The 144,179-nt window shown below is 39.0% G+C and overlaps 2 long non-coding RNA genes across 2 annotated transcripts; both read left to right on the forward strand.

Annotated features, from left to right (window-relative positions):
• Positions 1-10,073: 10,073 nt before the first annotated feature.
• LOC131378647 (uncharacterized) lies at positions 10,074-90,064 on the forward strand. The gene is made up of 4 exons (XR_009208305.1): positions 10,074-10,206; positions 87,700-87,810; positions 88,393-88,466; positions 89,517-90,064. It is a non-coding gene; the product is annotated as an uncharacterized LOC131378647 (long non-coding RNA).
• A 5,751-nt stretch (positions 90,065-95,815) lies between these two features.
• Positions 95,816-104,021, forward strand: LOC120758898 (uncharacterized). The gene is made up of 3 exons (XR_005703059.1): positions 95,816-95,912; positions 96,650-96,719; positions 103,709-104,021. It is a non-coding gene; the product is annotated as an uncharacterized LOC120758898 (long non-coding RNA).
• The last annotated feature ends 40,158 nt before the right edge of the window (positions 104,022-144,179 follow it).

Raw genomic sequence — 144,179 nt, forward strand, 5'->3', positions numbered from 1 at the left:
CTGCAGGAAAACCAAAGGACTCGGGTGCAGTAAACCACTCAGCACATCCACCCAACGCTCTGTGGCGCCAGGATGATATTTTAAAAGGGTGCAATTATGTTTTCTGTAAGACAAAGATGGTCCTCTGGAAAACACCAAGCACGGCTTTTGTGTGACGTGATTGTCACAACACAAAGGCAACAGTGAGTACCTCTCCCCTCTGCCTGTAGACACTTTATTTATGCAAGGAGAAAGTAGGAGCAACGTTAGGATATTTATGTTTAACATCAAAGAAAATTCAGGTTCAGGCCAACACACAGGAAAAAATTGGTGAAAATCTATTTGTCATGGAGAGGTTATCTCTGCAGTGTTGCTCAAAGCAGGAAAACATCTTGTTACCTGTGAGGTGATTGCATCAGAGTGAAGGGATGGAGGTACCTGGGCCATGCCACTATTTCTGCAAAAACACTTCATGCACTTATGGTGGTTTTGATTCTCTCTTCTTCTGGCTTCTTCACCACTTTTCTTTGCAGATCATGCTGGGAAATGCCTTCAGTGTACCCACTGTCTTCCCAAAAGTGGCACTGGAGTTCCACTAGATGCATTTTGTTCCACCAGGATGAACTGATACCTGTGGACTAAAAATTGAGAAACTGTGTGTAAACTTGAGATAAAAATGCCGTTTTGTTTCTTCCTGATTTGGGACAAAAATGTAGATTTTCAAATCTCTTAAAAAAATTATTGCCTTGCAAATATTTACCTTGAAGGCATCAACATTACTATCTTACAAAAAACAATGAAACAAAACTTTCTGTATTGAAAGTATCATCTGAATATTTTGTGGTTTAGAAAAGAATGTCCTTTTAATAGAATGTATTTGAAAATTCCTGGTTGAATATGTAACATTTTTCTTTCTTAATTATTGAAAATTTTCATGCAGATATATTTATATGGCATCATCTCATTAAAGTGCTACAGGAAAAAAAATCTCTGCATGTGGCATCATATGCCAGAGGATATGTAATTTAAAACCAAAATATTAACATTTAATCAGAACAGTGAAGTCAAAGTGAAACAGGAAAATCTGACAGATGATACATAAATAAGAATAAAATGAAGTATGATTGCATTTTATAACCAGTCATGAGCACTGTAGATAGAGCTGGTAAAACTTACAAGCTGGTTCAGCTGAAATGAAATGACATTCCTTGCATAATTTTTTTCTGAAATTGTGCAGGAAGTTATATGAATTTAATTTCATATGAAAATGAAATTCCCCTGAGTCCAGAATCCTGCTGAAGCACATACTCATCTCTTGTCACGAAACATGAAGACATGAAAGACCATCAGACTAGTTTCAACAGCTGGAATTTTTTCCTGATGGCTAGACTCTGACCACAAAGAAAGGTATCAATGCACATTTCTAATGGAAGAACCATTCTTTAATAAACATGTGGGTTTTTTTTTTTTGCGCTTCTCTAACTACCTGTAATTTTCCAAATGTGTGAAATGAGAACAACTTCCATTCCTTGCGATTTGAGAGGAGTAGCCACGTCTTAATTTTGTAGGGAGAATGGCTTGAGCAGTCTGCTAGTAGTTTCACAACCCACTTTAGATCAGCCACATCAAGGGAAACTTAAGCTCAAATTATTTTTCATATTTGAAGAGACAAGGTTTATGATGCCCCTTGTTCACAGGTGGTCAGTTCAAGGACTCATTAAAAGTTATACAAGTTTCCTATTGATAAATATGTGGGAATTATATTCAAACTGTCTTAAGAAGTCACAGCCATTAAAGAACATGTGCAGCATTAAGGGAAATAACAAATTATTATTTAATGAGATGACTAGTCTTGCTATTGTTGCTTTATTTTCAAGCAACACTGAAATGGGCTCCCTGGTGTTTGTAGTTTCTGGCTATCTTTTTTTTCCTCCTCATTATTAATTCCTTTTTCTCCATGCTAATCAGCCAAAGCACTGTGTGTTTGGAAGACTGATTTTTATACTCCATTCCCTTTGGATTTAAGGGTTACTTGTCAGCCTAGCCAAAAACTTCAGCAGTAGGTAAAGCCAAGGGCGCTCCTTGTGACCACCGCGACACCGCTCACGCGCAGAGTTTATGCGGCTGCCACACCTCCGGGTCAGAGCTCACTGAGGATTTCCATAAATCCAATGGGTAATGTGCCAAATAAGATTAGAGAAGACTTCACATTATTGTACAATCCAATGAAAATATCTGCTAAGCTCCTTCTGGTGGAGACGGGGAGGAGGCGGCTAATATTAGCAGGTGTTTGTCTCAGAGGCAAAGAGGAGGCAGGAACACCTGCCCATGCCCATGCACAAGGTGGGAGCAGCCATCGTGACTCCACCTGTGGCAAAGTCTTCAGTAAAAAATGCAATTTTTAGGAGCTGAAATTCTGATCACTGTGTTGTGTCAAATTGTTTTCTCTACCTTTTATTACATTATATTTAATCTCACCCTGTTTAGTATTCCCAAACGTAGCTTTATTCAAAATTCTTTTAAATTTTATCTAGCTGTACTTTCATATGCTACTGAATCCCTGACACTGTATTTTCACATGCAGAGTTGTATTAATAAATGGAGCAGGTGGATTTTTACATCTGATCTGCGCCTGTTTTATCTATACACTTATTTTTCTTTCAAACCTTGACCTGCAAGAAAGCAAGAAGGCAGAGTCATCTGGCACTTAGGCAATAATCATTCAATATGTTTGTATTTAAGAATAAAGGAAAATGATTTTTTTGTTGTTGTTCCACGAGGCAATAGCAGAGGGAGCCTTAAAGAGGCAAGTGCATTTGCATTCTGTATTTGTCTTCTTCATAAATGTGGTTAACTAATTGCGTCTCCTTTCATCAGTTATCAATCCTTTGTTCCTGAACACAAGCAGAATCAGATTCTGATGCCATCTCTGAACTTGATGAGCTCCTGACTCCATTAGTTATCCTCTTGAACTCAATGATACAGATTCTCAAATGGTGTAAATCAGCATAGCCCATCCCATAATCACAAAAGCTGACCTAAGGAGATAATCTAGGGAATAAACTCTTACATGATGGGAGTAACAAAATCGGAATCATAATGTTTTAAAATTTTATGAAAAATCCTTATCTATAAAACCTCGGGAAAGTAAAGTGGGAATAAATACTTTTGGAACAATTAGTTGTGTTATTCTTAGTTAATGTGGTTGATGGAACATGATCTGCAGTTCTGCTCAGGCGTAAAATGAATATATAACATATATGATATGCTGACACTTATGCATTTAACCTGTTTAAAGATTGTCCATTTTCTTCTATACAGCCGTTATTCATAATTGTTGGGTACTTGTGAATAATCCAAAATGTTACTCAGGATCTGTAAATTGTGAATGTTCCATACTGGGACCTCTGGAGCTGAGATATATGGTAGATGTAAATAAATGATGCTGTTACAGCAGCCTCTCTAGATGGACGTTATCTTTATAAACTGTATAAAAATGGGTTTTGCTTCACTGCAGCACAACCTGACTTCAGGCTGCCCACTGTCTGGTAGCTTGTAACTGTACCAGGAGGACAGCTGTAGTAATGTTCACAAAAAGTTGAATGGAGCAGGCTGAGTACAAGATCCTGTCTAGAAGTGACCAAAATGTTGGAGTCACAATAAAGGAACAGTGCCCAAGTCTTAATCCTCTGATGTTGACATGGAGGAATGATGAATTTCCACAGTTGGTGTGCAAAAGTGATGTCCTCAACCACGGCCTTGGCAATCGCTCAGACCTCAGAGTAAATTAATGCAGTTTACAGCTGTCCTAAATTTTGCCAAATCAAAAAACATGAAAGAAAAAAAAAAAAAAGCATGTATCCCATTTCTGGCAGGATTCTCATTTGCTTGTTCTCCTCCTGGCTCACGGCCATTTGCCTTGCAGAGACTCTTACAACAAGGAGGCATGGAAAACATCTCTCATCTCCACTTCTCCAAGACCTTTAATAGCACAGTGGCTGGGGGACACACACAGAAAGGGAGAGATTGGATTTTAGTCTCTGCAGGCTCAGGAAGACACAGACTTCAGATCCCCCTTTGGAAGCCTCCAGAATATGGCTGCTGTCCTCAGGGCCACGGTCTGTGCTCTCCAGCTCAGATGAAGGGTATGGAGCTGCTCAGCCAGCACAGAGACACCGTGGCACTCACTTGAGTAGCAGTCACGTGTCCCTGCATTTGGGAATCTGTCCCTTCATGTTTATAACCTACAGACCATATACTACACATTTCAACTTTGTTGACTACTCTACAAACACAGTTAATCCAGCGCTAAGTGTTTGTAAAAGACCAACCCGGCACATGGTGAGGAAACGTTACAAAAATAGAGTTCTGCTCTTTGCAGCTACTTCCAAAAGTGCCATCCTATCAGTGAAAGTGGGAAAGGTCTGCCAAGGTAACACATCCCACACCGGGCAAAGATGGAGGTTCATGAGACACAGGATGAACTTTATAAAACACTTTTAATCTTTGGCCTTTAAGCGGCATAGCCAACAACAGGTTCACATCAGGGTAGTGGCATTAGCCAAGACAAGTTTACAAATCCCTCAGTGCACTTCCCTCATCCTGAGCTTGAGATATCTGTCAGTCCATAGCAGATGCTGCTGTTGCTGTGCATGTGTCATGTTACTGAAACCCCTAGATAATGATTACGACCGATTATACAAGATGCCATGTTCCTTAATCATATCACTTACATTTCTGCTGAACGGCAGTGACAAGGTTTTGAAAGGAGAAGATCACAGCTGTCCAATTAAAAAAAAAAAAAAAAAAAAAAAAAAAATCAGATAAACTACTCTGTGTTTGCAGACAGAAGATTATGCTAACCTGAAAAGTAGCTTTAGTGCTGTTGATATTTGCTCTCTCTCTAACTGAGCTGAGCCCCCATTCAGCCTGTTTGGCATCACATCTGAAATGGAGGCGATTGATGCACGAGCAAGTATATTTGATTTTTTTTTTAATGTGTGTTATTTACAATTTTCTGTTCTTCTAGTGAGCATTTGAGGGGTTATTTATTTATTTTTTTTCCTACATTTTTCCCTCACCAAGATTGCAGGTCTCAGAGAACCAGGCACTGAATACCAGTCCTGAAGCAGACAGCTGGAGTGAGAAAATCCCCTCCTTGCCCTAGAGGTAACCCCAGCTCTAAGCTGAAGACATTCCCCTCCTTCATATGCTGGCTCATTTTGGAGCCTTGCTCGTGCAGAGGCTGCCAACTGTCCTGAATTAAATGCAGTGCATTTTGATATGAGTAAGTGTCGACTAATGACTGAGCAAAACCAGTGTATTCATTTAAGCAAAGAGTTCAAGCAGGGTTCCAGGAATGAGGAGCCGTGTGCCCTGCTAACAAAGCTATCTAGTTCAGTGCACAATCTGAACTATGCAAAAGAAAGAACCTTCTGCATTTAAGCAGTTTTAATGCAGTTTCACAGCACTTAGAGTTTTCAGTGGAAAAGTCAGATGTAATTACTGTTTGACACAAAGGGATTTTTTTTTTTTCCTAGCTCTGCCGACGTTCTATTTTAAATAATTAAAAGTATAATTTAAAACTTAAATTGATCATTTCAATAGACCTGATCCTGTCCTCAGAGGGAGTCTCTTGTGTCATAGTTAAACTGTTGATCAGCCCAGTGTCACTGCTTCTTCTTCATCAGAACATGTACCATCAGATCTATAATTCTTTTTTGCTTATGATGGCAAAGCTCCAACATGGGTGTAGTTTGACCCAGGTTAAGCAGATTTAGCTAAATGCATAAATTGTTCACATTCTGTCATGTGAAAGACATAGGCCTTGAGCCAATGTTGGGAATAGATAGCTCACGAAATGAAGAAAGTAATGTATTTGCAAATTTTCACACGTCTGGACATTATTCTTTTTGACTCCTAATTGGCCAAAGCAGCTATAAGATCTAAAACAATGTCTTTGATTTTTATAAGAGCTTAGATGACTGTGTGTTCTGACATTAACATTCCTAGGAAGCAAATATCAAGGCTGTACAACTCTCTGGAAGTGGCCTTTCCAACTGCTTTTGGATCTCCTGGCCCATTTCCACCAATAAAATCACATGAAGATTAACCCATAAGTCAACTAGTAAGTCAAAAGATTTTCATGGTATAAATCACAGACCTAACAGGATGTCAATGCTCTGCAGAACAGGTCCATTCCTCTGAATTTCTTGCACCACAATGTGGAATCTGTGTGTTTTCAGTGCATTCTTTCTGTGCTACCAGAAATCTCCTCCAACACCTGTACTATATTTTCACATTAATTTTCATGAGTCTAAATGGGAATGATGTTTATTCACATGGCACAACTTCCAGAAAACAATACTGATTCCTGAAAACATAATTTATTCGTGCCTTAAACTACAATTTTAGACTATTAAATGATATAGTTTGATGTGTTTCATCCTCCAGGATTTTCTTCCGTAGAGTTTACTAAGGAAACTTCTTCACCAAATGTCCAAGTCATAATGTCAACATCTATCAAAAACCTGTGTTTAACTGAGCTAATGGTTGAACTTGGTGATCTTAGAGATCTTTTCTAACCCAAAGAATTCTATGAGTCTATAAACATTAAAGCATTCCCTCACAAAAACAACGTACCACATGATGAAGATCTGCTCTTTTCCCCTCATCTCTGGATACTGGACTTCACTAAAAATCAGGAATATGTATCTAAATTAAGATATATAGCCCTATAATCGTTGTTAAGGAGGTGAGTTACACCCTCCTAAATAAGGGAAGCTGCTTGCCTATGGTTTTCCTAAACCCCCTAAGATGACATCTACAGCCCATATGTGACCACATGTGGTATAAATAAAATAGAAGTTTAAAAGAGAAAAGAGATAAACATATAATTAAAACCAGCATAGCAAACACTTGTGCTCATTCATTTTAATGACTGCATGCTCCAGTTTACAGAGCAGTTGCAGACCCAGGCCGTAATAGCTGGGTTGACCACATGCCATAAAATACATCAGTGTAGGCTGGGTCCAAATTATCCAATACTTGTAATAAATCCATCCCATTAACTGGACAAATATGCACAAGCAACAGCTCTGGAGATAGTGCTGGGAAGTGGCCTCTTGCTATTTAGCAGCAATGCCAGCTCGCAGAACCTGATAAATATCTATGCTATCGCCTTTTATTACAAAACAAAAAACCAAAAAAGATTAGTTCAGCTTCTAAGATCTCATAACTATGTCTCTCCTTCCGTTACCTGTAACTTGAACTGGAAAAAGAGATTGTGGCCTTGAAAGCCTCAGTTCTGATTACTTTTTTGTAAGCCTAATAAAAGGCATCAGTCATACCATGTATTTGTGAAAATGAAATCTTCATATATTGAAGGTCAATTTTAGTTGAACTAATATAATCAGTAAAAGTCAAGGTTCCTTTACCATTAAAATTGTCCATGCTCTGAGTCTTTTGACATTCTATGCTTAAACTTGAATCACGGTGTGTGTGTTGCATGCAGGGAGGATGGTGAATTCAGGTTACAGCGTGATGACTGAGTCATCCTGGCCTTGATTTTCAGCTGGGCAAAGCAGATATCCAACAAACACAAGACTTCTTTAAAATTATTTGAATTTAATACACCCTTGAAGCACTTCCTCTCACCTCAGAATAAGCAGCAGGTCGCCCAAAGTCTACAAAGAGCTTTCCGCTACAGTTTTATGAAATATTTAATATCACTCCTGAATATATTTCTGGAAGTTGAAAGATGGTTGCATGTAACTAGAGCAAGTATTGATATTGAGAAATGCTTTGAGGTTTGCACAGAAGAAATCACACAATAATCCTGACAGGAAGGCGCAGCCAGGTGGGGGTTGGTCTCATCTCCCAAGAACTGACAGGACAAGAGGAAATGGTCTGAACTTGCACCAGGGGAGGTTTAGGTTGGATATTAGGAAAAATTTCTTCCCTGAAAGGGTTGTTAAACACTGGAACAGGCTGCCCAGGGAAGTGGTGGGACCACCATCCCTGGAAGCATTTGATTGGTTCTAAAACTTTTCCCTCTCTCTATCTCTTTCCTTTTCAGTACTACCATAAAACAGGAATCTGATGATTTGCACTGAGGAATGAAAAGGCAAACCAGTGTGATACTGCCAACCCCAGATCAGGGCAGGGTCAGGCTGGGTAGAGGCTGTGTGTGAAGGACATTGACCTGAGAGCACCGGCAGGGCAGAGATGGTCACAAGCATGAGTGCCACCTCCGATTTTTCAAACAGAGGTCTAATTAAAGAACACATTCGAATCTGTTGGCTCAGAGACGTGTTAAAAGCATCCCACACAAAAGTGCCCAAAGTAAGAAGCAGGGGAGGTTTTCAGCAGTGCCATGCTGCCCACTCCAGTGGAATGAGTTCTGATTTTGATCTGTGCAAATGGGATTAGACCAAGGCCTGAGTCTTATCTCTCTGGAACTGGATCTATAGAGAAGATATAAAAATATCTATTTTGGGTTTTGAAAGCAGTCCTGCATCAAGAGGGAGTTTGAGGGATTTATGTGCTGAAAGACCTTGAGAAAAGATGTACAATGGGAAGTGAAAACTAAGTATATGGATGTACAGGATGAAGTCGTCACTCTGTTATGGCAGAAATAATTTTTAACCTGTGTATTCCTTAATTTTGTTTTTTCTTTCTCAGAAGTCAATCCTGTTTCTTCTGAGTAAATGATTAACTAGAAGCAAAGGATGTGTTGATTTTAGTATTGATTATCCAGTTCTAAATTTTAACATTCTTTTCAATGCGTCAAGTTTAATGGCAGGTCAGAAGAATACTTAATTACAAACCTCAAGCCAGCCGAGACAAGTTTCTGATGCAGGACTAAGAGCTAATCAGAAAACTACCCTTTGAAAACCTGTTTCAAACTGGCTTGAACTTACAATTTTTTTTTTTTTTTTCCTTTCCCCAGGATATCTGCACTGAAGAAGAGGCAGTGTCAGCAGTCTATAAATAGCTCAGGACAGTATAAACTTTTGAACTGTGAAATCTGGGGGATGTAATCTTCCTGCTAAACAGAGGCTTACAGCAGATATTTAATGCTTTGATAGGAGCATCACTAGTGTTTGAGCTGTGAGAGGAAGGGAAATTCTGAATTATTGTTAGCACTGTGTACTGGTGTGGTAGTTCATGTTGGCTTGGAAACCCTTGTCCCAGCTGAATAAGCTTGTTTTTCTGTGTGCAAATTTGTGCATAAACATACTGCAGCCAAACAACAGCATTAGCCATCTAAAAAAGAGCCTTTGGATCTAGAACAATTAATTTAGCAAACATTTAGATACTATAACATACTCCTTTAGCAATGGATTTGCTTGAAGAAACAGCCTGTATTGCTGCTTTCATCACTTTTTGTGGAACAGTGCTGATTTTCGTCAGGTGAGAGTTTGCCCAATGGGAAGTACCACTGGTAAAAGCTCGCAGCAATTTCTCTGGTCCTGTTGAGTTCCTGCCTGTCACACCTGGAGCAGATGCAGGACAGTGCCACCTTTCACACAAGAAGTAGCTGAAAATCAACATCACTTCCCAATATGACTATCATGCTATTAATTAACTTTCCTGTCATGGCTAATGCCACAGAGCAGTTGTGTTGCATGGAGAAGCTGCTTTTCAGTCATGTGGGGGCAGAGCCTGGGCACTTTGTGGTAAGGGGAAATGAAGACCCCACACTGGGGTTCAGGTGTTCATAACATGAAAAGGCATGCGTAATGCTTTTTTTTGTTTGTTTGTTTGTTTTTCCTGGTAGCACCTGTGTGCTTTTGGAGAGCTCTTGAAGCAACCACCAAGGGCACGAACTGGACTATAAACACATAGACCTCTTGACTCCAGGAGCTGGGAGGGTCCTCATCAAGATGCTGCAGTGTGGTGGACACCTCTCCCTGAGTGGGCCCAGCACCAATTGGGAACATCCCATTCCTGCCCCCACAGCTGCCATGTGGGTGGGAGTTTTTATTTCTGACCCCACCCTGGCCTGGATAAAAGAGGTGGAATGAGCTCTAGGAGGGTTTGGCTGCTGGAGGCGGGGTTGTGGTGCTCCCTCGTCAGGGTGGCCATCTGTGGGGTGGCAGAGGAGCTTCTTGGGGCTGAGCTGCTCGCTTCTTTTGGATGCCTTCAAAACGAGGAGCTATGACCAGTTTGGAGCAGACCTTCCTGCAAGGCTGGCTTCCCTCCATGCAGAAATGTGTCAAACTTGTGAGTAACCCAGAGTCTGGAAAGACTTTTTGTACCTCTTGGTTGTGTGATGGGCTGAATGTGCCCGGTTTTTTGCTGGTCTGGGGGCTCTGGGGAGGGCAGGCTGGGGGTGCTGAAAGCTCTCCCAAAGCCAGCAGCAGCTCTGGGTGCTCCTAGCCTTGAGACACTAATTTTTGGTTGTGCAAAGTGCTTTAGTGAGGGGTTGTGGGGGGTTAAAGCTGGCACCCAGCTGTTGGAGATGGGGTTCGTGGTGGGGGTGAGACAACAACCCCTTTGTTTTCTTGCTGAACATTTATTTGTCATCTTGCACAACTGTTTAGTTGGTGTTTTCTGTTTGGCCTGGTGTTGTGGCCGTGGTGTTGTCTGTGGTGGCCCTGTGGCACTGAGCTGTGTGGTTCTCACCCTGCCAGGGAGTTTGTCTGCCACCCACACACCTTGTGGGCTATTGTGTTCATAAGTGCCTCAGAACAAGCTTTTTGGGAGGAAGATGATCAAGTTTGCCTTTGTAAACTGAAGCTTTGTGATGAAGGGCAGAATGAGTAAGGACCTCCTCTCATTAGTAGGCCAAGCAGGAACTTCTGTCTGGTACAATGGTGTCCTTTGGGTGCTGGGTTTCCTTGGTGGGCTACAAGTAGAAAACAAAGCAGATGTGACACGATCATGCCTAAACTTCAGCTTTGGAAATCGGTAATGGCTCTGCAGACCTCTGAAATGTGGCCCTAAAAAGTGGACGCTGCTCTCCCCAGTGAATTTGCCCTGCAAATTGCTAGAGATGGAGTTTCACTTACTTTACTTCTGTAGCTGTATTGATTTTTTTTGCCATCTTTCTTTTTAAACCTGAAGGAAAAATTCAAATAAAACCTAATGATGTCTCTCTATTTCTGAACAGTTTTGGAAATTGCAGAGCAATCAATATTAAGTACACTTTACACCAATTTAGAGCCCTATTCTGTTCAGACATGTGCTTTATAGAGCTCTGATTTTTGAGTAATTTAGGCTGAAAAGTAGGGTAATGTGGATTTTCTAATTAGCTTGTGTTAAGTCAGTGTTCTTCCACCTGAATATTTTTAATAGCTTGGTTTTTAAAAGCATGTGTGTATATATCCAAAGCAGGTGAATAAAAAGGAAGATAATCTTTTCAGGAGGATGAAAGACAAGTGGATTAATGCGGAGTTTGAGATTTTGTGAGAAATTCAGGCACGCAGGTTGGTGTTGCAAGGAGAGCTTCTACTCGTGAAACTGTCACTTGTTAATTAAGTTAATGTCTACGGTGCTCTGAAAATGTAAAGCAGTATGTAAGTGCTAAGCATTATTATTACTGATGCCAATTTTGACAGGTTTACTGGAACAGGCTTTGCAGTACAATATAAGCTAATGTTCCAATGCTTTACTCATTTACAATGAAACTGTTAAATATAAGAAAGTGGGAATAGAAGGCCAGCAAAGGCCAGCAGAATAGATGGAGCCCCTCATTTGGTGTTCTCCCCAAGTGCTGCCTGGGACTGAGGTCAAAGATAACATGGAGCTGTCTTTCCATCTTGTAAAATTCCTGGGGGAAAAACTTAGGTGTGTGATGATGGGCTGTACCAGATTATGGTGGCCTCCAGTTGTCCTTTTAGGATATGTGTTGGCCCTTGGAAGCTGTAACACAAAGCGTTGTATCCACGTGGCCGCTGTGTCCTGCCTGTCACCTAAAAATGAGTTCCTGTCACAGGCTGCAAAAGGGGAATGGAGGAAGGTGTCAGCCCTGTGCTCCTTAAGAATGCTTGCTCCTCTAAGGGAAATCCCCACTGGCCAATTAATTGGGTTTGTGGCCCCTGCCTGCCTTGCCCCAAGCTGCAGAAGGAACAGTTCTGGTGTTGGCTGTATTGGTATTAGTGCCTGAATAGGTGCAGAGAGCTTGTCAGGGATACATATATAAAAGCACATATTAAAAGAAGTGACTAAATTACCTTTCACATTTCATGGAGCTGTAGTAGTTTGCATGTCATTTGGATATGGAAGCACAGCTGCATGCATGTATCTGACCCAGTAAATGGAATAGTTCCCTCAGTGTCTTTGCCACATATCCTTTCATGCTTTTTTTCTCTCAGCAAAGCTATCAAATCTGCCCTGTAAAAGGGACAGCCTAATCTTCAGATGTCTTTCTTAGATGCTCTTTAATTTATTTTTTTTCATTACCAGGCTCAATTCTCTCCTGTCTTTAATAGCTTCTAAGTGAAGAAAACATTTAAGTTGTATAGGAGTCATATACTAATGTATCCAGGTCATACAGAAGTTGGAAATCTGGTGTTTTCCTGCAGGTATGTCTTTCTGTGTTTTCAACCTTACAGTGGTTTCCCTGCAAGTGAAGTCCAGTGGATGTCCTGTTGGCATGGTCAGGGTGGTCTGTTTGGCATAATTGCTGCAGGAGAGATCAATGGATTCTCTTGCAGTTGGGCTGAGTTCTGCTAATGTGTCAAGAGTGCATGTGCACACACACCTACACTCAACAGTTCCAGCCATATGAGACCAGCACTCCAGTGCCTAATTAAATTCATTTACTGGCTGGCAGACACTCCACCTTTCAGTGCCATGTGGATGCTGGTTGTGCTGGAAGAACTTCAGGGCCAGTTGTTTTGTTGTGTGTTAGAGACTGAGTTGTTGTGTCCTCATTTAATATGAACTTTGGTGTTGTGCTGCATTAGTCAAACAGTGCAGGCAGTGTTGGAAGAGGGATGATGTGGTTACTTTGGAGGTTTGAGAAATTATTTCTTCAAGAGGTAGCAGCGGCAAGATGGACTTGAATAAAACTATTTTCTTGCTTCTTGCCATGTCGTCAGTTACTTTAGTGTTGGACTTGACCAAAGGCTGCTGGAAACCAGCCAGGACTCTGTCCTCATGCATCCAGAAAAGTGAGAAGTCATATTTTTTTCTTTTTAATATTGGTCACTGATGAAGTGTTATGAGAATATTGTACTCTTCACAAAATGAATCAGTAATCTGAGTAGGAATGGCTGTCTAGAATCGGTGCTTTGATCTGTCACAGTATCTAGAAAACAGCAGTCCTCCTCTGCAGGCAAGTGACAAGGAATGCCTTAGGTAGGAAGGTCTATCAGTTCGCCCCATTTTTTTGTCCCATCAGCCACCAGTCAGGTGTTAATCACTGGGTAAAGTAGTCCTGAAATCTTCTGAAGGCAGCTTTGAACTGCTGCTGCTCGGGCCACAAAGAGGGGTTTCTGCCTCGGCCTCCTTGGACCTGGCTCAACTCTTGATACCCAGGTGTCCCATGAGCCAGCTGGTTTCCTAATCACAGAATTGTAGTGCTGGGGCTTGCAAACTAAGTAGTTTCCCACTATCCAGACTCTGTAGCCTATTCCCCACGCAGAAAAGAAAGCAAAGCAACACAACAGAAATAAAAGAACAGACTCCAGCAGTTTCTGGTGTTTTAATACAGAAGGAGAAGTTTAAAAATCTAGGGTCGATGACTGGCTGTTGATCCTGGCACTATATTAAATATCAGTTGTATTGAGCTCTGAGTCTTTTGAGACACAACCTTAAAATTATAACCTTAAAAATATAACAAGGGCAAGCTTCTTGCCCTTTTCTAAAGTGCAGTAATACTCAGTAATTCTAAAGCAGGTATATGGGCATCTGCTTTGGATGCTCTAGTTACAGAACACGGTGCGGGTAGTACATCAACCCTGTCATCAAAGCACAATAGTCAGAATAGAGTCCTTAAGGCATCACTGTCTATTATAAATCAGTTAGAATAATTCATGCTATAGATTTCCCAATGCTGCAAAGCCTCTTATTCAGCAGAGTATAAGCATATATCACATCTTATAGATTTTTTTTTCCCTCCCTTCTTGGCATGAAACAGACTTAAAAGAATTCTGCAAGGGAACAATGCACTGTACAGACAATTTCATAAAAACTTTTGTAAATAGGAGGTGTAATGAAAATATATTATTTATCTCCGGGATCATTTTAACAGCTCCAGTCACACCTTCGTTATTAAGTTTGGAGCATGTTGTGTAGGAGCCAACAGTAAGCCTGTGTGTGGAGCATAGAGGGGCTGTGTCTGCAATCAGGCTGAAAATGCAAATAGGACTTTCTTCTCTGGTTTGGTTTCTCAACACAAGTTAGAGCAGCTTGCACCAACTGGTAAAGGCTGCAAAGGGCCATTTTGCCAGCTGGGAGGTGCAAGGGTGTAATAATGCTGCTGGCTCCTTGCCTGTGCCAGCCACAGGGAGGAGAGTGGCAGAGAAGCCAATGTATGTCTCAGTGCCACAAACCAGGCTTAAAGACAGCTTGTACCACTTGGGAGTGGGGCATCATGGATCTGAAGTGTCCAAAGGCCTGCCATGAAATATTTATGCTGCAACTTCCCATATTCTTCATATCACTTACAAATCCCTAACATTTCCAGAAACCCCCATTAAACTGAACCGATTTAAGTCATGAAGCACTGGCCGATGCACAGTTCTCTAGGTTCTGACAAATGGCCTCGGGAGTGAAGGAGTTAACTGACCATCGTCAATTACAGCATCAGAGGGGGTGATTAGGACTGAAATTGCAGGGAGGTTTTTAATTTAGCAGAGTAGAGGAGACTCCCCCAGCTTAGCCAGGCTCATCAGATCATGCACGTCTTCCTGCTTTATCCGCTTACCACGCGCTGCCACTCAGGGCTATTGTGCATGGAGAGGGCACCGAGCAGACTCCAGCATATTATATTATTCCCTTGTCCAGAAATCCACCTGAGGCTCACTGACACTCTGCTTGCCACACAAGTGCCTAGCGTGCAAAATTCTCAAAGACCCCAACTCAGGAATCAACCAGCGAGTTATGTGAAGGAAAAAAAATGGCAAAGTTTAAAGCTTGATATGACCTAATTTGTCTGTTTTTTAATTTTTTTTTTTATTATTTTTGTGAAGTAGGTTGGACTGCTTCTAGCAGTAAAGATGCGTTTAGGCTTATGTGTTAGGATCAAGGACGAATCAGTATGTTGCCTGGCTCTGTGTGTATTCAACACTAAATAAAGTGTATGGAGTGCAATGTATAGACTGCTTTAACTTCTCTGCTCTGTTTTCCTGGTAAAATTGGTTACCCGTTACTCTTTGGTCATTCCCTTGGGGAAAGCAGCAGGCTTCAGGCATGAAGAGTCACAGCAGGGAAGGGAATGGGCCTGTAGCCCTGATGTGAAATTTTTTGGAATTTCAGTCACAGGCTGCTGGTGGGATGAGCCTCCTCTGCCTGCAGGGACCTTGGTCCCCCTGGGGCTGCTCTGTTCCTGGGACTGGGGGTCCTGGCTCCACCTGGGACTGGCTTGGCACATGCTGCTTTTCAGGGCAGTGAAATGCTGGTGAAAAATGTCCCTGACATGTACCCAACCCCATGTTTTTCATCTACTCTTTATATTTCTGGTTTCTGCTGCTGTTACCATTTTCCTTTAGTATTTTACCTCTGGATTTTTGAAAATGGTGCGGTTTGTGGAAGAAACTGCAAGTAGACGCTGTTTATAGAGGCAGACTTCATGTACCTCATGTGGACAGGAGAAAAGGGGAAAGGAGGACAGCAGCAATCCAGCCAGAAGCCAGAAAATGTTCAGGATGGGCCTGACTCAAAATTCAAAGGCAGTTGGGCTTTGGAGATGTAAAGATACATTTTTAGCTGCTTTTGCATTCTGAAGTCTTGACACAAAGGCGCTCTTCTAGTGGAAACTTGAGAATAACCAGAATTGAGATCAGGGAGGTGCTGGTGCAGCATTAGCATTGTGGAAGCAGTGGGAAGCAGCAGCCCCATGTGCTCCTTCCCTTGGGTTTTGTTGCTTGTAATGTTGCAGAGCCCCTGCCACTGAGGCTGCAGTTCTCTATATGATCATGTAATTAAAGATTGACTCATAGTGTGCAGGCATATGGAGGCTAAAACAGTTGCCCGTGAAGCGCTCGGCAGCATTTTGTGTGGTGTTTGACAAACCATTTTTATTTTGATTTTTGTTAATATGGCACTTTGTGCAATCACGGAGACACTTAGCATAGAACATCAGTCACCTGTGTAATCCTAATGAACTCATGTAAATGGAAATAAGGGGCTTCTGAAGACTATTAACAATGAGGTGCCATGATGCTGGAGGAGACTTGGCAGCCCTCTCAGCCCACCCCTGATTTTGAAATGTGAGAGCATAGCTTTTCCCAGCGCTGAGGACGAATAATCAGACCTAGTCCTTGAAATGGTCTGTAGTGAAGCAATGGATATTTTAACTCCAGGGTTATCATCCTTCCTCAAGCAAATTCCCACTGATTTCAGAGGAGTTATGCCTGAACACAGAGAAGTGCAGGGCTTGAGTAAGCCTTGGTGTGATCTGCTTCTGTTGTGTTTCTTCTCCAGCCAGCAGTGGTTGTGAATTGTTGTGTTATTAATGCAATAATTTAGATATATTGATCACTGTCAGTTCCCCTTGTGTGGTAAAATCCACATTATTCACATATGGCAACAGGAAAGGAGAAATCTACCTCCCAAACCTGAGAGCAGCCAATGGGGTCACAGTTGCTTTGCTTTGGGTGTGCTCTGAGCAGTGTCTCTGTATCTTTGTTTCCCTTTGCAAAGGTGGAAAGGAGATCCTTGCTTAGGCAGGTAGAATTTAGGGCTATTCAATCCTTGATGCCCTGGTCTGAGTGATACATTAGATGTGGGAAATTTTATAGCTAGAGGATCTAGAAGTGTTTTCTCTGTTAGAAGTGCAGCCTGAATTTTCTGGGAATTGCTATCAAACAAGCTTAATGTCAAAAAAAGGTCTGAAAGTTGTTAAAGGGCCTGGAGTGGAAATTAAAGGTGTGCAGTGTGTTCTGGAGTTGGTCTGTCCCTTCTTTCCTCTGGCATGCAGTTACATTTTGTAAGAAAACATGACTGCTTTGTTCCACTGTGCCATAGGACACTTCGTGGGTCCTCTGCGTTTCCTAATGCTCACAGGAGATTTTGCAGAGCCCCCAACACAGAAGCCACAACATTTCTGGGACTCACCAAGGAGCCTCAGTGAGCAAGTGTTTGACAGGTCCATGCCCAAAGTTGCTGCTGGCTGTTTTTCAGCTGTCTGCTTTTATTGTAGTCTGCCTTGCTGCCCTGAGAGCTTCTGCATGTCACAGCCCTGGTGTGATGCGTGCACCAGCTGCTTGTCCAGACCTGTCACATTTTGTGGGGCTCTTTTTTTGGGCAGCAACTATTTCTGTGCTGCTGTTGAGTAGGAGGGAGTTGCACCCTGGGCTAAAGCCAGCAGGGACCTCTCTGTGCAGGCTGATGCTGTGTATTAGGGGAAAGCTCCCTGGGCACCAATATTTCTGCAGAGACAAGAGGGAAAGAAGGCACAGTGTGCCCAAAATTACTCAAAAGGGTGTTTCTGTAAGGGCAGCCCCCCAGAGATTGCTCCCTACAGAGCCTTAATGTACAATGAAAAGTAGGACTCTAACCCTGGGAACAGGCACATCTTCTCACGCTGTTTAATGTCAGCGATGCTCAGGCAGTGGTAGCAATTATTATTATTATTAATCCTAAAATAGGTTATAAAAGAAAAAAAAAAATGAAGCTGCTGTCTGAAAATTCAAGTAATTGTGGTCGAAAGTCAAGCTGCAATAGTTCTTCAGTTTGAGAGTAGCACAAATCAAGGGAAAGAAATTCTGTGAGCCTGCTGTGGGTCCTGGTCTGAGCCCTGCTGAATTCAGGGCACAGTTAGAAAGATTTTGGTCAGATTGCAGGACAAGGACCTAATGAATATTTTTGTTTTGTTGGAAAGGGTTTTTGCATTTCAGTTTGCCAAACTGATTAATACTTGCACTTTCTAGTACCGGCATATTAAACACCCTATACATTTTTCATCTTTTCTAATTTATCTTATTAAAAAAAATGGGCAAATAACAAATATGTAAATATATAATATATACTTTAATATAAGCTGTATGCTGCCTTCAATAATGAATGTTGTTGACTACAGTAATTAAGCATGATTCCAGCTCCAGTTATTTACTTGTCAATATTAGTGAATTGGGTTCATCTAAAACTGCAGGCAGTTTTCTGTTTCCCATATAAACAGTAATTGTCTTTTTAAGTATTTGCTAAAATATTGTTTAAGTATAAAATCAGGATTGCAAGTGGATTTCAATAACCTAGTTAATTTACTTTAATTTTGGAATTCCGTCTCTGCATGGGAAGAGAAATATGAAAAGTAATTTCATCTCTGTACAGCTGATTTAATTGTATGTACTTTTGATGGATTAAGTTTCCAGTTAATTGTGGAAAATGCAACAACAATATTATAAAAAGAGGTTTAAAATAAGAGTTGCTTTCTGCTTTGCATGCTATTTTAAAAAAATGTTTAACATTATTAATTTTACAATGGTAATTTATAAATATTAGTTACATCTTCCCACTTAAATCCCCCCCAAATAGATGATTTTAATAATACTTATTGATATTATCTACATAATTATTTTTCATTATGCAAATATGTCTCAGTTGCTGTGTAATAATGTGATGGAAACAGTTTTCAGTGCTTTAAAACACTTGCTTAACTGAATGCAGGAGACAACGGAAAATGGGTGTGAGAACCCCAAAAAAATTGGGCAGAGATTTTTTTAAATAGCAACTGTAGTATTATATCTTTAATATTTTATATTTTGAAATGATCTGAAAATTCAATAAACTCTGTAAAAGTGAATGAGATGTAATGACAGTTTAAGCTTTTAAAATAAGGATCTTTAGTCACGCTACTTTCTATCCTCAGTTAAAAATGACACTAGGTTTAAATCTTTCTGATTTCTAGTAGGTGACAGGCTTTGTTACCTTGTATATTTGCAAAAAAATGTAAATAACCAGCTTCTAATTCACGTACATTTCTTAAAACATCAAGGGTGTCTTTTCCCAGGGAGAAGCGATATCCAGAAGATTCTGAAAAGTTTATTTGGAAGTATAATGGGCAGAGCATATTAAAAAAAATGACATTCAAAAATAGAAAGGTTTCATTTTAAGGAATCTTCTGCTTGGAATTTAATGATTGTCAGGAGAAATATAATTAAAGTGGTTGCTCAGGATAAAATTACAGCATTAGCATTAGATCTATGTTTTCTGGCTTTTCAGTGTAACTGTATGGTTGCGAGCTTAAATAATGTAGGCAATGCTTTCTTTTGTCAGAATAAATTATTATAATTTCTAGCACTTGGTAACTTGCAATTTGTTCTTGGTGGGGTTTTTTTGTGTGGAGAGTTAAATAAGCAAATAAGACAGCTTTGGTTTTGGTGTTTTTTGGGGAGGGGGAGGGTGGGGGTTTTTTTTGTTTTGTTTTTTTTCCAAGGAGTTTTAGTTTTAAAAAAAGGTAAATGGTTATTACTTTTGGTGAAATAAAGCCAGAATTGTCTGAAATAATTTATTGGATAAATGTTCTCAGTGCATTTTTCTTATAAAATGTTGCTTTAGTGCTTTAGTGTTTTGTTAAAGAAATGTATACATTTATGTAAAACTCTCCACATAAAAGTGTTGCTTCAGCCTTTATTGGAGCACCACTGCAGCTACAATTTCAGCCCAAAGCTTAACTTTTTTTTTTGCAAAGTATGTGGTTTTCATTAAACCTGTAATTAGTATAATTAATAATTATTCCCTAATTGAAACGCAGGTTAACAAACTTCCATATGTAAAAAGTAAAGAGGGGAAAAATGTCATTCATTCACACTGGGCTTTATAAGCCTATAAAACTCTTCAAAGGACTTCAAGATATCAAGCAATCTTTTATTCAGCTAAACCTACCCCCCACCTTCCCTCTTACACACACTTAAATACGCAGTATGCTCACAGCTTGGAAAAAAGCAAGAAAAGCCTTAATGGATCACTGATTTTAACCAAAGAGGTAGGTATGTATTCCATATAAATGGTTTCCAAACCATTTTGGTGTTAGTATTAATAATTTTCATCAAATGCAAACAAGCGTCTGGGCGCTATAGAAAGCGGAGCTTTCAGCTGTGCACTTATTAACACAGCTTTTATTTCAAGCTCCAAACATCTAAAACAATTACACTGGAGCAACTGTGGGATTTGCTCCTTTCTTTGCTACGCAGGTAAAGCCTTTTAGACGGAGGCTAATAAAGATTTAGGGGTAAAGTGGTGAGCTGAGGTCCAAATTTTGTTTGTCTTTCCGCCCGTGAGTAATTAAACTCAAAATGAATAGACTGAGACAAATAACATCAGGAGAGGTACTCACGTGTGCTTGGGTTGCAGTGCCCAGTTCGAGTTAGATACTTTATAGCTGATGTAATAAATCAAAGAACAGAATAATTATTTCCCAATTTACCGTGACACAGATATCTTGTCATCACCCTGGTTATATGTACCTTTAAGAAGTGGTGAATGCTAAAATTCTATTTAGCCACATCAGTAAAACAGAGTTAACACAGCAGGAAATATTCCTTTGTCTATATATATTTTTTCTCTTTAAAATCACTTGTCAAGATATTTGCTCGTATTAGAAACCAAATATTTTCCATGTGGAACTGAGGATCGGAATTTTGTACCTAGGACATGACTATTTGCTTTTAAGTGGTTTCTTATTTAAATAATATAAAATATTTTGCTGTTGGGGATATTTTATGTTCCTAGAAAAAACGCTAGAAAAGTCCTATATTTAGTTATGTGCTTTGTGCGCTTTGCATTTATCTGAAACGTTTATTTGCAGTTTAAAAATAGATTATCTTAAAATTTGCACAAAATATTTGTTATTTAGATTGGTTAAGTCTGAAGCTCAGGTATAGACACCCTCAATTTGTGCTTTTTGTGCAGGCATTTGGATCTGATGGAGTTATTTGTTCAGAAATATTTCTTCAGTAATTTTTCCCTGCATTTAAAAACACAGCACTGAGCTAAAATTTAACATTATGGTAAACTAAACACAAAAACATTCCTTTAATATCAAACTTTAATTTTAAAGTAGTAACAAGTCATGGAGAAATTGCTGCTGTGAGGTCCAGTGGCGGGCACTGAAATATTATAAGCTCTGCTTTCATAATGCTGCCTTTCAAAATCAGTTATCTGTAGTTATCTTAAAATTTGAGTGCTTTCCAGAACACCAGATTTAAAGTTTCTCAGGAGAATATACTGTTTCAATCAGATAGTTTTATAGAGTGCACGTTAACAAAAATCCTTACAATTCCCTGTTATCTTTGTCCTTTTCTAAATGGGAGAGAGAATGCAGAGGATAATGACTTATGCATGAATGCAGTTCAATGTATTTGTATTTTATTGATAGAAATATGCATCTACAGATACAAAACCAGGCAGAGGTATGTGTTTATTTGTTATTAAGTTTAAAAAAGCTCTTACAGCTCCTGCACAAAGATTTAGCAAGTTTCTCAAGTTTGTCCAACTTGCACATTACTGATAAATATCTAATTCAGCTCAAATAATAATCAAATTCTCAGGGTGACTGAAACAGCATCTTTTCCTGACTTAATCTGTCTAAACAGGTATGGATGTATTAAAGAAAAAGCAAACCACAAACCTAAAAGCCTCACTTTTCCTTCAGCTTCCCTGCTGATGCCTGTCAACTTTTAAAAACAATTTTTAAGCTGGGGTTGGGAAGGCATGGAGAGAGTAAAAGCTCTTTTCAATTACAGATGATCAGTGAGAACTGTGACATGATGGTCAAGCTTCTCTTAACTCTTAAGGATGTCCTTCATAGTTCACAAATATGTTCAAACACTCAAATATGTTTGAAATGTTCACTGGTGGTAGGGGGGAGTCATATCTCTGCTGGTATTGAAGTTTTTCAGAGTTGTTAACAGGTGATACCTATTTCTATAGCTGAATCCACACGCTGCATTACAAACTGGGGACCAAAATGTAGATTTATTGCATCTACAGGATCCTACTGCAGTGTCCTCATAGATGGCAACAGTTTCTATTTTTATTTCTTGATCTCACTGCAAGAGTGTGTAGTATGTGCTTGTTATGAACTGCAAACTTGTTTCACAGAATGGCAAATATCTAATGGCTAGAAAATTGGTAGTATGGTCTAGTCATGTCACTTAGAGATGTGTGTTCTCTAAAAATCAATACAATAAACTTGCTTGTTCATTATCGGAGTAGTAAAGTGTTCTGTCTCAATAGGATTTCATTTACACTGGGTAGGTCACCCAGGAGAGTAACAGACCTTGTAGTTAACTACTACATTTTGCTTTGATTCTTAATTTGTGAGTAATTACAAAATATGCTTAACTATTAGTTTTCTCATATGAAAATTGCACAGATGCATTTGAATGGATCTCTTGCATAGATTTTTTTTTTTTTTTTCTTACCTGAACTGTAAGGATGTTGTTTTAAATTTAAGGGTATAATTTTAATCTATTATTTATAACTTGTAGATGGAAATATTCAAACAGTGACAAAATATCTGAATATCCAGAATGAGGCATTTTTTTCTCCTTCTGGTTAATTTTCCCCAATTTCTTTATGAAGTTATTTGAACAGACTAGGTCAGTCTGACAAAAGTATTGTGCAAAGTAAATTAACTACATTTTTGTGGCAGTACAGAGATCTCATAAAGGGCTGAATCTTCCAGCATTTTTCCTTGTAAGGAAAGTAAGGTCATATATGTGTGAATTTGCTCTTGTGCCAGAGTTGGAATGCGTAGGTAGGATACATATGCACATATTTCAAGTACTGGAAAATAAATCAATGTAAAATAGCAATTATTTAAGGTAGGGCATAGTCTTGGCATATATCTAGGCAGCATTTAGCATCTGTGGGCATTATCATAGCAAAAAAGTAATGTTGGAAATCAGCTTGGATTAGTTTCACTTGCAAAGCTGATTTTTTGAGTGTAAAATACAAGGTTTGAGCCCTAAACTTGTATTTTCCAGTATGCACTGCCAAATCTTCACCTTGTGCACACAAAACGTTTCTGCTTTAGTTGGCAAAACACTTATTTCTACAAGAGGAAGATGCAGCCTACATCAAAAACATTCTGATTGCTCGACAGCTTTCAGCACTTAACACATCTCTAAGCATGTACTGGAAAACTACTTGGGAGGAGATGTATGTACATGCATCTTACCCCAAAACACTCTAGAAACTGATTAATCTGTTTTGTTAATCAAAGATTTCATCTTCACATTATAGCACAGCCAGATTTGCAAAGATGTGATGGTGGGACATGGGATAATTTGCTAAGTAAAGTCAAAATTAATGACAAATAAAATCAGTTTCCCTTTGTGGTTATTTCCAGCCAGCTGCATCTAAATATAAAAGAACTATCAAAGGGAGTAAAATAATCAACCCATTAATTATTAACTCAGAACAACTTCAGAAAGCACTTCTTAAACCTCCATTGACATCATCCTGACAGGCTCCTAATCTCGGAAAGTTGTTGGTAAGAGTTGCATTAGGCTCAGCATGCCACCAATTCTGACTGGAACAACTGCAACTCGAGATGTGCTGCAGCAGAGATAGGAACACATGGGACAAGCTGCAGTCTCTTAAGACATCTGTGAGTAACATTTACAGCACAACATGCTGTATAATTCCCCACGTAGCTCTACCTCTGCTGTCAGCGTAATAGAGTTGTCAACAGCCTAATTGCAAGATGCAATATGTAGGGGGGTCATCCAAAAAAAAAAGAAATCTCAGTGGAAAGTAACACAAATCAGCTGTCATTATTATAAAGCTGGACCAACCTTTGGCTAAACCATTTAAACCTCCAGATTAATCCCTAGATTTATCTTTATAGATTGGATCAAACTCAAAGTTTGACTGCAGATGAAAGAGGAACTTCAAAACGAAGGCTCTCATTTATGCCCATTAGACAATGCATTCGGCTAATGATCTACAACACACATTAGCCTGGAAACAGTGCTTTTAAGGCTTAACTGTTGCATCTTTTTTTCTTTTCATGTTATACTTCAACCTTCACTTCCAGCTTTTATTTCTTAAAACATTTTTGTCAGAAGGTGAAAATATTTTTTTAACTGAAGATTTTTTTAGTTTCTGCCTTTGCCTTTCTGCCAACTTACATGATTAAATATCTAGTCTAGAAGTTAACTTGGAAAGGGCTTGCTTGATTATGTGGCATCAGTAGATCCCTTTATTGCAAAATGTATATGCTAAATCAATCAGTTACATTAATTGGAACATTTTTTTTAGAATTTTATGTCACTGATATAAAATACAAGTAGCAAAACACCCCCAAAGATTCAAACCAACCAGTGTTGAAAAATACCGTAATTCAGTGAATTGGGTTGTTTTTTATAGTGGTCATCTGAAGCTGTTAAATTTATTCCTATATATATGAAAAACCTGACATCATGAGGCTATTCTAACTCCACTGTTTCTTTTTTGTTTTAAAAAAAGCCAAGCAAACTCAGTCAAAGCTATCCACCCCTGTCCTCCCCCCTGCTGAACAGCACAGGCTAGTAGTTTTTATTCTTAAAAAAAAAACCAAACAAAAAAAACCAAAAAAAACCCACAAAAAACTAGCCATTCTTTCATCTTATGGGGAGACATTTAAATTTAGAGTAATTACAAGACAACAATAAGCAGCACTGAGCATGAATGACAAAATGCAGCTCAACTTGATGTTTTAATGCAGTTTTCCCCTCTCATCAGGGATATTAACCCTTCTGACTACTTCACTTAAGTTTCTTACCCTTATTTCCCAGACCATAATGTGAAAGCCAGTTTATCAGAATATTAACAGTTTATAAACATGGATGAATGAACAATGAGTTCAAGTATATATTATTCATATACTACCTCAAATTTCAAGACTCTGTATTTCATGCTGTTTATGATATAGGCCTTGCAAGGAGCTAGGCAAGAGATCTGTTAGAATTGTTCCTGGCTGGATGTAAAGAGAAAAGCAAGTTTACTGCCTTATCTCAATCAAAATAATTAGTTTCAAGAAAACTAGAATCAATATATTTTCCTCTTTTAAAAAATTCTCTCCTACCTTTGCTGGCCTGTTTCATCTGTTTCATTAAAGGTGCAACTTTTATTGATGCTTCTGCTCATCCTATGTTTTCATCAGTGTGAAACCTAAAATGCTCTTTGCCTAAAGTGTAGGTTAATATAATAGCTACTTGAAGCAGGAAACCTCTGCTATGTGTCTATAGTTGTCTTTATTTGGGCCTGTGCAGCATTTTGTTTGTCCTCTAGCCTTTTACGGCAGCTGGACCCTGACCTTCAAGTTCTTAAAAAGAGGGGGGGGAAAGTATTCTTTTCAGATTCCAAGTTCCTCCCTTTTTACCCTCCCACTGACACCGTCCCATTCAATACTAGAGATAACTTTATTCATCTATACATCATTGTATCAAATTCAATAGGCAAACTGCTTCAACATGCTTCAGAGCTGGACAGGGCAGTAATGTCTTCATTTTTTCTTAATGCAATGAGTTTCTTATCGCAGTCCTTTCAAGCACAAAACAAACACTGTAACAAAAAATGATCTCCAAGTTTTTCCCACCCTGCTATTTCACCATGGGCTCATTTCTTTGTTCCATCTTTTAGTGGACAGCTACAGATACAAAGATGTAAAATTGATTACATGCATACTTACCTAACAGGAGTTAAAAAGGGAATTGGGGGGGGCGGGGGAGGGAGGAGGCAGAAATATTTTATAATTAAATACTGTATTGAGAAGATTTACTTTGGGTTCACACCAAGAGCGTGGAAGTAATTTGTTCTTGAATCAGCTCTCACCCTTTAAACAGGATACCAAAATTAAGTGGCATCTAGAAAAGCCAGTGGGAATGCCATGTCAACTGCAAATCTGGCTGATCACTATCTGAAAAGATGGACCTTTTTCCCAACTCTAGTCAGTATGGATTTATACACCTAATGTTACAAGCTCTTAGTCTGTCATTAACTGCCAAGCTTGACTTCAAACCAATGACAGCAGCTCCATGGATGTTAGGAGAGCTCCAGCAGCAAGAAATCCAGCTTTTCCTTGTTGTTCTGAGTCCTGCCCACCTGCAGATGAATTTTAAGAGAGGGAATTGAATCCTTGTCCCACAAGGTCGTGTTGTAGTGTGGTTTATGCTTGTTGGTTGAGCTAAAAAAAATAAATGCTATGAACATACTGACAATAGGGATAGATCAGTATTTTAATGAATCACCTCAAAAGTTTTGTAGTGCTTTTTTATTGTAGCATGGAACAGGTAATATTAGGATACCCAAGTCAAGCTCATGTCTCATTGACATCTTTGTCTTTTAAATGGAAAGTAGGGCTGGAGGGGAAAAAGTTGGTTAAAATACAGAACTTCTGAAGTGTTTAAACCAGCTAACGGTACTAGATCTCATTTTAGATTCCAGGGATGAAAAAGAAAGAAATAAGAAAATCAGACTTACATCCCTGACTGGGTGTTTTCCACTATAGGCTCTACATGTTTATGTAGAGGGTATTGCGAACGTTTGGAGGGATTTGGGAGTTTCAAAAGGAAGAAGTTTATACATTAGTGCTGCAAGTTGCAAAACACTGTTGATATTCAAATGTTTATTGTGTAAAATCTGGGATAAGCTTCAGCATGAGAGCTCCTTTAAGTGCCTACAACTATTGCTAATTCCCCTCAGCATTGAGGCTTGCACAAAGGCCTTAATCCAATTCCACTTTTTTTTTTTTTTTTCAGAAAGCCTATGCTATTTTCTCTCACATAAACTAACAACACTATCCCATCACACTGCAGAATGGGTCAAAGAAAAAGGGCTCTGTGTTTATACTTCACCAACACTTTGTGTTTCTTGGCCAAGTATGGCACGAAACTTTAAGTGGGTCCCCCAGGCCCCACGCCATCTTTAGAAAGAAAAATAAGCCTTCAGAGATTGAAAACACACTTTTTAAGGCACTAAACAACCTATGAAATGTCAGCTATTCTTTCAGTCACTATCCCTGAAAAGAAATTGATCACCCCAGCCTCATTCTTCCAACTCTGATTTAAATTATGAAACACAGGGGTTGCTTTGATATGGTATTCTACCAAGTGTATAAAATCCTTGGAGATATTTTAAGAGTGTTCTCAGATAATATTTGTGAGTACACATTTTACTCTATTACAACACTGGTGCCTACTCATCAAAGTGGCTTTAAGCAATAAGTTCCATCAGGGAAAAGAAATGTTATAATGTCTCTGTGTTTACTTTTATGAAGTGTGAAAGAAACTGTCTTGCTTTATAAAGCATATTTGTAAACGTCATCAAGAATCTTTTCTGTACAGGAGATCCCAATCCAGCTCCAAGTGGTCAGGTATTCCCTGTATATAAACCTTCACTTATTTCTGACAATGCCAGCAGTGTTGTCAAGGTTCAAACAACAACAAAGCCTGGGCTGCTTTGAGGATTGACCTTTCACTGGCAGGAGGGGAGAGGCTGGTCTGGCTCCCATCTGATCATCAAAAATTCTTCTATAACTATTGAGTGTGCTAAAATGCCAGAGCATAAGCCAGCCTTTAAAATGGAGAGGAAAAAAAAAAAAAGTTTGGTTTCAAGCAAGAATTAAAATTTATTTTATAATCAGGGCTGCATTGTTTATAGCATGAGAACCCAGGTATAGCACTAGTTGTGCTAATTTGGATAGCATCTATTCAGTCTCCAGAGTAAGCTCATAGTTATTGTACCAGAAGGAATTCAGCCTGTAAGGGGAATCACTTACTGAAGGTTTTGACAAGGTGGACGTAATTCTCCTGTCACACAGGCTTTGCTCTTGAACATGTGTCTTAGTGGCCAAGTGAAATCTTCCTGTGGTATTTGGTTTGGGCATTTTGGTCTGTTTTATTTTTTGTTTGTTTATTTGGGTTTTTTGTTGTTGTTGTTGTTGTTTTTGTTTTTGCTGTCGTTTCTGATTATATTTATACAGCAACTACAGCTACTGCTGTAAGCACAAATGTTTTTGAATCCCTTTCCGTGAATTATATTAAATACACCTCCTAGTGTTCCTGTGGGTTTTGCTTCCCTGAAGAGTTTTAGTTTGTCCTGGGGACCTGTTCTTCCCCCACCTCTCAGAGGGTTTGTCCCCACAGGGACACTGAGGAGGGGAGGGAAGGACCTGCTGCCCCCCTGGCCTTGCAGTGCCTCCTGCAGCCACGGGAGCCCGGAGCTGTGCCCAGCTCCCATTTCCCCCAGGACTGGGCAGCGGGACATTCCCATACCTGTGGGGAGCAGAGGCTGTAAAATCTGTGTAGTCCATGTCATGCACGGCAGTGAGGCTGAAGCAGAGCATTCTCCAGCACATGCACAAGTTGCTCATGAATTTACCTGAACTGTTTCATCAGAATGTGATAAGGCGCTGGAGAGTAATGGTGGCTGCTTTGAGGCACTGTTTCTTATCAAATACTGAAAGAGCTCGTTTTCAGTAGTAGTTTATTTCCTTCAGCACCTTTTCTGAAGTAGTTCATGTGTTTCCATGGGCTCTTCTCTCCTGAGAGGCTTTTAGCCTTTTGGATCACGTCATACCTGTTAGCTCAGATGGATTAGCGGAGTGCTGAAATCACACTTTGATGGTTTGGCTTCTTTCTGAATGGCTTGCAAAGCTATAGCTATAAGAGGGTTTTGTGTGTTGGGGTTAAAATCATCCTGCATATACATAGCTAACACAAAGTTCAATTATCGCCTGGATTGTGTTTGAGCCTTGTGGCAGGGCACAGCCATGGGTCTTTTCCACTGAAACTTGCCCCTAAACCACACCTTTCTGGAACATACTCTTTTTCTTTTGTTTCATCCTTTGTGAAGAAATATACTCGTGCAGAAAAAACCCACAAACTCTAATGTGCTCCCCTGTAGGACATGCATTTAACACCCTTACATATTTCAGAATAGGCACCAAAATAATTCTTGAAATTTTCATTTTGCTATACTGCAGAAGTTGTGTTAAAATTAACACATGCATTTTATATTCACAATCACATGAAGAAAAGTTCATTTTGCCCCAGGAAATAGAAAATCTGGGATTTTTTTTTTTTTTAGGATCATCAAATGACTAAATCTTTCTGGTGCGAGATTAATTTCTACTGCATTGTGCTGTGTGCAGTGCTTATTGTGGAGAATTTATAAGAGTTGATATTTTAGTTGACTGACAAGTCTCTCGATGTATTTAACAACTTTAATTATACTTGTCATTTTCAAAATGAGTGAAAAAATGTACAAAAACCAACAGAAATATGTCAGTTGGTTATTAGTTACAGCAAAGTCTTTCTTTTATCTCTCTTCTCTCGGGTGGAAACCATCCTTTCTATTAAATAGGGAGTCAATTCAAAAACTGGAGACCCATCACTGTCTTCAGGGTTTTTAATTATTCCTCTGCCTTTTTATCTTTCTTTTGGATTGTTGCTGTGTTAGATGACTTCTGCATTTTTAGATTTCCTCCTTGCCTTGCTGTCAGCACATGGCATCTTTCCTTTATCATGTCATGCAGTTCAGATCCCTGGTTGTCTCATTTTGGTGCCATACTTGCTTGGCAAACATGTCCTTTGTGAAGGGGAATGTGCCTCGTCATCACCAGAAAAGAAAGGTAGAAACGATCACTAGTACTGGGAGCAAGTAATTATAGTGGAAGAACCATGCAGGAACTGGTGGATGGGATTTTTTTGCCACCTGTCCCCTGGGCCCCACCTGTTAAAGTGAATATCTTTCTATTTTATAAATTAAATCGCCTTAAAGGCTGCATTTTCCTTTTCCCTCTATTTGTAGCTTGGTCTTTTCTGCATGTGCAGGTTCTTTCTGTTCTCACTCCTGTACACTGAAAGTTTCCGTGAAATGTAGATGTCTTAGAGGGTTTCCTTTTGGCCTGGCATGGTGCTTGGAGGTTTCTTCCATGAGCACTGGAGGTTTGAATCTAATATCAAAGGGTTTAAAGCTAATGATTTTAAGTGCGGTTGAATTTTATTGCTCCTCTGGTGGGCTAAAACCTTCAGCAACTCTTTGACCTCTTCCCAGTCAATCCAATTCCATCTAATGCTCTGTGACTAATATGGTGGATATTTAATCTACTTTGCTGCTGAAATTACTTTCAGAGTCACTTTTTCCTGAAATCTTCCTCTTTAGAGAAATTGCTGATCGTAAGCTCTAAATATGTTGCACACTGCTACATGGGTTTTTTAAAGAAAAAGCTTTTCTTTTAGTAAAAGAAATTAAGAGATGTAATTTCTTTTTATAACATAAATGAAATGAGGGGATATAATTATATTATGAAAGTTAAAGCCAGGTTAAAATGAAAAATTGACAGAAACCTCTCTGATGATGCTGGTAATAGAGATACTATGATGAATAGCCCCACCTTAGCCAAATATTTCCTGTAATGTAATTAAGCTTTGAAGAGAAAATTAAAGAAAGCTCCTAAAGACAGTATTTCCACCCTCTGGACAGTGCTTAGTTAAAATTTGGAACATGGATCTTTTCATGTAAGTAGCATCAAGAAACTGTGCTGAATGTTGCTTATCCAGTATTTTCTTTTTCTTAAAAAGTGACCAAACTAAATAGTTGAGGCCATGATTGAAAATTTGCCATAGTGCCTTTGATACTTAGCTGCTTCTCCTTGTTTTCGTCTCTTAAGTCTTCCAGGATTGCAAGGATTCTGCAGTGTGCAAACACGAGCAAAAGGGATTTGCTTATCTGATTTACGTGAGGACCCACCAAATTGGGTCATGGATAACGATCTCTACATCCACAATCCTGTGCCTTATAATTTAGTCATGGGCATAGATACATTGAATCCAGTGGGCTTGAGTAATCTGAATTTAATGGAATTATTTATACGCCTGGAGTTAGACATTTAGGCAAGTTTTTGCAGGATTGTGGCATTAACCTTTTCCATATGTAACCGCTTTAAATAAGTGTATCAGTGCATCAGGTGACACAGTGCAGAGTTCAAGTCTCAACTTTCTCTCTGCATCCAGAGCAGGCTGATTTAATAGCAAGGGAGATATGAAATGAGAGTTCTGGTCACAGCCTAACTACCAAGAAAGATGGACTTGCTGTACCTGAAAGTTGAAGTTTTCACTGCAAGGAGGGAATGGAAAGAAGACTCTTAATTCTCTTGCCTGCCCATAACACCAAGACTGTTGTTGGTGCAATAATACGGTGCTAAATTAAGGGTGGAAGTGAGAACAAATCTTTGAACTGTTCCGAGGTGAATCTCAAAGCAACCTGAGAATAGGAACAATGGTGGGAACAGAGGTGAACCCTCAAGCCTGACAGATCTTGCTGGGGGTTAATGAGCCTGGGAAAAGGAATGTGTGGTCTGCAGGAGCTGGGAACTAGACTTGGTGATCCAGCTCAGTTTTCCTAAAAAGTTACGTCAAGGGATGAGATGCCTTAAGGTAACAGCGATGGAAAAGATTCTGCTCTACTACTCTTGCAAGAAAGTGAAGGGCTTCACTCTTCAGAGCTGCCCATATGGCAAATTTCACATGCACTAAAATTAAGAGAGGGGTGAGGTGACCCAGCCCACATGTAACAAACATCGGTCCCGCTTTGCAAGGAAGCGTGTGCGGGGGGAGTTGGCAGAGAGCCCGGGGCGTTCTGTGATACAGCCTTGCTGAAACAGCGACCCTGGCTCACAGGAGCAGGAGGCAGGCCTGCAGAGCCTTTAGAGCATGTAGGAAATACCTGGGATCTGTGGATTGCCTTCAGAAAAGCTTCCAGTAGGATTTAGCTGTTGACACGAGTGCTGATTGCTACTGGAGAGCATAAAGGAATGATTGGTGTTGGGATGGACACCATGGGATTTCTGTGTGGGTCCTACTGGATGATCTGCCCTGCAGACCACTGCCACTAAATGTTCTTCTGCCCGTAAAATCATGGAATCAGAATGGTTTGGGTTTGAAAGGTAATTCCCTCATCCCACCCCCTGCCATGGACAGGGACACCTTCCACCAGACTAGGTTGCTCCAAGCTTTGTCCAACCTGTCCTGGGACACTTCCAGGGATGGGGCATCCACCACTTGCTTCAGACATGGGTATTTGAAGAGAGTTCAGCTCTTGAGATGCAGTAGAAATACAGGGTTACTTTCTCACCTTTTTTACATATGGTTGATGCCTTGGGCATAAATTGCATATAAAAATGCAAAAATACGTAGCTATGTTTATACTCCTCCTCTTTTTGTCTGATGACTTGATCTGTAATAGAGGGAACACAAGTGATGTATTAAATTTCTTGAACACATGGATAAAATAAGCCAATGTGAAAACCGCCATGTGCAGTTAATTTATAGACAAATATATTTGGAGCAGGTACAAACAAAGGTGTAAAGTACTATGTTTTAACAGATTTTCATGCCATATGCATTTGCTTTTACTGCCTGAAGGGAAAAAAAAAAAAAAAAAGATTGAACCAGATAGCTTAAAAAAAAGTTAAAATACCTTTTGAAAATTAACTTTTTTAGATTGCAGGAACACTAGTCTTTGTGGCTTGTTAGTATGTTAACAGTTTAAACTATTTTAGATTATTTTAACAAATTAATGGCTTTTTCTTGGCCACTTATTTCATTTAAGAAAGCAAATTCATGACAAAAACCTCTGAACTTTGACATTCTTCCTTGTATTTATTGCATATGTTTGGAAATTACCTAATTTTAGCAATTCACATGAAAATAGTGGTCACATCTCGTCATTTGAAATTAGGTCTGACAGCTCAGAAGTTAAACCAGTTTAGCTTATTTTAACAGCTACACTTCAGTGAGTCTGGGTTATTAAACTCTTTGGGAAACCTTGCACACTTTATTAGGGAAAGGAAATTTATACAGTGGAAAGAAGAAAAATATATGTAATTGCCAACATATACATAGTGACTCTGGTAATAACATCACTTTATATAGATTGTTAGTATCCAGTGCAGAACGGTGTGTTTGTGTGAAGGGAATTACATTGGCATGACGAACAGCTTCCCCTAAAACAATCCTCAAGGCAAACATGAGTAGCTCTTTTGGGAAGCTAAATTCAGTGAAGTGATATTTACCCAGAGCGTTACTTCTTCAGACAGAACTCTTTACTCCAACATATATATAAAATTTGGTCAGGCCTGCAGCTAAATCTGAGCATCATGTTTGTCCCCTCCTGTGGTGGAGCTGTTGGAGAAGATTGAGAGTAAAGTTCATCCCGTCTCATGTCACAGCTCCTGTCTCACACTCTGTCTTCTGGAGGCCGTGAACATGTTCATTCAGCAGGATGTGATGTACCTGTAAGGATCATGACTCTCCTCAGAAAACAGAAAAGCATCTTGCTCACCAGATACATAATGTTTCTACCTCAAAGTCAGGCTAACTCTTTAAGTTTTGTGCACAATCTATTTAGACTGGGGACATGTTCGATCTCTTCCTGCAGAGCAGGTTTTCCAAACTTTGACTATGTCTTAAAAATGTGGGGGAAACAAAATGTTAGTTTTTCTATATCAAGTAATGACTATTGCTGCTGCATATATTGCTTGTTCTCCCTCCTTAGTTTTTAATCCCTGTTTATACATCCAAGCATTGCAAGCAAAGTTTAGTCACAGCTGGTGATCCAGCATATTCTTATCTACTTTGAAAATTTGTGAGTATATCCCCTTTCTATTTCCTTCTGGTTTGTTAATGTGTACATTCTGCAGTAGTAGATCAAGACAAGCTGTGTAAGGCACATCTTCACAGAAATGGCTTTTTTTTGACTGATTCCCTATTAATACCATGTTGAGAGCCATCATCCAGTTTTCAGTCCCTTTAACATATGCACAACTAGTTTTAATAAAAATACCATGTACTACTGATTGTGTCTGTGCATTATCAACAAAACTTGAAGCCCAAAATATTTCTGTCAAAACTGTTTGCCAAGGCTTATTTTCAGTATGTTTGCTGGCCAGTGTAAGGCCAGCACCCTTGACCTGAAGTGAGTGTTTTATTTCAGTAAAATATTTCAAACTGACAAAAACTGCTAATATTGGCTGGTAGGTAGAAGAAAAGTAGGAACATATTTTGCTGTGTTTTGTAGTCTAGGTAAATACCAAGGTTTCAGTAAGCATTCAAACAGATGCTTAGTTGTCTTCATTATCCCTCATGAGTTGTAACTCTTAGATTTTAATGAAGAGCAGTGACTTGGATGCTGATAAGGAACTTCAGGTGAGGCTTGCTGCAAAGGTGTGAGGAGCATGTTCAGAAATCCCAAGGTTATGCATGACCATTGTTCCGTGGCCTGATGCTGCTCTCCTGTTCAGTCAAGGTAATCAATGAGCTAAATGACAATGATTTCTATTAAAAAGCCCTCTAGAAAAGCAGAGATTGTATGAAAACTTTGCTTGATGATACATTTTCTTCCTTTGATCTATCTGAAATAAATGGTGTGCATTAGTGCTGTTTAACTTTGCCATGAGCTTTCAAAAAGTGGGAAAAAAGGCTGACTGTACTGTTCATTTTCAAAATCCTACTGCCAAGGTTTTTCTTCTTCAAGGAAGAAGAATTAAATGTCCTCTTCACTGCTATGGTCATTATATTTTATTTTCAGAAAAATTATGCTGTCTCGGTACTTGAAACTTTCTGTACAGGTGGGCAGTGTGAGCATGATTGCAGGAGATCATTCCAAGCAGTTCATGTGAAGGCTAACTATTAGGACAGGAGAGAGGAAAGGCAGTTTTAATGTACTTGCATATCAAGGGCTGGAGTTATTACAAAAGCTGCTTTTGGTTTGGGAAAACCACATATCGTGATTATCATATCATTAGAGCAGCTTTAAGTGCCTAAAGGGGCTACCAGGGAGCTGAGGAGGGACTTTTGATGAGGGCATGGTGTGGCAGGACAATGGGGAATGGCTTTAAACTCAGTATGGGTAGGGTTAGATTGGATATTTTGAAGAAATACTTCCCTGTGAGGGTGGAGAGGCCCTGGCAGGGGGCCCAGAGGAGCAGTGGCTGCCCCATCCCTGGAAATGTCCAAGGCCAGGTTGGGTGGGGCTGGGAGCAGCCTGGGATAGTGGAAGGGGATGACCTTCCAGCCCAAACCATTCTATGATTTTATGGTGATGAGCGTGGTTTTAATACTTAGGCAGATACGGAGAACGTAATGTGATCAAAAGGTGAGTGTTGATATTTTCTGTGATGTTTGGGGACTTAGCATGGTGAGGATAACTGAATAAATGTTTTTAATATCTAGTTAGCGAAGGGAGAGACAAAAGATCCTCATGAAAATCTATGGAGCAGTGCAAAGATATTCGTAAAACATGACTCTCCATTTGCTCTACACAAGGTAAAATTCTAAGATTATGCAGAACTAATTTGGGGAAAGGAAAAAGAGAAGCATCTGGAAAAGACTGCCATAATGTGGCCCACAAAAGAGGCAAGTGGAACAGTCAGAGTATTCATTGCAGATATACATTTGGAAAAGAAACAGAATGGTGAAACTGTGCTTTACCTCAGAAACATTTTCACAAGTCCTGTGTCTGGTTTAAAAATGAGGGATCAAATTTGTGAAAATGCAATCAATCATTTTTCCTGTTTGGCAGATGAAAAGACAATCTTCAAACTTAAAAGGTGACTCCTGGATGTTTGCATTGATGGGAGTTTCTCTTCAAAGCAATTTAAAATGATTGCTCGAGAAAACCTGATGTAATTAGGTTTACAGCATACTTCCAGGTTTACCATAGATCTTTTGCTTAGAAAAATAAGTTGACACAGGTTTCTCCTTTGCAGGCTTCAAATGTAAGAAGCTTATTATCACAGCTGTTATCACTTGGTTCTCTTCTCCATTAGTGCATCCAGTAAAGATTTAGATGGCAACTTTTTTAAAGAAGTTGGGATTTTAGAGTCCTTGTGGATAGTCCCTTCCTCTGACTAAGGGCAAGGTGGCAGAATTCAGCTACAAACTCTCACAAGTGCCTTTAAAATACTCTCTGTGTTTGGTAGGTGCAGGTGTATGTGTGTACAAATACACATGTGGTCTCAGTGCATGACTGCATAAAAAGTGTGTTTCAAAAGAATGTGTTCATCCCGTAGATCATCTGAGTTGGGAAACTGAAACTTGCTTTGCAAAGTTAAGTATACTTGAAATACATGAAAGAAATTACTTGAATTATCTGCCATTCAAACACAAGGACTACTTTTTTGTTTTTATGAATGCAGCATTAGGCTTACAGTGATGGTGGTGGGAAAGGCTTTAAAAGAAAGTCACACCAACAACTCAGTGGGAAATGCTCATGTGTTCCAGCACAGGAGCCAGTGCAGTAGATAAAAGCACAGGGATGTAATTTAGGCACTTCAGCAGCATCATGATTATTGTCTCTGGCAACACAGTGGGACTTTGCATGTAGGCTGAGACCAAAACTGGACTATGCTAGAGAGATTGAGATAATGGCAATTAGAAACAAATAAGGTAAAGTGGCTTTGAGTACCAAATTATTCCCTCCTGAGCCTGATCAAATGCCCAGTTTAACCAGTACAGACATGCATTGACTTTGGTAGGCACTGGAACAGACTGTAATTTAGCTTTCCTCTTGGTTTATGCTGTTTATTTTACCAGACTGCTGCCAGAGTGACCTTGAGAATGACCTAAAGAAAAAGTCAAATTACACTTCTGACTTTTCTCTTACTTTTTTATAGGTAAGATAAGAGAATCAGTAATAAGCAGAGGGAGAATAACTCTTTTAAGAATCAAAGATACAAGATGCTGCCCCAGGAGACAGGGTTTTTTTTTTTCTTTTTTACACAGATGTAAATCAGAAATGGCACCCTGAACCATTTTGGGTTATATCTGTAGGGATTCAGCTGTAGTGCTGAATTCACTTTTGCATGGCATGAGGGCCACGTGATTCTCAATCACTTTGTTGAAACACACAGAATTTTTCACCAAGGCAGACCTGATGGATGCTAGTGAGACCTCATGTGAGATTCCAGGACCGGTTGAAAGTGGCTGGTGCCCCACTGTTGGGCCAGTTTTGGGATAAGTACTGAACCTCAGCTCTTTTTCTCAGGTTCAGTTACATGGAGTGGAATTTGGCTTCTTGCCTTGTGGATCCATTAAGGACTAGAGTGGGTTTTATGTGCTAAGCAACATGGACAAAGTAAGAAAAACTCAGGATTAAACAGTAATCTATGTTGTAGTGGTAGCTATATATTAGTGGTACATGTAGTGACTAAAACTGCACCAGGGAGATTAAATTTCAAGTCTGCTGAAGGCGTCCACAATCTGGGCAATCTGTTAAAGGACTGTACATAATGAATGTTGTACTTCTTTGTAGCTGAATGCATGAAACTCATTTTCACTCTCTGTTCTCTCAAACTGAGGTTGTCAAATTGGTGCCAAGTAAGACAAGTTTATAATATCTATTATGTACCTTGGAAGTTGGTGGAGGCTAGTTCCACTCAATTTAACCGTGTTGCTTTTGAGGACAATTTGTTCTGACCCGGCGTGTGAAGCCTGTGTATGAATCAGCTGTTTTACATATGTCACCAAAAGAACTTGTATGAATGATTTTATTTCTGTTAATTCAAGCAAGTCTGAGAGGGCTGGGAGAACATGTTTTGCAAAGAACCAGTTAATGAGAATGTGTTCAACTACTGGTTGATTTCCTTTCCCCAATTCAGCTGAAGGAAGGATCTTAGGTTTAAATTACTCAGGCTGGACTCGGGAGGGGTGGGATCCATGCTAGTGGTGGTTTCTCAGCCTTGCTGTAATACTTTGGACAGATCACCTCTGTCTCCTGTGCCCTCCCCACCCCCATATAAAGTGGGGAAAATTGTAATAATATTTATTATTCTTTGGAAATATTGGAGCTACAGGTTCAAGAAAGCTTGTGGTATTAACAAAGCAGAATGAGATCTGCATGCTGAATAATAACACATCTGAGAAAACTAGCTTTCCATTTGAAAGATGCACTTTGATTTGTTGTTGAGGTGTCATTTGGCCTGTGCACTTGTATCCAGCACTTTTAATTTGAACTGTGCAAATCAACTATGTAGATTTTATTGATAAGAGCTCTGAAATGCATGTGGCCATGTGAATCATAGGACATTCTTGTCCCTGACTGTGTAAGCTCACTCTTAAATTTCAAGGACAGATGTTCTAATTTTCACAGAAAAAGTAGATGATTAAGTGAACTTTAAACAGTTACAGTTTTTTCTGGGTGAATTTTCTGAGAATACTCGTAAGTTAATGAGTAAGGATGTATTAATTTAATTTCTTTTGTGCAAAGCTGTTCTATATCATTTTATTTGACAGCTGTGAGGTTGGATACTGCTTTGGTTTATCTGAAAGCTTTGGAGCTCTGGTTAAAGTATTTAAATACCTAACTCAGAGTACAGAGCAATGCGATGGCAGGCAGGGGAGGAGACCCCATATTCTATTTCTTAATCTGGGCATTGAGGGGTGTTTTACAAATGAATAAAATTTATGTTTATCAAGACACCATACTCACGCGAGTAATGATTAGATTAAAATGTGAAGCCAAACTTGTGTAAGTTTATCACACGAGATCTACCTGTGAAATGCTGGGTCTATCCTGCTATTAGAGAGGAAACATCCAATCCATCTAAACGCAATAAAACAATAAAAAGTCATTAGCTGTGTTTGGTGACCTCTCAGGCACAATTAGATGTTGTCTGAGAGTCACCTGTGCAGTGTTAGAAGGAGCTGTGTTGCAGAGAATACAAACACCGCTCAGGCGGGTGATGAATAGTTATGCCAATTGTGATTGCACTCTGCTTTTCTGTTACATATCCTCTAAGGTACTGCAAAAAGAGATCTGCCATTTTAATGAATCTTTCTGGTGTGTAGAGAAAGACAGTATAGTCAAGCATAGGTCATCTATAGCCCTTAGTATCAGCTGTAGCATACGTGCCATTATATCATAATACCATTTTTTCCCTCATGATCTTTGATCAGTGCTAATGATCAAAGTTTGCATAGCAGCCAAGAGAATCATGAGACAGTAGATATTTATAGCTTATGGCCAATTCTGATTACTCTATAGCAGCTTTCCCAGTGTTCTGTAGTTTGATTGATGTCATTGGCATGCTCCAGCATTCAGAATATATCAAATAAATTTGCTATGCTTTGAACATGAAAGGGAAGTAAAACACTGATAATTTAAGAAACCAGAAAAGTAGGGAAGATAGGAGATACACATTGCTGCATGTCCTTTGGCAACTAACGCCTCACAATGCTTTTAGCAGTACTGTGCATGCAAATTGCCAGGCATCCTCTCTGAGGCAAGGCTTTACTTCCACGGTGAGAGCTTTGCTATTCAAAGGGGCTGGTAAATGAAATCTGAACTGCATATGCTGCAATGGAGAGGAGGACAGGAGCAGGAGACAGCTGTTTGGGGTGACTGCTTTACAAGCAGAAGCCTTTCAGTTCCATCAATCAGACAGTGTGAAAGGCCCAAATCCACAGACACCAGCATCCCACCCCTTTGATCCCGATCCTAATAGCGTGCCAGTCACCGATGGAAATGCATTACAAAGTGAGAATGGTCCATTTTCTTCCTCCTTTTGCTGAGAGTCTGTATTTATCAGATTTAACTAGTTAATGATTCTGCCCTCTCTCTCCGGCGTGCCGCGAGGAATGGCGCTGCAGAGGTGGCACTTGTTTATTGTCACTGGGCAGATGCAGCGTCAGCAATCCCTGGGATCTGAGGGACACCTTTGGCTGAGGTCTGCAAAGGGTTAAGCATTGACTCGTTTTGAAATCAATGGCAAAATGATATCTGTGTTTCCCTCATGGAGACAGCGTTTGGCTGAGCCCTGTTGGGGCCGTGCCATGGGGTTGGGTGCCACTGTTTCCCCTGACAGTGGGCTGGCCGTCTCATGCCGAGCCTGCATCTCTGGTTTTAGGAAATGTGTGTTGTGTGCCTGTCTCTGCCACAGCCTGTGTGCCTCTGTCAGAGCTCTTTGCCAACAACAATGTTGCTCACCAAAGGAGTTTTTTCCTACCTGTGAGGCTGCAAGCACAGCTGCAGCGTGTCCTTGAGCTCGTGCGGCACCTTGTCTGCCCAAATACATCAGCCACGTCACCATACTTGAAATAGCTGTGAAGATGTTGAGGTGGACAGACTGTGCAGGAGGTGAAGTGTGCCCTGTTGACAGGTGAGAGGCCATGAAGATGCTCTGAGTGATATAAACTAGATGGTCTTAGGCCTCAGATTTTTGTGGTGCAAGCTTCCATCTGTGGAATGGGCTTTACAAAATATTCCTTTGTCTGTCATGCCTATATAAGGGTTTTTTTTGGATATCTTGTACTTAGCCCAGGGGCTCCAATTCCAAGCCCTACAATAATGAAAGTAATACTTCTGTATAGAAGGCTTGGGGAACATGTCCCTTCATCTATAAAGTCACTGTCTCATTTTTTCCAGTGTGAAGCATCTTATTATCAGGCATTCTTACTGATTTGCAAACACAAACGTTTGCAGGGTAATAAAGAAATGGGCAGCACACTTGGGTGATCTTCTGCTTTTTTCTTCTTTAAAAGCAATTTTCTTGGCAGTGAGTACAATAACAACAGAGTTAAGCTATGTCATTAATTTCCATAGATGGTAGATGGAGAGTGTTAAATTCTAGGCACCTGAGTGAATCATCAAACTCTTCTACCACATAATGACTCTAAATAATCGTATTCATCATAATTAGTACCGTTAATAATGTTAAAAATAAACACTTGTACCTCAGACCATTAGTAATAGTAATCTTGTCATCGTCCACGAAAATTGCTAGGCCCAGTTATTTTTCACAGTGGGGTGCAGATATATGAGGTATATAATTAAAATATTTATTACATATTTGATAGAGCTTTGACTATCATTATTGTATTACCAATGGCCTCATTATTATACTTCCAATATGTTACTTTGTATATATTGTGTTTAATAAAGTGTTAAAAAGTGGCTTTGGGTTTCCATGATCAATATATGTTAGAAAGAAAAATGTACATGAATCCAGAGGTACGGAAGAAATGGGATTCAAACTGTGGTTAAATGAATTTCTGTCATTCAGCCCTGTACTAAGAGGTGACACAAAGCTGACACAAAGCTAATCCTAGTCATAAATCCCCAAAATAGAATTTAAATGATACTTAGGTGATATTTAATGGTTATTTTTACCTGAGTAGATTAGATTAAAGGAGTACTAGTTAGCTGAATGGGAGAGATGAGCTTTAGAAAAGAACAATGTGTTCCAAAGTTTTTGCTCTTTTATCTACAAGGTTTTTTTCTGGTAACCTAAACAGGAGCTCTTCTAATAGGGGCAAGACGTGCTAAACTGAATTAGTATGAGCAAGGGGCAGGAGTAATTTGAGGATAGATAATAGTGACAAAGCACATCTTATTAAAAGTGATGGTGCATTTAAGTTTGCAAAATCTTTTGTCAGGAGGGTTTGGGGTTTTTTTTGGTTTGTTTCTGTCATGATTAATTACCGATTTACTCCTTGCCTGTCTGTAATACAGTTTTGCAGGGGTTTTTTTGCCATTATTTGAAAATTGCATCATCCTTTTCCTATGGTAAGCTACTGTCTCCATCTGTTTCAGATCTCTCATCCTGTTTCAGATCAGGACATACTTACTCTAAAAGTAAATGCTCTAGAACTAAAACAGATCCCACTATGATGCCTGTATCCTTAATCCTGAAGGATTTGGAGGAGTTTTCTAGGATACTGGTTGTGCTGTCTGCTCCTGTTGCCTTGCTTTGCAACATTCAGTGGATTTTGTGGTATCCTTCAGGAACAGAAAATCATTGGAGATGATTTTACTGCGAGAATGGACTAGAATTCGTTTTTCCTCTTTTTAAAAGTGTTTTTGCAAAATTTTCAAAATTTCTTTTAACAGTTGCATTTAAACAGTATCAAAAGAAATAGTTTGCAGCCAGTTTTTTTAGTAATTTCTTGAAGAACCTTTAATGTACTTTTATTCCAAAACACCTCCACACCTTCTGAAGCTTAAAAGATAGTTAAATAATGAAGTTACTAAATTTTAGTTTAAAAGAGTTAAAAAAAACAACAACAAAAAACCAGCCCCCAAAACCCAAACCAGGTTATATCTGTGGAGAATAGGGGAATATGTTTCCCAAATATGAATTTTTTTTCGGATGGACAAAAGACAGTTTTCTACAATTCCTGTCAATGTAGAGAAGCTTGTTCCACTGGTGTGGTAGGGAGGAGTGACAGTGTCACTTTCTTGGGAGCAGCTGATGGTTGTACAGACCAGGCATTTTCATTTGCTTGTTCATAAACTGGAACAAAGGAAAACCCAAAGATGCCAGAGTTGTTTCCCCAGCCCATGTTTGCATGGCTGCCATCCTAACACTGATTTCAGGTCAGAATTTTGGTATTCTGGTGACTGAACACAATTTATGGGGACGTGACTCCTTTCCTTCTGTGCTGCAGAGCACTGAGGCACCCACAGGGAAGTCCAGTGTCTGTTTTTCCATGAAGGGTGGTTCAGGCAGCCAGTTTTCACCTCCTATCCATTAAACGTATAACATAGTGGAACTTTTTGCCCTCCTTCTCCTGGGAAGTCAGATTTCCTACCCAGCATAAGGCTCCTCTAATGTACAGCTTTACACACATGGGAAGTAATTTCTTTCAGAAGTAAGTAGCAATAATAAAACCTTATCATCCACTCCATGCCAGATATTATGAGTATGGTTGTAAATAAAACCTTATCACCTGTTTTAAACCTGAGAACATAAGCAGTGATCGCACTAGGATTTCATTTTTTGGTTTGCCCCACTTTACTGGCTTTATTGAGTGAGACAGGCCAAAGCTACTTTCCCCCTCAACACTTCTGATATTTCACAAGGTTTTGGGAAGAGGATGTTTTGAGTTATAAATTAATTTAGAGGACTCCTTTTAATAGTGTGTGATATCTTCTCTGGTAAACCATTAGCTAAGTCATTGTCAGTGTGGGGCAGTCAGATGAGGACAGTCAATAGAGAAGTCTGGGTGCCTGACTGTCCAGAAAGCAATGAAGTTTTTTCAACAGCTTGAGAAAATAAAATAATAAAAAAAACCTTGCCAAAATGCTACTTTGGATGCTTTCCGTGTTATATATTACCCTTGCACTGAAAATGCCTCATGGATTTTTTCATATTATTGAGAGTCTTAACAATTTTTACGTTTACCCAGAGCTACTCAAGTATGACATCCAGTGGCAGGGTTTCAAAATTTAGGACACGGACAAATTTTGTCATCAAATGGAATTTTTCTTGTGGAAATGAGATGTTTATTCTCAGTAAATTGAAGATAATCTCTTCCAGATTTCAGAGCTGTCATGACTGAAGGCCTAGACTTTGGAGGAGGCTGATGAACCTAATAAAACCTCTATGAAAAATTCAACTCTTCATTAGATCCTCCTTGTCACAAAGGCTTATTAGAGCCGCTTATTTGGGATTAGCAGAGAAGACAGAATGTATTTAATATGTTATTAAACTATTTAGACTTAATTTTGTCCCTATTTGTGGTATTGAGTCTTATCAAGGAAAAAGAAACCTGAGTTGTTCTGTATGTACATGATTTTGTTTTTCTTAAATAAGTTTGGGATCAGATTTTTTGTTATGATGTCTAAGGCACAATTTGGGATTTTAAAATTTAATGTATAGATTATTAGATAATTCCCATCTTCCCAGAAAAGAAACAAAACTTCATTTTACTGCATCCCTTGATACTCTGAGGTATAGCTGCTTAATACAGGACTTGAATCACTTATGGATTCCTCACAAATAGTATTGTGGTAATGTGTAAGAATAGCAACGGCATATATTAAAACATCTTTATAATCAGAATAATAATGAAGAGCCTGTAGATATGAGAGTCCCAAAGTTTTCCCAGTGCTTTAATAAGTACTGAGCTACCGTTACAATTCCTGAATTATTCAGGGCTATAATTTGGAGTCACAAGGCTTTAGTATGCTGTAGATGTAGCACTCAGGCTTCCAGGGTCATGGTAGATATTAAAAATTGTTATGGAGAGATCTAGATTGCTAATCACACAGTGGCAGAAATGTTGTGGAGTGGCCTAGAATTACAAATAATTTAACAGGATCCAACTGGTGCTAAATCCCTTCTCTCCCATTCCTCAAAACACAGGATGTACAGCAGTGTTTTTGTGACAATAAAGGGGTGCAAAATGTCCTCAAGCCTGAAGAATCCTATGAGTAAGGGAATAAGAAGTGCAGAACATATACAGAAAAAAAGTCTCCTCATGGACTGGAATGACAGTAACTAACCACTACACTGAGGTTATAATTATAATTTCGTCACAAGAGTAGGGAAGTCAAGGTTTCACAAGGAAAAAAAATCTATTTACAGGAAAATATTATGCTTTTCATTTGATAGAAAAAGTAATTATTGCAAAGGGACCCATGGAAGATCTTGAAGACAGTCACCCTCCTTTTAATAAGTGCTTGTGGCAGCTAAGTGGGGATCAGGAGTATTCTTTATCAGGTTTGCATTCAAGTAGTACTAAATATATGCAGGTAGGAATTAAATAGTATCTGAGTTTAATTAAAATTATAAAAAAAAAGAGGGAGAAGAATGGTTGGTAGACTGCTCGACTGCATTTTAACCAGTAACCTCAGACCCTAATTAGAAATGCTTTTCATATCTCCTCCATGCAAGGGCTTAATCTGACGTGAGTCTGTGAGCGAGGGCTTGGGGGACCAGTGTTAATTCTGCATTCGATCTTGGTTTGTATGGAGGCAGGCAATGCTGATTGACCGAGTTGCAGCACAGATCCCATGACCTTGCTGGGATTTTCATGTGAGGTGTTAATTGAGAGGGTGGGTTAATCTTTGAGCATCATTGTCCCCGAGCTGAGGACAAAGTTTGTGCTCTCTGTTTCCTTACTCAACAGTATATTTGATCTCTACCTCCTCCCCTTTATGACAGTTTAGCAAGCCTGCAGAAAATTCACTCTTGATAAATTTATTGGTGGGGGATTATCTCTTGCAGGTTTTGTTTGATTTTTATGATCTAGTTGCAGAGAAAGAGTGGTTAACTGGGCTGAAAACCAAAAAACCAAAATATCCTTCTCCTGATTGTCCCCCCACAACCCACTCCAATGAGACTATCATAGCAGGTGGGGGGAGTGACATCTTGAGATTAATTATACCAAAGAAAACTACAAGGCATGATTTCAAAGTTATTGCATCAGAGTGGTGGGAAAATATAAGCTCTTTTTATTCCTCCTGAGTAGAAAGCCTAAAATAATTACAAAAACAAAGAGATATTACAGGGGACAAAGCTTTTATAATAATATACAGGTTAGAGTTTTCATACTGGATTTGTGTAATGCACGAAAAGACATCCCTGCCATTCTGCTTTTTTATAAATAATGAATGGCTTTTTTTAATTCATGTTTTGTTTTACTGGCCTGTCATTTTCAATGTAAGGGGGAAATTTTTAGTCTGGGCAGGAACTAATGTGTACAGGTTGACCTTAAATATGACTCCCAGGGAGCAGGATGGAAGTTAAAAGTGGCAGAAGAAATAGAGCTCTGAAACAACAGTGATAAAAAAAACATGAATGATATCTGTCCTTGACATGCAAAGAATTTATCTTGTTTTACTGTAAAGTACAGGCAACTTGTGCAAAGTCCAGCAGGGAGCTCTGTGCCCTCTGCAGGCCCCAGAATCCGTGGTGTGGATGGGAAGGAGACCATACCATGGTGGGGTTGTGTTGGTCCACTGCGGAGAAAGAATGGTGTTTGGGCCTGCTTGGATGTCTGCAGAATACATCCGGTAAAAAATGGCAGCCAGGGGTTTTACATGCCTGGCCTTTGGTGGTTGTATGACCTTTGTGAGAATATTTTCACCTGAGTGGTGTCGTTGCCTATGCCAGAATAATTCCAGAGGTCTATGGCAGGGTGAGATGTTTCTGTGCAGATCCATGAGGACAATTGTGATGCCTTGATACCACTGCAGGCCTGGCCTCACGACTTGCAGGTTTTCCTAAATAGTACTGAGGCAAAAATCACAATCCTTAGGTGATTGCCCTTTGAGGGGACATTGGGAGATTTTTTTCCCCCCTCCCTTCTCAAGAAATGGCACATTACTGGAGAGTAACTTAAATCAGCAAGAATTTAATAGCTTCCTTGGCCGGGTGAAAAGCTACAGGTCAGCCCTTGGATTTATATGCCTCTATAGGTTCCAGCTGTAGATAGTTTCTTGTAGCAGTAGTCAGCAGTCTTCTAGGGCTGTTACACCAGATTGTATTTTTCTTTTTTAAAGTTTAAGAATATTGATAGAAACTCAGTGGGAGCTAGGAAATGCTGGCGCTCGCTCCGGCGTCTATATCTTGCTTTGAGGAGAGGCACTGGAGCCCGGCTCGCCTGAGCTTGGGATTCACTGGGAGCCAGGAGTTCGTGCTCCAGTCTTCCCTCAAGATGCTCCGACTTCACGATCCCACCCTTGCCCCCGCCACGCAAATGCTATTAAAATCCACCCACGTGTTATCTGTAATTGCTGACCACTATCTTAAGCCACCCTACAGCCTTTGAGGGAAAAATTAATTTTGGAGCTGTGAAAGAGACAGAAATTTTGTTTCGCAAAGGATTTGGAGAGTTCGAAATCTGGCTTCTGTTCATCCTGGAATGAAATGTGACATTTTCAAATTCTTGGCAGAAGAAAAGTCTCAAAAAAAGCTGCCTTTCAGATTGATCAAAATGGTTCATTCTGGGTTGGACTTGCTTGATTTCATAATTTACCAGAAAAAGCCTGAAATAAAAGTCACTTCAAAATGAAAAATCAAAAAGGTCAAAACAAATCCCCCTTCCCAAAAACTCAAGGCAAATTGGCAGGGATCATAAACCCACTTCAGTTTTATTAGTCCACCTTCTCCAATTCAAATGGAGACTATTGATGTTTTGGGGTTCTGTGGTGGTTATATATATATATTTTTTTTTTCCCTTGTTTTCTGCAAACACCCTGAGATTATCCCTCAGTTGCTTATGGAGGAGGCACTGAAATGAAGGTGGCATCTTGGGAACTGTTTTGATACCCGGGTTTTGATGAATTTCAGTAAAACATATATTTATGGCCTGATTGTTTGTCTTGAGAGGTGAGAATTATTTCTGGTGTTTGTAGCAAAAGCAACTTATGGGCTACAGAAACGGAGTCTCCTCTTTGTGTTAATCATAGACAGCTATTGAAAGGATACCCTTAATTATTGGGGTAATGTTAATATTTTAAAGGTTTCATAATAGCAATAGTTATTTTTAACACTATGATTAACTACTGTCTACATGTAGCTCCACTGTTTTAAATAATTTTGTCTTAGTATAAAGATATATTTGGTATAAAAGTATATTTGTCTTGTCTAAATGTAGACAAGACTTTCCTCACTAGGTTTGATGAAACTATGAGATTCTTAATGACTTCAGATGTTTCCCTAGGTAAGACTCAAGGCTTGTGCCACCTTTCATTAGGAAAAGGAAAACTGTGAACCCTTCCTGCCCTTGCTGGTGGCTACTCACAGACCCTGTTTATGCTTTGGGGTAATTAGGTGAATTTTTGAAGTTGATAAAAGGAGGAATGAGGATGATGAGGAACGGGTTGTAAGATATTTTCCCTTTCCAAGTGACAAAGTCATTAAAGGGAGAATCCAGCTGCCAGTGTGGCATTCCCCAAAGGAAGAGCTGCTGGCTGCTCCAGGCTCTGTGTAGGAACCTGTGATCTGCTGTGTAATTTTGTGTGGAAGAACAATTCTCTGTTACAGTTGGTGAAATGAAACGATGCAATGACCTGCAGCTTGAGGGGTTTTCTCTGTGTGTTGTGTCTCCATAAGAGCATTTTGCTTTTCCCCTTTCTGTAGTCAAAGAGAAGGCTGTCCATCAACATCATCTTTATGGACTGGCCACAGCTCTGTTAATAGGCAACTAAAACTCTATTATTAGGCAGATAGCTAATGCTACCCCATGTAATTTTGGACAAAGTACAGCATGACTCACGCAGCAGATTAATTACCAGTTTCATCTTTGGGGCTCTAGGCATAACGGTCTTACGGTGGTTGTTTGTTGTTTTCTGTCACCGCCTTTAATCTGTTTTTTAAAAATTCCAGTGATTCTGTATTTATAGCAACTGCTTCACCTCATTGCTCTGGATGATCTTACCAGTTTAAATATGTCTGGCCCGACATAAGGAAGCGGTCTTCTGGTACGTTCCATCTGTGTGATGTACTTTGTCTGTAAGTAATAACAAAAGGCTTCATTAGAGAGCTAATCAGCTCCCTCACCTTTGAGACCTAAAGTAATCATGTATTTCAGATGCCCATCTATAAGAATGAGCCTGGTAATGGTGGATAGCAGGAACTGTCTTTAGGCAACGGCAGCAGGTGCTGTTGTCGGCTTCCTCCTCGCTGAGCTTTGCCTCTTAATCCTGAGCCCCTCTTTCAATAAAGTTTTACTTTGGCTTCTTGCAGAAAAAGGGTTTCGGAAGCTGGGTAAACAGAGCCTGAGCCTGCACGAAGGGGATTAAGGAGGAGAGGAAAGAGTGGAAGGGAAAATGAGGATATGACAGAGGCCATAGTGAGTTCAAACAAAATTTGGCCTGCAGAAGGCAGAAGAAATCCCACTGGTGACAGGTGCCATCTTGTGGGTCATTCTGCCACTCTGCCTCCTGCCACTTTTTATAACGAGAAGAGATAAAGGAGGACTGGGTTCTTAGAGGCTTCGAATTGGAAAAGTAATTCAAAGGGATGTGAGCATGGTTGGCTTCGGGGTTTGCATGATACTGTAAACATCAATACTTTGCTTGTCAGCACTCTATGCTATTTAAGAACGTTAAAGTCCTCTAAGAATAGAGACTATGCGTGTCTAGAAACATGTAATCATAAATAGTATGAATGATAATCAAATTATTTTTACTTTATAGTAATGCAAATAAAATATTCATGCATCATGTAGGCCTAGGAAAGGTTACAGCCTGCAAACTGTGCTAATTAAAATATAATAGCACTGAGGAGTGTATGTAAGAGTTACTAATGTCTGTATTTTCCCTCTTTCCTTTAAGATCTTATCTTTAATGAATACATAAAAATGCAATGGTTAGCTGGTACTTTAGTTCTGTGGGGTTTCTTCAGGAAATTTATTTTGACGGAGTGTGCAAAAATAATCGCAGCATCTACTAAGTCAAAATCAAATATACTACAATAAAGTATATATGATTTTTTTTAAAGGAAAAGCTAGTATTTCAGGCATGATCCTGAATTCCATCAAAAAACTACAGCATGATTCATTCTTAAAGATTTCCAAGCTTAAAAGAAAAAAAAAATAGAACAGTATTTATGTCAAACACAATGTCATATCTCAGTATTATTTTTAAACCAAATTTGAGGGTCAAATTTTAATGGAAGAAAAGAAGTTTCCATTATAAATTACTAGTTTTAAGACAAAGAACTTGGAATTAACCTTAATTTCCTTATCCCATGTTTATACTCCTGTATAAAATAACATTGCTGTTTCATGGATGTTTATGAAACAAAATTGCATTGGGGTTGAATGGGTGGGTAGTAGGGAAATGAAGCTTTTAAGCTGATATGTACAAAAATTCTAAATATGCCTTATTGCAAGCATTAATGCAGCATTTGTGCCAGAAGTCAAGTAAGGAATATGACATTGTCTGGGTAGGGAACAGCAGCAGTGCCATCTGAGAGCGCCCATCAGAGCTCTAGGTGAGCTCTGTTAAGAATTCGTAAGGAGAAAGCAAATCCATGGAAATGTCAAGTAAATTTGACTGATTAATGCATTTGAAAGGAATTCTTATTCCTTCGCGAGCATTCCGTTGTTATGAGGAATATGAAGATCATCGAGCGCATTATTCTGTCCCCACGATTCACTTATCCCCGGTTGTGAATCAGTGCATGAGACTTGACTGTCAATGGCTGGAGTCAATGGCTGTATTGTGCATGGGCAGAATTCCTGGCGATGGAAACCGAGCTCAGACTTCATATTCTTTAATCACCTAAACTTAGGAAGTTGCATAAATGTGGCCGTGCTTTGAAGCACTGTGAAACTCTTCTTCTGTTAAAAAAATTAAAAATTATGTATATGTTCAGATGCTTTTAAGGGCAGTGAAAAACTTTGGGGTGTGCCTTTCGGTTAGTTGTTTGTGAAATTAAAAAATTATTTGTAATAAAACTTCTTGGCGGTTAATTATGACATTTTAATGGGGCGAGCTTGAATTCTTTCACGGGGTTATGAAAACAAATTAACGTTAAATATGACATTTTCCTTTGGATTTATGACATATGCCCTGGCCCCTCCCTCACCCCACACAACGTGTACAAAAGGAGGTATTAACAGAAAAACAGAGATGTTGTGTGTTCTGTTATGAACAAGCTTTGTGATCTCATCCCAAGGTTTTATCCAAGCTTGAACCATCTGGCTTTGAGCTGGGGAAAAGCATGTCAGGCTCTCCCCCAGAATTTCAGTGTCAGGGAGAAGGGGCAGAGTGCCTGTGCTTAATGCCAGGCCCCCTTTCCTTCCCTCCACAACCCTGCGAGAAAGACAGGAGTCAGGCATTGAAAAGCATACCAGGCATTTTTAAACACAACCCTGACATTTCCTCAGCATTTCCATAGCTAAGGCTTTCCTTTTCCCCATCCCCCTACCCCTCTTTCAATCAAATAAGGCACCCGCTCTCTCATGCCTAGTGCAAAGAAGGGAAGGGAGGAGGGGGGGGGGGGAAAAGTTGGCAATTTAATTCAAACAAAAGAAGCTTGAAATCTATAAGCACAGCAACTCCGAGGCTTCTGGCAAATAGAATTCTAATTAGTATGCTGCTATTTTTCTTTTAGACAGATGAGGGATGCCCCCTATTGACTCTAGCAGGCAGGCTGGTTAAAAAAAAAAAAAGGGAAAAAAAAAAGGAAAAAAAAAAAAAAAAAGAGGGGGGCAGGTGGGGGCTAGCCAGCAAACACTGCAGATTGCAAATTATATCGCAAACCCTGCCAAGTCCCAGCTCTTGGCATCAGATTTTTAATGACACCCTGGAAAAGGGAAAAAGAAGCCCTCAGCTAAGGGATAAAAATGAGGGGTTTTACACTGTGATAAGTCTTTGCTTAAAACCCAAATGGCCAAGCACACATTAGGGTTTTAAAATATTCATAGATAGAAGTGAAAATGAGGATATGAGGATGTACATTTGTTGCTTGGTCAATTGACAACTCATTCTGCATATTAATAAAAGGGATGATCTAATTTTAAAGAGACAGTCTGTCTTTTTCAAGCATGACTTTTTGAGTATTATGAAGCTGAGGGCAAAACATCACAGAGGAGGCCAGTGATGACACAGAATGTTGTTTTCTTTTGATGTAGACCTGGTACTAACTACTACTTTGCTGAGGAATTCTGGGGTCTCTAAAAATACGATACCCTTCTTGTATAGTCTCTCTGATGTATGGCTGCTGAACACTTTGATTTTTTTTCCTCTCTCTCTTTCCTTTTTTTTTTTTTTTTTTTGCAGTGCATGAGGCCTTTCACAGTTGTAGGATTTTATCCACAAACAGTCAGACCATCACAGAGATGGAAGCCATTTCTTTTAATAATTAGGCCACCTTCTGTTCCACAGAACTGCTTTTGGCATGCCTACCTCGAAATAATGTGTTTTTTTAATATCATAGTATATCTCCTCCCATCCAATACTATACAGTAAGTGTTCACAGCAGTATGAGCTCGTATTAATATTACATACACTACCTTAGTTCAGCTAAGAGAAATCTCTTGGTCAAAGCTTTAAAAAATAAATCTGGGCCCCTGCATCTCAAGTACTTCTGTTCAAGATTCGCTTGAGGGTTAATTTAAAAAAAAAAAAAAAGGCACTTTGATTTCTCTACACCTGCAAATCCTAGTCACAATTAATACCATGAATGTCTGTGCCTATCCTGAGTCATGGTTAGGCAGTTAAATACCAAAGAAACTCTGTCTGCTCATAATTAAAAATGCAAAACTGAACTGAAAATTATTTGCATTTACAAAACTGTAGACACTACAAAGGGAGGCTGTGTTAATACCAGTCTCAAAAGTCACAGCTAATATTAATTATCTTTAAATACACACCCGTATACAAATGAAGCATTAACTCAGATCATGTAGCTCGTGGTATTTCTAACACAGGGCTTCAGACTTTCTGTAGATTTTTATGGCATCCTTTAGGCTGTGGATGTACAAAAATGAGGTTTTACATAATCATTTGCTTTACCTGTCATTCCCCTTCTAGTGCGGTTGCTTTTCTCAACTGAATTTGACAGAAGGGCAGAAATGTCGGCGATAATTAAGTTCTTATAAGTTTGGTTAAAATCGGTGGAGGAGAGAAAGCCAAAGGAGAGCCCCCACTGTGGGGAAGGTGGGCAGGACTCAACCCTTCCAGGCTGGCTTTGGGAACAGCTGGCGGGCTGCAGCATCTCCTTGTGCTTCCTGAACGGAGCGTATGGTGAGGAGATAGAGGAGCAAGGGCTAAAGGACAGAAATCTGTAGGAAACCGCGCTAGCTGAAGAATTCAGATGTGTGTTTTTTAGGAAGAGCAGCTAGCTTACCTTTTCTGGCATCTAGCCTTTTCCCAGAGCAGTAATTGTGGTGCATTGTAGGGAAAAAATTGCTGCTGTTATTTAGGAGTCTGCTAATCACTGTTAAAAAAAAAAAAAAAAAAAGGCAGTATTATCCCTATAACAAGATTATAGCGTTACTAAATGCGTTCCTGAAGTTTATATTTAAAGACACTAAGGTGAGAAGTTTCCGAAGTGGGATGCTTTGTTATGTGGATCCTGTTAAAATTAGCAAGCTCATGTGGTTTGGAAAGTGACTTGCACTGTAGTGTGAATGACACAAAGAAACCTGTGTTGGGTGACCAGTACCTGTGCTCTCCCACTGAAGAGTTTTTTAAAGGAAAGGAACTGAAATGCAAGAAGTTGAAGGGAAATACTTCAATAGGATGGACCAGAATGGAATTTCTCAGCACACTGATGAATTAGTCTTGGTGCAGAAGTGTCCAGGCAGTGACACTGTTTGCATTTATTCCTGAAAGGAAGAAAACTGGTCCATAAAGCTCCCATTGATTTGTCAGAAGCTTTCCAGGGTGACCTCTTGGCAGGAGCCCGTGGCGGTACCTCTCTGGTACTGTGGCTGTGAGTCAATGGAAACATTTTGATGTTAGGAGAGGGTATGGTCAAATCTATATGGAGCAACATATAACCTAAAAAAAAAAGAGATAAGGTAAAAATATTGTGAGGTCTAGCTGATTTAATTGGAATGCCATTGAATTCTAGGGATATGGAATCAAGTCCTTCATAGAATTCCTATAATTACTCGATAATTAGTTTGCGTGGTAGTTTGAGAGGTCATGAAAAGGTATCACCGGTGTTGTTGATATATACAGAAACAAAATTTAAAAAACCCAACCAAATTTGAGCTTTTGGTTTGATTGCACCTACTGCTATCGGGTGTGAAGCAAATAAGGCATGCTAACAGAAGTGGGCTGGGAGGAAGAAATGTTTTCTTTCTTTTGATAGTTGCTCCAATATTAACTGCACGTATCTTTGTGGAGTCTTATGGTCAGAACAGTATGCTCAAGTGTAAACTTGAACTGGATGTCAAACAATAGGCATCCAATTAGTAGATAAATTAGATTACCAAAAATTATCTATACCAAAGGAAGAGTTGAAATGGGTGTGTAACCCACTCTGTCTTTAATGATCTAGTCCACTGGAAAACAGAAGGTAGTTTAAAGGTATCATTAAGAGTTCCAGGTAGGAGTATCAAATATTGCTCTCAGGTGTTTCAGAACTGCTGTAGGAAGAGTCAATGCCCTATCAATTAGTAAAAATTGCAATTACTACTTTCAGGAAAGGTTTCTGGCAGAAAATAATTTTCTCCTCCTTTTCTCATGGACAAGTTACGTTCAGTTTGCAGGTGTAGGAATCTGACAAGTAATTTTAGCACCCAGTGGCTTAAAGGAGTTCAAATGACCACTAAAGCCGTATTAACTTGTCAAATTGACCAGTATTTTCTGCCACTGAAACAGTAGAATGGATGGCTGGAGACAATAAAATTGTTTCAATTATACTGCATTAAGCATCTTCGCGAAGAAGTGAAAATGCAGAAAGCAAATAGGAAAGGATCTAAGAGACGAGCTCAACAATGACAAGAATTTCACTGGGACACTTGAGTGAATACCCCATTAAAGAGGTATATTGGAGGAAATATCTACTGAAGGTGCATGCAGCCAATTTGTGCTTAGAGTTCTGGAATCATAGATTTGTTTAGGCTGGAAAAGACCGGAAGATCATTAAGTCCAATTGCTAACCAGGACTGCCAAGCCCCCTACTAAACCGTGGCCTGAAGTGCCATCTCTACACGTCTGTTAAATACCTCTAGGGATTCTGACTCCACCACTGCTCAGGGCAGCCTGTGCCAGTGCTTGACAACTCTTTTGGTGAAGGTATTTTTCCTAATATATAATCTAAACCTCTCCCAGCACAACTTGAGGTCATTTCCTCTCATCCTGTCACTCGTTATGTGGGAGCAGAGTCTGACCCCCACTGTCCTTTCAGGGAGTTGTAGAGAATGAGAAGGTTCCCCCTGAGCCTCCTTTTCTCCAGGTTAAGCCTCCCCAGTTCCCTTAGCTGCTCCTCAAAAATAGAGGCACGAGCTTCCTCTTAAATATTAACATTGGTCTAGGGAAAAAAAGGTCAATATTCTGAAAAATGTTGTTGCCCTTTAATATGTGACAAAACAAATGCTTACGCTGTCCAAGAGTTGCCAGACTCAGCATTTCCTTGAGTTTCCTACTTGGGAGAGGTGTTTTGCTCCCAATATATACAAACTTCACTGGCCAGGAAACTTGAGATTCGGTTGTAACTCTCCTCTACACGTAGGAATGCCCTTATGCTCTGTAAGTGCTTTAGCAAATGAGCTTTTTTGATTTTGTCATGTAAAGTAGAGGTTGTTAGAGCCATAGCCATGCTTCCTTCTATGTTCACATGATGATGTGGAATGAGGAAGACCAACCTCTTGGTTAGCTGAGTAGAGCTTCATTAAATTCACTCTGAAAAACACCAGGACTAAAAATTGTCCAGCTGTGAAGGTGTTGCAGGATGCAATACAATGCAATCAACAGCACAGCTAATTTTAAAGAAATGAACCAGCTGTGGTGCTTTCTTTAAATTAGAGCTATTGCTGAGGGGTGGGGCAGTTTCAGAAAGAGGGATGGTACAGGATAGAGATTAGAAAAGAGGTCTGGAATAGATTTGGGGATTTTTAAAATGCAACTCATGCTAAAGATTTAATGAATAGGTATGTAATCTTCCTTCACTTCCATATGCCTATACAAATAGCCCCATGGATTTTATACAAAGTTTTCTTCAAGGTGGTGAATTTAATTTAAAACATGAGTAGAAAATACTTGGGATCACATTCTGCCATCATGCTCACAGTGAGCATTTTTATAGTTTGCATCTTTTGGGCATTATCTGAGCAGGAACAGGGCAGGAGGGGCAGAAATGCTGATGGTAGAGTTTGATGAAGCTAAGGCTGACGGGGTGAAACCACCCCTTGTTTTACACTGTGATGGGTGACACTATAAAAAACACTCACAGGAACTCTGCCTCTTGTAAACTGGAATACCCAATTCCAAGCTCCAAAGAAAAGTAATATGGAAATCAACTCCTGTACCCAGAAAAACATTGCTTGAATAAAACTCCCAAACGGGTGTTAAATCTCGGATATTTGTCAGCCCAAAGCTGGAAGTGTTTCCTTTGTGCTCAAGTGTATATGACTTTTCTTTACTCACTGGAATGCATTAGAAGAACATCCTGGAAAAAGTTCCAATTGGAAAAAGTGGAAATGAAATATATAGTTTTCAGAGGATAAAAATGTTACAAGCATCTACAAACAAATGGCAGAGAGTTTGATATAGTAAAAAAATGACCAGCCATGACCTTGCTCCGATTCAGTTTGACTCCTCACTTACTTAAAACCACATTTCTTTTTATATGTCAGGTTATGTATTTTACTCAGTGAAATGTTTGGTTTATTTAAAAAATATAAAAATATAGCCAGTCTTTCCATCCAGTTTTCTTAGAGCACCCACTCCAGTCAGTGTGCTCCTCTGCCATGAAAATATCCAGCAGTAAATTATGTATGATTCAAACATACACACGCACACAAGGATTTATTTTTATGCTTACAATGTCAGTATAATTTTGCAGTCAAGACACAGTACATATACTCTGCTGTAAGTACTAGCTTGATATAGTAAACTCAAAAGAGCACGTTGGGGGTTAGCAGTTAGAGCTGAAAGTGAAAATCAAGAAACAGCAGTAGGACTGCTTTTGTCTTCAGCATGCTCTTCAAGATGTGAGATGCTCCAGTGGGTGGGAGACCTATGCACCACCCCCCCAATTCTGGGGGTAACCCCAGCAGATATGCTTTACAATTACCTTTTCTTAAAATGCCAATTAACCCTTTCAGGGTTTTGTGGCATACTGTGAGCAAGCAGGAGAGGGGCACTCATTTATCCCTTATATTGAAGATCAAAACCAATTATGAGGGGATTGGGGTGGGAGGAACGGGTCTTATGTTACTGGAGATGTATCTAGAGTGCTTCCTGGGTTTATCCTTGTCGTTTTTAACACTTAGGAGGGTCTGCAGTTGCAGTTAAAAATATGCTAAAAGTTTAAAAAAAAAAAGAAAAAGAAAAATAAGTAAAAAACTACAGATAAAGGTATAATTTCATTAAATGAAATAGAAAAAAACCCAAAACCAACCCTGTTTTAATTCTTTGGCAATATTGTTTTTACTTGTTAAATCCTACCAGCTCACAAAGCAATGACAGTTTTAATTTCATCAAATGTTCTAGTGTTTATGCTCACAAAAAGTAGCCACCGGTGTAAATTAAGCCTTAACTCTATCAAAGTAATTAATACCAGGCCACAGGGAGACTGAATTTTTTAATAAAAATAACCCAAAAATATTAAGGTTCTTAGGGGAAATAGAAAAGTACTAGGATGAACTAGACTGAAATATTGCTAGAATAAACCTAGAATGGCATTAATTAACCTGAAGATTAACTTAGCCCATTTAAATATGTTTTGCTGCTTGGACTCTGATCCTTCAAGTCTCACATGGAGATTGACTTTTCCGTGGGGTCTCATTAGAGTGGTACTGAATGTGAGTAAAGGTGAAGGAAACAGTTGTGTTGGGGGTAGCTGGTCGCATTTAGGTAGTGTACAAGTGGGTTGGGGGTTTTTTTGGATGCATTTGGTTTGTAAGTTGTTGGACAACTTTGTGGGTTTGTTATTTTGTCATTAACATGAGAAAGGTGAGAAGGAAAGGGTGCTAAATTTATGAAGTGATTTTTGATACATATGTAGGTAATATTTTAAAATTTCTGGTAGCTTCCACTGAACTGTATCCATAACCTTTCCACATCCCATACCTTCTGGGGTCAGAGGAAAGAGCAAGACCCTGATGTTTCTGATCATGAAAACTGTTATCTTCTGATTCGGGGTAAAGCATTCCACAGAAGCTCTGTGATTGCTAATAACTGAGGTCAGGCTGCCTGTTTGAGTCAGGAAGAGATGATGCATATGGAACTGGCTGGTTGCAAGCTTTTAAGGAAAAGCTGGACTGTGACAACTTCTGTTGAGCTGGAACAGAAAGAATACGGGAAGATGTAGACTGTGGGTGTCTGCATTGGCAGCCTCACCTCCTGGAAATGATTCCCAGGCTCCCATTAAGACAGGATGAGTATCACCCTTACCAGAGGATGCAGCTGTGCTCTGTTCTGGTTTCTCCACACGTTCAGCTTGGAGCAGAGGGAATTTGGCTGAAGTAATTGAAACTACACAAGGTATAAATTGGACCTGGACCAGTGAAAAGAAGGTGGCAATTAGGTGGGTTTTTGAGTAAAATAACTTAATTCAGCTCAGTTTCATCCAGATTGTTTTCTTGTCTTTGTAGAAGTGCAGTTTTCAGCTTGTCTTTGGTATTGGATCAGGATCTTGAATGAGTTAAGAATATATTTTCCTTCTTGTCTTAGAAGACTCAAGGCTGAACACTACCAAACAGAATGAAAGTAATGCCGTCTTCTACTGAACATTGTAGCCAGTGTAAGTCTTCAAAAGTAGAGTCTTCAATTATTTGTTTTACAAATACAGACTGTTGTTGATGCTCTGAAAGGAGAATTTCCATTATTAAGTTTCTGCAGTCAGCAATCATCAATAACTAGACAATGAATGAGTGCTAACTTTTGCTTTGTGAGACACTGAGCATACTGAAAAGGTGAAATACTCAAAATACATCAAAATAGCCATGATGACACCAAAGGCTGCCTTTGGGACACCTGCATTTTAAGAGGCTCAGCACTTACTGAATGGGAGATTTGCAAGCATTTAGGCTTTTAAAAAAGATTGTGTCCTTTATATACTAGTGTGTGTATATGTATTTATACCTGGTTGAGTGATTAGGGTTATGTAAACATACATATGCCAATTTTGAACTGCACATGTGAGATTGTTTACTGCACCCATTAGACATCTTTAAAATAAAATGTATGTAAACAAGACAAAAGTTAAGTACCTTTGCTCTAAGTCTCTGTCCTTTTACCTGCTAAGCAGGAGGGTGAGGGAAAAGGATTTAATACAGAACAGAGAAAGTGCTATTAATGTCCTTAAGGAAGGAAGGAAAGCAGGAAGGAAGCAGTGTCTATCACTGTTTTAACTGCTTTCTGGATGTCCAGATGTAACACAGCAGCAGAACTCTGGGTGATCGTACACGCTGCCTATGGTGCAACAGTGATGTAGAGCAGGATAAAGGAAGAATAGTTTTAGCAGCCCCTGACAGTGTCGGTAGAGAAATAGGGGTCTATTATAATGATTTCCCACAGAGGTGAATGCCAATCAAGAGGGAAAAAGAACCTCTGAAGGTCATCACCAAGGAAAATTACATACTATACTTTTTCTGGTATCCAAGTTCGATCACAACGCTCAAGAAAATAGCAGGAGGATGTGTGTACTGGGCACACACACCTATGTGCATTGGTTTGCTGTGTACTACATAATAATACCTGCGGTTTTCAGCACCTGGGGTTATAATGGGTTCTCTTTGGACAGGCAGAGCAGAGTAAGATGAGATGTTTGGGTCATGTCTTGCAGAGAGAGGGTGAGAGCCTGAAGATGGTGATTCTGCAAGATTGAATAACACAACCATAACTATAGGGTGGGAGGGCTGCTGTGGCAGTCGAAACATCCCTGAGGGGTACTTGCAGGTTAACCAGACAATGGAGAGACTTAGGGAACGCTCACCATTATGCCATTAGCACTGTTACATTGTGTAATTGATACCTTTGTATCATTGCTTAGTTTGTGCTTCAAAGTGTTTAGCCAGGTTTCCATCCACCTTTTTATTTTTTAGTTCCATAAAATATTACTTAATGATAGTATGTTTGTATTTTTTACACAATGCCTTTGTGAGTGACACTCAGGTTTGCGGTTTTATTTACCTCCAACTTATGTCACTTTTTAATCTGTTTGTCTTAATTGTTCTTGAAATCATTGTGCACCTTATAGAGAACTGTGTTTAAAAAACTCCAGTGGGACTATCCTTAACTCCAAAGATATATAAAGATCACCAGGCTCTAGCACTAACCATGTCATTAATTCGGTGTCTCTTCATGCTGTCTATTCTCCTCTAATGATTCTGATTTTTAACCAGTTAGCAAAATACAGTTATCTCCTTGTTAAAGAAAACAGACTTCAATGGGCTACTGAATTATTTTAGAAACATAAAACGTGTGTTAATAAAGGCACTTTAAAGGGAATACATCAAAATTTTATATAAATTATTTTCTCACTTCTCCGCATCATCTCCCCTCCATCCTGATACAAGCCATAGGTAACAACTAATCTGGAAAGCAAAGTTGAGGAGAACAGAAGGGAAAGGAAAGGTACAGTTTTCCTTCTTGTCTAGAAAAAGCTTTGTACAGTGTTAATGAAAGACAGTTTCTTCTGGGGAAGAAATGCTAATGTGAAATTTTCTCTTTCTCTCAGCACAGTCATACATTAGAGATATTTGTAGCAGTGGAGATGCAGACTGCAATAGGTGGATGGATATTTACCCAAGAAAATTTGAGCCATGCCCTTTCATTTTCAGAGAGCTGCTACCTAATCTCAGTGTAGCATCAAGACAAAGGACACATCATTCCGTTTGCGCCTGCCCTGCAAAAAAAAAAGTGGGGGGGGGGGGGGGGGGGGGGGGGGGGGGGGGGGGGGAAATGACTTGTGGGGGAGGAAAAAAATCTACAACGCTCTTTGAATGCTATTAGAATAATGGTCTGTTAGAAAAAAAAAATATATATATATATATATATATATATAAAAAATACAAATTTCACTCCGATCTGTGTTGGATTACTTCCCCATGCCCTTGCCTTTATTGGGCGATTTGGAGTTTCATTAGAATTCAGAATTCCTGCAGAAAGAAAAACCACAGTGGCACGGACTTCTCTTTCAAGGGGATTGCAGGCTGACCCATCAAAATGAAAAGGCTCAATGTTTTGCTGACAGGTCCCTGAGCAGGCCTGAGTGACAGCTTCATTTCAGCACTTCTCAGATGAGATTTGAATTGGGGGGTGGTGGATGTAGTAGAAGGGAGACTTTGTTCCCGAAAAAGTGTCAGTGTCAAACTCTGCAGTTCAAGTTCTAGTGTCTGAGGTACAAAACCGAGTCAGAAATCATCTTCAATTTGCCTGCTTCCCAATTTATTATTAATGTCTCCCTAATATTAGCACGCATGAAGCTTCGTTTAAATCTTAGAGTTCATGTCGGGTGTGCGTTGTTCCTTTTATTGGAAATAAAAAAGGTAGAAGGAAATGGATTAAAGTACAGTGACCGTTGTATGATGTCTGCATCAAAGATTACTTAGTGGCATTTTTCTGTTGTGATGATCAAAACATCAGTGAGCGCTTGATCCCACCTCTTGTCTGTGGGAATACCCCATTTTCCCTATAAATTTACCTGGGTCTTTTTGTCTGCAAAATAAATTTGGATATTTGACAAATAAATTCAGGTATAAATTTGAAGGCATTCTCAGTTTGAAGTTCAGTGGCAGCTTTGTGTCTACTTCACAATATCCTAAATGAGCAAATTTTTACTGTTTATTTCAATAGAAAAAAAAATGGTAAAAACTTGGCAAACCTTTCCCTGCCGTGCAGGCAAGGGGAACCAGAGAAGCATCTCAGCCTCCTTGTATAAGGGAATTAACACTCATTCACTTCCTACTTGTTCCCTTACTAAGGGTTGATTTGGTATCTTCAGAGCCATTCTCAATTTTTTTTTTTTTTCCCTAGAAGTTTATTTAAATTTCCAGGCATCAGTGATTTTCACAGCTTTTATCTTCCTTTTCCCCTGTCTTGTGCATATTGATGTGTACCTTGGTGTGAGTACAAAATCCAGCTGGTGGAGTTTGCTTTTAGGAGCCATCAAATAAAAAGTTAACCTAATTTTTCAGATATTATTGGAAAATTAGGTTTCAAAATGCCGATCTTCAAAGTAACATTGATCCTTATAACTTATTCCTGTACCTTAGAAGTCATCTCATCAATAACTGTATCAAAATGAGATATTATTCCATAGCACAAGGCTGTTCTTCAGAATCAAACAGAATTTTATGTATTACATTCACTTTGGAGCAAACTCCTCTCTAATTTATATTGATGGAAAGCTGTAGTAACTTCAGCAAGAGTACAGGTTTTACGATCTAGGTAGAAAAGGTTTTGGGCTAAGAGAGAAGCATATTAAGCTCTAATTCTTCTGTGAATGTGATGAACAGGGCTGCATTGTTGTTGGATTGTGTTTATATTGAATGCAACACCCAATAATGGAATAAAATCCATGTAAATGATCAGAGAGTATCTTAGGACCATCCCAAGAAAGCTTCATCTTATAGACTTTTGCTAATTGTTCATGGTTTGCTTTTCTTTAAAGAAGTGTCTGCATTCCAAAACAGAGAGTGAAGACATTAGAACTACAAAGCCTCTGAAAACAAAATTTACTTCTTGTTCTGCTTCTACATTTTAAGAAATCTTACTGTCTTTAGGTTTGTACGTTTTATTGAGCATGAAACAAAAAACTTACTATGCTCAAAAAAAGCCTCCTTGTGTAAAAGGCAGTGTCTATTATGGAAAAGGAAAAAAAAAAATACTTCCCTCTGATCCTAGGGAAGGCCTGCATTATATTCCTTATATACTTTGATACTTACTTTTATAATCAAATTTTTCTCTCTTGTGAAACTCAGGGGCCAATTTCAATTCTGAAGCCAAAAGGTCTAGCAGCCTCAACCCTTACTTATCCCAGGGAAGAATTTGGTTCCATACATTTAAAAGGATCATCTCAGCAATATCCTAGTATTGAGGTTAAATATGCACTGAAAAAAAATATTCAACATAGAGGTACAAATTCTCTTTTTGAAATCAGCATATGAGTTCAACTGACTTTGTAATAGCAGTAAGAGATGGGAATGAGAAAGAACACATTTAGAAAAATTATTTAAAATATAAAATTTTATATTGCACTTTGTGAGAATCTTCCTTGATACTCCAAGATATTTTTCAAGCACTGGATGTCAAAACAGGATATTAAGAACAGTAAGGTAAATGCTTAGAGAAACAGAGTTAAAAGAGGAATATGCAATCTGAAATTTAAGACAGATCAAATCCAGTCAGGGTAAGGCATGTACTTGGATCTTGTAAAGTTAGAGTGGACAAAATATTAGTAAATTACAACAGGAAAAAATCCTCAGCTGATTGAATGACCTTCCTGTCCTTTGCACAACTTCAAAAAAAGTACCAATAACACTTATGAGCAGCCATGGAGACTGAAGCCTGTGTGTGGGGATTTGTCAGGATTCAGCTGTGGTTCGGTGGCAAGGGTGGGTGGGTTGAACCTGCTACCAGTTCAGGGTGCTGCCAAAACTGCTGGTTTGTTCAAGCTTTGTACTGAGAAATTTGTGCTCTGTGGACTTTGTCTTGCTCCCTGTGTTCAGTAAAAGCTGGGAAGCGTTGCTCAAAGTTTTGTGCTGTGGTTTCTGAGCCTGAGCTAAGGAGGGGAGGGAGGGCGGGAGAGGACTTGACACCGCATGTCCCATGTCTGAACATCCATCCCCCTCTTTTCTTTTCCACTCCCCTCCAAACTTTCCCTCCTCTTCCACATGCTCATTGAAACTGGTTTGGGTAAATCTTTTGTGCTGAAGGGGACTTTGAAGCAGCGAGGTGGGCAAAGTTGAAGGAGATAACTTGCAAGCTGCGCTCCCAACTCATCCTCATCATGAATACCAGGTCACAGAGGTGGCTGCAGGGACACAGTGGGTCGGTCCTGTCTAAACTGGGGTGGATCTGTTCTGCTTTACTCCCTTATGTAGCCTCCCCCCCCCCAATTTTAACTGGGATGCCCTTCTGAGGAAGGCAAGTCGGGCTTAAAAATGTGTGTGCTGTAATGCCACTGTAATGTATTAACTGGTTTGTTTTTGGATCAATCCAGCTGCACTGCGCTTTTATCGTTGAAACTGTAGATGTAGAGTCTGTCAAGGGAAAGGGGGGGTCTTTTTTTGGATTTTTGAGGATTGGAGATACTGAATCAGCTCAGGTGTCACAAATACTGTATAAAAGAGCTTCCAGAAGAGAGTAGATGGGATGAGATACTGTTGTAGAGGAGTTGCTTAGAGAAAGATAATTTCGTAATTATGAAAGTTAAAACCAGCAGCATGCTATTAAAAAGCTTAAATAAAAACGTTTACCTGGACACTGACTCTTCATATGAATAAGCTGTGCAGACATTTAGGCCCCAACATCAGCCTGATGTATCAGCAGAGGGGCTTTTCCTTAAGCACGGGAAGTTTTTTTCCTTAAGTACTTTTTGCAATGCAATCTATTTTCTACAAACAGGGCTATTAAAAGTATTGAACTTCTAGTTTCTCATTATACTGTCTTCATCTGGCATCCTGACCCACCTCGTGCTTTCCTTGCAGCACTTTTCAGCAAGGAGCTATCATCTCACATTGGCATCTTTGGGTGTGACGTAATCCAAGAACAAAAATCTCCATCCAATTTTGCCACGTCATCAATTTTGCTGACACTCCATTGTTCATAAAGCGCCAAAATGCAACTCTTGCTTTCAAACTCTTTCCCTGAGTTCAACACGATAATGAATGTGAAGGGTTTGCATGGAGGTGGCAAAACTTTTTTTATTTCCCCCCCTCTTTTTTTTTTTTTTTCCCTCCAGGTTCACACCAGATAGGCATTTTTTACAGCCTGAAAGGAGATGTTTTCTTTTGTTAATAGCTTACAATCAGATGAAAGGACTCATCACTCTATTTTAGTGCTCCACCACATGGCGTGTATCTTTTATAAATTACAGGCTGGCGTTGTGTGCACTGGGGGAGAGAAAGGTTGGTTTTCTTGCTGTGAGCCATCCTGCCTAATTGTCGTATGCAAATAAAAGCAATTATAAGGCTTTTAGGGTGAAGGGATGACAGCTGAGTTTGGCAGTTGAGGAGGCCTCACCCACCTTGTTGTCATAGCAACAGGGAGGAAAAGGACAAAATGGTGTGTATACAGTAGAAACATTTATTTTGGTTAAAGAATTAAAAATACATATACCGCTGTTAGCATGCAACATCAATATGTGTAATGAATGGGTTTGTTTAAAACATTAGAGAAATTAAACTGTATTTATTCCTTGGCCCTTTAAATGATCCTTGTCATCTAACTACCATTTACAAACCATCACTTGTGATTTTATCTGCTACTTTTAAAGTTATGAACAGATCATAACAATCCAGTCAATAATTAGGAGATTACAAGTTTCTGTGTTTTAGTGCATCTATTTCGATGTTGCCAGACCCGGAGCTGCATGAAGGAGAGGGATATTCAGTGGTGTGTCCGTGAAGGGGAAACAGTGAAAAATAATAACCTATTAGCAGTCCATAAAGTTCAATATAAAATATGTTTGTGCTAAAGTGTTAAACAAGTAGAACAAATAGCGTGCTAGTAGCATACAAAATTAAAACGAGTCACAAATGGATATTTTCTATGGCAATTTATTTCACAATTACTCTTGTGGAAGCTTTCATGAATTAAATATGAGTTCTATCTTGAAATTAGGTGTTATAAGGCTAAATTACAAGAGGCAGCCAGTAATTGAGGTGGCTGAAACACGGGGTCTAGTGAACTAATCTCTTGCTGTGCCACGTGGCTGTCCCCTCGCCAATGGGAAACCTCCCCATGACAAAAACAGAGGCAGCTGAGAAAAATTGATTTCTCATCTGAGCCATATTTGATAGCTTTTGAAATCGAAAATTGAAATTAACTAACCTAAGCCCCATTGTAACAAAAGAGCAAATTAAATATGCAACATGGCTTCCTATTGGCAGCAAGAGGGCCTGCCAAGGTAAATTTGTAAATAGAGTTTAAGATGCAATCCTCCCCCCCTCCTCTTTTTCCTTTCTCTCAGTGCAAAAACTATAAGTCTGCAATAGCTTAATAAATTATTTATATATTAAAAAAAATTCATCAGCTGCAAATGGCCACTGTGGTTAAGGTCTTCCATGGAGAAAATCATTGCATTAGAAGAGCTCATTGAATGAAGCAGAATTAAAATTATCCAGAGTCATCCCTGAGCTTGGAATAAACTGTACATGAAGAGACTGTTTTCTTCTCAAGAAAAGTTTTATGTATGGACATTTACAAAAAAAAAGCAGAAAAAACACCCCAAAACCAGACCAGTCATTTAGACTCTACAGATAGCTAGAGCTCAGATACACATTTTTATTCTTTCTTTTCATTAACCCCAAACAATAATGGCATAATGGCTATTTGAGCGTGGTGGAGTATCCACATGCTTGCCTTTTGTCTTGCTTTTACACATCCTAAGACGTTACAAAGGATTCTGACAGTGAATGCTAATGATTCAAAAGGTGCTTCTGCAGAGCTGTGGATTTATAGTGGGATTCCCTGAAATGAAGGCAGCCAACAAAATCAGTGATGCCATGCTCTAAATACTGTTTTCTGTCCTTTTAAAAGGAGAAGGGGGGGGTGGGGGGTGCGGTTTGAAACAAACACAGCCAAGACATCAGCCCTCAGCATTCGTCTCTTACGGGGTTTCTGCTTTTCTCTGCCCAGATTTGCATGGGAAAACAAATGATTTCATTCCAATACTTGAGCAGAAGCGTGTATAAAGACATAGAGCCAGATCCCTGTCTGCATAAATCAGGATAGCTTCTTTAACTTCAGAGGATTTATGCTACTCTATATCATCTGAAGATCTATCTCATGAAATTGTTCCACTTTCCTGCCAAGGCTGTTCAGATCTGAACTGTATAAAATCTAGTGACAACTGTAATGGAGGATATTACACTTAGCCTGTCTGTCATCCCAGGGATCTTGTAAAATCATTTTCTGTTCTAATTTATTACTTTTAGTGTCAATCAGCTGCCGACAAGCTGAGTAACATCATTAGGCATTGAGTTCATCTACTCAGCACTTTTTAAAAGCAGTTTAAATAGTTGTCTCATTAGGTGTAGTAGGACAGAAAGGCAAGGTTCGAGGAGTTTTCCTTTTTGGCAGAGATATTGTTGAAGCCTATACTATTATCTTGGAAGGAAAAAACTCCACTCCAAGAAAATAGCTCTTTTTATTTTTAAGGATTTTGGGGAAAAAAAAAAAAAGAAAAGGCGGCAGCGAAATGGAGTAAAACTCAGTGTAGAAACTTCAGTGATGATTTTCTACTGCTTTACTTTGTATTTACCTCAAATGTGTGAGTTGAAAGCTGTGAGGATGGAGAGAGTCAGTGATGAATTGGGGATTTTCTATGATGTGGAGCTGATGGCTTCCAGCCATGAACTAATAAGTGGTTGGGGTTCATCTCCTTACTGAGAGCCTGCTATTGCTGTGCCAGGAATACAATAGGTGGAAATAAACCATGCACCAATCCTGTAATGGAAGACATTGATTTCACCAGCCCTTGAGTAGAGCATGATTTTATTTAACACTATTACACATCACAGGTGTCTCCACAGCACCGGCTGTGGCAAGGGCAACGTAAGAGCCAACCTGCTGCAAGCTTGTTTGGAATAATTTCCAAGGCTGTTTTTAAAATAAAATATGAGTATCAAAATGTCAGGACAGACAGCAAAAGCCCTCCAGCTTCATCCCCTACTAGAAACCTGCGGGTTTGACTGTGGGCTAGAACCCAAAGAGGTGCCTCATGGCTGTCCCTCAGAAGCTCCCTCAGCCACTACCCAGCAGCAGTCTGTGTCAGAAGATAAAGTTCCCATGTCAGTCTCATATGAGTTTCTGTTCCATCTGAATACAGTTCATCTGACTGTGTCCCGATAACAAACATTTTGTGTTAAAGTCCCAAAGCTGCTGAGATGTTATGTTTCAAGGACAGTTAAGAGTGATGATCCTTTGGGGGAAGCCCCCACTCATGGGGTGTAGCATGAAGCTGAAAAGCAGAAATGCAGTGTTGGGCTGGGTGGTGACCATGAGATTTTTCTCTTTGTAACAGGCAGGATGTGGCCATTTTGTCCCTATTTCTTGTATAGTTCTGTGTTGTTTGATTGGGGAGACAAAGCAATCTTCCTTTTGCAGTGGGATGGAGTTTACCAAAATTTAGGATGGGCTAATTTCATCCTGAAACAAGTGATTCAACTGGTGGAAGGAAGTCAGGAGGAGACAACTTCTCTAGTGTGAATGACTACTTAGGATTCTACTGTCTTATTTTCTTACAAGTCAGGGAAAGGAGAGCAAGTTATGTCATGTAGAAATAGCCTAGAGAAAGGGTACTGCATGTTTTCTAAAGGATGCTGGGAATATGCTCCTTTGATGGAGTAGTGGAAAACATTTTATAAGTGGTTTATCATGTTCATGCTGAATTGATTATTTCATCAAGGAAGCTGAGAATTCCATTGTGTCTTAGTGTGGCTGAAGCTTTTTCTAAATGCACGTTGTTTTATAAATAAAAATAAATACAAAAGTTTTTTACTAGCCCCATCTTAAACTTTTGGACCACAATCATTCCTAATTAATATCAAATATGTGTGGTATAATGTTCCTGTTAAACAGAAGGAAAGAAGGTAATATGAAATAACAAATATGTTGAAAAGCATTCCCAGTTCACAGAAAATTATTGTTGGTTTAAAGTCCAGGCTTCCTCCCCTTGGTAAACTGCCTTATATGACATTCTGTACATTTAAGATGTAGTTACCAAAGCTATCAGCTTTCATGGTATCCATCCAACAGGGTGTTGTAGTCAGAGTGCCAGTAATTCTGGGAAGCATCAAAAAAATGTTTTAGAGTATGTTTAGTCAGAAGAAAATCACAGCAGAGGCAAATCTGAACTGTCTGAGCAAAAGGAAAATTTCCTGCCGAACTGTAGAACAAATTCTACAAATAATTGCACCTACTGGGCAAGTTAGATAAGGATGCAGTACACATTTTAAAATAGTAATCTTGAGACTGCATATGTAGCTGTAGAGTGCATACGGGTGCATCTTGCTCTAAGTAGTATCTTTGTATTACGTGTGAATGGCTCACTTTGAATTTACCTTTAAAGATAATCCTTTCTAAAAACTTTTATTTTATTAGGTCAATCGTCAGAATTAAGAGAATGTTAATATATGGCAACTGTTACATTGTGGAAGGGCATCACTTTCTGCATGCAGGAGTGTAATTCTCTTAATAGGCAAAATTCCTATAGGGACCCCAATATTCAAGTTGTATTGTAAACTCCTGAATTAGACTTCAGACCAGAATATATTTAAACAGATTTAATGTGAATAATTTGGCTCATATGTGTACGTCAAGGTAAGCAAATGAGAATGGGAGGAAATCTCAATTTTTCAACTCAGTTGCTTCAAATTGAGTCATAGCTTTGTGCTTTATATAGCAACAAGGCCCTGATTAAGCACTTAAGCATGTGCTTAAGGTTAAGCATGTGATTAAGTGCTTTGCTGACCTGGAGCTTAAGTACCCTGTAAAGCATTGGAAAAATGAATAAATCAAAGTTAGGTCAAATCCAGCCCTGTGCCACACACCTATGGTAAGAGCAGAGCAGGAGGGAGGAAGCTTTGCCTTCAGAGGCTGCAAACAGGGGGGCAGGATTGCAGCCTGACATTCTGGGGAGCAGGAGACTGTGACAGCCCCTGGCCCGGGAGGGCTCGGCCAGGTCCCGAGCTGGCTGTCACACACTCGGCTGCAGCCACAGCAGCCCAGGGCCAGCTCTGTGCTCCTTGCAGAGCAGGGTTAGTTTGGGTGCTGCAAGGCGGCTGTATGTCCTGCCCTGACCCGGTGGCCCTGGTCCTGCAAGGATGCTCGATGCTGCTCCTCTCTCCCTGTTCTCCTCCTCACCTTACACGCTGGGAGGGAAATGGTGCAGGGGTCGAAATTTCCTTTGGGATTAATCAGCAGGGACATCTTACTCAGCCTGGTGTGGAATTTGGATGCCCAGTTTAGATGGCTGGTGCTGGAAGCTCTGCTGTGGGGTCTCTGCCCGTGGGACAGTCCCACCTCCCACAAGGATGCACCAAACACCTGCTTTCATGTCTGATGATGACAAATGGGAACATTTGGGAAACAGAGACTGTACTGATGGAAAATGGACAGGCATGAAAGAAAAAGAAAGGGGTTCTTTGTAGGTGAGCATTCCCAGAAGTGCTGGACATTGTTCTGAAGCTGCCTTGACTTTTGTGATCTGGCACTGAAAACTAATGAAAAAGATATTTTGACTCTGTTAATTTATTGGTCAAAACAAGCCACTGCAGAATGTGCTTAAAAAAAATTGTGAGTTCTCACAAAACCTGTTTTGGTAGTCACAGCATTCAATGTGCTCAAGAAGGCTAAAGCAAAGACAGATCTATAGAGGGCCTCAAGGATGAGGACAAGGTGAAATTTAAGGGAGACAGATCAAGTGTGCATCCTCAGATGAAAAAAATGGGATTGAAAAAAATTTGTAGTTCCTATTAAGAGTATTATTGTGCCACTTAAAACATTTTGATTCTCTCTTTTTTCTTATCCAAGTCTAAAACCTGGCTTTTCACTGGATGGAAAAAAAAAAAAAATTCTTTCAGACTCCATAACTTCCACATAGTGGGAAAGAGGACATTATGTGCTGTCACTGCAGAGTTATCCTCTCCAGTACCACCTACAGTGGAAGTCTAGCTGCAGGCTAAAGTTATACAATATCACAGAGAGAGATTAAGCATTACATTTATTGTGGTTGCTGGAAGGGAATATTATTGCTGTTTCAGTGGAGAGATTTATAGCACTACTTAATGTATGCTACTAGTTTTCTTATCAGTTGGTAACCATACACATGTGCATGTGGAAATACTGCATTAAGTCTTTACAGAAACCTTGGAAAAAGTTGGATATTAGTGTTTGTGGCAGATTTGGCAGCATAATGGAACTGTGGTAGTATAATGGCACGGTATTGTCGGGTCGGGCATATTATGTTGGATAGAATACAGGCAGAATTAGCCTGATTGGTTTTAGGCATTTTACAGATGAAGAAATTCTTTGTCATTTATCCTTGGGAATGTGCAGAGTGTTATAGTTATCAGTCTCTGTCTATTTTTATGAAAATATCATAGGTCAGATACAGTTCAGAAACTAAATGCAAATTTTTTAAAAAAATACAAAGCTTTTAATGATATTTTCCATCTTAGCTCTATTTAAATCAGAGTTATATGTGAGTCATCAGCCAAATAGGAACTATTAAGATGGCTCAGAAAGATGTGAAACTTAGGAGTTCCTGGAAAAAAAATGATTCAAATTTTATTGTAATCAAGCCAATCTGCTGGCACCTTTTCCTGGTTTTTATGTTGCAGAGAGAAGCCAAAAGGTAGAAGTCAGTGCAGATAATTGACTTTTCCCTCTCCGGAATCTTCACATAGAAGCACTAAACACTGAGCATCCCAATAAATCTGCGAGGAAAAAAAAATCTTATTTAAATTCTTTTAGATATAACATTTATTCTGCCCTCTGACTGGGTGCATTAATATTCTATGATCATGCATAGATAGCTGCATGGTAAATATATATTTGTACATTGAGCTGAAGTGAAGTTTTCATTAAGCTGATCACAGGCAAATTATTAGGCTTAGAAGCAGCTTTTTATGTCTCAGAGCAACATCTCTAAGTTCATGACTGGTATCAAGAGTCATTCACTTGAATGCATGTAGGTGCAGGTTTTTTTCCTTCAGGAAGAGAGATTTATTACAAGATCCTGCTATTGAAACCTCAGTCAAGATTAGGTGTAAAGACAACACAGAATAGGTAAATAGCATCTCTGGTACTCGCCATCAAAGGATGTGATAGAGTATTCTCAGATGGAACAGACAGGTCTGATATTGCATATTAGTGGAGTTAAAGAAATATTAGATATTGGAAATATTCATGCCTCTACAGTGATGAAGAGGAGGCAGAAGCTTTTGGCTTGGATGTTTTAGATAATTAAGAGCAACAAAATGATTATGTTGGGAGCAGATTTGCTGCAGATAGATAGTACATTCTTACTAGAAAAATGGGATATCTCATACAGTGGTCTGATGGCCCTTTTTCTTCTCTCTTTTAAAAGGAAAGAGCACTTCTCTCTTCTAACTGAATTGTAGGATGCATAATCAGACTCATGGCAAGTAATGAAATGACTTCTCCTCCTCTAATAATATTCCTTCCAGAATTTATCAGTATTTTGCAACAGTACTTGCAGTCTGAGATAACTATTACATAGATATATTCCAAAATTTGGATAAAAGAAATCTAGTGTATCATGGAATTATTAAAGAGAATGCGAGTCTATAAATTAATTTGACTACTGTTGAATAAAAGCACCTCATTTTATTGAACCTCCATCACCTTTTTCTAAATGGTAGTGAAGTGGTAATTAAGAAAGGCTAATTATATATTATTGCAAAGTGTACATTTGTTATTAATTTTGTGATGTGCATGCCTTTTTTTTTTTTTTTTTTTTTTTTTTTTTGTCTGCAGTTTTTTGCAAAAATTCTCTGCTCTGACTTACCTTTGGGGATAAAAGGCTGGGGCTTGATGCTGGAGGCATCTGTGAATGGGAATGATGGGAAAAGCTGCTTCCATAAATTGTGGACTATCCTTTCTCCCTGCATTATATTTCCTTTCCTGGAAAGTGTTCACAGTCATATCCCAGAGCGAAGCTGCCTGGCTGTGGTTTGTGGTCCTTTATTGGTCCGTGGGGCCATGCTCTGCACTTGTTGCACCAAGTGTAGAGGTCCCCAGGCATGATGTGATCTTGCTGGGTGACAGCATTAGTGCCTCTCTCTGGGAGTGGGACCCAGAGCACCAAAGACATCCTCTGGAATAGGATTTTTTTTTTTTTTTTTTTTTTTTTTTTTTTTTAAATTTTTCTTTTTCCCCAAACCTGCATCAAAAGCTCCAAGAAATATTGATGACTGGAAGTGCCTAACAACCAATACAATATAGACTCAGAAAAGTAGTGAACTTCTTTTTGCTTTAAAATTATAGAGTGCAAATAAGCTAAAATCCCAAACTAGCATTCTGCAGGGTCTCCTGCACCTGTAGATGTCTGCCAAGTCTCCTGTGCCATAAGAAACAAGCTGGAGGAGTAGTTCTGCTCAGCTCTACACTCAAGGACAGGCTGAGATACTTCCCAGAGGTCTACAGGCAGTCTGGGTGCTGGAGCCATGATATTGTTACCTGCTGGTGACTGTCATCACTCACAGCTTCTTCACCTTGGACTGTGTTACAGACCTGCCCTTAGAGGAGTTCATGTGAGTAACCGTTATTGATCTATTAATGTAAAAATTACCAATGTTTTTTCCTGAGAAAATTCTCAGGAGGTGCCATTTCAGACCCAGGATGGGCCAAGTAGACAGAAAGAAAAGTTGGATACAATTTTTAAGTTGTAGTTTAGAATGTGTAGCCTAGCTTTCACATGATTAGTTGTTTAAGCACAGAGAAAATTTTGATGTAATTTAGAAGGAAATTAGACTTTATAACATTTCACACATAGGAAATGCAGATGTATCTTTTAGTGTTTACTTACTAAAGATGCAAATTGCTTGTCTAAATAATAAAATATTTAAGGTTGGAATTCATCTTTTTAATTAAAATTTTCCCAAGGCAAGTAAGATTACTGCAGCACGGAGAGATTTGCTGATACTTGTGTAATGTGTTTTTTATAATGCTGATGGTGCCAGACAAAGTCAGTTATGTGCCACTCTTGTTGTCTGTTATTAATATTTTTGTATCAATGATGAGAAGAGCAGCAGCATGATTGCAGTCGATGAGCCACAATAAATAGCAGCAAATGCATTCTAACCTCTGACTCTGTGACAAACAGCATGGGTACTATCTGCAGCTCTGGTTTTAATTTCAATGGCATCAAAGGGAAACTCAAGAGCTTTGGAAAATAACTCTGGCACCATGGCTTAGATAAAATAAAATGCTTACCCACAGACATAAATTACCACGGGAATAAAAGGACTACACCAAAATGACATAGTTTCATAATGCTCTTAAATCAAGAAATAGAGGACAGTGAGCACAGCTCCCAAATTACAACAGTCACACTGCTTGATGAGTGGCTTTTTTTGTGGCACTAGCTAACCTAACGGGTTTCTTCAAGCAGTGGTACTTGATGGCATGCACTCAGATTGTGTGGGGAAATTCAGCAGGATGACACTCCCATTTCATGAGAATTAATTCCCAGCACACATTAAAAAGGTATTTTCACAGTTCTGACTGCAGCGTTTCACTGCAGGAACACGTGTTCTGTGAGCAGGATGCTTTGTTGGACTTTCATTGCCACTGAACTCATTGAATTTGAAGCTGCGTGTAATTACTTTAAGGCATAGTAAATCCTGCTCACCTCACTAGTAATGGCACTCCAAGAGCTGCTGTATCTGCAGTCAAAGCCAAAAAACATTGCAACCAGCTGCAAAGTCCTGGTCAAAGCATTTTGCAGGAGGAGGCGCATGCATACGTGTCTGTATTGTTGCTACAGAAGCTGTATAGTCTTCTTCAATAGAATTACTAATACTTGTATCTGTAAGTTCCTCATGTCTTATTCTCACCTCACTTTGTGGGATTCTTTTTTTTTTTTTTTTTTTTTTTAAATCTAGTCTGGGGGGCTTGACAAGCTGACCTGGCTGTTCTGAGGTTGACAGTATATTGGCATTCAGACCAAGTTCTCATCACCAAGATGGTCATCACAGTTCAGACCATACCATCACATGCATTGAAGAAAAGAGGGAGAAAACTCACTTCTGACTGTATTATCTTGTATTAATACATAATGACTGATGTTAATGAATCATGTTAGCCTCTAATAAAATCACTTCTTCGTTACAGCAAGAGGAATGGGGCCAATTCCGCTCTGGCATGGATCCCATTTGTGGCACCTCTAGTGATGGTTCAGTCTGGCTTCCCATGAGAATCTAAAATTTCAGCGCAGTTCTTTCTTATGTTCAAATGCACTGAGACACAAGTGAGCCATTAATGTATTATTGTTGTTACTTGTCTGTTAGTTACCCACTGAAGTTTTCAGTACATAATTTTGTAAACTTCCATGTAAAATTCCTTGTGTAGAAAAAAACCCAAACCAGAGCTTGCTGGTGCTGCAGTCTCAAGTTGATCTAAGTTGATCTAGAACCTCGAGGTTCTAGGAAATACAGTGGCTCAGAACAGATTTTCATCACTAAAGTGAGAAGCCCCTCTGTATCTCCTATCTCATTTTAGGGGGTTTTAAATGTCTGATAGCCATGGCCTAGAAATCAGACATAGAAATCAGTTTTCTGCCCGAGTCATAGAAATAGTTCTGGTTGCCAGACACACTTAAAAGGAATTGACCACTGAACCCGATTTTTCAGTCTTTAGAATGTTTTTTGGCCAGTTTTCAGTGCAGCTTCCGCAGACTGAGTCTTCACACAGAGGAACAAACCCCTCATGTTTAAGTTCATCTTGAGGATGTCCTTCAAGAAATAAGGGGTTCTGGTACCATTTTTTTTAATCTCAAGGTGGGGAAAAATCTTTTGATATTTTTATTCCTTCAAAAGAAGGAATAAGAAAGGACAAAAGCAGAAAAAAAAAAAATAAACCTAAAAAAAAAAAAATAAATTCTTTTCTTTAGTGATAGAAGAGAATCCTGTTTTGACTACTGTACTTGAAAAAAGGTTCCTTCTCAAAACACTGGGGAAAAAAGTGGACATTTATTTTGAACTACAGAAAAACTAGTTTTCTTTTGGAAAGTTAGAAGAATTTACCTTTGGAAAAATACTTGTCAAAGTCTATAGGGGAAGAAGAAAAAAAAGAAAAAGCCCATATCACTTCAGATTTTTGACTAGATCCTGAGATACAGGTGGTTTTTAGAAAGCACAGGTCAGATGTGGGAGTATATGAAAGCTCACCTTTGCTCTCTCATTCCAAGCTGGAAGATGGCTCCAACTTCTGCTAACATTAAATAGCACCTGGACCATTCTGTCTATGCCTGCTGCTCCCCACAGGCCATCTGTGATCTGCATACCACCCTTTGCAATTATTGATACAGTGAGTAATTACTTCTGATGTTAGATATAGCTCCAAATTTCCATTAAAAGGAAAAGACACAGATGAGGTATCCTCTCTGGAATTCTTGGTGCCAGAAGTAGAAGTAACCTGGCGGGTCAAAAGGTGTCCAGGTTGACACATGCTGTATTCAGTTAAGAGGCTAGACTTGTCCTCACTTCAGGCTCAGGACACCTTTTGTGAGAGTGCTTTTGATCTAAAAAGCTGTTGAAAAGAGTGATCTGCATCCTCTGGTGTAATTTTGTGCTGTGCTGGTCAGCAGAATATACCCTGACAACAAACAAGGGAAAATCACAGTTTGTCTTCTCCGAGTAGGAATTGCTGGCTTATTAATTTTCTTTCATAAACCTGGTACTTGTGTGGAAATTTTTATGTACAAGTGTTTGATTGAACTCTGTTTTGCCTTGATTCTGTATAAGGCTGACTACTTGTTGTATACTGGAGTAGGTCTTTAAGCCAATCCTGAAGTTTCCTTTAATTATGTGAAGCAGTTTAGAGAATCCCAGGCAGTATATCCTCCTAAAATATGCTGTACCCATGCTATCCAGAGATTTCAAACTTCATGAGTAATTTAAGAACAATTGAGTGCCATAGGGGAGAATCACTATCAAATCACATTGTGGAAGGTGAAGCCCAGAGGCTGCATTTACACTGCTGTGCAGCACCAACCTGTAGATAAGAGGAAGAAAGGCGTGTCCGTAATGGTTAGGTTTTGGAGCTTCCTCAGAGCTGTTCTTTGCACTTCTGGCTCTGTAGTGCTACACCAGCAGTTTCCCTCTAATTTGTGTGCCCTGCTACGATGTTAAGAGCAACAAAACCCACAAGGCTGATGTAAGTTTTCCCAACACAGTTGTCCACAAACATATATGGAATTACAGGCAGTATAAAATCCAGCTGGCATTCTGAAAAGTGAAAACCTTTCTTGAAAAAGAAACTAAACATGAGGTAGTAGATCATGTCCACCTTCACTCTTTGAGGTTTCACCGGCTCAGGTTACAGAGTGCTTTGTCAGAAAGACCAGGCCATACAGAGCTGAAGTCTGGCAGAAGAAAGCTCCCAAGCTTCAGACCAGCACAAAAATATTTATACACAGGAAAACAAGGTTGAATCCCATGGATTCAATGTGAGCAGCCTCACAAACAAACAAGTAGTGCTTAGTCTAGTCTGGTTTTTAAATGGTTGCAGGTTGTAAAGGTTCTAAAGAAAGTCTATAGAGCTGCAGATAGAAAAGAAGGTATTTCCCTTTTGGTTAGGATATTTGCTTGGAATTTAGCACAAAACTAACCTTAAGAAATCACCATATTTATGTCATGCTAAATATTTAAGGAAGGAGAGATTGGAATTGCTGTTGACTGTTGCTGGGAGAGGATGGTTGGATTTGTTTTGCAAATGACTGGGTAAACCAGGTTCTGCTCCAGCAATCTGCGTTCATCCAGGACCACACTGGCCCAGTTCCTTAGCACCCAGAACTGTGGGGTGGGATGGGGTCATATAAGTTTGATTTTTACTCCTTTCATTAGTGATACAGTTCATGCTGCAGACTAACCTGGGGGTATTGCATGTAATAAATGAGCACATACAATGGTGATTTAATTACACATAGCCCTTTCTACTCAGCTACACACCTCATTCCTTGGTCTTATGCTGACTCCAAAGGCAGAATTCATTATCTAATTGGTCAAAGTGCTGCTCTGGGCCCATTGCTTACTTAGCAGAATAGATGTGAGTTAAAAGGAGGATGAGGGGCTATTTCTGTGTGGGCTGGGTTTTTATTATTTTAAAATTTAAATAAGGGTCTGAATCACCATAATATAAAGAGACCAAAATCAAACAACCATGGTTCATTCCTGTGCTTTGATTTTTATACCCATGCATGTTTAAAAAAAAAGAAAACTAAACATGTGTGCTGCCTTTTAATAAAGATCATATTAAAAATTCAATAAATAGCAATATCTCTGATCTCTTAACAAAAGCGTCTGGTGTACAGGAAATTAAATGAAAAAAAACTTGTTAATCCTTTTTGATTTCTGTACATGGTAGCTGGAAGCAGAATACTTTAACTCGCAGGATTCTCTTTTTGTCCTCCCTCTTTTACATTTCTTCTCCTTTTTTTTTTTTCTTTTTTTCCCCCCCCTTTTTTTTTTTTAATCTTCTCCAGCACAAACGTTGTCTGGGTAACCTCAGTGTAAATGCAGTCTGTTTCTCTGATACATTTAAAAAATAAATAATAAAAGAATAATAATAATAGTAACAAAAAAAAAAAAAAAAAAAAAGGAAAAAAGCCGTTGTGTCATTGTCTCATCCCTGTGGCCTTGCTGTGAGGGATCTGTCTCGAACCAGGTGATAACCTGATAGACTTTATCTTGTCTTTTCTGGGCCTCCCTGAAGCCTGCCAACACTTCGGCTGGCTGTTAGGCATTTTAAATATCCCCCATGAGCCCTAACCTTACCCCTTTTCTCTTCTTGTCATCTGGAATGTCTCAGAGCTGTCAGAGGCTTGTTGCTTATTGATGTTTCCGTGTGTTTTATGTCTTTTCTGAGATATGACAGCCCCTGACACAGTGCTGATTTCAATCAGCCGGCTTCTGGAGAGGCCTAAGATTTTGTCCTCGCGCGGTCCCAGCCGCCAGCACACTTCAGAGGCCTCCATCTAATGAAAATGTTTCAGCAGGCGGAATAAAGGCCCGCTGCTCAACAAACAGCAGCTGATGAATTCACAAGACCAAAAAAAAAAAAAAAAGGAGAGGAGGAAACCCTCCCCCCCCAACCCCTCTGCCTTTGTTATAAGAAAAGCAAGAGGAGAGAGTGACCTCCCGAGCCAAAGGTTTTGACACTGAATCAAATCCCTTTAGGCCTGAGCTGGCAGGCTGAGCCCGGCATTGGATTACTTTATCACATCTTAGAGTGACGCTTGTATGTACCTCAGGACACCCTACGTGTCAGGAGTAGATATTTTACCCCCCTTGCTTATTAAGTCAAGTCTCAGTGTCTGGTGGGAAGGGAAGGTCTATCTGACGGAGCGCCAGGAGGGGAAGGAAGCGCATCCTGGCTAAAAGCAGGGAGGGAGATGATTTGCATGGAGAAACCTCTTTGAAAGAAAGCAGGTCGTGGGCTTGGCTTAAAATCGCTGTGGGAGACAGATATTTTTATTCACGACCAGCTGAAAAAGAGAACGAGCTTTGAGGCAACACAGAGCATTTGCTTTGTGGGGTTTGGTTGGGTCTTTTAGGCAGCATGGAGCCACCTGCCCACCCGGGCTGCTCCCAGCTGCTGTTTGTGCTGCCTCTGTCACCCAGCCTCGGGTACCATTGCTGCTTCTCATGACTCTTTTCGGCACCTCTAACGGGGGGAACAGCCAAGGCAGCGCTCATCCTCCACCTTCAGAAACCTCTTGTAGGGTTCCCCTGCATCATGCCAGGCAGCCCCATCCCTCTTGAGGTGTTATCTGAAGCCTCATAGATTCCCTAATCCCCCGATTTCAGCTGAAATGACGCTCTTGTGAGGCATCATTGTTACCCAGGCTCTGGTGCCAGCGCCAGGAGTCAGCCCCTGCCGTGCAAGGTGCAGCACAGGCAGAGCAGGAAAGTGCAGCAGCTGCAGCAACACCCTGAGTCGCTGATGCCGATGCTGTGGTCATTTCCTCCAGGATGTACTGCCCATGTTATGCACCTTATCTATTTGATGAAGCCCAGTTTCTTTTTTTTTTTTTTTTTTTTAACGAGGGATTTTACCTATCTGAGCCTGGGCTGTGGGATTAGGTTCATCAGTGGGTGAGATGTGTCAGGGTTCATGGTTGCTTCTTTATTTACGTGAGTTTGGTTGGGTTTCTCGCTGATCGTTTTTGCACGGAGGAAAAACAATCTTTCCCTGTTCATCTAACTAACTAAATAAACACAGCCCACCCCACTTTTGAACAACATCAGTGAAATTCATATCTGCAGTGACTCAGATGGTTTTGTCAATAGCAGAGAGAGCTCTGTGTAGCCTGATTCTGTCCTTCGGATGGGAGGCTTTAATCCCGAGTTATTTTTCACAGCATTCAGCTACTGGTTTTTGAGCAACAAATTACATCTATGCCTCCAAGCCAAATAAGGAGTGAAAATTTCTATTTAAAAAAATGTGGAAATAATACTGTCTATCTACCTACAGTTCAATTCCATTTTTAAAGTGCTTTGATATTTTTAACAATATTAATATAATAACAGCAGCATGTGCCTATTGGATTAGTCTGTATTTTATAACTTGGTATCCAATTTCTCCCTTGTTTCCTGCAGGACTGTCACTATTAATTTCTGCTCCCATTTTTTCCGTCAGTGTGAACATTGTCATTGGACTATTGTTTGTAAGTGATAAGCAGCCCCTAGTATTATTATTATTATTATTTCACTCCTGCTTGTTGAGCATCAACAAATCTACCAAAAATATTAAAAATTTGGTGGAAGTTTAACCCTCTCTTTGCCAGATGTTCTCATTTTCTTCAGCTCAAAGGAGCATACTTGCTACTGTATTATCCAAGAATGAAAAAAATAGGAAACTAGTAGAAACGCAATCTGTCACAGGGAGAAAAAAAAAAACAACAAAACCTCAGGGGGTAAAGAATGCCTTCACAGTATGGCTTTAAGGTTTTAATTTATATTGGTCCTGACTCATGACACAGCCAGAGCAAGCCCGGGCCTGGGAGTCAGGTCTCCCACTGACCCTTGCATAGACTGGTGGGGAGAGAGATGTCAGCTGAAAACTCCCAGGGATCGTGGGGCTGCCAAGCGCTTTGGAAATGACTGCCAATTTGGCCTAGTCTCAGCTGAACACATGCCCAAGAGGGAGGGAATGCCAGTAATAAAGCAGTTTAGAGGGGAAAGATATTTCTTTTGAGCTCCCCAACATTTCCAGCCTTTCTCTGTGACAATATGGTTTGCATCCATGTGTGCTCTCTTAGACATACCTGCATGCACATGTGTGCACTCAAAACGAGACAGTCTGCAAAGTAGTACACAAGGCTGATGCCCTTTCTGTGTTCCCTATGCAGCCAACCAACCCCTCTTTAATTTCAGAAGATAATAACAGTAAAAGTGAGTGAATTCCAAAGCACGTTAAAAACCCAAACCCAAAATCCCTGCAGGCATTTATGGTACAGAACAGGTGAATACCAAAGAAGCAGCAAGCGCCATCCTATTAAATTTAGGTAAAAAATGTTCTGATTTTTCCATGATGGGAGACAGTGTAAAACTGTAAAAAGATATAACTATGTTAATAAGTTGTAAAAAATGCAGTTTTGTTAATAAGTTGTATCTTTGTGGACAAACTTTTTCCAAATTAAGGTAATAAGAGTAAAAAAAAGATTTCTAGGTTTGTGGTTTGTTTTTTTGGTTTTTTTTTTTTTGTGTGTGTGTGGTGGTTTTTGTTGTTGTTGTTGTTTTTGGGTTTTTTTTTTTTTTTTGGGGGGGGGGGTGGGGGTTTTTTTGTTTGTTTTTCTCCCTGCTCTTGCCTATAAGATCTAAAAGCACAGAGCAGATGCAGTTCTCTTGTTTATGTGAGCTCATGTTCATGTGTTTTAAGAGCAACACCATTTTAAACTTGGTTGTCCTAAAATCAATTTTTCTTCTGTTTTATTGTATTCCATTATGATGTTTCCAGATTAAGAAAGGAGGAGGAAAAAAAGCTTTATTGGATTGGCTAAAATAGGAAGTACCAAGCAGTTCATTCAAACTTTTTGCTATTTGTTTTACTCAGGTTAATGCCACTGGAGTAAATAGTTTTGCTCATTTAAGTAAAGACTGCAAGATGAGGCCTAATATGAAGATGTGGAAAAGAGAAGAGTGAAGGGGGAAAAAACACCAGCTGTATTATTCATGTCCCAGAACAGTGCAGGAAGTGTGCCAGAATAAGAACTATTTGGTGCATGTAACATGACAGTTAAGAGTACCTAGATGAGAAAAAAAACCAACAAAACCAACAAACAAAGCATTGCTTGGCAAGCACATTCATCTGCTGCAGCATCTGCCTCCAATATGCTTTATACTTGCATAGATGCATTTGGGAACTGAAAGGTAACAAGAATTTATCAAAGGATTAGCAAGCACTGATGCTGCCATTCACAACTGTTACAAATATAAATTGTCATAATCATATTACCCATTCCTCAGTTTAATTTTTTTGCCAGGATGTCTTTTGTCTGAAATGCCAAAATGTAATCTGGAATTGGATGGATGCTGACACAGCTGAAATATTTTGCATTAGTCACTATGAAAAATGCTTCCAGAAGCATGGGTTTGGGTTTTTTTTGTATATGTGACTGTACTGGAAAAGAAACTTAACAAAGATGATAATATCTCCATCACTTCTTTCATTCCATTAAAGAGTTAGAATTTCTCTTTGAAAGTGTTTTGAAAAATGCTGATAAGGAAGAAGATTTGGATGGTTCCAGTTTAAGGGACTCATGACCTACACAGCAGTCTCACAGTTACATATGCAGTTAGAACAGAGGTTATTTCAAAGGTGTATTTATTCTGACCAGCACAGAGCAGAGAGTGGTGTCCAGTGAGAAACAAATCCATGGTTGTTTTAGTGACACATGAAAAACAAAATGCAACTCTGAGAAGACATGGTGTTTTGGGAATGATATTTAAGAAAATGGTTAGGTTTTGCAGATTTCTGTTTTACTTTGTGAGTTTAGCACAACCCAAACCAAATTCTACAAAAAACTCTCAAAGGACAAAACTGATTGATATCTTGCTTCCATTAAAGGGAAATACTGTATTTGAAATCAACACAGCTCTGGATCTGGCACTAGTTTTTCCTCTTTAGCACAGATCAGGATAATAGAAATATTACACAATTGTGGCTTTTCCATGTCAGGAACACACATAAATTCATCTGTATTCCTTTATTTTGAATGCAAAGTATTCTGAATTATTTAATCTCTTAGATTTGGGCCTCCATCCAGGAGACTTCAGGTCAGATCTTTACTATGACTTGATTTACCTCATTTTGCATGCACCAGAGAAAGTTTAAACCTCAGGTGACAAAGTACTAAAGTATGAAACTCTGAGACAGAATGTGGTATGAGGAAAATGAATGGATGTTCTGCTGCCCTTTGCTCACTGGGACTTTCGAGTGGAGGTAAGGAGCCATAGTTTAGCTCAATCTGCATGATGAATTAGGTGTGTTTGATGAACATGCTACTTTTAATTGTATGTCTTTCAGTGTTAGTAACTTATCTTACACAGGTAGTGCCTGCCAAGTGGAGTTTGTTTCTTGGAAGAAGAACAAAAGAAGAGTAAGGAGAAATGAAAACAAAGTTTACCTACTTTTAATTTTTTCAGTAACATTAATGTGCTGGATATTTTCCAAACATGAAGAAAGATCAGTTGTGTCCACATGAGTTCACAACACCCAGACAATGAGCTGAGGAGAGCAGTACAACAACATTAAAGGAACAGTGGGACAGCTAGAACAGAGATGGGGAATATTAGACCTGTTAGTGAGCAGGGAAAAGAAGTCCAGTGAGTGAGCAATAGTGTACTGAGTGAGCATTGCAGTACTATATGGAAAGAAATAGAAAGAAAGAGAAAAGAAAAAAGGGGAGGAAAGGGGAGGGGAGGTGAAAAGAGAGGAGAGGTGAATTCCAGGGATATTAGACTGATAGATATGCTTATGCTTGCCTTTACTCATTACTTGCATAGTCTTTGTTCAAATGATACAACAGATCAGGTTCAGAAGTAACGCACACTTGGACAAAGACAGAGGTAAATGGAAAAAGATGGGAGCCATAAAGCAGGACCTTATTCTCTAGGCCTCATCTGATGTCTCATTTGCTGCTTCTAACACCATTGAAAGACCTCTGAGCACTATGATACTGTTATTAATAATAGCTGTATCATGATTTCTGCTCAGCAGTAACAGCCTTAGGCAGTGCCTGCTCAGTGATCTGTGAGGAGTCGCTCTCCACCTCCCTGGATGCCAACAACAGGACGTTCTCAGCTCGTCTCTTGTTTCATTTGTTCCCTTGTCCACACTTCTGATCACTCACAGCAAGGTGTTCTCTTATCCTGATACTGAAGTACTTGAATTTATTTCTGTGCTGTTGCTTTTCTCCCCAGGCTCTTTTTCAGTAGGACCAGTGCATGTTGTGGGCAGACAGAAAACTTCATAAGGCGAGATCAAAACTCGCCTCCACAATCCAGTGTCTTTGCAGCAGGAAAGACGTGGCTGTGGTTAGACAAAAATGTGCAGTGGCAGGTCTTGGGCAGGGATGAGATAAATGAACCCCCTGTGTGCCCAGCTAAACCTGTGGCTTGCCCTGTGACCCAGAGGGCTCATTTCTAGTGAAAAATTAATAGTTTCCTGAAACAAAATTTCTTTGTGTAGTTTAATACGTGTTGTTATGAATAAAACAAGAAAGACAAAGACTTTGACAAAATAATCTGTAGGAATTTACAGAAACTTCTCCCAACTCCTGAAGTGATTTATTTTATTGAAGAGGAATGTAGATTTTTGCATGATCAAAGGTAACTTTCGACAACACCACACGAGGACAGAAAGGTGCATATCAGTCAGTAATTACTACCAACATTTGCTGTGTGTGCTGGTTTCCTGAGGAAAATCCAGAGTGTTTTTCTTCAGTGTTTCATTGTTAGGTAGTGCATAGATGAGTAAAGGAATGAAGCACTTCTCACTGCTTTTTTGTCAGTTAGGAACAGCAGCTGCAGAAGAGAATACTCATTTCTTTTACCATATTCATCACCTTACTATCCAAGTACCCTCCAGTAGTACATTAAGCATGACTAACATCTGTTCTGTGTTTGTTTTCTCACCTCCTCTCCAAAGGGAGTGTACATAAAGTGAACTGCTCTGGTTTGTTTTGATATATATGCTACACTGCCAAATGTTTATGTCAGAAAAGTAAGTCAAAGAAATCCTTTCTGAACTTAGAGCACTGACTCTTTATAAAGCTACTTCTAAGGCATGGAGATCTGGTGGGTTTTTCTCTTCTCCATGCACTCAGAATGGCCAGAGGAACCTATACTGGCTATTCAGTTGGATTTTTTTTTTTTTTTTTTAACAGGGGAAAGAGTGGTAAAGAGAAAACATTTTTCTTATTTTAAAAATACCGTATGATAGTTTGACCAAAACCACATTTTGCACCACTGACATCATGTCTTTGCATCTTAAATGATATGGGTCACCGGTGACCCCGGTGATCTATTAAAATGATGTACCTAAGAAAGATATTTGAAAGCCAAATGTATCAGTGGCAATGTGCAACCAATCTGTCAGTGCAGTGGTGATGTAACTTGGCATTATCTCCTATCAATGAGCTGCAGAAACATATCTGGTACTTGAGTCTTTGGGGAAAGATCAATATGGTCAGCCCACATATCAGCCAGGAACATTTAGAAGAAGCAATAAAGAGAGTAATATAAAGATATTTTGTGCATATGATGAAAAAGGTGGTGCCATTTATCCCCTGGAGAGTATAAAAATGGTCGTTGTAGAAATGAGATGCTGAATCAGCCCAAAAGAGCTATCACATTAATATTGAATCGGTTTAGGATGGGAGTTTTGAATAGTAGTAAAAGGACAGGACAGTTGCATGTTTGTCTTTAAGTGGAAGACTTCAATCAGTTAATGAGTAGGATTGTTAGGCTCGTTTTACAATTGTATTTATTTGTTCAAGATTTGTAGCCATTTTTCATTAAAGACTGGGTGCAGGCAGTGTGAGCGTGGCTGCGTTTCTGCAGTTATCCTCCCTGAATTTATCTATTAACAAGCAGCTCCCAAAGCAGCCTGTGCATTGCCTATGGTCCCTCACTGTCCTGCTTCCGCAGTTAACAATTTCTAAAAAGGTTTTCAATGTTGCTTGTTCTCAGCATGTGTCTTTGCCTAGGTTGTACAGCAGTTCTGTTGTGTCAGATTTTAGCTGACTACCCACCCTAAATCATACAATTAGTAAATTTTTGTACCACTGGTAGTCCTGTATCTCTGTAATTCTAAAGAACAGCCTTTTCAGCGTGATGAATGTAAACTTACTGAACAGGAACACCTCTGTATCCGCTCTTCAGGCTGGCAGAGAGGTAAATACTGACCAGCACAGCCACGTTCCAGAGGCCTTCCAGCCTCTATAGATTAGGACAGACCTGTCAGTTCTTACCTATGGACTATGGTCTGGCAGCATCTCAGCTGTAAAGTACATACTGGGAATCAACATTTGGAAAAGTGCTTGCCTTCTTTGCGTAATGGTAAAAATTTTGCATACACGCTTAATAAAAGAGAATCTCTTCCAACGTGACACAGTAAGAGAAATGCAAATCCTCTCTGGTGTCACATAGTTGCAAGGAGCAGAGTTTCCAGGGGACTCAGAGAGAAGTCTGCCATATCAATGTCTGCCTAGCAACTGAAAGGTGACACGTGGAGCCTCCTTTTCAACTCATTTCCTCTTGATGAGAGGAAGGGATCCTCCTGCGAGTTATTACCTGAAATAATACCATATGGTAAAATGTAAACAACATCTGCATATTCATGTAATAATTTCATCTGTTTAATTAGTTCCAGCAAAGCAGTTTACCCTCTGAGGCCCTTGCTGTCAGCTCCACGCTCATACATCCATGCCCTGCTGTCGAGCCTGACAGCCATCTATTGTTCATTCACTGCTTCCACCTCGCCACTTAATGTAAGTGAATCTTCTGAGGGGTGGAAAGCCTGTCCCCATTGATCCAGATGTAAGGGCTGGGGGGAGGAGAGTAAATAACTGTCAGCCTGGAATACGGATACTACGAGCAAACTTGACAGATCAGGTGGTTTTGTGGGTTTTTTGAGGAAGAGGGAGGGCGGGTCAGCTCTTGGTTTAAGTGTTGATCTGGACTGCAGACTTTGTAGAGTTGTCCAGCCTTTGCTCTCAGGACATGGCACTTCCAAATGTGGTGAATTCAGCAGCGGAATAGCAGCTTTTCCAGTCAGCTGTGTTTCAGTGCCAGAGTAATGACAGCATGCCTACTGGTGCAGCAAAACACAGGGCCCTAGAGGGCTGTATGGATTGGCCAAACGGGTTTTCGGAAATGCACGTCAACAAACACTGCTCAGGACAAACTGAGAATGTAAAAGCATTAAGCCTAACTGGAAAGGTCCCTGGAATATATTTCTAGAGTCTCCTGGCTCATGTAAATAAATTATATTGTGGGTCACATGTAAGAATCAGCTGTTCAACTCACCTTCAATAGGAAATATTTATATTATGGGAATATAAACACTTCACAGTAATCTCACACCTAAGTGGAGGAAAGTACTGCAGTTTGATGTGGTAAAGTCAATATCATAATAAGGTACTAATAATAATACTTGCTACTTATATGGCCTTTCACAGATTTGAGCAAACATTAACTGATTAGTCCTCCAAACACCCTGATAAAAATAGGTAAGTAAGAATTATTGCCATGTTGTAAAAATAATCCGTATCTTATCGCACACCCATCACCATGGTATCTACACAAACAAGCGTCTCACAGACTACTGTCTTTCCATTGCCTTATGATGCACAGAGGTGAGATTGCAAGGTGTAAACTCAGCTAGAGAGGTTTATCTTCTGTTTTGCTGAATGATGATCATATCTATATTAATAACATTATCCTTTTCAGAAGATTTCCAGACCTTGTGGCTGGTGGTCAGGAAGATGTCCTATGTGTTTGTGATCTGACCTCGTAGAAATGGCCCTGTCTGCATATCAGGGAAGAAAATGTTTCTAAAATATCCAGAGTCCCGATACTAAAAAGCAGAGAAAGATTAGTACCTACATAGGTACACTGTACTGGAATAGTTTATCCTTCTTGTTCTGTGCTCACAAGAGATTCTGCATGTGCATCTTGGATCTTTGGGTCTTTTTTGTAGTATGCAGTGAACACATTTAGGCATATACTGTAGTGTTTAGGAGGTACTAATGTGTTCATCTGTATCATTCTGTTACTGAAGGGGGTAAAGAGGTCTTTCCTGCTTACAAAAAGAAGACTGAGAACACCAGAAACCATCTGCATACTATCAGTTGGCGTGCTTCAGGTTTCCCTCCTAGCAGCTTGGAACAGTGTGAGAATTATTCTTTTAATGCTCTTAATCTGACCCAGATAACATCAGAAAAGGGTCAAAAACATCCCCCTTGTAGAATTATCCATAAGATAATTCTAACTTCTGTACCACGTAAGCTTTGTTGTGGTCACACAGTGCAGAAATTGTAGTTTCCTCCTTATGACTATTTCATGCAGTCACAGCAGTAAACTGAAATAACCTTCAGATCACGGAAGTTAGAACAGATTACCTTTATGAAGCTAATGAGTAACTGTTCTAATTGTTACCTTGCACACAGTTTTAGAATGTTTTCATACACACTGTGGTATAAAAATTAATTTCTGGAAGCTCTTTGAAAAGCTAATTTGTCATAAACTAAAATGATAATAATTTAACAACAACAATAAAATGACATTGAATTAATAATGAACTTTACAAAATAATATTGAATATAAGGAGAAATTAATAATGTGTTCATGATAGGTTCATCAGTCTAAAAAAAAGCCCTAAATGAGACTCTTTTTCCTTGGAAAAAAGGGATGCCTTTTACCAAGAAAATGGGTATGTTGAGCTTTGCCATCAATATGAATCCAAATCTTTCAGGTTTGAGAGGTTCTTCTTGTCTTGGTGTCCATTTTATAGTGCTGTGTGCTGAAAAAGACAGGAATTATGCAATGGTAAGTGGATATAATATCACTTCAATTTGGGAAGTATTGACTAACATTAGATTATTCACACTGTTTAAAATGCCATTAATTATCAGTTTATAAGAAAATAATTTTATATGGTGAGAAACAAAGTAACCCGAGTTTGACTTTCAGACTTGCAGATTTCTGATATCCTATGTGACATTATTTAAGTCATTCTGGACTTTTTTTTTTTTGTTCTCCAAGCATAATATTTTTTTCTTTATCTCATTGTCACACTGAAATTTCATCTATTCTAGACAAGTCCATAAAGGAGTAAAGATCTGTACTGAGTTTGAAATGATGATCTATAATTAATATATTTATTAATGTGAAGTACTAGATAGTCCAGTCATGTACAGGTATTACCTATAGTATTATAAGAGTTCAATTACAACAGGACTCTAACGTTATCCTACATACCTCAAAAACAGTTGTATTACTTCAGTACCAATCTGATGGTCTCTCAAGTCAGCCAAAATTATAGCACAGGTAGTTGTGTATTCTTGCACATTTCAGCAAAGCTATGCTTCATTAATATTCTGGAAAGAAACCCTAAAACTAATGGATTCCTTCCTCCTTTCTGCTCTTTTAAGTGCAATAAAATTGTTCTTTGCCATTTTTTCTCCATTAAATAACTTACATGAAGCAATTTTGGGCAGGCCTTGAAATGGTTTCTAAATTAGATGAAAGAAAAGTCCATTATATTTTAAGTCTATAATTGTTACGGTGTTTTTATGCACAGATCCCAAATAGTTTCTAATGGACATTTCAGGGTAGGAAAGATAATGGTGTTTTAGTGAGGTAACACTGCTGGCCACAGCAGGGTTAATTCATCAAAATAATTTTAAATGTAATTGCTTAAAGAGTGTAACTTCACAAATTTCGTGTAGCCAGAAGCTTCTTTAACATCTTCATGACAAAATGAAGTGCATCCAGAATGTTTTGACATTTTTATTTTTAATACGGAAGTGAAGATATCTGGGTTATGTTCCCAAAACAGAAGCCTTAATGACCTTTATTCTATATTTCTTTCCATAGATTATTGCGATAAGGAAACCCTCGTGTCGCGACCCACTGGCGTCTGGCTAATCCGATGGTATTCGTCACCGCATTGTCCGTGATCAATAACTAATTATCAAAGTGGCATTTCTTTTCAAGAGCTCCTTGTTAAAAAATGGCTTTTGGCTGGGAGTGGAGGAAAAAGGTCGCCACTTTGACATGGTTGCAAGTCTTTCAAAATCCAGTGGGCCGTCCGATTGAATTACTGTCCCAAACTAATTGATATAAATTTGAACAGAAGAATGCTTGTTACTACAGAATGTCATAATGATATCCTTGGCAAGAGCATGTCAGTGGGAAAAAAGGAGAAAAGACCAGCAGTAGTCACAAAGCATCTAGACAAGTTGCAGCACAAGACTATTAAAAAAATTAACAGGAACAAAATTGTACACCAGTTCCTTCTTCCCAGCCAGTCTGATCAGACAGTCAAGAAAGAAAAGCATTAACATTTCCTTTTGAACCTCATCCTTTATTTGAAAATGGTCTTTAAAAAAACCTACTGGAAAAAATAATTGCAGTGTACAAAGGACTGGAACTTGATGATCAGAAGTGTCATTGGCTCTGCGGGGATCATGAGTGAGTATACGTTGGAATTCAGCTTTAGTCATAAGGCAGAATTTGGCAGATAGTTTCCTTAGCAGGCTTTTAAGCAGCCTTAAAAACTGTGCCTTTGAAATATGGTAACTTTCACTAGAGAAAGTTGGACGTACCTTTGAACTGGGGGAAAACCTCCTAACATTTGGGATACAGTAAGAGAAATCATAAAAAATGCAGTGAGAATGGGAAAATGTTTCTGTACTCTTAATGCCTGAAATCTAATGCATTTTCTTGAATGTCATTTGGAGATTGTCTGTTATGGAAAGCTTGGAAACCTTAATTTTCATTACAAGGCAACTGGGCTTGTGGAAATTCCGGCTTTTGGTTTTTTTTTCAGATCAGACTGACTTCTGCGTCATGTAGTACATTCTTCCCTGAGCTGGGAATTGCTAGGGAGTTCAGGAAAAAGTTACCCTTTAAAGGATATGGCATGTTCTGGAAAAGGGGTATTGTAGAAGCCTTTTGGGGGGGCATAACTGGGTTTGACTCATGACAGAAATTGATAAACTGAACCTGTTAGCTCTGTGATCAGAAATGTTGTCAGGTAGTTGGCTAAAATATGCCATTTTAGCCACATCCAGTGAAAGTCCTATGGTTGCTGAGGAAGAGAGGAGAAAGAGATATTTGTACCTAATTAGAAGGAATGAGTTTATATGCTTTTTAATCTCCAATCTTGAAAAGCTCCAGCTGGATCTAGTAAGGAATATCTTTCCTGCAAACTTACTGTTTTACATTTCCTAATGATAAACCAAAGTTGACTAATGAATTGACACAGGGGCTTTTATCTCTGAGTAGGTTTGGGGATTCCCTTCAGACTGTTTCAATCAGTAAACTGAAGTTTGTGGTATCTGATGACTTGCCTGTAGTAGTTGTAGTGTGAAATAATGAGTATCCACACAAACCTTGAGGTCAACTCCCCATGCTACCCCTCTGCAGTATTTTTGGCACTGCTTTAGCATAGGGATTCAGGAACAGATGAGTTGGAGACACCAAACAGATTTTGCTGGTGGAAGTCCTCTCGTTTGGAGTGGGTTGTGGCAGGTAACTATTTTGAAAACAGGCTAGTAATGCTTAACTCAGATTTCATAGAAGTCTGACAGGCTGCTGCTTGAGATGGATTTATTGTTTGGATAAGACGACCATCAAGCCATATTTTCCTGGTATGTCAAAGCCACAGAACAAAGTGGGAAACCACAGGGGTCTGGAGATTTAGATTCACACGGTTCTGGTTACAAAGGGGGAAGTCTACTTTTGCTGACAAAGGATCTAAGGTAGCGAAGTTCACCACGTTCAGTTCCCACTCTGCCTTCCATATATGACTTTATGACTGTCCTCTTATGCTGGGGGCAGGAAATGCCTTGTGATGGCAAATAGCTGAGCCATCTCTGACAGACTTACATCATCACAGAGTCACTAGGGAACCGTCTTCTTGTCTTCCATGGCTGCTTTAAAGACACTTTGTGAGGCTTTCTTCTTTAGCAGACCAGAGAATTCAGTCTGAAAGCCTGTCGGGCGGGTCAGCCACTGTCTAGGTCAACCAGTCTTGCCCCTTAATTATTCCCTCTGGCACTAAATTCACAGGGTGATGGAAGTAGAGGCTAAATATAGGCCCTCTATATATAGGATCTCTATATTCTTGGCATATATCAAACCATGTCTATGCTGTTATTATTGGAATATACGTTTGCATTGTTGTGTAATCTGGAGGAGGGGTTGTAATGTGTGTTATAGAACTGAAAAAAGACTGCAATTTGTGAACTAGTTTGAGGTTCAACTGAAAGCATAACACTTTTAGAACTCACTTAGTATGTTATTAAATATTTTAGAATTTATATCAACTTTTAACACGTAAAAAGTAATTGCTCTGAAAGTATTAAAATTTTATGAGTGATTTGATGCTGAACTGCTTCCTTACAAAAATTAGTGTAGTCAAAAAATCAGTGTCGTTCCTGCAAATCAGATTTAAAATTGGTTAAAAAAAAATAAATCTGTGTCTAAACAAGATTATTGGATGTGCAAGTAGGGGAACACTGAAAAAGAATGAAGTCACTTAAATACCAAAACACAACAAAAACATTTAAGAGGATTCTGAGAAGAGAATTCACTCCTGGTCTACAAGACATTTCTGCTGCTGATGGAAATGTTTTCATGTAGCTTAAACACCAAGATGATTAGGGCTAACAGAAGTTAAAACAGAAAAATTCAAATCTGAAATAAGGTGATATTTTCAATACTTCATTACTTTCTGCAATATTGTTAGGAGAAATGTGACAAAATATTCATACAACATTTGAAATTTCCTTCATCCTGAGATGGGAATCAGGGATCTGATCTTCACACTTCCTAACATCATTGGTAATCTCCTCAGAAGGTGACTGACGTTCATTATTAATATCGTAATCTCTTCCACAGAAGTAAAAACTTACCTGAATTTTAGTTATGTAGTAAACCACATAATTTTGAATCCAGCTAATTACCCCAAAGTAGTGAATATATAAATAGCTCTGAATATATCACGCTTACTGCTTCCATTTAACACTTCCTGTGTTTCTCCTTTTGCTGTTTCGACACAGAGCCAGAGCAAAGGGCCATATGTAGCTAGATCAAAGCAGGAGTCTGTCCAGAAAGGAGTTGTGACTCATGAATCATAACTAATCCCTTGATTACCCTCAGATGGTACATTTTATTTCCTTCCTTGTATCTGGCCAGCTGTTGCTCCTACTGCTGATCCTGCTGGTGTTTTACTGCTTTTATTGGCACTGCTGATGTCTTTCGGTAGTCGTGTAAGAACTGAAAAAGGGATCCAGGAGAGCAGTTTTGCTCCACCCAGAGCATTCACGGCTGAGAAGCTCCAGTGGAATTGGCAGGAGAGTCTCCTTTCTTCCTCTAACAACTCTTAAAAAGGCCTTGAAGTTTTATTGTGGCAGTTATCACTTTAATATCTGAATGGCTCCCAGGTTAGCTGAGTGATGAGCAGGAGTCTTATGGTTGCTGGTTGTTGCAACATCCTCTGTTAGTAATCTCTGCTGGTAAATGTAGAGGAGGGAAAAAAGCTCAGAAATCCATGCCTCCATCAGCATTATGATGGGAAAGAATTCTCAGTACTTCCAAATTCATGTTAACATTTGTTTAAAATTATTTACAAACTATTAATTTATCTGTGTATATGCCTTGTTTATGGCTGTAATTTTCATTTTGTTTCCAACCCATTGCTGTAGTATGAGTAGTAAACCTGGTTTAAATTTTTTATTTAAAATTTTAATACAGCATTTGAAGGAAAAAATTGGCAACAAAACAGGCCTAGCAATATAGTTTAAAATAGTTATAGGTGCAAGCAGACGCCCAGCTATTGCTGTCTGAATCTGAAAATCTGGGAGAAAAGCAGCCATAAAAGTTGCCAATATTATGCACTCAAAAAAAGAATAGAGCTAGAACTAAGCAACTCTGTAAAGCATGGAACAATAATCTTGCAGCTATTTCACAGGCACAAACACCCAGGTAGATTTTTTTTAATTACTATTTTATTTATTTATTTATTTATTTATTTATTTATTTATTTATTTATTTATTTATTTATTAAAGCAAGCAGCAAATCAGCTAAGAAAACCCAGCACTTCATTTATGGGCATTATTGATCTAAAACTTGTTTTTCCACCTAAGCCAAAGTGACAAAAACTTCTCTAAAGTGAAACAAGTTCAAGCACTCTCAGCCTGGTTCCCATTAAACATCACAAGACCATTGTGGTTTGACATTTATCTGGCAGCCTGAAATGTGAAAGACCAGTGTAGCTGGTACAGGGAGAATGGAAAGGCCTCTTTGGCATCACTAGGGATGCTTTTACCAGGTTAGGGTCAGGTGGGATGACAGCAGAGTGGAAGGAGATAGTCTCACTTCACTGCAGACTTGAACTGTATTTCACCTCCAGGGTACCAGTGACTTACTTGGAAATTGCAAGAACACGGAGCTGCCCTTTATAGAATTATAATTCCTTGCCATTCAAACAAAAAACCCTAGCTAATTAAGTATCCCTTATCTGATGTAACCCTCATCCAAACAGAACCAGGGATCATCCTGTTGCCGTTCTTGAAAAATGTAACTGTCGGAAACAATGGTGTTGGTGGCTGCGATTTGAATGTAGACCTTAAAGAATCAAGATTCCAAACTTCTTGGTGCCCTTTCCCTATCAATCAAAAAGAATCATATGAAATAATTATTAGGCTACATAATTATTTTACAAAATAGAAGGTGTTTTTACTGCACATTTCCATTTTAGTACCAATCATTACTTCCCTGAATGCTAATAACAGCGTTAAGCATTAATAGCATGTTTTAAGGTAAAGGGTCAATAGTCTACGACCTATGAAAGAACTCTGAGCATTTGCAATGTAAAAGAAACCTTTCACAGAAAAGTGTTAAATAATAAATGTATTTCTGGGGGAAATATTATATTGTGATCCATTTGGAGAGAAATGACAATTTATAGGACGTCACTCAGCTGCCCCTGTATAAAATATCTTTAATAATGCTGTGGCTTTACACTTGATACATAGGTTCACAGAAAGCTTACAGCTCTCTGCAGAGGTCAGTAGTATTATACTGATTGAGGGGAAACTGAGGCACATAATCACTCAGTGCACCAGTGAAAGGAAAAGGGTCTGAACTGGTGACTCAGTTCTCTGAGTGCAAGAAAATGGTGCCTTTTCTGTATTTCCAACTAGTACGCCATCTTATAATAGTTCTTTTAAAAGTATAATATGCACACAGGGAATGGTGAACTTATTCAGAAAAGGTAAAGGTGCTTGAAACGTCTTTGTTCAAGCTGGATTAAGCTGCACAATTTGAGGAATAGGATGGGGGAAAGAGAAAGAAATACCGCATATCAGTTTGAATTTCCTTTTTATGCCTTCATATATGTATTGACAGAGAACCAGAGGAACTGAAGCCTCAAGAAAGGCAGCTCAAGTCTGAAATCCTCTTGACCCATTGAAGTCAATGAATTGACTCTTCATCAAGAAATCATCTCCTCTATGTGGCATTATAAATCCCCCAGCTTATTTTTCTTTTCAAGTTTACTCCAGTTGTTTTTAAGGACTATGAATATGTGGTATGAATATTTTAGGTCCCCGTAAGCTACCATCTTTCCACATTAATTTTTTCTCTTTTTATCCTGTAGGTATTTCCGTCTTCTCAGACCTGTGGCCACTTTGGATTCATAATCCCAAAGGATTTTTTAAACCTCTATTTTACAAACACTAGTAAGGATTCATTCATAGGCACAGGCTGAAAGAAGAACCTCAACTTCTTATTTATTATTATTAATATTATCACTAATATTATTCTTATTTACTGTTCTGTGAATAGTTGATCTATGAATAGTATTAGGAAGAATGTAGCACAAGTTCAGTTGTAGTGCATCCAGGTGAGTCAGAGAGGTAATAATAGAGGTGGTTGTCATTTGCATACCAAATACTTAAGACATTTCCTCAAAAAAGGGAAAATACCTTAAACTTAGATTACCACTTGAAAAAAAGAATTGTTTATTTAATGAAGCTTTATGTAAATTGTATCCTTATCAAAATCTCCTTTAATCTGTGCCCAAATCTGAGTTTCCCAAGTTTTTATTTCTTTTTAGTGCCTAACCAATCAAATCATATATTTGCAGAACACATGAAACCAACAAATACTCTTCCAGCGGAACAGATTCTTTTCCCAGAATCCACAATGAATCAACAAGTTTCAAGTGAGATCGAGACTACTTGAGATTCTTTCAGATTCAGGTTAGTCCTACAGGTCTGCTCATGCTTCTTTGAGCACCACAATTCCCAAGTGAGTCAAATATTCCCCTTCACCAGCTGTCAGCAAATTGCTGGGAGTTACTCCCTCTCATTGTGGAAGGGAGCAGAGTTTCTTTCTGGGAGGAAGCTCCAACAGCAAATGCAACACAGAGTTTGAGTGGAAGGTTGTCTCCATCAAATTGTCCCATGTTCCCCTGTCATGGAGTTTTTCCATGCATCCTTAACAAGAACTTAAGAAACTGTGTTAGTAAGACAATAGAGCTTGTGCCTGTTCTTCTGGTCATTAACAACAATGGCTTTATAATGTTATAGAATACATATTTGACTGTTAAAGAGTTAAAGAAAAAAAAAATCCTGTAAAAAATCAGGCCATCCTATAATGCCTCCTCATTGCTATAATGATATCAGTTGCAACAAGTCCAATGGCTGACCTCATTACAAGGGTTTAATTGCATTGTTACACAGTTTCACTTCTTCTCTCTGGCCTCTTTCTCTTTATGACAGCTTTAGAAAGGAATTTCAGCTTGAGGTCAAAGGAAATTAATTACTGCTTTCTTAATCTGTGCTCATCTACATTTAGAAAACTTGAGGCTTTTCACTAACATATTTGTGTCTCATTTCTGTGTAGACCCAAAGTTATAAGACTTTTGTCCTTTGTGAAAGTGCATAAATAGCCTTTTTCATACCAGAGGCCAGATTTTTTTTCATGTCATTTACAGTTGTGCACATATGGATGGATGCCAATGGAACCAATGGAATGTCTCTGCATATACATTCAGTGTGGCTGAGGTAAGGCACTTGCAGTGTATCTTTGGTTCAGACTAAGATTCATGGCAGATGCCAGGTGTTAAAAGAACCATTAACTACAAAACCAACCCAAGAACAAAGGAAAAACCAACCCAATAAGAAGTTACACTAAAGATAAGAGTCAGAAAGAAGGATCTTCAAAATTAAGTAGATACTTCCATAGAGAGAAGGGTGAAAATACATCTCTATGACACCAGATTTTGCCTGCTACCTATCTTGTGTTTTTACTAAATACATCTTTGTTCAGTTAAGGAATATCCAGTTTATATCTCCAGTGACTTGTCATCTAAATAACACTTATTGCAGCATGTCAGAAAGGGACAAAGACAGAGACACCATAACAATAGTCCTTGGTTGGAAAGCAAAAACGTGCAAAATGTGGTTAAATGCTGTTGTAGCATGAAATATAAAAATAAAAGCTCACTCATTAGGGCCTCAATTATATCCTGTAATTAGGTCATTTGAATTTATCATTGCCTCTTCCATGAACTCTGACTGGTTTTGAGAATAACTAAACTTCTACTAAAGAAAACAATGTTGTTAGTTTTCTTCCTGAGGGAACAATTTTGGAAGAGAAATTAAAATCAGAACTGTCTCTGGGATGATTTGACAGATTAATGCGAGAGGATATGTCATGCACCAAAGATAATCTGAACAGGTATTACCACCCTGTAAGCATGATCTGGTATTTTAATGTGTGAAAAAATTGTTATGTACTATGTATGTGAAAAACTACAATATAAGAAATATAAATTTTCTGCAGAACATAAGTATTTCTTACAGGTACTTTGTGGTTCTGATTAAGTCATGGAAATGTTGCTAACGACAAAAAAAATTGGTATGTTTTGAGTCCTTTGACACAGAACGTTTAATTTTTCGCAAATCTATTCACTATCTTTTGATCAACTTTGCCACCCACTGAAATTCCTGCTGCCAGAGCTGTGTGCTCTTTTTAGTTTATTAGTTACTGCCTCATTCTCCCCTTTCAAGTAGTAAGATTAGCAATAATAAAACTGCAGCTGCAAAACAAAGTAAACTCATTGAATAGTTTACCCTTCATCTAACTTGACTTAAATTCACCTCCGTTAAAAATGCCTACAAAAAGACTAAGGTTTTGCCTAAGTCACTGTTAAACCCTTACCATGAGACCTACTTGCATTAAAGTCAGTTTCATTCTCATGTTTTCCCAGTTTGTTAAACAACCCATGTACACCTTTTCCTTAATAGTTGTGTTTATAAGGCAAGCTCAGACTCAAGCCTGGGTTGTGGCCTGAACAGAAGAAACAATCAATGTAGAGACATAAAGTTCACCAAGCCATGGAAGCTGTGGTGAAAAGAGGTCCTGAACAAGCCTGAACTTCTTTGCAGTCATAAAGAGGTGTAATATAAGAGGTGGATGTGCCTGAACTAAAGCAAGTACCTTGGGTAACAGTATTGGCGTAACAGCCACCAGAACTTCAGTGTGCAGTTGTTACTCAGGTGGGCAGCCAAGGTTTTGTGGGTTCATAGTCAGTTGAGAATACGCTGGGACTGATATCTAAGGAGCTTAGACCCGAGGTAGCTCAAATCGTGCTCTAATCACATTTTTAATTTTGTGAGAGAGATCCCCTTGTAGGGCCTGGAGCAAGTCACAATGTAGCATAGTTCTCTGAACTATTTCACCAACTGGCACCAAGAGTTTTAGTGAATAACTTGTCCATGATGAATCATAGAACTCCTTCGATTGGAAAAGACCTTTATGATCATTGAGTCCAACTGTTGACGAAGGACTTCCAAGTCCACTATGTCTTGATGTCAGCTGGGACCTCCCCAGTGAGCCAGGACTGCAGGGAAATGATGAGGAGTGGCTCGGTGAGCCCTTGCACCAGCTCCCACAGTGACCTTGGGTAGATCCCATCCTGGCCTGTGTGTCTAAGAGGTGTAGCAGGCCACTGAATGTTTCTCCTTGGATTATGGGGGCTTCATTTTGCTCCCTGTCCTCCAGCTCAAGAATCTGGATACCTAGAGAACAAGTGGTCTTACTATTAAAGAATAAGCAAAGGAGTACCTCAGTCTTTTCCTCATCCTTTATCACTTTGTTTTTTCCCTGCATCTGCTGAAGGATGGGGATTCTCTTTAGACCTCCTTTTGTTGCCAGTGTATTTATAGAAACATTTTTTGTTGTCTTTTACAGCAGTAGGCAGATTAAGTTCACATTGGACTTTAGCCCTTCTAATTTTCTCCCTGCATAACCTCCCAACATCCTTGTATGTCACACTGAGGTGTGAAGGGATTAAGCTGAAAGGCCTAGTTAACACAGACATAGCACTGGTGACAGAATTAAGTGCTAATGATATATAACAAAACACTATTACATGAAATGGGATCTTTTTCACCCAGTTTTTCGATTCTGTCTGATAGAACTAGTAGAAGAAAATGAAAAACTATCCATCAATCAGAGGTCTGGCTGGGTCAGACACTTTGGTCAAGCAATGTGAGCAATTCCACCTATCTGCGCTATAATTTATTGCAAAATTAATGCCATAACATGCAAAGCCATTGTTTGAGAAAGGTAATTCTTAACCTCAGGAAAAAAAAAGCAGATTTTGTCTCATTCTCTCTCTCTATTCTTTTTTTTTTTTTTTTTTTTTTTTTTTTTTTTTTTTTTTTTTTTTTTCTGCTATTCTGACAATATGAAACCTTTTTAATAATTGGGGGTTTGAGGACGAGTCATTTCTAATGATTGAAAAAAGGACATCAAGCAGGATTCTATAGACTTTCTCAATCATTGATAAACCAAGATATACTAAGAAAAAAAGAGACAACAAGGTATTAGTTTTTGTTAAAGTTTTCCTGTTTGCAACAGAATGAATTTGAGGCTTAGTGGGAAGAATAAATTTTGATATACTCTACTTCCTATGAGAATTCTCAGGACAGCTTATTCTTAATCGGGATAAAATACAATAATTCACCAGTCCAGGGTCTTAATTGCACTGTTGCAAGGTAGGGTGACTAATGACATATTCTTATTTTTAAAATGTTTAAAATTATGGTTTGTTATAAAACAGGTCACTTATGTCTGGTATTTGATTGGCCTTGATTGCTTCGGAAAATTAAATTGTTATATTAGCTGTGAAGGTGTTCTAAGGTTTTCATTAAGTATCATACAGACCTACAGTTTCATCAGAAACTGAGTGGAAATTTAAAAATTACCCAATGACTCCAGAATTCACAGCAAACCCTCACAACATTCTGTTGTGAACCTCCTGATGGTCATTCTCCAGAGGGAGAAGCTGAGGTACACCAAAAGGATTTTTCCTTTCCTAGAGACTCGTAGATATTCCTCCAGCTGCACCTCTTATTTATTCCTTCCTATGCTTTTCTGGTGTGTGGTGTGTTCTGCTGTGCAGTGTGAAGAGGAGCAAAATCTCATAAAACTCTAGGGAACAAGAGAAGGAAAGAGCATCTCTCACCTATCCATTGCTCTTTCTCTTGGTGTGCCTCATGAATAGTTTGAAAGATGTTGAAACAGATGAGATTATTTGCCTGCTCTCTATTCCACCACTTCATTCCTCCGTCTCTTTTTCATATATATAGTGAAACTGACACCAGCAGTTGAAGGTGGGATAACAGGAGGTGGTAGAGTTGTTCCTTGCAGAGGATTTACCCGTGTTGTGTGCTGTTTCTTTGGGATTGCCTGAATGAGAATAGATTTAGGAGAGGGAGACTGACTAGAAAGAATCTGAATAGGAAACAAAGGGGTAGGGAGCAAGTGCTGCAACTCAGAAGCAGCTCCAGATAGGCTGCTGCAATACAGTATTGAAGATTTTTTTCATTGTGGGTCTCTTTACTCTGCAAGGTATTCAAACACTGTAGTGAAATAGAACTCGTTTTAGTTTTTCATTTATGTAAACTGATTTTAGGAGAAAAAGAGGTACACTGAAGACCAGGAGTTAAATCATTAGACTTTCCAGGATAACAGGCAAAAAATACAGATAACATACAACTAATCAATTCAAAAATAATTTATGATAGTTTTGCATTTTAATGCGGGTGAAGCAACCATACACAGTAGTAATGCAGTTTATATTTCGAATAATATCTCAGTAAAAAATAGAAAATGGAGAAAATAATGCAAAGATAGTGTTATTGCCAAGCCTTTCTTTCCTGTATTGTTTCTTTTAAAACTTACACTGGGGTTTCAGGCTGCAATATCTCGTGACCTGCATAAACTTGTATAGCAGCCACTCTAGTGGTGTGATTCTATTATCCAGACTTCACAACTTACCTGCTGGGAACTTCCAAGAAATGATGTTATAGCACAAGCAATCCTGTTTTCCTTTTGGTTGTGGCTTTCCTACAAATATTATTGTGGGGACCTTCAAGCATACAGTCTCCACCTGTGAGTGTGTATACATGGAATTGCACCTGAAATTGGGTACCTGTAAACACCTGCAGAACTAAGAATAGTTTTCATTTTATCTAACTAAGCCTTTCTAACACCCACATGCTGACTGCCCTAAAAGTTTGCTGCCGCAAAGCTCGTCTGGAACTACTTAAGAAGACGCGAGCATATGGTTATTACATTTCAGTGATTTAAACTCTCACCAGTTTTTGCTGGTATATATATATCCTGGTCAAGATCTGCATTTTTTCAGGATAGCATCATGGTGCAGGGATCGTGCAGTTACCTAGTGAAGCACCACTTGAAAGTCCTTGCCAAAATTCCCTGGGGTAGTTTAGGAAAAGTATCAGATCCACCCTGTGCTGTTCCCAGCAGGCAGGTACAAGTACAGGTGTTGGAAGCCCCTCTTGGAGGTGCCACACTGCCATTTGCAGGGTTCAACAGAAGTTTTGTCTTTCACAAGAGCAGTCCCCATTGCAGGGTAAGCTTCTTGCTTTTAGGTGATGCCTATTTCATCTGCTGTAAAGACACACATGAAAAAAGGGCTGGCATTAGCCACATATCCATAAAAGCCTAGCAGCCAAGAGTATTATCTTTATTCAGAAGAAGTATAGCACTTTTAAGGTTCAGAAACATATATAAAAATTGGGTTCTGAAATGGTCATTTTTCCCCTCTGCTATGCCATTATAGCGATCAGCCAAGCTTCTGCAAGGTAAATACTTTTGGAAAATAAGTGGAAATTTGCTGCAAATCAGTCCCTTTTGTGCATGGCCACAGGAGCATGTTGAAATGTTTGGACACTAATACCCATTCATTTTCTTGGCTCCATAAATAAAAGCCGCCAGCTATGTGGCGGCCGTGAAATGGTATTCTTCAGGACCCAGCAGGAAGCCCCATCCTTATTACCACTGCAGGGGGCAGGACAGGCCCAAAATAGCAAGACAACTAAATCAAGACATTTTCAATGTCTAACAAAATGACTGTGGTTTAGAGAGAAGCAAAAGGTTGGAAAAAATTGGACAGCTTTTATACTTAGCATAATACCTTTGTTAAAAGAGTTCAGATAAGAAAATCAGATCTCAAAAAAAAAAAAAAAAAAAAAGCATAGAGCATATTTCTGAATATTTCTGAATATCCTTTAAAATATGCAAAGACCTGATGGAGCCAGAGACCGAGCACAGTGCTATCTGAAAGGACATCTTGCTCAGTCATATTTTCCAAACAGTAGCCCGTGGTTCCTAGTAAGTAGCGTCTTCTGGCAATATTGTTGTTTCTTGGGTTTTGACGGAACCAAAAGCTTTGAAAAGAGACATTGTAAATTTGTCAGTAAAATTTGAAATCTCTTTTGGTTCACAAAAATGGTAAAAAAAATGACAGTACTTATATGGAGGAAAGGTTTTGGACTAAGCCCTTAATTTTTTTCTACAGGTTTACTTAATTTTTATGGGTTTCCTACACTAGGCAGTATGATCCTAGAGTTTGGCATAAAAACATCCAGAAGGGTCTCAGTCAAAATCAATATGGTGGTGTAACTTGCTGTTTTACATAGCTGAACTGTGCTGATCTGGGAAAATATTAAAATAGTTTTAAAAGGCGGACTTCGGTTAAATGGGGTATTTTAAGTGCACAGCAAATCATTTCCAGGGATATTTTGTGTAAGATAATAAAAAATTAGATTGTTGAGGTTTTAATGAATTCACAGTTCATTGCTGTACTCCAAAACTAGTGTTTCATTCTCTACAATCACACCACTAAAATAGATACGGGAGAAATGTTATTTTTATTTTATTCATTTGTGATTCTGGATATAAATTTGCTTAAACAAAGTTGAAGTAAGGATTTGCCTGACATTCACATTTCAGTGACACATATATATAAGTATATACCTATAAATTTTTATTTATGCATACAGGTTTCCACACATTTTGGGGAATTAAAACAATTACTTGGAATATCTCATTATAGGAGGAAATAGTTAGTGTTAGTGTCAAGAGAAAATTATCTTTTTACCTGAGCACTAAATTTACTTGCACTGCAGAGGAGAAATTACTAAGGTGCAAAATGTCAGAGAAAAATGAATTCATTGTATTACTGAGAATGGTCTTATAGACTAACCAAGGGCTTTTGATAATAAAAATAAAGCCTGAAAATGAAAAAAGGGGGGGCCCACAGTGACAGTGCAGTGCTGTTTCCATCTTCACTGGGATTTGAGACTTCCCCCAAGATCAAACTCCATGACCATTCCAACTTTTTTAATGTTGGCTTTTCTAACTCCACTCTGGAGTAATCCAGACAGTCCAGGGAAGTTTGTAAACATGAAAGAAGTGGCTCATATTAGATTCTCTCCTTACTGGCATAAGAGAGAGAACTGATTGGATTTATGTGGCTCAAGAAATTCCAGTCTGAAGAGTAAAACCATGATCTATGCAAAAAACAAAAAGCCTTGCATGGTCATGTGCAAGGGATTGAGACCACATATCCTTGTGCTCAGACAAGCACATATGGTGACTTATACAATCAGAACTCTGCTACAAATATGACTCCAGAAGTAAGAAAAATGAAGTCTATTTGTTCTCTTTTCTGCAGTAATTGGAAGAAGCATTAAGGAGACAATCCTGGTTGTAGCTGGTAAACACACAAGGAAGTTCCAAAGGTCTCATTATGGATGTAGAACCCAGCGTGCTCCATCCTGGAAGATCTCAGCATCGTTTCTATTTCATGTCCTGTCTGAGCGGCGCAGGTTTTACAGAAAGGGCAAGTCGTGCATCCAGTGTGGTGGTGACCATAATCTCGATCCTCATGCACTGGAGCTCAGGTGGCCTTGTGCTTCCCATCACACCAGTAACTTCAGGCACACCTTTGGGGCAGTGACCCAGATACATAAGGCTGCTGGCTGCCCAGCTGTACCTCTCACCTTCCTGACCTCCCAGGCTGAAAAAGCAAAGGATCAACCAGTCTACAAAAGAAAATGCAGCAAAGGATACACTGGTGTCGGGACTATCATTATCATAATTGGCACTACTGAAATAATTCAGACATTAAGCCTGTAATCTCTGCTGCTGTTTGTATCTGCTTCATTTAAAAGTTACAAGGCCAAAATTCATTGAAAGCAGCGGAGGTTAGAGGGAGGTAGGGGGAAAACCGCTAGTTCACTTATTTCCATTTTTACCTGCTGAGTGCCTGAAAAAATCTTGCCAAATTCTTTGAAAGCTTGTATTTGCAAAATGAATTCCAAAATAATTAACATTGGAAGTACAATTTAACAGACTTACATTTGATACATGGTAGAAATAATACCTGGAACATCTTTCTTATGCTCAGCCTTTTATGACTCAGACTTTAATGATCCTAATAAACATTAGCTTACCTAATAAAAACTCTAGTATTTTGGAGCTGGTGCACAGTATGCTAACTGCATCTGGTGTCAACTGGAGCTAATTAATATTTTTATAGGTGTCTTCTCTCCACTGTAGTTTAAACGGAAATATTGTGGGGTGCTTACATCAAAGCTGGAGGCAATTGAGAGCTGTGCTTGCTTCCCAGGCTGAACTGATAGCAAGTAGACCAATTTTTATAGGATTGTAAAAGCTGACTGTGGCTGGGGTTCATGCAGAGAAGCACTTTTCCCTGTAGCTCTCACAATTCAGCATTAATGCTCCTGGCTTGTTTGCTGCGAGGTGGCTGGTGAGATGGATGGAGGGACAGCGGACAGATAAACTGGCAAATAGTTCTGCCTAGACTTAGACAAAGCACACAGTGACCCAGACAAACCACACTTTTTTTTCCTCTCCCCCTCCTTCTAAAGGCTTTAAAAATGTGCTCTATCAAGCATTTACTTGTGGCGCAGATAAGATTTATCTAACAAGACTGGGCTAAAATGAAAAAGAAAGATGAAATAGCACAAGCGGTGCTAATATGTGTTTTGAAGCGTACCAATCGGCCAGTGCAATGTCACAGCCCTGGGCTACATTTGCAAGTGGTCGAGCATCTCCTTTTTAAAAGGTTAACCTACAAAGAGCACACAAGCCCCTCTCTATGAATATGGGCAAACACCCAGGGAGCTCCACAACAATAAGAAAATAATGACATCAACCTGACCATGCTTAAGTACATAACATGCTGAAGGTTCACGGTTGTGTGGCCTGGAACAATAAAGGAAAAATAAAGAAGCCTGCTTGGTAGGCCCCAGCTGTTATTAGCCATGCTGTGAGATCAAGGGAAGGTATGATATGGGCTGCCATTTCAATTGAGACCAGGTTAATCTCTCAATTTGTGGAAAAGAAAAACTAAAAAAAAAAAAAAAAAAAAAAAGAAAGAAAAAACAGGCAGGGAGAGAAAGCAGTGTTCACTCCACAGTGCTACATATGGGAGAAATAACAATATCCCTATTTACATAATCTGTCTTTAACCCTTTCCTAATAGAGACTTAATTTCCTAAGAATCACAAACTGCAGATTTAATTTTCCTGCCCCCCGAAATGAAATATCAAACCTTTGTTAACCATTTCCCATTGGTGCTGCCATCGTTTGTAGCTGACATCCAATGCTGCTGAGGCTTACCCAGGGGGAACCTCTGGTTGCTGCTGGAGGATCAGAACCGGATGTAAAGACCTATGGATGCCTCTGGATTTCTGTCACTAATCTGTCTCTAGCACTGGATAAATTAAAATTTGTCCTATCATTTACAGGCATGAAATATGGCAAATCATACCAAACTTTTTACCAATGCTCTCAATTAATATAGTGCAGCTTTCAAGTGAAAAATAGTCCAGTTTTGTGTGGCAGTAGTGTGTGGAGGCAATGTTGCTCTCGGAGGTGGTTTTCTGGTGTAAGAGCTTGTATTGATAGATACATTGATAGGCTCTTTCCCTGGGGCCCAGGTCGAAGCAGGACTTCCAGCAGGTCCCTCTAGACTTGGAAAACTGAAGTGGAATCACTTTAAGATTACAATTTATGAAACAATATCCTGGAGGTACTGCATTTTCCTGTTTGTAGCTTATGGTGTGTAAGCCAGTACGTGCGCACAGCCCATGAGGCTGCTGTAGATGTTTAACTTCTCCTGACTGCTGTCCTCTGCATCCACCCTCTGGAGTCAGGAGAGATTGCTCCTTCCTCCAGAGCATCTGAGCATCATGACAGGAGATGAGTTAGGGGAAAAGGAGCCCTGGAGCAAGGGCTGAGGCCACGGTGCTGCTGAGGCTGGGGAGTGGGCACAGCTCTGGCCGGGAATGCCCAGTGCATCCGAGGGAGCCAGGGGACTGTGCAGAGCCTGCCAACATTAGACAGTCATTGAGCTGCTGAGCCAAGAGCAAGCCTGAGGGAAAGGACCCCCTTTGTCAGGACACAAGAGGATTTTGCTCAGTTTTTCACTCGGTTTTCTGTGTTCCTTAATTTTTCTGAGTTTGTTTTCTATTGGAAGAGTTTGTTGGTCTCGTGCCTGGTTTATGCAAAATTCCCTGGCATTTTAATAGATAGCACAGGATTCTTGGGTATTTTTTGAAGAAAAAGATGCAGCAGAGTCATCTCAAAGCCCTGCTGACTCATCATTACAAGTCCTAAGACTGACTAAAAACTGATGCCTTATTTTCCAGGTATCCCAATGATTTGAAAGAGTTAAAATAGATGAATGAAGCAGAGGGAAAATAGGAAGGAAGTGGTGAGACAGAAAATTTGTCCCTAAAGTCCAGGTGAGCAAAATAGCCACTCTGCAGTCACTTTTCACTGAGTTACTGCCAAATTCTCTACCATCCTCGACAGGTTGATGCAACTGCAGTAGCTGTATTTATTATTTTATCTCAGATGAGCACATCTCATGTTCTTATGACTTCACATGGTAACATTCCATTGCTAGTTCATGACTTAATCACACTTTTAACTATTTAGACACAAAATATTTTCCATGTAGATCCAGATTACACTAATTTTATTTAAAAGTCTTAAAGGAAAGAATGTCAAAATTTTAACCTGGATGGGGTTAGTTTTTTTTAATTAGTATTACTGTGGTGTTTCTATTTTGAAGACTATGCCTTTTAAGAAAGTCCTGTTGGTATTATAAAATACAAATAATTGGAGATAAGGAGCTATATTGATAGGCTTATAAAGTTATTTTCTAACTGCAATAATATATATTTTTTAAAATGAATGGTCTTCTGTTACAAAGTGGAGATGGGTGGGATTTGCTTAAAATATTAATGGTGACTAACACCTCTGCATGAAAGTTTTTGGTAAAGATTCTTTAGCATTTTCATTTTGCCTGAGATCAGTGACTATGTTAAAACCTAAAAACCTACATATCCGTAGAGACGTTCCCCTTCTACTTTTTCCTGTCGTATTAATTTTTTTCATGTCAGTAAATACTGAAGTTCAAAAGACTTGAAAGCACCTGTTTGTTTCCATTTCTTTTTCAGTATTAGATGAATTCATTAAAAATATATTTCTGTAACTGTAAGGCCAAACTGGTCAAACAGTGCTTTAAACCAAAATCCTCTTCATAGACTCCTGTGTACTCATTTTTCAGAACTATTCAGCCTGTGTCTTAGATATTCCTTCTGCAGTAAATATTCTTCCCGATGGGTTCAGTAGCTCACCTCTTTACTGAATTGACAGAGCCAACTTCATCTTTGTCAGATTTATGCAGCTTTCTTGAAGAAAGACTGTGCTCATATCCACTGAGCTCTACATGGTCTGTGGCTACATCCCCCCCAGTACCCATTGTGTCTGTTCCTCAGTACTTTAAATTCAACACTTTCAGATTATAATGAAAAACTTCCCAATGTGGAGTTTGAATTTTCATTGCCTGTGTTATCAGCAGGGAACATCACTGCGTTCTAGTGCCTGAATGAGTTCTGTGAGCTACCTGTAATGTAAAAAACCTCAGCCAGTAGCAGGGATATCACGTCCTAATTAAACATGATATCCTTGCACAGACAAAAATAAATCCATAACACACCTCTTTTCCTGCTAACTAACTCTTGCAGCAAGAAGATGTGGTCCCAGTCCTGGATGTGGAAACATCTGGCATGGCTTCCTTCACCTTTGTAATGTGAGGAGTCGCTTCTGGATCTCTATTATAAATTTATGTGCAGAGAATCATTAGAAAACATTTCCTTTGCTTTGTTGGCAAATAGTTGCCAGCACACTCTAAATCATATTTTATTCACACTGCACTTTACAGCAGTGCAGCCAGGTGTTAAATAGCAATAGAGTTAGATCAAATGGCTGGGTGGTTCAATTGGGGGAAGCATGCTGAAGTTTCAGATACTTATCTGGAACCCTCCCAAAGAATGTCAGTCTGGAAACTGAGCTTAAAAAATATCATTAAAAATGCTGCTTTCTGAAGCAATCGCCTTTTTGTGACTTGTAAGGTATCTTAATGTATAGAGGTTTGAGTACCTGAAAATAATTACATAATCTTTAATCAAAGGTACACATAAAGGATTCAGGAATTGCTGACTTTTAATATTAGGTTGCTCTGTGTTACAATCAGAAGTACTGAGTGGAAAATAATCAGTAAAGTAGCCTTTAAAAATGAATGAAATTAGAAATGAAATCAGAAATTAGGAAAAGTTATCTTCTTTTAAGCAGTTTATAAAAATTTTTCTAACATCAATTTCCTTTTTTTTTTCCTGAGCTTCTCATGTATGCACATACATGATTTGAAAGGACAGCAGACTGAAAGAAGAGAATGCATCAAATTTTGGCAAGCACAGTGTTTTACTGACAGCAACAAACAGGCTTTTATCCATCATTTCTGTACTTATGAGACTTCTGGCTGCATTTAAAGACAAAAGTTCTGGCTTCTCTGAACTTGGGAAAATTCAGGTTCAGTTAGTAGAACACCCCAAAGGAGTCCTTGCTTTTGAAATCCATCAAATTTTTCCAGTAGGTGAGTTCAGAACAGAACCCAGATTTACTGAGTATAGGCTTGGAGGTCTCCAGTCTGAATTTTCTTGTCATGAAGTTTTGTTCAAGAGCAGTGGTGCTACCACATTCAAATCCTTAGCCTACGGCTTTTAGGGGGCATTTTTGCTGATGAGCGATTTTAGACTAAAACACCCTGTTTATCTATGTAACATCTTTGATTATGCTCCCAGAAAAAATGACACATTTCTGATTTCCCTCTGGGAGAGACGATTATTGCAGTGGTGAAAACAGGGTGATTGTTCCCTGCTCCCCTCTCCCCACATTTTCTCTTTGGACTTCACATAAAAATAAGATACCATTGGTGTGAGACCACCAGCTAATTTTGCATAGCCCACTGAACAGTTAGATGGGAATTGCTCTTCAGGGTGTTCTCTTTGACAATAAACAGAAGCCTCAAGTCTGTGTTTGGCTGCAGTTCAAAAAAATTACTAAGGAATCGTACACACTTATGTATATGAATACAAGCAATTGCACATTCCCATACAGTAAGCTTTGCAACCACAGTTATTAACATTTTAAAATGAGTAAATGCAAATAAAATGACTGAGTAATACATGTTATGTTAAGATCAGCTATATGAAAAGCAAAAGGATTAAAAGTTAATTTCATCCTTTTTAATTCAAGGGACATATAAATGGCATTCTGGGTAGAGTCAACTCCTCTTTTATCAGTCCTTTGATGCTGCTTTCTCACTGATTCAGTTGTTCAAATGCTACCTACATAATAAAATCCTGAGTTAATTTACTAAGATTTTACACCAGTGCAAATGAAAGAAGGGAAAGTGCTAAACAAGGCAATTAGCACTCTGTTTAGTGCACTCCCAAAATAAATGTAGGCAATTTACAATTTGGCAAATGGTACTCTATCCGGATCCAAGTCATTTCAGCCTAAGGGGCTGGGGAAGTTCATTAGGGGTGAAGGGAAGGGTCTTTGTTTTGCTTTGCTTTTTAGCTATATGGATATATATACACACATACAAATACACACGTTGCTGCTAAGGTCCCTCCCCATTTCACTGTGCAGCAACAGATGTGACCCCTCCTGGGGTTATGAGGATTTCTGGTGGAAAAATGTCAAGCTCTGTGCTCACACTGTCCACATAAATGACCTCATTTATGGTGATAATACTCTTTCCAAAGTGAGGGAGTCCAAAACTGGCAACTCACTGATAACCTCCTTTGTGGCTTTCTTGCCATGATGGTTTTTTGTGTACTTACATGTTTATTATCACTGGAACTGTTCAGATCAGATCTGTGAACCTGGGTATGTCCTGAGTGAAATGATAAGATAAAGCACTCTGCAACTACAACTGACTCTCTTTTTAATTGACAGGAAGGCTGCACTATGACTTCCATGTTTATTCTTGTAAGCTCCTTATTAATGCAAAAATAATAGCTGTTATTAATGCAGGATCACAGCCAGCATTAATATTTAAGATGTAAGAATGAAGGAGGTTAAATACGTGTTTATATTAGTTTTAAACAAAGAGCTTTGCAAAACAGTTAAGGCAAGTAATGATGACCAAATTCACAGCGAGTGTGTGCAGTGTGAAATACCTGCTATGTTCTGGGGTTTAAATACATATTCTGAGTGGGACAAAGGTCTTTGATGAGTCTCCTGCCTTGTCATGCCATTGTCTTTCTGAATTGCTACTGCTTCTTGTGAAAGAGAATAGGCATGAAGATCCTAAACAAAACATGTAATATGCTATGATATTAGCATTGATTTTTTTGTTGTTGTTGTTTATTCAGTCTGTAGAGCTCTTTTATATGATAGATCATAAGGTAAAAGCATTCTTTTGTGCCCTCTAGCTGCTGGTTGCACAAATGAAAGAAAGAGGGAGAAAACAACCCTGTGATTATTAAATTCTCCTCATCTTTAGGGTTAAGTACCCTGGCTAATAAAGATCTCTCATGAGGATAAAGTTTCTTTCTTGGCAATGTCACATCCATTTAAGTAAAAATTATCTGGATGCTTTCAGGGATTCAAGCTGTTACCTTTACATAAAGCATCTACAACCAATTCTTTGCATTGTTTTTATCCTCTGAGAAAGCCTGACATTGCATTTCTTGGTTAAGCAAACCTCCCACTCAGGGCAGGCTGTGGGACTCGGCCCTTTTGTGCTATAGAAACCTGTTTCATGAGAAGGAAAAAGAATTGTTTATATGTTCTTGGGAAAATTTAATATCATTAAAAACACTGCTTCAGACAGTGACAATTCAGCCCGATTTTGTACAGAGCAGTTATTATGACCTTTGATTTCAGACTTGTTTTTGTTAGAACCACATTTGCTGCTGATCTTTGCACCCTCATATCCCAAACTGTTTCATTCTATTTGGCAGGTTGTTCTAATAATGCATATGTTAAGACAAACAGCTGAAGTTTCTGCATTGTTACAGCTTATAAAATATTGATTTTTTTTTTTTTAATTGTTCTCTAAACAACCTCATCACCCAAGACCAATTGTATATGCCTAAGGTGTTTGAAATATATTACAGGACAAAACACCTCTGATCTTTTCTCTGCATTCCATTTGGGTGTGTGTAAATTTGGGTTTATGCAGGTTTACTTCATAGCAAAAAGGATCTACTTTCAACAGTAACAAGAACTTGAAACTTGTTAAGCACTGCCTTGGATCACCAAGGGAGGAGTCAAGTCTCTGCTGCTGCAGGTTTTCACTGAGAGGTCAGACAAAGGTGTCAGGAGGAATTCAGGTGTCTGCTCCTGCCTTTGAGGCAGGTGTGCATTTTGGGTGAGCTTTCTGAATCCTTCTCAGCTGGGTATTTTTATGATTCAGTGCTCCTGCGCTTTGCGGGTGAAGCGGTGTGAGCGCCTGGATTGCAGCGCCATGGGCAGAACTGCTCCTTCCCCTAAAGGCTGCAGGCAGGGAGCGATGCTGATGCCCATCTCCTCCCACTCCATGGAAGAGGAGGAGGTTGATCAGCCTCCAGGCAGTCTGACAGCAGGCTGTCCTCTTAAGCCACGAGTTTAGTGTACCTTTTCACCCTTGCTCATGATCTATTTAGGTGGGCATTTTCCTTCTCAGTAATGCGGAATGAAGCGGCCCTTCACTGAGCTGAACGTAATGCAACAACACCGAAAACACATCTGAATCTCATTCACATTTCAGGAATGGAAAGGGAAAAGCCCTTTCTCTTGGCATGAAATATTAGATGTGATTTTTTTTGTTACATCCTTGCTTGTAGGATTTCAGAGGAATACCTGTGCCCTCTCTTTGTCCCTGTGATACATATGCACTTTTTTTTGTTGTTCCTTCCTACAGACTAAATAAAAGTAGGAAAGAAGCACCCAAGATAAAAAGGAGGAACATAACTTCTGAAGAAACTGTTTTGCTTTGCTTCAGATTTTTCCAATATTATCAATTCTTTGTTTTGAATCCATTTTTTCACTGTTATGGGAAGCAGAAATATACCCCAGCCAGGCTTGTGTTCCAACTTCTTTACCTTTGTCTGCCTAACTCAGCTGGTATTTAATTGGTCAGCAATAGGAGGGAAGTCTCCTTTGAGGTAATGAATATTGACTGTTTATGTTGAAATGTCACTGTGAAAAGAAAGCCCAGCACCAAAGAGGCGGAACTCAGTGTGAGAGTTTCAGACACAAAGGAGACACCAGCAAAGCACAGGCATTGAAAAGCAAAGCAGCTGAAATTCAAAGAAAAGATGAAACAGAAATGGGCTACATGTGTGGGAATTTTAAGCTGTCAGTTGACAGGTGAAAAAGTCATTATTCCACCTGTTAGAACTAAGTGTAATTGCTTGTTTTTCCTAAAATAACACAGAGGCCATGACTCATAATTTTTTTAATTGAAAACTTGTTCAAACTTACTTGCAAATACTTCACTTTTTCTTTTGAGGTAAGTGGATTAAACTCATTAGCCAATTTTTCTACCTCAGACATGTGAGAAGGAAAGTACCACATTTTCTGTGTTGGATCAGGAATTAGATAATCAAATCTTGCATTCAGCCACTTGCTTTTTGTCGTGAAGCAACTTGAATAGCAACTTTGGGGTTCGACATGCAAGTTTATCATCCATTCTATAACACTCATTGATCTGGAATGAATAAAGGCTGTTCTCCAGCATCAACCCACTGCATGATGTATGGCCTGGAAGTTTTTGCTGCTGCATAAAAGCTGTTCTTTGTTCCCAGTTGCGTAATAAGGAATTGTATGAGGTTCTGATGTATTTTAAGCCGTTTCTTATCTCGATGGCATGGCCATGCCAGCGGATTTCTGGGCTCCGTAATTCAGTTTTGATTGTTGAACTGTTCTTTCTCCTCTGTCATACTCTTTTGTGGTGACCTTTAGAGAACTCTGCTGAATAGTTTTTGCAAAGTTGACCCACTGCTATGGAGTATAACCTCCAGTTGTTCCATTTTGTTCATCTGAGTCATTTAGTATTAAGCTTTGGTACACAATGAATTTTTTATTTTTAATGTAAACACTGACTTCGTTGTTTTGGGTAAAATTTACTATGATATAGTTTAATTTATGTACATTCTTCTGGCTAAGGGTCTTCATGGATATCAGTCAGGGTCTGAGCTCACCATATTTAGTCATAGATATTGTTTCTACGAACAATAAGTCTTCTTTTTACATTCCCTCTTGTTTGATTTTATATTTCATAGTAGGAAGTTCCATTAAACATCTTTGGGAAAGCAAGAGTAAATAAGGAGCACATCTTTTAAGTCCATGTGTCTTAAACAAAAGATATCGCAATCATTTTCTGCTTTTTCTGTGGAAAAAAATGCTCAAAAAACTTAAATCAGTTCATTTCAAATATACTGTCATATTAAAACCAGTATTTTTTATTCTAGGTAGATAAGAAGATTGAATAAATGCTGCAAATATTCCTTAAAAAATATGAGCCTTTATTTTCAAGTCTCCATTTTAGCTTTGGCACTTAAAATATTCATGTGGTGTTTTTAAAATGTTCCCTGAATCAGACAAGTGTTTGAATCCAGTAGGCTTTTGTTTTTTATTTTCTCTTGGTGAGTCATTGAACAATTTCTGCTTTAGCTTCAATCTGGGCCCATTCACACAACGTGTCCATCTGAAATATCCTGCGATCCTGCAAACAGTAGGCTCCTTTAAATAGAAGAGTATCACCAGGATCTGGACTGTAAACAAAGCATTAAATGAATTAAACATGTAGGAAATATCTGCAAAGAAGGGAGCTAAATTTTGCTACCGCTACCATTTCTCTGCAGTCAGCAAAGGCTTTGAAAGTTAATGCTTTCTACAGCCAGTCAGAATTCCCAATGGGAGGGCTGTGATCTCCCATGAAAGTTGGGATGAGCAGGCAGTGTGGGGAGGCAAAGTCAGCAAAGGTGATCTGTGTATGTTTGGTTCTCACCTGTGGTTTGGGTTTTGGGTTTTTTTCCTCCAGAAGCTTCCAGTGTCTTTAGGGAACTTTCTGCATGTCCAAAGGACAAGCTGCTTTCCTCGTGTATGGAAAAATAGCTCAGGCATTACCTAAACCTCCTAATTTGCTCTCTTGTGCATTAAAAAAATACGTATGTACTTTCAACCTAGCTAGAAATTAATGTATTTTTTTACCATCTGAAATGCTGAAGCTCAATATACAAATATAAAAATTAAGTTTTGCATTAATTCTCCCGCTTGGAGATATGAACGGGCTACACTAGCATCCAATATCTCCCTTTGCTGTTTATTCCTTCTCTTTTTTTAAAAAAAGACAAACCCAGGCATATATTCTTACATCTTTATTGCCTTGTTTAAAAAAAAAAAAATAAAAAAATTGAACTTTTCATTATTAAGGTTCTCAAAATGTTGATTTCTCCAGCAAAATATTATTTCATATCTCACCGTGTCATTTCAAAATACTTAGATTTAGACTTCTGTTACTTTGTTTTGATTTTGTATGTCTACACAAATGGAAGATAACATCTTTAGTCACAATTCTGTGTTATGCTTGAACTCTAACCTGTGACATTCACCTAGCTCGATCTAACAAGCTTTGTGCTCCCTGTCCAGATGAAGAGTGATACTTCTTCATTAGCAAGATCAGTTTCACCTTTAAAAACCCTTTGCTTCCTGTTTGCATTAAGCCAGATTGAGATGTCTTGGGTCATGATGACATTTCAGGAGTATTCAGAAGCAAAAGAGGAAGTCATTACATCTGCAGTTCACCTGCAAAGAAGATGTCATTAAAAGAGGAAGCAAAATGAACCCCTGTCAACTTGTTAGGGCCCAAAAGGTAATTCTGCCATCATATATGGAGCAGAGGTAGGATACAGAATCCTATTATTGCTGACACCAAATAACTTGCTGATGTAAAAGGTTCTCTTTTCCAGAAAAGTTCAGGTGATACTAAATTTATTAATGTGTCACTCTGGGGAGATGTGATGTCATTTCTGTTGTCTGCAGGGTTGAAAACTGGAGTGTCCTTGCTCCTGTCAACACACTATCATCTTAATTTCTTCCACTGTGCACTTCCTTGCCATCTGTGGAGGGGAGAGCAAGGGACAAGGGTGAAGTGTCAGGGGAGATGCCTTTTAAAAACAACTACCAATATTTGACATTTATTATTTTAACCTGCCTTTTTCCAAAACACAAATTTATTACATCAACATTTCTGGTGAATGGTTGGCCTGATCCTGCCAGGATCCAGTTCCTATGAGTTGAAGCATCACCTGATATTGTAGCTTTACAGAATCAGGATTTTGTTCTTCTCTAATAATCACCGATTCAGAAAAGATAAATATTATTCTGTTTTCTACTTGATGTAAAACCTAGCAATTGCCCTTCGTTCCTGTGTAACTGAAAAGACAGTTGATTTTCAGACTGTAAATGTACCTGATTCAGTTCTGCAGAAACAATTATGTTACTAATTTTGAGTGGGTAAAAGTCTGAATCATATCCATTATTTCAAATAATATGGCTTTGGGGTTTCTTTTAAAACTAAAACTGGCATCTGCTTGAAAGATCCTGGTTATAGAAATACAGCCAAATGTTTGTTTTTAAGAAATAGGTGAATCACTTGTCACCTGTGTCGCATGAGAATACTTCCATCCCAAAATATTTTCTCTACCTTCTCTATGTGGAGCTGAAGAACTAAGCTGAACCCTTTTAATGAAGATGATATTGGTAAAAGGGAACATTTTCCATGTGAAAAACATTTTATCTTTGCCTCAGAATGCAATTTAGAGTTTTTGTACGAACATTGTAGTAACAGGAAATATTTTCTTTCAGTTCCAAGGTGTCACGTGCTGATTCTGTGCAGTACATTTCAATATGGGTATTATAACAACTTGGCTGATACTGATCTTAATGGATTTTTGAACTGCTAATATTTCAGATTTGAACTGCTTGTACTTCAATTGATGATCTGAGCATTCCACAAATACCAGAACTAGCATGTTTACTGCCCTGCTGTTGATTGATATCTCCTAATGAAAAAAGCACCTGCAAAAACGATAAAGGAAAGTTACTAATTGGTTTAACTTAGGCTAGCCCCTTCATATTTTATAAATGAGGAAACTTTTAAGGAATTGCTGCTGGAAGCCATCTGCTAACTAAATAAAAATGAATGATAATCGTCAGGTTCCACGTGCCACTTCGAGCAAGTATCACCAGAAAAAAATACAGCTGCTTCCTTCGAAATAAAAGCAATGCAGCAACTCAAATTCAAAGCCACTAATAATCATCTTTATAATATAAAGTGTTAATCAGTTTGCTGTACACAAACCTGTCAGCAGGTCTGGACTCCTTCTCTAGATATCAGAAAGAATACTTTTGGTCACTTTTAAGAGCTGCTAGTCAAATTTACAATAGCAAATCGTGATTTATTATTCCTTCCAGGACATCTCATGTTTCTGTTCCTAATTCTGCTTCCCTCCTCATCATTCTTTTTTCGGCTAAAACTGTACCAGGCTGGAAATGTTCAGGATGTGTGTTTTCCTCTTGTATTGTGCATAATTTTGCAAGTCATTAAACCTTTGTTTCTTGTCTCTTCTAACCTTCTCAGTAACCTATCTAAAAAACTCTCAAAGGAAAATGAGTCAGTCAGGAAAGAAAGTTCTAATGCCAAACAGAAAAAAAACCCAACAAAAACAGAAATAGAAATAAAAAGAGAGAAGCTTTCACTTAAGGAATGCAAGTACAACTTTAGGCTCCTTTAAAGACATATACAATGTTTTAATTTATTTCTACTGCCTCTGAAGTTCTGTTGAGTCTGAAAGGTTACCCATGTGTGTAAAATTAAGCACACTGAAGAATGTGGGAATACTTCAAGCTACATTTTAATATGAAGGATTCTACATAAGCACAAAAGATGAGATTCTTCTGTTTTGTACAAGTAAATGCCAGAAACCGCATCATTCTATAACAAGGGCCCATCCTGTTTACTATGTTGGCATGGCAGTCCCGAGAAAATTCAATTTCCTTCACTAGAAAGACATACTTTCTTCCTGTGCTAGCAGCACTTTGGTTGTGTTATGTGCAGCAGGACCATTTAGAACAACTGGTTTAAGCAGTGCTGGGTGTTTTGTCAGGGTGACAAAGGGGAATTACATTGCACCCATATATGGCACACAATGCTTGGACAACACGTAATATTCTCTGTGGGTAAAGTTCACTTCTGGGCAGAAAGCCAACAAAAGGCTCATGAACCACTTAAGTCCCACTTAAACCCTATTTTGAAGGCTTAATAGTACACAGGCCATGTTCTGGCCTCTTGCCCAGGAGTGAATTTTACCATGTTCGATCTCCTCTCTGCATGCAACAGGGGCAAAAGGGCATTGCCTTTGTGCTGGGTAGGACACTGATTTCTGGAAAAAAAACCACCAATCTCCTCTCCTCCAAATAAAGCCACAAATCCATGGAACAACATCTATCCTGGTTTATGGCTAATCCACCTTCCCTGATGCAGTGAGAGGCCACGTCAAGCCAAGAGTTCTGTCCTACAGAGCCAGGGATCCACCTAAGGACTGGCACGTGGCTGGGGTGTAGACTTCCCTCCTGAGCTGTTCCAGATCTTCAGCTGTCCTTTCCTGAGCTTGGATTAATTTTACCTCTGTGGTGAATATTAAGAATTTTTTTTCTCTGTCATTTCAAAGATTTCTGTGTTTGCATAGGCTGAAATCTAGAGGGGAACTGATAATATTTTCTTGGGCAATGCCTGCAAAGTTGTTTTCCATTTTAAGAGCTTGTGACATGCACCAGCATCCAAATGACTGTTCTACCATCACTGGACAGGAGGAGATGATCTATTGCAACAACATTCTGCATGAATAATTTTCCCTGTTTTCACTGTTGTTTCACATTTGAATTTGCAGTGTTACTGTAATACAAACGGTATTAATCTATTCCTAGAAAATAACTATTCACCGTTATAATTAGCTTACAGTACTTATTGTTTTCACCTGATCTACTGTGGAGTTCTCTGCAAGGCTGGGGGCTAAAGGTACTATTTGCTTGCAGGCAGTTATGAAAACAACATCCAAAGTGCAAGATTTCATATTAAAGATGAACATCATCTGTCTTACAGCTTAGACTTTATGTTATTCTTACATTAATTAATGAAAACTCAACAAGCAGAATTATTTTGAGATATGCCTTTCTGTGAATGGATTCCAATCCATACTGATTAAGTAGATTGGAAATATTATTTCCTGATCAGATTTTTTTTAAAGTGTGTTTCCTTCCTAATTAGCAAACAGAACACGGAACACAGTAAGTATACAGTTCTCTTTAATAATTATTTTATCTTTATTTTTCAAACAGAATAGTGATTTACTTAGAATATCTTTCAGAGACCATTTAAAAGACAGAAGCTTATGCCCATTAAAACACAACTCCTCTCTGAAAACTGACTTTGTGTCACCAAAATACTTGTGAGGTTCAAAAAAATATTTTGACACATTTTACTTTTCAATCGTTATAAAAGGATTTTCCCCCTACATATTCTTATTGTGCCTTCATTTCCAGAATTGTTTTTAATTAAAAAAAGACTGTTTTGTTACAATGGATGATTTCAACCCACAAAATATCCTATTGTGCTTGCTATCAAAACAAACAGGTGCACCCAGCAGCATGCACGGTATGCAGTGCAATTGAGCAAACAGTTTGTGCAAAGATTTAAGCTCATCTGAACAATGTGAGTTCAAGTGATATGAATTGAAGCCAAATATTCTGGATGAAGGGCTCAGATCTGAGGGAATCTGGATGGAGCCCAGAACCTGTTGATCTTTGTGGGAATTGTGGGCACTTTATGCTGTATAAGAGATGACAGTCTCTGTCAGGATTAGTTTCTCAGTTTGAAATACCCGTGAATTTTTTATCAATAGCAGAGTTACTTTTCTATTGAAACTCCATGCTCCCTCCTGCCCACATATGAAAAAAACTCTTTCTCTTCGGACGTTTGCAGAGATTTTGTAAGATGGGAAGACATGGAAACTAAAATTTGCTAAAAGTCAAAGAAAAGATGACTGGTAGTTAAACAAAGTTATCTTTATTATCTATTTATTCAGATAAAGTTCAGAATGTCTTAATTTTCTATGTGGTTACCTTCTATGGGTTATATAATTTAATTCCTGGATAGCCAAGGTGCCCAGCGTGGCATTTTCATGGAGAAAACACACTTTACAGCGGTTGGATGCCTTTCCTCCCTACAGCCTCAGAGTTACAATGGTAGGGAACACAAGGGGACAGTGATAAACTAAAATTCTCTTTGTTGCAAGGCAAAGCAACCTGTCCTTTACTGCCAGAGTGTTGTGTGGCCGTCTATGAATATTTCATTACTGCTGGGCTGGGGCCACTGATTCAGTTCAGACTCCCAATTAGCACTCTGCACCTAACTGTCTGTTGTTATCTCTTTTTACTCTGCTGTGATGTCTTCATTTATCTCAACTGGATGGGTCCTTTATGTCTCACCCTTCCTACCCTTCTGCTCCCTTCTGTGGTGCTTCAGTGCCTGTAGGTTCCTGTATCCTCCTCCTGCACTGGCAGGAGCTGCTTCCAGGAGTCCCTGGGAACTCTCTGGAATGGAGTTCAGTGTCTCATCGTCCCATGGGCAGCCTAACCCTAATAACAGGGAGTGAATATTTTCCTAACCTGGCCTGTGATGTTACTTCTTTTACAGGCCAAGCTCCCTGATTTCTCAAGCCATCCCTTCATGTGTCTTCTCTGTGAACAGTCACTACACACTCTTCTGGCTCTGATCTACCATCTCTTCTGGATAAACCAGGGCCATTATTTGTTCTGATTAACACTGTGCACATGTGTAGGACAATTTTGATTAATAATATAAATTCATTCTGGTCACATGCAGTCCAGAAGATCCTGGACACAGCAAAAGATGACTCTCCTAGGGTCTTGAGATGCCCCAAGTTTGTGGTGTATGGTGATACTAAGCAGCTTCACATATTTTTGATCTGAAATTGCTTGAAACTCTAAACTAGACTGAATTGATTTTTTTATAATATGTTAAAAATATTTGAAACCCTTTGACTCAGGATTAATGTAGTGAGTACAAACTCCTCCGGCTTGTAGTGAAGTTGGAAAGTGGAAGGAAAGAAGTACTTTCTGAGGTGAAGCTCCTAAATAGACAGTATCATTTTTCCAGTTGGCAGTTACAGCTTGGTGATCCCAGACTTCTACACGTAAAAATACTTGACTGTCAAAACATACTTATTGACTAAAAAAAGGAGAAAACATTTCTGCTTCTGAGAGGGGGTGACTACTCAGTGTTTGTCAGCCTCTAGTTCTGGGTGTTCATTATAAAATTTTGACTGCACATACATGGACAGGTTTTTGGCAACAGGGGGTGGTTCAGTTTTGTTTCTACTTTCATTAATTTTACTTCAGTTTTCAGAGAAAATCTCATAAAATACATGTTTGTTTAGAATCATGTACGTGCACGTTGCACGTGCAGGGTCTTTATTTATCTACCACCTTGATCCAGAATTTAATGAATCTCTGTAAAAGGGTAAAGTGAAGGAAAGTTTTTCCCTTGGAGAGCTGCATTGAGAGTCTTAGCTTTATTACATAAATTTAATCTCGTAGACATTTTGTGAATAATTCTCCACGGACTGGTTCCTTCTGGGTCTTTGCTTTTATTTCCAGTAGTCAAAGTATTAATAGGGTTAAAGGTGCTGGCGTGGTGAATTTATGGGCGACATCTCGCAGTCCGTTAAAACAGGATCACTAATGGGTGACCTTGAGGTTCGACCGTCCCAGGCTCGGGAAGATCAAGTCTCAGACCCCTCCTGCAAGTGCTCTGACCTCTCCATTCTTCCCCTCCATGGCCTAACCTTTCACTCACTGATCTTTGACCAAATTATTAAGCAAACACCTGCTTAGGTCTCTGACCAAAGACTGTGGACCAGGAGAGCTGCCATAATTCCCCGTGAATTAGCTTTAATAATAACAATACTGGCCTAAGGAGAAAATCAGGGGGTAGGTTTACAGTAAATAATCATGCTGCTACAGAGCACATCCAGAACGGACCCTTCAGCAGCTCTCACCTACAGTAAATCAATGCTAATCTATATGACTGTGATAATAACGGCTTGTCAGCAGATACAGTTGCTTTATTTGACTTGACTAGGACAATGACTAGGTAAAATTTATTTCCTATTACTAAAACAAGACAAAGACTAAGATTAATCCTTTGATGCCAGGGATTTCCCATTGGTAATAACGCAGAAACTGCATTAGTGTTGAGCACTGTTGCTAAGAGTAACTGGAAAAGGGAAAAAAAAAGGCTGAAAAATATCTGATTATGTCAAGTGTTAAGCCTGTGTAATGTTATCTGATTTACAAATTGAAGGAATGGTCTGAATTTCCCCACGTTTCCTTAGATTACCTTTTGGCACTTGTGGTGTGATTTTCTAAACCTGCATAATCTGAGATTAACTCAAACCTGAGTGGCTCCAGCACACAGATTCTGCTTAAACAGACTGTGGCTATTGTTTAAAGACTTTTACTCACAAAAAGTGGTGGAATCTAAATTATTATACAATAATAAATAGGATAAAATATAGCTAAAAATATAACAAATTAAATTAAAGGTAACTTAATATCCCCCATCTCCTGCCTATAAACAGTATTAATTGTTTTTTGATCAATGTACATTTTTTCCATGTAGAGGGTTATTCAGATTGACTGTCCAAGTTTAAACTGATTTACATGGATTATTATGTTTCATTCCTTGACTAGATTAGCTGTAAGATTAAACCTGGAGCAATTGGATAGATGGCATGGAGTACATATACATATTTACTTGAAAATGTGTAATATGTTTGTATATAAGTATTCACATTCAGAGAGGCTTTACTATAGCCCTAGAAAAAATATCAGTCAGATATCTGGGAGTCTGTTAGATATAATCTGCCGTGGACTATGCCCTTAAGCAAAACTGGTGGCTTCTTTTCTGGAGAAAAGAAATGGAATTACTTACGATGAGGTATTGGTTTGAGAGAGGAGGTAAGTTAAAGGATAATCAATATTCAGTAAAAGTTACAAGGCAAGCGCTGTAAAGAGTAAATGGATTTTAAAATTATGTTTGTTTGAATCCTTTTGCTTTACACAGCCATTAATTAGTGAAACACAAGACCAGATGATTACAGAACAACAGAGATATTCAGTTAAATGTGTTACCTACTTCTTTTCCAGTGTGCTGGTCTACAAGGTCACATTTTGCCCAGATTTACACAAATCCAGAACTCATCTTCTGCCCTCAGTTGTACCAGACAATGCCACAGATGATGGGGTTTTTTTCCCTTTCATGAAAAAATACAGACAGTCAAGGGCATGACTGAGAGCCCAATGGAACCAGGAGAAGTCTTTCTGTTGGCTGCAGTGAGCTTGGAACCAAGCCTTACATGGTTGTGAAATATCCATAAGACATTTGGCCACATATGAATCAGCACTCTGATATACTCTATGTTTGTGTTTTATGACTATAAAAGTCATTCACTTCACATATTTGGTGTACATTTATCAGATGTTGTTAGTGCTTTAGATGGGTCAGATTTGGGTTGTAGGTACATTGGAAGCTACATAAATGCAAGAAAAATAGTAATCCATGATTTTTTTTCAGATATTTTATTATAGAATCATTTAACTATATCTCCCTTCAATGGTAGAACACCCTCTTTATTTAGAAATTAAAGGGAGATTTCTTCAATATGAAAATTAAGTAATGTTAATATATGACCTTATTACTAATTTTTAATGTAGAGGTGGGCACGTTTTACTGATATGTACTTTCAGTTCTTTGTTCCTTATATCATTCTGATGCATAAAGTAGCTAATTTATTTATAAAAGCAGAAAAAGTATGTGTGTGTGTATGTTGTGGGATGTGTTAAAGATTTTCTTACAAACAGAAGTGAAAATATAAATGGTTTTGTCTTTGCTTGTGCTTGTGCTGGTGGTTGAAAGTTGCATTCTTTTACCCATAAGAATAGAAAACATCTGAAATATAACATTAGAAACCAAGGATATATGACATGATTTGATTTGAAGAATGAACTGATTTTATGCATATTGATAATTCAGTTCAGAGAATTGTTTTAAAATATCACTGCAGGTAATGCCAAAACGAAGGTAGGTTCTCTGGCATATGTGAGATGGAAAAAGAGGGTATTCCTGAAAAAGGAATGCACATCAGTCAAAGGCATCAATAAATAAAGCTCTTTTTCATATGTAAATGGGAATTTCTAAAGTAAAAAGGTATTGTTTTATAAACAGTGAGATAATATTCTTGAAAAAGGTTACCAGTGATTACATAAGTTATCTCTTCCATAAAGAAATTTGGAGCTCATAGTTGCTCTTTTCAATAAAAAAGGCTTTTCATCTACTCTCACACAGAAAGCCAAGCTCTGCATTTTAATTAGAGATAATAAATAATTATATTAGGAAACTAAAACTGTTAAAATCTTTTGTGATGCTGTATAGCTCTATTCCTCTCTAAACATACGAGTATATACATTCAAATTTGATTCACGGGTCACATTAAAGGAGATAATACTTATATGATCAATATTCAGGGTCTTTTGACAATGGCAAAATACTTTTATATGCTTCAAGCAGAATAAAGCATCTTAAAATCTGTCCAGTCTACCCAAAATTTTAAGTGGCCTGAATATAAATGCAAATAAAGACAAGAACACCACCCCCAAAAATATTATTAAACAAAGGAAATAGGAGGTTTTTCTGGGAAATGTGTTGCCCTTGATGTCAGCAAACTTGGGAGGAAGCCCTGCCAGAGCAAGGGTCTGGTGTTGGGTTTAATGCAGCTGCATCAGCTCTAAAGGAAATATTGGAATTGTCCCTCCTGTTTGTGCCTCGAAGCATAAATTCTTCTCTCTCTTTTTTTTTTTTTTTTTTTTTTAATTATTATTATTATTGTTATCACATATAGGGGCATCTTCCCTGTGTGAAATTGGTGCACCAGAGTCAAGGGCAGGAAAAAACAGCAGAGCCAGCCTTGCCCAAGTTCTCCCCCCTCCCGGAGAGCAGCTGACGTTGGGAAAGCAGAGAAGGGAGCCATTAGAGTGGGCTTTGGGATTGACACTGACCTAGGGCTGCCATCCCGCATTGTCCTGCCATCTGCACAGACGTGAACTTTGCCTCCAAAATTTGGCTTCTCAATTAACATGTCCAGCTGGGGGGGAGAATTCCGTCATTTGCCTAATATCATTATTGCCACTGCTCTGACATATTAATATTAAAAATATATGTGAACGGAACAAGGATTTGCCTAAGCACTTCTCTTTTTATTTCACATAATAGGCAGGAGGTGAAAGAAGACACAATATAATTCGAAAAGCACAACCCTGATTAGGCAGTGATTGGTACACAGCTAGAGCTTACATTTAAAAACATTTTCATTATTAGCAGTGCCTGTCAAATACAATGTGGGTTTTTTTTTTCCTAGCTGTTGTGCAAGTAGATGCAAGGTCATATGATGTTTTGAGGTTTCAGTAAACAGAAAATTATTTATATCCTACCAAGATTTTTTGCAGAATAGACACCTTATGATGATATTTTTGCCAGTGGATATTCTGTTTTAATTGGTGATTTTGAGAAAGCAAGACTCAGGCTTCAGCCATGTTGTTATGGTATGGTGGAATCGGTGATTTCTCTGGATTAGGCCTTGAATGATCCAAGCTTGGTTTTATAGCATTTGCAGGTCTTTTCTCCCTCCCAACAGTGGCAACCTAATAGGATAATGAATAAGACCTTAGATGGTGTGATGTGGGGAGATTTGAGAAAGAGTGTAATTGTAAAGCTTGGCATGATGCAGCTCCTCCTAAGCTCAAAGATGTTTTAAATGGATAACTAACAATAACATTATATTTATATCCAGTCCCCTCTGGAGAAAATAGCATACTTTCCATACTCTCAGCAGCATTGTACTTACTGCAACATAGTGCTGCCTTCAAAAAATACTTCTAAAGTGAAGAAGTCACCTTGAAAATATTCATATTCTTCCTGTCTCTGAGTACTGAGTTGTTTTCAGTCTTGCGCCTTTTCATGTGTGTGTACTGCTTACTTTTTATGCCTCAGAGTAATCACATTGAACTCTCAACAACTTGTGAGTAAATCTAAATCTGCCAATAGCTGAGTACGTCTCTGAAAAATCAACAAGTTCCTTTGAAAATTGCTCCTGTAACGTGTTTGTAAAAGGTAGGAACTTTTAAAAACCTCCCAGTTGCAAGAAAACCTCTTTTTCCTACAATGTGGAATTTCTTACAGGTGTTTCCTCATGACTTTTAAAGTTGAGGGTGATTCAGTTCTCAGGAGTGAGTCTCTTTGGAGTGGGGTGAAATGGTGCAATTTTCCACACACTAACATGAGTCTTTGTAACTAATTTAATTTTTCCTGATCTTGTCTTAAATCAGTATCAGTGCAACACATAGATGAGAACTGACAAATAATAACCATTAATAAAAGTTCAGAGGATTAAATAATTTTCTGAAGTGTATCCTGTACTTTTATCATAACAAAATAGGGCCGTGCTGTCTCTCATTGCAATATGCTTGTCTCTGATTTAACTGGAAAGAAATTCAACATGCTTATATTTTAGATGGAGTGGATGACTTGTGGCAACTGTTAACCCCAACCAGTGGAATTCATTCCAGAGTTTTCCCATGCAGTGCTTTAGTGACACTACAGCTTCTTCTCAGAGCATTTTTAACCCTGTTTAATGCAAAATATCAAGGGCAATAGAGGAAAAGAACCAACAGAATTGCAGCAGGAAGCAGATGCCTTGCAGATACTGGCTGTAGAGAGCAGAACTTCAGTCTCAGTGTTTCTCCAAACTAACTGCAACCTCTGGGAAGCTGAGAGTGCTGCTGAGCACACCCAGTCAGGTGCTGCAAGGAGATGAGAACAGCTGATAAACCTATGGCGCATTCCCAACAAGGCATTTTGTGTCCCTGGGGTGTTTGCATGGCCTTCTGTGACTTGAAACATTAAGAGTGTTTCAAGCTGCTTTTAAATCTTGCCTCAAACACATTGGATTTGCTGTTGGATCTCCTCTATAAACTCTCCCTGCTGAAAAAGTTATCGGGTGGACCAGTGGTAAAAGTACTGAGTGACGGCAGGGAGGCAGCTCTGGGATATAGACACTGATGTCTTGGGAGGTCTGTAGACTGGGAATGTCCTCACACACTACCCTCATCCCCTCCATGACCTCCTTTCCTCTCTCAGTGAGAACAAATTTACCAGAAATGCTTCAAGCTTGGCTTCACAGCATTTCCAGCTCTCTTCTCCCTCCAGTGTTGTTTTTCTTTGGGAGGTAGATGATCTCCCTTCCCTGTTTGGTTTATTTCCCCTGTGAAAAATAAATCTGTTTTCAGAAATGCTTCAGATACTTCCCTGTGAGCAATTCTGTCTTCTGCCTCATGCCCCAAAGGCACTCTGAGCTGAGCTGATTTAAGGATTTTAAAGGAAGACACTGGGAATGTTGATATGCTATATAACTCTAAGGCATCTTCTTAAGCATATGCTAAAAATGGATTATGGTTTTTATTCCTTACTCACACTTCATCTTTCCAAATGGTTGATTACGATTTTCATCTGCTTATTTCAACATCATTTAGTGGGTGAGAGGAGGAAACACACATCCTGTTCCTGCTCCCATCTTCTAATCTTTATAATATGGTTGTGATCCCACTGTTAAGGTCCATACTAGAGAACTGTCCAGGTTCTGGCTTTTGGAACCCAGGGTGTCACATTTAGAAGGTTTAAGCATCAACAAATGCAATTGAAGCTGAATGAACCCAGGACTCTTAAAAGTATCTCCTAATCTATAGTAAAAAGAAAGCAAAAATGAATGGAAATTTCTGGAAATGGAAATCTGTAGGTTCCTGCTGTTCCCATTCACCATGATAAAGAAGGATCCTAAATAATTTTATTGACACAGGTGAATTATGGTAAAAAATTATTAGAAAAGTATTGAGGGTGACTGCCAGCAGGTTTGCCTTATTACATTCTCCGCTTTGAAAGAGGAAAACATGGAAATAACCTGGTCTAGTGGAAGGTATCCCTGCCCATGGCAGCAGGGTGGAGTCAAATGATCTTTAAGGCCCCTTTTAACCCAGACAGCTTTATGATTCTTAGATTGTAGGACTTTTTTTTTTTTTTTTTTTAAACTAGAAACCACATCTTTAATTTTATATAAACTCTCGTTCATAGTCAACAAAGCAAGTCTTCAATAAATCAAATAGTTGGTTTTTAAAGGCACTTAAAGGTAAGGCTGGGCTTAGAGAACACTGTAAATTTTGCTTTAACAATGCACATTCCAAAAGGAGTTATGAATTTTTCCTGTAGATATTTATGCTAAATTACTGGGGCATTATGGGAGAAGCAGCACAACACCATCTCAATTTGGGGAAATTACACTTTCAGAATTAGTAAAAGCCACAGATATTAAGAGTTAAACTGTAATTGGGATCACATCTGAAGTTGGTTCTTCACCCAGGTGCTTTATTATCTGTGGTTTATTTGTTACCCTAATCTGTTATTTGGTGTGCCCAAAACCAGGGCTTTTTTCGTGATTCAGGATCTCATTTATTATCTGTTACAGCTTAGCAACAATTAACACATCTTCCCACTTCCACACTCAGTACTTATTCAAATCACTCTTCTGACAGTTTCAAAGGCTGTAACTTCACATTATTTTTTCATCTTTAGCACATGAACTTCTCTGCCTTGGTTTTATTAAATGGAAATGCTACGTAACTATGGCAAGGAGACTCAGACTGAATCTGGACCAGAAGCATTAACTAGCTCAAATGAGAAATACAAACTAAAAACCTGTCTGTCCATTTTGGAAACATGCAGATAATGTGTGTGTCACTTGAAATTCACATGCATTTGGGATCAGCAAAGAAAAGTAATATACAGCAATGATATCTTTGATCATCGAAAGAACTCAGAAACATAGGAACTGTGTCGAGTGTGGTTATCATCAACCCATTTTCTATTCCCAGTGCACAAATCATTTCATGCATTCTACAACCCAAGCCACGATGCTGGGCTTCAAAAGCAATTTCAGCAGCAAAATAAGGTGCTTTTCTTCAATTTTCAAGCCATTTGTACGAGGTTAGTGTTGTTTACCCACCTGGTACACTGATATTTACATACCCCTTTAAAGAAAATTGGTAGGTATGATTTATGGAGTACTGTAAGAGCACAATTTTCCATGTAGTGCACCTAATCTGAAAGGGCACTTGCAAAGGTCACTCTGGCCATACAAATACCAAGTCTTCTCTTTGGAATAAGTTAGGATATTCATTTTTCTTGGAAAATGTCAGCAGTACCCTACTCCAGGGGTTAGTTTATGCAGATAAATGCGTAAGCCTTTAATCTTAAGGCAAAAATACTCTACACAAATGTAAGAGAAGTCCATCTATCACTGTTAAGACCTGTAATTTGTTTTTATTTAAATCCCAAGCCAGGGCAGGCTGGGCAACAAAATTGTTAACATGGTAGCTCACATCTGAGCCAAGATTAAAGTATATAAACATACATCTGCTTTCAACCTGGGTGAACAATGCACCATGTCTTCTGAAAGCCATAATCTGGATTTCCAGCATCTCAAATATCTGCTGTTGTGCTACTGTGAAGTCTTAGAGTGCCTGACCTATGCATGTTAAATTGTCCAATAAGTGCACCGTGTATTTCCAGCATTTTATCTCTCAATGAAGAACAGTGACAAATGTTTTTGTAGTAAACACACCATAATAAAAAAAAAATATTCATTTTGGACAAAAAGGACATAAACCTAAGACTTGCTTAAAATTATTCCATTGCTATTTTTCATATAAAGGATTGATTAATATATATTTTTTATGTGGGGAACGCTCCAAGTTTTTTTTGTTCCAGTTATATTGGCCCATCTTTATCATGACTGGAAGTTGTTATCGACAACAAGAAAAACTTCCATCTTGGTTGTTAATCATATCCATGTGGGAAGTTGTTTTTATAGATAGCTTTTCATGCCTGGTTTTAAATCATTTGGCAGAATATTTTATAATGAGGAGTCTCAGCTTTATTTGAGTTGTCTCAATAGCCAGAAACAAAGACTGTGATCTTAATGAGGTCTAGGAGATTTTAAAATGGGAATCATGTTCAAGTGTTTTTTAGAAGTGGTGTTTTAAATGTTTTCACTGGGAAAACTAATACATTGGGAGGGGTTTTTTTTCAGAAAATGCTTGTCAGTCCTACTAAAATTTGTCAAGGTGCATAAGGATGATGGATATAGTTGGTAGATCCAAGTCCACTGCTATTATTTTCCCATTTATTTTTTTCTTATTTAAACAATGAAAGGGTGATGCAACATTCAGTGCATCCTTATTTCACATGAGCTGCCTTTAAGGAGATCTGGACACTGGGTAATTTATTACAACAATTGCAAAGATGTGTGGTTCAAGCAAGGTGAACCAATGAGTTAGGAAGCTCCTCAGGACTTGATGCAACACAGTGATTTGTTCTGGAAGAATAATTCTCTTTCATGTGTTGCAGAAAATGTAAAATAGAACTTATAAATGAAATCTTAAAGCATGTTTTAGTTAACTAGCTTATATTTTCTCCAGTGTGGTTTTTGTCAGTTATTTCTAAAGGTAGAGTCACTTTGCCTGGTAACATACAAGAAAATCTCAAATAGGAATTTACCTGCAGATCTAATCCTTTCAGTCACCTTGGATGATATCCTGGGCCATCATACACCTGTGTCTACACTGTGTATGAACGCTGAGATTGGCCAGTTCAAAGACTATGACAAGGAATTTTTGGAAGGTGCTTTTAATTGCAGAGAACCAGAGTTACATTTATTTCCTTCTATATTTGTGGATACTGATTTTTTATAGGCCTTGGAAAAATTGATACCCCTCAGAGGCTTTTTTTTTTTTTTTTTTTTTCAGACTGTTGTATTTACCTCATTAGAACAAATTTATTACAGGGAAATTAAGTCCTTCAACAGAAGTATGCAATACTAGTCAAAACAATTAAATTTTATTTTTGCTAATACCTCTAAAAGTGATGTTAAAATTTTCTCCTGCTAGAGAACCTAAATTTGACTATGGACCATGTTGAAATCTTCTGCAGCATCTCCATACTGCCATTAAAAAAAGTAACACAAACTGGATGAGATTCCAAACAGGCGATTAGTTTGCCATTGAAGCATAACCAAATGCCTCAACTAAAACAAGCAAACAAGCAGTCAAACATGTGAACATAATTTTCTATCATTTCTTTTTGATGTGGATTGGATGGAAAAAGTCTGGGATGTAAGCCATGATGTAGATTTTCAAAATTGATTAGCATTTTTGGACAGTGGCAGCAATTTTTGTGGTGGTGTAATTTATTTTAAGCTAAAATTGATTAGTGGGGTTTTTTCTTTTTTTCTTTCTTTCTTTTTTTTTTTTTTTAAACATGCACCAAAATTGCTATGCAAATCAAGGTAAATGGAGCCACAAAATGATGGTGGAAACACAAATGGTAGCAAAATTTTAACTCGGGTTAGTGAAGGCGAGTCAATATTGCAATGTACGTAGGATGACTGGGAATGGTTTTCCTTGGGTTTCGATAAGGGAAACATTTCTTGTGGAAGAAAGATTGTTTTGTCCATTGGCATCACATTAATCATGGATAAATCCTCTTTAATTCTAATGTGGGTATAACAATTCTGTAGAAATTCCATTGTAGCTTAATGTTAATGTCCACTTTAATGTATTGGTGACTTTAAGAGTTGGTTTTGCAGCTGTTCAGTCTATCCCAGCTAGTGACTGCTGGTGTAAATGGATTGCATTTTTACAGCTCTTTGACTTCCCTTCTATTTCCAATACACAGAACCATTCCGTACAGAAACTCTGTTCTTTTGGTGTTATCAAACGCAAACAGAAAGTTAAGGAGTGAGTCATACCAGGGCAATTCTCAGAAGAATGAGATCCTGCAAAGGTCAGCTTTTCTTGCTCGTCAATTGTTGACATTTAAGCATTTATTTCAGACGTTGCTGATAATGTTTTCTGAGATAGTGGGGAAGAATTGCTGTGGTGGTATGCAATTATGAGCATAATGAAATGCAAAAATGCAAATAAGGTGATACGTGCCAGTCCTTTTGAGTGCCTTTTGTCAGAATTGCAGGCACCATGAGACTTTGATAGATACCATGTCAGTACTCATTGCTAGAGCTGTGATATCTTTTAAAGAAGCATCTCTAACATGTTATCGCTGGATGCTAATTAGGAGTAACCTTTGAAGATGAAAAATGCAGAGGTCATATTCAGTAAGCCCTAAAAACAGCATCGAACTAATTGTGTTGGTATCATTTTGCTGCACAAGACAGCATTACCCTTTTTTATGCTGTATTTATACATCAGCTCTGTAATACCCAGTTCAGTGATACTTAGCATCTCTTCTGCCCATGGGATTTTTTTCATGGGGCTGCATCCTGTTCATTAAAGCCTCTGCATTTTAGGTAAACCGTGAAGATACATTCCTGCATATCTCTTAAACAATTTAGCCATTTTCCAAGGTCTTTGTAACTCAGGATAATATTAGAACAGGGAAAGAACAGCAGGACAGAGTGGACAGGATAAACTACAAATACAGTATGGTTGAAAACCAGAACAACTGTTGTAGTGCAGTGATGAAGCGATATGGCTAAAATGCTTTGGTAGTGTTAAGATGGAATGTGAACTACTTTTAAATTAAATTGTTTTTAATGACTGAGTTGCCTGCAGAAACTGGGACATGACTTTGCTGAACCAGAAGGTCCTGGGTTCCCATAAAGTGTTGGATTTTCACAGCCAGGTGCCATATCTTCCATACAGTTAAAGTGGAAAAAAAAAAAATCCCATGTATTTAATACTTTTGGATAGAATGATTTTGGACCTGGAGCATGCTGGTCTGATAATGATGGTTTTTCAAAGCAAATGCTTTAAAATCAGCATTTGAATCATTCTATTAAGTTTAGCATCCATAATTGCTCTTACTGTAATGACTCCATACAAAGGGAGGAACTTAAAAAGTTCACTGCTGCTTTGGATCCACTATTTCAGCCCATCACAGAATTAGGCTCAAGAACCTGTGTGATTATTCCACTTTGCAACATTGGGTACAGGTAATCTTTTCTTTCTTTGGTAGTTCAAGTGAGCACGATGTAGAAATAATTATTAAAAATTTGTATCCATGAGTTCTGCCTCTGAAAGAAGCAGGACTCAAGCATGTGAAACATTCAGATTTTGTGTGATTTTATTCAGCTGGATTTACTGTTCCAAATTCAAAAATGTCAGACCTAGAGAAGGACTGCAGGAAAATGTGAAATAAAAACAGAAAACAAAAGGAGGAAATACTTCCAAAGAGTGGACTGGCTTAATCAGCCCTTATACCAGTTAGCTCTTGTAATTCCCCTAGAATCAGTGATGAATCAGTTCCTGAAAAGATTTCTTCAAAAATTGTTTCTGTTGCCAAATGTTCCAGAGAAACTGAGAAGAAAATTCCAAAGGCAATCATAGTTGTTCAACAGCCACTGAAAAAGGGGGCACGTCGAAATTAATTGTATGGAATAGCTACAGCTGTCAATACTTTCTTCTCTTTTGCAGCATCTAATGTATTCAGATTTTAAGTTTTTGACATGGAAACCTTAAAAGAATTAGAATAATTTCTGTATTTGGAGGTTTTGCATACAATATATATCAGCTTTGATGTTATTTCACTGGGGAACTAGTTGTCAATCCCTGTGTGTAGTTTTTGGGGTTTTTTTTCCCGAACTTTTAATGTGGCTTTCTTTTATGATGCTCTCTCAGATATAAAGCTACTCTACTTCGGCTACCAACTTAATCAGTCCTCATTATAATTATACTCAGCATATTATCAACTTTGTATTGCACTCAAAATTACTTGCCCCTGGGGAATGATGCCAAGAAGAATATGAAACAGATCTCAGGCAAAACTTGTATCTCACGTTCCTTGCAGATTTAATTTTTCAAGGGCTATCTTTGACACTTGAAATAGAAGATGCTGCATTCTTAAAACTCCCTTCTTGCTCTGTCTTTTGTATTTTTCTGTGATAGGTTCCAGTTGTCAACGAAGACTCCCATGTGCTATGATAATGTAAGAGATAATAATTTTTAGTGTTTACTGTAAGATTGTTTTGCCTTTGTCATAAAGGCTTGGCTGTAATAGAAAATCTCTATTATACCTGGACTCACTAAATGAATTAAAGCAATGAGCATATACCTGCTGCTTTAGTCCTACTCTCTGCAGCATGTCAGCAAATTTAGCCTAACTGGTAAACTAAAAAAGTATGAGGTAAAATCCTTGCTGAATTCAATGGAAAAAAAATTAATTTGTCCCCCAAGTTTGCAAAGCTTATTTGCAGTTGTCTAAATGAACAGTGTAGAGACCAACTGGTTTTACTGTCACACCTTCAGTTTCCCATTTTCCTATAAATTATGAACATAATGTAGTAACTCGGATAATTAAGATTTGTCCTGTATGAGGATCACTGCTCCGAGAGGGATACTGGACATCCTGGAATTGGATCTGTGTCTCATCACTGTTCATCCTAAATGTACCAGTTCAGTTCTACTACTGGGTGTAGAGACACAAAGTCCAGCCTGTGCCTCGTTCTGCCAGTTTTTTTTCTCTTCCAGGAAAACATGAGCATCTGCCAGGACTGGGTTCAACATGGAGTGATTCAGTTTTGGAACTTGCTGCATTTATTTGTGACATTGCAGCAAGTACAATTAATGTTTAAGCTTAATTCAGGACTAGAGAACTAGATGAGTATTTCTGGTGGAGGCACATGCTGTAACCAAAACACAAAAACCCACGAGGGTGCCTTGCCTGTCTTCTTTGGTCTAGCAGTCTGTCTGTACAGATTTCCTCACAGATATAAGGAGACTGCTTCTGACTGTTTTCCAGTGAAACAGACTCCAGCCTGATTTTAGATCTAATCCCCAGTTGGTCTGACATTTTTATGTGACATATAGTTTGAAGAAAAATCTGCGCAAGTTGCCAATGGTTTGTCTTCTTCAGAAAGGGTGGGAACACTCTGATTCTTTGTCCTTGATTACCACTGAAGCTTACAGGTGTTTTTCTGCTGCTGCTGCTGCTTGGATGGGGTAGACATAAAACTCACAGAGTGCTACTCCAAAATTCCATGCTCTAAATAAAAAGATAAACGTCCCAAGTTTATACAGTTCAGTCTGAGTCAGAACAAGATAAATGTGACTTAGCTTTCTCCCTGTTTGTACCAGTGTGTTTTTTAAGGATGTGCTTATGATTCCCATCACTCAAAAGAGTTTGGATCTGTTTTTCAATTGAGGAAAAGCCCAGCACCACACATACTTATATAAATACTTAAATTTTTAAAAAATCATGTTGATTAGTGTAGTCAAGCAAGAGAGGGGCTACCTGACAGACTACATTTCCCAGGTTTCCACATAGGTGGAAGCAGAGGGTACCACCTGTTCCCAGAAAGAAATGCTTGCACGTGGTGAGCTCTGTCTTTGGTTGCAAAGGCAGATGTGGCTCTGTGTGAAGGTAACTCGTAACACAATTATAACACATCTTTCCCAATGTCTGCTTTCTCCACTATCTGCTTTTCTTTTAATTAACACTTTTGTTGTTTTAACAGCTGTAAAATCATAGCTTTTTTAAGGTACCCTTTTCCTGGGTGCTCACTGCTCTGTGCTTTGCTCTAAGCTTCCTGTATATTCTGGGCTGTAGTAGGATAAAAGGAATGTCCTGCTGGCTCTGCTGGTGCTGCCTGGTCGTAGCGGAGTTGTGAGCACCTGTGTGTGTGCGTGTACTGGCAGTGACCTGTGTTTCTGCTGCCAGATATTTCCACCCCTTGGTCTAGGCAGTTAGTGGATGCTGTAATTACGGAAAGCTGTTGCATCCCAATAAACATTAGGTTGTGTGCTAATGAGGCTCAGCCCTCTCATGGAGGGAGAGACCCTTCTGTGCACTGTGAGCAGCGATACCCAGGGGTGCTGGTTGCTCCAGGGGTGCAGGAGGAGTGTGGTAAACATCAGCTCTTTGAAGACTTTGCTTCCTTACTGGTTTCCCTGCCGTAGAGTTGGGAGAGAATGTGAATGTGCTGCAGTCCACTCAGCTCAGACGTGGCCTGTGACCCAACTAATGCTGCTGGCACTGCATGATTTCTTCCTCTGGATTCTCCAGTGCAAGCAGCCAATTTATGGTTCCTTCTTCCACTGAAGGGGGAAGCAGCTCTATGTGCCCTTTATGCCCCACTCGTAAAAGTCTGGACTTAATTTGGCCCATGTGAATTAGGGCTGTAAAAAACAAAAGGCAGGTGAGGTTTGCAACGCTGGGCTGAATAAATCATTTTTATTCTTTTTTTTTTTTTTCCCCCTCCTTCTTTTTCTTTTTTTAAATATGTTAATGTGATACCGTGAGCCTTAAATAAAAATCCTCATTAATGAAGGAAAACGAAGGCGGCTCCTGAACTGTGTGCCACAGCCATGTGTGTGACACTCCTCCACTTTATTAGCCTGCTCCGTACCTCACTGGAGCTCCCAGCCTGCCCATGTGTTCCCTGGGATGGGAGGGTAATTAGTTCCCCATGCTGGCTGTGTCCTGGGCCTCTCCTGAGCAGAAGCTGACAGCCATGTGCAGCATTGTGCCGTGGAATACTGGTCATTAGGGACAGAGCTGAGATTACCTATCTTATTTCCTTCCTGACCTTAGGTCAGAGCTGAAGCACAGTCCCCGAAGTGAAGGGCTCTTGCTTTATACCCAGCACTGCCATGCTGAGCAGCTCCCTCAGAGCTGGCACCTCAGGGAGATGGCAAATCTTAAATAAACATCAGAACTAACATGGGTGATGGGAATGAAATGGGCCTCTCCCCCCAGAAACACACTTTGTCACTTCAGAGTTACCAGGAGGGCAGTGAGAGACTCCACTATGTGTGTTTGACATTTCTTGCATCAATTGCAGCCTCAAGCCCACATTCTTCACGGTGTAGTTCCAAGCGGGGGGGAGGGGAGAAACCCAACCCCAGACATGTTCAAAAGTTAAAAAATGCTGAATTTCTGGTGTTAAAAGGCTATAACTGGGATGGATGTTTCCCTAGTGTGGGGAATCCCAGGGTGTGGCTGAGTTGGACAGGGTTCTGAGGGATGAAGGTGCTGTGGGACGGAGTTCTGTGGGTTGCTCCCACTGTGCCACGTCTGTGCTTCCTGGCAGCCAACAGCACTGACCCTGCTGGAGAGGTTTTCCTATTCCGTGCAGGTGTCGGGAGGGAGGCTGGAGAAGGAGCAAGCTGGTGACATCAGGGACCTGACAGGGAAAGGAAAGACAAGAAAAAGGATTGTAAGTCATGTTCCTGCAAACAGTGGCCCAGAGCAGCACTGAGCCTGGTCTGAAGTTAGATGACTCCTCTATAATTTTCTCCTCTTAGAACTTTTGGGGCCCAGGGAAGTTGCAATTAAACCATTATAAGTGGTGTACACTATCAGTTAGATCTTCCTAATAATCTGACTCTCATATGAAAATTTCAAATTAAAGAATAATACATAAAGGAATATTTTTCCTTTTTTTTTTTTTTTATTTTATTTTACTCATTGCTCTCCATTAGTGGATTTACACAAGTTTTATATTCTGAGTATGGCAGAAACACATGCACAAATAAATATCTGCACATAAATTATAGGATCATCTCTTAAGATTCCTAGAGCTATAATTAAAACCATGTTTGTTTTACTGAAATTTAGGTTTAGCAAATCTTTACATAATACAAGATTTTTATCTCTATATAATTTATGTAATGCAAAAATTTTATCTCTGTATCTATATAATTTATGTAATAGAAAGTACTCAATTAGCCAATGTTGGTTTAAATTCTTCATGGTATTCACTGATTTCATAGCAGTGACTATTTTGTCACAATTCAGTCTGTTATTTTACAGCTGCCTCCTACCACTGCTGGTAGGTAACTATGTGATATATAACTTGCAAGCAGTCCTGCTGTTTGTTACTGGCAATTAATTTCTCTGGTGCCTTTCTTCCATTCAGGCCAGGCCTTTATGTTCTAAATCCAGCTATTCTAATACTCCCCACTTCTGCTGTGTAGAAAAGACTCAGACTGACAGATTATCGCAGGGCAGTTAAGCATGTAATTGCTCAAATGAGTTAAAATCCCTTCAAATATCTGTCTTTGTACCTCATCACACCACTTCATGGACTCAAATATTTGACAATTGATGAAGATAAACTAAAAGGATCTTCATTAGCTACCAACCACCGTGACAAGCTTCTTTCAGCTAAAGGCTGGTGAAGTTTGGGACTTATTATCTGCTTAAAAACTGCAGGAAAGCAGAAAAATACTTCAGTGTACTTTAGACTAGAGAAAACTAGGAGCTTACATGGTAGCTGGGGTCAAACAAAACCGTGGTTTGCCAATCTAGAGCTGTACTCATTACAAATGTGCAGTAAAATACCCATGGAATCTCACAGGATAAAAACATAAAGGAAATATTTCAGGGTTCTGAGAGCAGCAATCATCACAGCCTCCCAGCTGATGGTAAATACAGGGATCTTATTCACTGCAATGCAAGTGTGCAGCAGAAATCCAGTTGTTAAATGATGCCCCCCTTTTATTGCTTTGCAGTTGTGCCTGTGGGAATGAAAACTTTGACTTTTAGTACAGCCACCTGGATTTCAGGTGCTGTGATTGAGGATGCTGAACATCATTACACTTAACAGGAAACTCAGAGCAAGGAGGGCTGGGCAGGCTGTGAGCTCACAGGCAAAGTATCTGAAGATGCCTCAAGTCATCTTAAATTTTAGACACACCAGTTTTATGATGGCTAGGGGTTTTAAAATCAGCTGATCTTCATGTTGAAGTGGACTCTTGGAGCAGTGCCAGTGTTACTGGGTGAAAATGTAGCTACATTAGAGTAAGATGGAGCTGGTGTTTCACTTAGCAGGGGAAAATGGTTGTGGCATCTCTGCATAGTTCTGAACCAGGTGGAAGAATCTTATCAAACAGCAGGTTTTTTGCATTTCTTCTTGAAATTCAGTAGTTTGGGGTGGGTTGCTGATGTTCCATGGGGTGGCTCCTGAGGGGTGTCCCGTGGTTTGCTCAGGGGCTGCCATCCCTCGGGAATGTGTGTGATTCTGTGGAGTCATCCACAGCTGTCCTCTGAAGGGTCCACCCCAGGCGTGTGTCCCTAACCATGTCCTTTCCCTTATCCCTTACCAGTGCAACCACTGAAATCTGTCAGATGAGGATTTTCCGTGCTGTATTCTGTGACACCGTGGTACCAAAGTTGCCCTAGGGTAAAAAGAAATAAAGTATTACAGTCCCATTTATCTAGGTACAAATTATTTTTTTCTGTTTCAACTCTATCACATTTATTGGGAATATAGGATCTTATGTAATTCATATATAACACATTATAGCGTGTGGAAGGTTCTTCTACTGTTTATTTAGTGTTTTACATGGTTTCTGTGGTGATGAGATCAGGAACAGGACACTTCCAGTGCACCTCTGGCCCTGTTGAAACAGGGAGCTCTGCCAAACTTCTGCTACTGCTAGCTCATGGCCAAAGAGACTGAATCCCTTATCTGTAGTGGAACACTGGACTTGTTGGTTTTTAACCTCCCATCTAAGATTAAAATGCAGCACTGCACATTTCAAATATATTTCAAAAAAGCATGGTGCCTAAAAAGCTCTTTTTGATCCTTTCAAGTGTTGGACATTCTTTCATCATCTTATTCACCACATGTTTTTAAAACAAAACAAAACCAAGCCAACAACTCACCAGTGTTTCTTTTTTCCTAGATCCTGACCCATGTTCTCAGTGGCCAGTGTAAAACTCTCCACATGTTTAAAATTTCCTCACACCGAGATGAAGCTTGGAGTGTTTTGCAAAGGATTCTGCTCGATTCCCTCTGCACACAGTAAGTTGAACTTTAAGCTTTCTATTGAAGTTAATCACACTTTCTCTCATGAGTAAAAATGTTTTTAACATGAAACAACAGTCCACTGAGGTTTGACAAACTATATTTTAATTGTAATTGATTTATACCAAAAGATAAAATGAGTTAATTAGGGCATGCTATCAGAATTAGTGGCAAGGGAAATGCTCCATAAAGCTGGCAGGTATGGGGTAGGAGATGAGAGATTTTGAAAGGGAGTAGGACACTGGCATTTGTAACCTCCTAGCACTGAACTGAGGAAGGAAAATACGCTACCTCTGGCTTTTGCACAGATTGCATGTGTGTATTTTCTGTACTGGAGTTTAGATGGAGGTTGAGTGTGGTGCAAAGAGACTTAATTGGATCTGTGTGACTGGTGCTCCTTCGTATGATATGGAGAGTATTTTCTTTGTTCCATCAACAAAGTCCTCCATTGCCCTCAGAGTTTCAGCCTGGTGTGAAGGTAGGCTCTGGTTCCGTGAGGCTGCCAAGCTGAGCCTGATCCAATATGAGCAAGTTTTAGAAAAAACAGCCCCTTATTTATTGGTTATGTTTCTGGTCGTACCCACAAGTTCCCTTTCAAGCTGTTGCAAGCAGGTGTCACTTTATGCTGTTGGCAGTGGTGTGCAGTGTGTCATGATTATGGCTGTAATTTGGTCATGGAAAGCTTAGCAGAAATCCAGTTACCAGGGTGGAGGCATTACAAGGGGTTATCTCGGCATCAGAAATGTGTCTTGTGCGGGCTTGTCATTGTGGAGACACAAGTCATGAAAATCAGACGTGCGCTTGGCTTCTCTCGGCTCTTCAGGGGATTGCTGTGTGGGTAGGGCTGTGTCAGCAATCTGAGCTAAACCCCTTCTCCAATCTGAGCATAACAATAATTGCTGTTGTGTGAAGTGACATACAAGCGTGTTGTACAAAATGATGCTTTTTATCTGAAAAAAAACCAAACCCTTTTGTTCCGTTTTACATGGAGCCGTTTTAAAGGTGTGTTGAGGTTTAGCAATTCCAGCTGTTCTGCTGGTGTCAGATCATTCAAAACATGGGAAGCTGTGTAATATTTATGCCAAATTTAATTCTATCCCTTGAAGAAATGAGCCTGGAAAGACTGTAGTTTAGACTGCCAGTTCATATGTGATACTATTTCTTCTGTGAGATATCTCCAGAAGATGCTGCACTTCTGATACACCCGTATGCAGACTACAAGTGGAAGACACAGGAAAGAACATTTTCCCCTCAGAGAACTCCTGCAAATAATTTATACACTTTTTTAGCAGATGTAGTTGCATAATCTGGTTTAATATTGCAAGGCTGAAATTTGATGTAAAGAGCTAAGGAAGTTACGTGTATCACTTCAGGGATGATGGTCTAATTCACTCTCCCTATGGGACTCTGTCAGATCATGCCAACAAAATGTTTTTCACTTTATTCTTTAGGTAACTGGGGTCCTGCTATTCTAATATCTGAGATAAAATTATTATTTATGGAAGTTTGATCAGTATAGATTTTAAAATGTTATGGAAGAATTTCCATATGTGAAGAAACCGCCATCCCTAGGAAAGGCTTGAAAGCCACAAATGTTAATTTTGCAAATGAATCTGGGCCATCTGCATATTTCTGTTTGTTGGGTTCAGTTGTCTTGAGACCCTATAGCATTAGGAGAACTGGGTGACTTGGTAAATTTACAGGAGAAATCTCTTCTTAAAATTACAGACTCTTTCTAATCACAAAGAGTTGGTCTGGAAAATACACACAACAACAGAGAAGGGATTTTGGTGAAATTTAGTGCTGCCCTTTGCATTTCACCTTTGTCCTTCTCATCCATTTGTGGAGTCCTTTCCCCTGTTCCCATTCTCCTCCTGCATGACAGGTGAGGTTGGATGTGAGACAGTCAATACAGTTTCTCATGTATATTTCAAAGAACAGCAGTCAATTAACCTTGGGAGAGTTGGACGTTCTCCTGTCTATAACAATAGGCCGAGACACTAAATGCAATCAGAGGATGGGGACACAAGGGAAGAGCCTGAGTCTCTCACATGCAAATAAGTCATACTGAGATCTCTTCCTGCTTTTAAAATCACATTTAAAAAATGTAATGTCTTCACCAAGAAATGTTCTGATTTGTAGCACATTTGTTTCCTGGTGTGGCAGGGCATTATTATTACTGTTTCAATAGCATCGTGTTAAACTCATCTTTTATGAGTATGAGGACAGACAGGGTCATTGATCTGAGTGTATCTAAACTAAACTTGATCAAAGATGCAACAAGGCAATTGGCAGTGGGGTGAGGAAATGGGCTGCATAATCATCCTAAGCCAAGCTCATTAATAATTCTACTGATATGGCCAAATTTTGAGTACTCAGGCTTCTTGCAAGAGCAGCTCAAAGAGCTTTGCAATTTAAAAATCTCGTCAAACCGGTGATACTTCTAAGGCAGGGAGAAGAGTCACTTACCCTAAACTTCCCCTTTGAAATTTGGAAGATTAGAACTATCTTTTGTACTATTTACCCATAACATTGTCAAGGCAGAATTGTTCCTATCTGTTTCTTCTTTTTTACAGTAGTAGCAGTCACATTTTAAAAAGACTAAAGTTATAAAAGCAACGGATTATACTCTTAGAGGAAAAAAGATGTTGTTAGGATCTGACTCATCCCTAAATCAAAGATGGGCACAGCCTTAGATTGGGATATGTTTTATTTCAGGATGTATTGCTCTCAGGTGAGGAGTCTTGTGTGTGTATATGTCTGTGAAAGGCATTTTATATGCAGAAAGGATCACAGGAAAGTAGCAGAATGAAAATTACTTTTTCATATCTGTTAGAAAGAAACCCCTGTAGACGTTGATATCCTTGCAAGGACTCATCTTCACCTTATATAAGGACTGCACTCATCTAGTTATTTTAAATTGGTTGCAAAATACAATTATACATAAGGAAGCACAGTAAAGAGCTCTATCAAATGCAGTAGAGCAGTAAATACTGTTTTCAATTAAACACTAATCTAAAGGATATTATTTCACTGTCCAAGACCTCTCCAGATTTATTTTTTTTTTAAACAAACATGTTTTAATTACAGAATTACATTTGCTGGCTCTGAAAGTTCGTCCTTTTAATGAAGAAATTTTAAAATTACTCTCTATAGTTACTTGCAGAAGGCCTCATTCTGAATTTCATTAAGCGCTCAAAAATCCCTTTGAAGTTTTCTTTTTCAGTGAAAACATTATCAGGCCCAGAGTTAGTATGCTACTAAAAAAGAGTTTGGATCAGAATCTCACACTGGGCAAATCAGCACATCTCTGATTTAGACGAAGTTACACTAATTTAATTCCAATGGGACTCTGGACAACTATTTTAGGGTCTAAAGATGTACTAGAAAATTGTTAAATGTTTTAAAAGCACAAAACCATGCATTTTTCAGCACCTGAATCTTGCTTCAAACAAGATATTCACAAAACACTGAGTTGGCTTCTGCCATTCTTGGAGCTGCTTCCCTCCTTTCCTCGTCCTGTACCTAATTATAGTGTATTTTTTAGAATTGATTAAACAGTTATCCAATAATGAGATTCAACTGTAAACTACCTCAGGAAAAAAAAAAAAAAAACAAACAGGTAATTAGAACTGTTCTCACCTCAGTGCAACAGCATGGACAAACACCCCTTTTCTCCAGGTCACTGTGGGATGCTGCTAAACAACACACTGCTATTTGTGGATGCAGTTTTTTGCATGATTTAGGTGCTGAGCTGACTGGATTTGCCATAAAAACCAGCACTTGCTTAATTTTTCACATGCCCAGAAGTACAGAATGGGGAAAAAGGTCAAAATATGGCTTAGAAAGTTGTTCTCCAGTTTTCAGTTGGTCCAATCTTAAATTCTTGTGGTTGGCATTTAAACAGCAAGGAGTCCATGTACACACAGACTACTCCAGTTCTGAAGAGTAATCAATAATCACTGAATTCAGTGGGAAGAGATTGCATCTTGGGTCCCCATAGTGGCAGAAATTAATACTGACTCCCTAAAAAAACCTTTTTTTCCTTGGACTTGTTCAGGAATTAAGGTTGTTCAATTGATCAGTTGCAGCAACACTAAAATAGTCTTAACTATTTGTAGACCAATATCAATTCTCCAGACTCACCTGGATCCACCAACCAGGTGGATTCATTAGGGATTTGTTGCAGAGAGGAGGTAGAGTGGGAATGCAGTAGCATACCAGCAAAATGTTCCTCATACATATATATAAATAAATTGCTTTATTCATTTCCAAAAGCGTGGTGTGTTTGTCCTTGAAACAGTTGCCTCCTCTTATCTATGTTCAGGGAGCATTGGCCTAAGCAGCGTTGGGTTTTCCAAACACCTCTGGAATAGGTGTCCTAATTCCATTAGAGGTCAATAGGCTTTGTATGCCTAAACTCCTCGGAGTTCCCTGAAAATCCCACTTGTAGGACGTGGCACAGTTTAAACTGTTCAAGGCCACTTGAAGGACCCTCCAGATTTCTTTGATCTTTTCCCAAAGAAGTTCCCAGTGTTTTTGAAGGTACAACTTCCTGTTTAGGAGGCAAAAAGCTGCCCCACACAGTTTGTTTTAACCATCCCAGCTGTTGTGAATAGCGGTGTCTAAACCTATAGGTGATACTGGAGCCCAGGCAGGACTTTCCCATAATCCAATAACATCTAGTCCCTTTGGCTTTGC

This window comes from Hirundo rustica, chromosome 13, assembly GCF_015227805.2.
Source record: "Hirundo rustica isolate bHirRus1 chromosome 13, bHirRus1.pri.v3, whole genome shotgun sequence".
Classification (NCBI taxonomy): domain Eukaryota; kingdom Metazoa; phylum Chordata; class Aves; order Passeriformes; family Hirundinidae; genus Hirundo; species Hirundo rustica.